The sequence below is a fragment of the Choristoneura fumiferana genome, chromosome Z, assembly GCF_025370935.1.
Source record: "Choristoneura fumiferana chromosome Z, NRCan_CFum_1, whole genome shotgun sequence".
In the NCBI taxonomy this organism is placed as follows: Eukaryota; Metazoa; Arthropoda; class Insecta; order Lepidoptera; family Tortricidae; genus Choristoneura; species Choristoneura fumiferana.
The window spans coordinates 18,927,434-19,050,860 of NC_133472.1; the positions used below are offsets into that span (position 1 = coordinate 18,927,434).

At 37.2% G+C, this 123,427-nt stretch overlaps 3 protein-coding genes across 5 annotated transcripts in view; 2 read left to right on the forward strand and 1 right to left on the reverse strand.

Annotated features, from left to right (window-relative positions):
* The window catches only part of LOC141430554 (protein takeout-like), a 19,661-nt gene extending 1,343 nt beyond the window's left edge, over nucleotides 1-18,318 (reverse strand). The window contains exons 1-4 of the mRNA XM_074091307.1: nucleotides 17,864-18,318; nucleotides 3,993-4,233; nucleotides 2,649-2,782; nucleotides 1,208-1,357 (exon numbers count right to left, since the gene is read on the reverse strand). Of these exons, the coding sequence (XP_073947408.1) occupies nucleotides 1,208-1,357; nucleotides 2,649-2,782; nucleotides 3,993-4,233; nucleotides 17,864-17,966 (628 nt within the window). The 5' untranslated portion in view covers nucleotides 17,967-18,318. The remainder of the gene's footprint in view (nucleotides 1-1,207; nucleotides 1,358-2,648; nucleotides 2,783-3,992; nucleotides 4,234-17,863) is intronic.
* A 7,919-nt stretch (nucleotides 18,319-26,237) lies between these two features.
* Nucleotides 26,238-45,111, forward strand: LOC141430520 (MFS-type transporter SLC18B1-like). Its single transcript, XM_074091252.1, has 10 exons — nucleotides 26,238-26,817; nucleotides 35,703-35,872; nucleotides 36,489-36,636; nucleotides 37,881-38,067; nucleotides 39,113-39,228; nucleotides 40,134-40,327; nucleotides 40,533-40,628; nucleotides 42,692-42,860; nucleotides 43,717-43,871; nucleotides 44,316-45,111. The coding sequence occupies exons 1-10, from the start codon at nucleotides 26,707-26,709 to the stop codon at nucleotides 44,485-44,487; spliced, it is 1,518 nt and encodes a 505-aa protein (XP_073947353.1). The 5' UTR covers nucleotides 26,238-26,706; the 3' UTR covers nucleotides 44,488-45,111.
* A 14,649-nt stretch (nucleotides 45,112-59,760) lies between these two features.
* Nucleotides 59,761-121,689, forward strand: LOC141430673 (uncharacterized). 3 transcript variants are annotated; one of them, XM_074091513.1, is made up of 7 exons: nucleotides 59,761-59,906; nucleotides 73,173-73,366; nucleotides 104,745-105,164; nucleotides 111,157-111,281; nucleotides 113,844-114,257; nucleotides 115,576-115,750; nucleotides 117,184-121,689. In XM_074091513.1, exons 3-7 carry the CDS (start codon nucleotides 104,767-104,769, stop codon nucleotides 121,238-121,240), a joined length of 5,169 nt encoding a protein of 1,722 aa, XP_073947614.1. In that variant the 5' UTR covers nucleotides 59,761-59,906; nucleotides 73,173-73,366; nucleotides 104,745-104,766; the 3' UTR covers nucleotides 121,241-121,689. The 3 variants fall into 3 exon arrangements, with proteins under 3 accessions (XP_073947614.1, XP_073947621.1, XP_073947604.1); XM_074091520.1 differs by lacking the exon at nucleotides 73,173-73,366; XM_074091503.1 differs by lacking the exons at nucleotides 59,761-59,906; nucleotides 73,173-73,366 and adding an exon at nucleotides 102,024-102,202.
* The last annotated feature ends 1,738 nt before the right edge of the window (nucleotides 121,690-123,427 follow it).

Consider the following 123,427-nt stretch of genomic DNA (forward strand, 5'->3'; position numbering starts at 1 on the left):
GAATATGTCCATCAAATACTCGTATTGAGCATACGTTGTAAAAAAGTAATTTTGTATAGAACGTTGTTTTTTTTTCCTCGCATTCGAAGTGAAAAGTAGAGTGTGTTTGACGCGAGACTAAATAAAACATCTCTTGTCATTGTGGCTTGTTTTAGCCCCTTGTTAAACAATCTACTATTAATGTCCAAATGTTTATTGATCAGTTAGTTTGCAATTAATAACATATAAGTTTTTATTAAAGTTTTTTTACGTAAAATAAAATGAAGCCTTTCTGAGCAGTGGCTTAGTAACGGAACGAGTATTCACTATTCGATTTCAGTTTTTGTTTGTTGCAAACTTGTGTGTTGAAGATAGAGCCATTATACTCGTTATCATAAGTAACCAAATAATTCTAAATAATCCTAACCGTAGTTCTAAATAAATAAATGCGAATGTGTGTAGGTACCTATATATTTGTTTGTATGTTACGCTTTCACTCGTAAAGTACTCAACCGATCGTGATGAAACTGATGAACCTTGTAAGGAGATAGTTTAAGACGCTAAGAAAGACTAAGAACTCTTTTTATCCCGGTAAATTGTACAGCTCCCGCGGGCGAGCGATAAACCAATACTTAATAAATTTGTTGTGGTGTGCAGCCTTTAATCAGCCATTAAATAGCTCAATGCTGGTTAATTTGAGGCCTATTTTGGCATTACACGGGCTAGTTAAGCGCTTAACAAGCCTTTGCGCAGCTCATCAACGGCTTAAAATGTTGTGTAGCTGATATGTACTACTGAGAGTACTTAAGTGAAATATTAGATTAGAACCACGTTAGTATGTTTATCCGTTGCCTACTATCCATAGTTACAAGCTTTGCTTAGTTTGGTACTAGATCAATTGGTGTCAAGTGTCCCATGATATTTATTTATTTGTTTATTACAATATTTACAATAATACATTTTGAGCAATAATAGCTCGAGTGCCACTTTACGGATTATTATTACTTTGGGTTCGCGAATGAATAGCAATTAACTCTTATATGGGATAGATGCTCCAAAATATTGAGGTCCGTGAAAATCGCTTATAATCTGTACATATTAACAAAAATATGTACCGATGCAACTAAAGTGCAAATGAAAAATAAGATTACAAATGAAATAGTAGGTAATTTAAAAAAGCGTGGCATCTACCCTGACTTTACCCTACTAGTTCTGCGGGTGTACTGACCTATGACGCTGCCGTGGTTGACGGTGTCCCGGACCTTAAACCGGGAGTTGCGCAGTTTGAAGTCTACCAGCAGCCGGTCCGCGGCCATGTAGCGCACGCTGTCGCGCTCGACCTCCTTGCCGAACACCTTCGCGATGGCAGCCACGTCGACTGGAATAATAATATGGCCATAACAACAACTATTTTAGAAACAGCTTTTACCCGCGACTTTGTAAGTATGAACTATTAGTGCTGGCACTATTTGCTTTTAACAGTAGTAAGTTTGCTCAACGAAATTTGATTTGTTTAATTTTCGGGTGGTTCAGTTGGCTCGAATCACGTCAGGCGCACCCGAAAAACTTAACCGTTTTAAAGAAAATATTAGTGCTGGCAGTTGAAATTCCGAGATTTTAAAGAATTCTCCTGGAAGTGTACAAAAATGCCATGGGTATCCCAAAAATTTGCCCATCCAAATTTCGTAATTTATCTAAGTATTTGTTACGTTACCTATTACTTATATCCTGTGTTTGAATCACAGAAACAGATTTTTGCACCACAAGTCCACCGGCCCAGGAGATTTTCCGTTTGAGGTACGAAACCCAAAATGTAAGATAAGGTTAGGTTCTGTTTAGTAGGTACGACATAAAACAATACTACTTATTAGAAACCGGCCAAGAGCGTGATGAACACAACTGAAATAGGGTTCCGTAGCCATTACGAAAAAAATAAGTAATATTTTTCTAAGGATTTCGTATTTTATAAGGAATCTTCCAAGTTTAGGTATATTTTATACCTTATGCTGCTATTTACTCAAACTACTAATAATTCTCAAGCAAACGTAGCCCTTATAGTTTTCCTTGAAAGTTTGATATACTTACTACCATCCTGAATTTTTTCAAATTTTTCCATCCACCGGTTTAGATTTTAGAGGGGGAAACGCTCGATTTTAATGAAAATTAGCACTTTGAAGTTAAATATTCCGCAAACAAATCGCTGAATCGAAAAATCGTCTTTGCAAACCCCTAATGGTTTTAAAAGACTGATCCAACGATACCCCACACTATAAGGTTGGATGAAAAAAAAACACCCCCACTTTACGTCTATGGAAGGAACCCTAAAAAACTTTTTTTTAACTTTTTTTGTACCATTTTGTCGGCATAGTTTACATATATATCCATGCAACAGCTAACAGCTTTCTAGTAGTGATAGTCCCTGAGCAAAGCCGCGGACGGACAGACAATCAGACAGACATAGCGAAACTGTCCGGTCCATTTTGGCTCCGGGGTTCCGGAGCCAAAATGGCAAAAACGGAAGAAAACTGTGCAAAAAAAAAACGACAAACGGAATTGTTACCATGTTTAAGCGTTTTGCGACAAAAATGTAATAGTAGCAAAGAAAGTAGCACCTTCCATTTTATTTCCACTCTTTTTAAGCCGTGGTGTTAAGATGTAGAGGGACTTACTAAATGCTGCCCAGAAGTCTCCCTGCGAGCGTACGGGGAACAGCAGCACCTGCCCGGACACTTCGTAGCGACCCGTGATCTCGATGCGCGGGAGCACCAGCCCCATGTCGATGCGCAGCTTGCTCAGGTCCGACCTGGCGACAAACGCTCACGTCAACACAACGCCTTCACTCGTCAGCTGGAAAAGACACTGTTAGCACTGTGGTAGTGGTACTGTAGGTTTCCCTCGAAGAGCGTCATTAAAAACGGTAGGTGGCCTTATCATTACCAGCACGTTTTCAACAACCATAAAAATGAGTCTATCCCTACAGAACTACGAAGAATGTTACCTGTTTTCGCTGTTTTTAATTTTATATGATTCAGATTTTTATACAGCGCCTGAAGTAGATATCTGAAAATTTATATCGGGAAAATTGCTTCTGTGGGTTCCATCATATCTCACCACCAACCGTGTACGGTACGCCTTTAATATTCGCGACATCATTATTAGACAATACGAGATGATGAAGTGAATGGGTTATTGAGCAAACTTGAATACATTTATAATAAGTAGGTACTCGTACCTACTCTTGTATTCTGTGCAATTAGATAGGTACGTGTTGCAACTCTGCGGCTAACAGTTACGGTGCGTGCTCCTCTGCGATTAGACACTCGGCGGTTCACAAGCATTTGGCCACATTTTGCTCAGATTGATGAGAAATGCATTCAACGACGCAAACACACGAAAGACAGGCAAAGCGAAACAGGCTTGAGATGCAAGATCGAAAGGTGGAACCCGTGGATTACAATCAAGTTTGATATGGAAAAAAAATATTGACGTGGTTATGATTACTAGGCGAGTATGGACAACGCGTGAACATTAGAGATTTCAAGGTATTTTCATATAAAATAGCCTTTAGTTTGAAGTGACCAGTTTGATAAAAATGGTAGCCAATTTCAAAGGTAAAACCCAACATTAAGTATGCTATGCGTATCAAAATGTTAAAGCAAATCAAAATTGCTTATGTAGCAGCATTTTATAATAAAATAAGACACACTTGCATTGCAACAACAATAATGTACAAATCGCAGTATCGCATAAAATGTTTCAGCAATTGAATCAGTGAACAGACATTTAAATCTGAATAATAATGAGTGTTGTTGAAACCCATCAATAGAATCCGCACATATAAGGCCGTAAGAGCACCTCACATCAAAACATAAATCAAATCATTGAAATAAGAAAACCCTGACCATGACCATGGAAAAATGTGAAATTCAAGTTTAACTGCTATTTGAAGATCAGGATTCACGTGGCTTTTGATGTGTGGACTCGTGAAATCATCGCGGATGCATCGAAGTTACCTGATCTTAGTGACGGTGTAGTTACTGGGCCCGACGACGGTAATGTTGGTGAAGGCGGCGGTGACGCGCACGGGCCCCGCGGAGTTCTCCATCACCAGGCGCTCGATGAGGAGCGGCTCGACGGCCGGCACGCCCAGATCGGGCAGCCCGCGCGCCAGGTACGGCCGCAGGTGGTTGAACGACCGCTTGATGCACGCGTCCAGTGCGGGGTCGCTGCGGCTGCACGGCAGGATGTAGTCCGCTACAACCGATCAACACATTACATAACTTAAGTCACATATGTACCATCGCGACACCAGGTCTGCTGGCCCTTTGGCCACTCCTACGTACTACTTCTAGTAAAGGCTACTGGGTAGTGTAGGTATACTACACCGTATCATATTTCGACAACTCTTAGCGCTTTTGATGATTGTACTTAGCATAGTATGGGGATAAAAACTGCCTAGCCGTTTCGATAAATTTGAAATGTATCTATGCGTAATTGGAACTGCCTACTTAGTAAGTCCTTAGTAGAAGAAGTCTATAGAAGCCCTGAGATACTCTTGCCTTGCACATAAAAAAAAAATATTCTTTAAAAACGATCGCTGTGGAAACGCCGTAGCTTTCAAGTTCATTGCAGATTTAAATACAATGGAATTTGAATGACTATTACCACCTCGTGGTGTAGTGAGTTGAGTAGGCAGACAGTTGTTACAAGACCAAAATGTCATATTACTCAATATGACATATGAAAAGAAATGTTCACCCGTAGCATTTTGTAATATAGGGCAGAAATACCAACTGACCCTGTTTTAAAGTTGCTTAATGTCATAGTTAGGAATATTAAAATACAAGAGTGGAGTGGAGTTCGCAAGACTATTAAGATATTTTAAACAAAATTTCAATTTATCGTTGCTGCTACCCGAAATAATAAGCAATGCGACAGAATAACTTAGACGTTAATCAGTAATTTAAGGTTTAATGCGATTGCGATAAGTGATAATCGCGCGCGTTATGTAACGCGCGAAGTGTGCCGGCGCTGACGTAAGCGGCAAGGTGAGCTGAGAAATGCTGCCGGTGGTTTACCTATCACAATATTTGGGCTGCCACTTTTGAACATATTTGATTAAGTAATATCATGGCCTTCAAACGCAGACAAATACCTAAGTTTACCAAGCAGTAATTGTCACTCGGATAACCCGTGGGTTACACAATTATCACGCGTGATTATAAATATGTCGGTTTTCTTTAATTGGGATTCCAGTTGATAAGTATTCAAATCATTTAAACCATAAAAAACTACTTTATTTTTCATAAATCACCAAAGCAATAACAATATAGGTTTCGCACCTACTCAGTGCCGGATTAGCCCAAAATTAAGCAATTGCTTAGGGCATCACGTCTTGAGAGGCACCATAAACAGCACCAAAAAAAAATTGCTGGGATATAAAAGGTAAGGCTGGTTCCTGTTACTTATGGATGGGGGGAAGGGGGCGTGGATTGCTTAGGGCTTAGGGCACTACACCTACTTTTTTATCTCAAAGTACCTACTCAGAAATTACATATTTAGTAGTTTTTGTAATGGTTTTTTAATCAAAGTGATGAACTGCGAAGATCACATCAGAGAATAAAGTTGAACTTGAACGATAGTCGTAACTCTACGTATATCGACTAAAGTCTTGCACAAGGTCACTGGTTACATAAGAAGTGTTATACAACTAGCTAAATAGCCACGACCCGCAAACCTAAATTAACATTTCGCCGAGATGAAATTACTCATTCGCGTGTGAACCAACTCTTTCACTACGCGATCCTTGTTTGTAAATTATCCTTTTTGTAATCGTTGTAAGCTTAAGAAACAATGTAAGTAAAGTCAAATAAGTAGTTTTGTTTTTGAAATATTTCGGTAATTCATCCACATTATTTATATAGGGTAATATTGACAAAAGTTACTTTAATTGTGCAACAGCAATCTCGAAGAAGACGAGCGAAGTCTTGCAACTCTCGTCATTAACAACAGGTCCTTGCATCTCAATTTGGGATTGTCTGGTTGATAATCAATGTACCTATTACATGAAAGATGAGCCACCTTTGCATCATCTGTGTGCAACACCGAGCACAACGAGCGCAATTAACATATATAAGCGTCCAGTTTTTTTTTACCAACCTTAGCGTTATAAGTATTTTTGAGAATGATTCGGTCTGTTGACTCCGTTGTTGTCATGTCTTAAGGCGCGAACCAACGTTAATAAATTTGGTAAGTAGGTGCATAATAATTAATAAATAAATAATAATTGATTTCGCATTTGGAGACGAACAAAGAAGATAATTAAGAGGATTAATTAGCTCTACTGCAGGCTAATGCCAATTCTATTGCTAACATAGCAATAGTACCTACATAACACATTTAATAGTACATTAAGGGCCGTCAGAAGGGGATTACTAACGAGAGTCTACTAGAAGCCCGGCGCCGAAGACAGAGGGATTTTAAGGGCTCGAGTTTGTCCCCTTTTTATCACATTGCGAGGAAATACTTGCAAAAAATAAAATTACGAGTATGTATTTTGCGTCTAAACTAAACACTTCACAGATTGGCAGGAGAAAGACGCTAAGAAAACAACTGAATAAAATAAGGGCTTCCGGTCAATACAGGGGGCTAATACGTAATTCGAAAATCGAAGTTCGTATAGTACCGTCCCTTTCACCCTCGTATTAAATAATATTAGCGTCAGCGATACGATACGCACTTCGATTTTCGAATTTCGTAGTAGCCCCCCTGATTGGCAGTTATTTCAAGTCGTCTACCATAGATAGTGTTAAGAACTGTGTTTAGTTTAGAATTCGAATGATCATACGGCCAGATTCTTCCAACATGCAAAAAAAATACTAAAATAAATTATTTCAAAACCATTTTTTTTAATTTGTAAATATAAAAATAACGAACTTTCATGAAACTTAGATAAGTTTTGTGGTGTAAAATTGGGTCATTGCTAAGTTTAAAGATATAGATAAAACGTTGGCTGACTTGAAACCTCTTTAGTCTGAAATGACGTATACTTACTAACTTGTTTGCAAATTTTAAAACTAACGCGGCAATTACACTGCGTCGTTCACCTAATGCGGTCGCCGAATTTGTTTCAAACTACTGCGGTGAACGAACGTCTTCTTTACATTAGTCTGTCCGTCTACTGCAGCGGCCATATTAAGGCGGTGGCAGCTGTCGCTCGCCGAATGCGGCCGACTACCGTGCGCCATGCGGCGAACGACTCAGTATAATTGCCGCTTAAACTGTTCCTCCCTGGGGAGGAAAAACTATATGTAAATCCATATTCCCCCGGGAAAAATTTAGGCCATTGTCCTTTAGTCAGACATGAAATAACATCACTGATGAGAAAGTGTGAGGAAAAGGAGGTAGCACACCTCACAGTGGCGTAGATTGAACATTTTCGTTGGGCAACCCGAAGGTGAGAAACCTGAGTTAGAGTTGTTACAACGCCTTGCCACTTGCCACGGTAGCTATATCAATAAAAAAAACAGCCAAGAGCGTGTCGGACACGCCCAAGATAGAGTTCCGTAGCCATTACGAAAAAATCAAATAATTATTTTCTAAGGATTTCGTATTGTGTAGGTACGGATTCTTCCAAGTTTAGTTAGGTATATTTTATATCTTACTTAGGCTGCTATTTACCCGCGATTTTAATGAAAATTTGCTTTTTAAAGGTGAATATTTCGCAAACAGATCACTGAAGAGAAAAATTGTCTTAGCAACCCCTAATGGCTTTAAAAGACCTATACAACGATACCCCACACTAGTCTAGTCTAGTCGAGAAAAATCACCCCCACTTTAAGTATAATGGGAGGTACCATCAGCCAAATAAGTGGTCTATAAATTTTTAAACAAGATCCTATCAAATGAATATGTCGCTAAAGTCGAACTTTCAAGTTGACAGACACGTCTACTGGCATTATTGTATTATGACATGCAAACGATTATCAACTTTAGGGAGGTAGACCACATATTTGGCTGATGGTACCCTATATATATTTTTTTTACTTTTTTTTATTGTACCACTGTCGGCGTGACTGATATGTATATTCATGCCAAATTACAGCTTTCTAGTACTAACGGTCTCTGAGCTAATACCCGCGGACAGACAGAGAGACGGACAGACATGGCGAAACTATAAGGGTTCCTAGTTGACTACGGAACCCTAAAAAGTACAAACTGGTGCTAGTGCTGCTCTAAGTGATGTAATGAAGGCAGATCGTTTGACGCAATGCTGTAATAGTATAATCCGGAGCGAAACGCCCGAGCCGACCTCTTCCACCGACTTGGCCGCTCGTTGTGAAACAACAGGGAAGATACTACAGGGTGCTGCTATACGCGCAAATGACAAATAAGTAGAGGTAGAATGGAATATTCTCAGCATCTACGCAAAATTAAGTTTGTTATTAGGGCGACCGGCAGTTGCGTGTATGCGAAGTAAAGTTGAGTGATTAAAATATAAGTACTTATGATTGTTTTTTTTTTCGGAGTCTTTTTGTATTTTTTATTTCAACTCCAAATTTGTTACTTTTACGGGTATCCCGTGAAACCATATCGAAAATACAAACTGAGACATGGATGCACAGAAAAACCGGAAAAAGAGACCAGCGCTGGGAATCGAACCCAGGTCCTCAAAAACTCCAAAAAAACAATCATAATTTGATTGCTTATTAGCGACATCTCTTTGTCTGGGTGAGCGTTTAGTTCCGAAAGAATGTGACGTCTCTCGATGAGAGCGAAACATAGATGTCGCTAGTGCTGCTCCTTAAGTAGCGTAGTAGAAATAAGCAACCTGAGATATGTATGCATAGCTTAACTTGAGTGGGGATTGAATCGCTTCAGTGTCAAATTTAGCGATTCAGTATAAGTTACTCATTCTGTCAATTCTTTTGGAATTTTAAGTGTTTTACTTGGAATATTTTTAAATTTCAAGCACTTTTTAACTTTTATTTAAGTTTTATAACTTTACATAGGTACCTACTCACGACATTGTGCTTCTTAACTCCTCATCGATAAAACTAATTTTTCAGTGAGAAAAGAGACTCGTGGATTAGTGACAGCGTAAACATTTATTTGTAATCAACACAACGGTTGCTAAGAACACGGAATGACATAGTTATGGTTTTCTAAATAAAGAGGTTTTTGTATACAATATTTGGTTTGCTTGCATATAGCGGCATCCTTTTCGCGACAGCGTTTTAGTTTCGGACCAGAGACAATATCGGTATTTCATTCACTTGTAAACCATTGAGACTCAGCTCTGAGAAATAAACGTTGTGGTACTAATTTCGATCGTTTATGAAAAGATCATGGTAGGCCCCCAGGTCTCTTTTTCTGGTTTTTCTATGCATCCATGTCTGTTTGTATTTTCGATAAAATATACTTACTCCGCGCGAGCGGCCGAAAATTTGGCCCACCCTACATACAAAATTACCTATTACTGTATACATTTGAGGGCCAGATTTTTTGCCGCTCAGTAGGTATACTTAGTCATATTAAGTACCTACTCCCATAACCCTTGGACTAGTAGTTAAAAACTATCAACTCATTCTTTCTTCTTACAAACTTTTCACTGTACCTACATTGTGTCTTAAGGGCGGTAAATAAGGAATTACGAACGAGAGTCTATTAGAAGCCCGAAGTCGAACACAGAGGGCTTTAATTCTAGTACCGCCGCAGGGGGGGTTCGTAATTCTAGTACCGCCCGTGGGACAAACAATGTTTTTCTTTGTTTTTATTATATAGATGTAAATGTGCTGTACTAAAATAGGTAGGTAGTAGGTATGGAATTGATTTTTCTTTTTCTTTTTTTTATTATGTTTTAGGTAGTGTTTTGCTTATTTTCAGCCACACTACCATTTCCTTCTTCAAGGTGAGGACCGAAAACCAGCAGCTCTGCTGAATCCTTTACCTCTTCACAAATTATTTTTGATCTGTTTCTTTCTTTGTATTTTGTTATGTTATATTTTTGGCTTTGTGAATAAATATTATTTTATTTATTTATTTATTTTTATCACATTTGCGAGTAAAATTTTATATTTCTAAAAGAAAAAATATAATTCTTCCAAATATTGGCGATACCTTAGGCTGCGCTCTTGGCAGCGCCGCCCTCCCCCTGCCTCAGCATGTGCCTGAGCCGCGTGTGCATGTGGTCCTGCTGCTTCGCCATGCGCAGCAGCGCGACCAGGGCCATCAGTACGCACACTGACTTATTTACCGACCTTGGGCTTCATGACAAGTAAATGTGTACGCGCAATGACTCATTTAACGACCATGTGATGAAAAACATTGTATGTCGCACGGGCGGTACTAGAATTACAAACATCGACTCATTAAAGCCCTCAGTCTTCGACTTCGGGCTTCTAATAGACTCTCCTTCGTAATTCCTTATTTACCGCCCTTAAGACACAATGTACTATTACAATAACCTAACCAACAAAAAGTTGGAAACCCCCCGACTTTGTCACTACAAAGCTCAATATCTCAAAAACAGCTTAACCGATTTTGATAAAACAAAAACCGCATTCAAATCGGTCCACCCGTTTAAGAGCTACGGTGCCACAGACAGACAGACAGATACAGACAAACATAGCGGTGAAAATTATAACACTTGCGTCGGGGGTTAAAAACTATGTATTAAAAATACAAATAAGAAAATAAAGAAATACGTATTTGTGAAACGCACCCACCAAACCCCAAGAGGTTAAATAGGGGGTGAAAGTATTATCAAGGATTACGCTACTTTCAAAGTTTATAGGACTAAACACTAAAATGATCTGGTAGGTATTAAAACATATTTTAGACATTAAGGGGATTCAAAAAGGATGGAAAGTTTTATAAATTCCGCAATTTGAAAACCTGGTGAGCATAGCGACTATATACGAGTACAATCAATCCCGAAGAGTATAACAATTTTGTTATCTTTAAAATTACAGGGCTAGACATTAAGTTGGCTATGTAGGTACCGTAATTATAGCAAAAATCTTCATAATGATAAAAGATAACGCGGTAAAAACTCCGATGCCGATAGCAGAGTAAAATCTTTATTCAATGAAAGAGATGAAAACAAGTTTAGTGTTACCACAGAATTCTGCGCGGACAAAGTCGTGACCAAACGCTGTTTTATAATACAATATTGGTTTCTGCAAAAACCTATCTATTTAACCGAATATTTATATAAACAGTTTATTTTGTATTATAAAATCTATTGCAAATAATTTTCTTCCGAATTGAACGTCTTCTTTGTTATTGGACGCGTGTCAGTGATTGTCCTTGACCGCAGGCTCTCGCTGGCCGTGCTTTCACTGACGACGCAACTTGATCATTGCAGAAAGATAATATGTAAATACGCAAACAATGTATATTTTTATATTATTCACACCGATAAAGAAAAAATACTCTGTGTAATACTTATTCTACTAAAGCCAAGACGTACCTAGGTACTCGTAAATAGTATAATCATAATTTTTAAAAATGCGGTATATGTAATGTGCTACTTTCAGCTTTGATTTAATAAGGGTATGATTTTATTGATCACCTAATAAATGCGTTTTCGGTGACCTAATAAATAATATTTGTTCCTAAAATAGTAGATCTGCCACCTAAATTGAATCACCAAATAATATTATAACGGTTACCTAAATATTATTTAAAAATTACTCGGAAATAATATTGATCATCAAATAATTGAACTGAAATTTGACGATAATGATATACAATGAATAAAATAATAATAATAATATCTTCTCACAAATTACACCAATTTACCCAGCCCCAAACTAAGCAAAGTTTGTTCTATGGGTGCTAAACAACAGGTAGACATACATACGAGTACATATATATATATATACTTAAATACATACAAACATCCAAGACTCAAGTACCTACTACAAACATTTATATTCATCTTACAAGGATTAGCAAACAATGTTCGGTTCTGGCACTTCGCCGGCCGCTGCCGCGGCACGCTCGCTTCGCTCGCTCGTCTCGCGCACTGCAGGTCGCAGTTCTACCTAACATCCTCCTCGCTTCGCTCGTCGTCGTGTCTAACCTGACCTGCCTTAGTAGAATAGATAGAAGCATTAAATTAAGGAACTGATCTATTTATTAGGTGACAGATCTATTATTAGGGTAATCGAATTTTGATGATCAAACTAAGTATAATTTAGGATACAGGTTTACATTAATCTGACTCATACTTAGAGACGGATTTGATTAATTTGATGACCAATATATTTCTTAGGGATAGATATTATAATAATTAGAGTATCGCAGTTAAGTGACAAATCTTAATTTAAGTGACAGAAAATAGGTTTTACCTACCTATTTTGAAAAAAAAAATGGCAGTAGGTAGTCGCACCGCTTCAATCTTTTAAAATCCCATTTTGCGAGCACACGCAATTAAGTAAATGAAATTAGGTATACCTGAACAAATTACTTACGTGCCCGTTTCATTTCACTAGACATTTTTGTCCATATGTTTGACCAAGTAAATTAGTATTATTTTGTAAAATCGCGATGATCTTGGCCTGATTTAAATAATTATGTACTTATAAGTATACCTACCATGCCATTTCACAGTGTCAAAATAAGATACTTAGTCAGTTCAAATGAGGGTAATCATGCAGGGTGTTAATGTGTACGATTTACTATTGTTGTCCTATGATTTGACTATTTTGAAGCTCATTCGTGCCAAGGTCGGGTGGAGCGATTACGAGCATGGTCCGCGGCTGCGCAACGCCGACGCCGGCGCGGGCGCCGCGAGCAAACACTCGCGCCGACCGACGCATGAGACCAACACACGCGTAGGTATTTGCACAATTACATTTAGCAGGAACTAACATTCTGTGACGCATTATTAAGTTAAAACTTCAAAATCTTTAGAGCTGTGAGCGTGGACCTTAGCTCAAACCAACAAATATGACTTTTTTAGGGTTCCGTAGTCAACTAGGAACCCTTATAGTTTTGCCATGTCTGTCCGAGGGTAAGCTCAGAGACCGTTAGTTCTAGAAAGCTGTAATTTGACATGAATATACATATCAGTCACGCCGACAAAGTGGTAAGTACAATAAAAAAAAAGTAAAAAAAAGTTTTTTAGGTTACATCCCATAGACGTAAAGTGGAAGTGATTTTTTTTCTCGTCTAACCCTATATTGTGGAGTATCGTTGAAAACCATTGGGGGGTTGCTAAGTCAATTTTTCTATTCAGTGATCTGTTTGCAAAATATTTAACTTTAAAGTGTAAATTTTCATTGAAATCGAGCGTCCCCCCCCCCTCCTCCTTCTCTAAAATCTAAACTGTAGGGTGGAAAAAATTCAGAATTGTAATAAATATATCAAATTTACAAGGAACATTATAGCGGCTATGATTGCTTATGAATTATTAATAGTTTAAGAGTAAATAGCAGCCTAAGGTATAAAATATACCTAAACTTGGCAGGTTCAGTACACAATACGAAATCCTTAGAAAAATATTATTAGATTTTTTCATAATGGCTACGGAACCCTATCCTGAGCGTGTACGACACGCTCTTGGCCGGTTTTTTTAAATAAGTTCTAAACTGAATTTTGCAAGGTGTAGGTATTGAACTATTTTGTAATAGAAAATATTGGAAATTTGTATCAGGGAGTTCTCAATTAGTGGAAAAAGGTGCCGCTTATTACAGAATTAGGCCACAAAACTACTGCTCTCATATTTTTGACTAGGCAGGCATGTATTTGTGCAAATGTACTTGAGCAGTATTATTTCTTACTACTCTGGCATGTCTAATTTAACACAGTTTGTCTACATTTAATATAATGTAATAGTATTTTCTGTAATATATTTTTAAAAACTAGCTTTTGCCCGCGTGGAATTCGGTTATCGCGCACTGTTCCCTCGGGAACTGTGCATTTTTCCGGGATAAAAAGTAACCTAGTTATGTCACTCTCAGGCCCATAAACTATCTCTAGATATGCCAAAAATCACGTGAAACGGAAGACGGACAAACATACAAATACACACACTTCCGCATTTATAGGTAATATTAGTAAGGATTACCCCATAACAATATTTATTTAGCGTAACTTTATCCTTTATTTCCAGGTTACCTTCCCTGTCAATAGTAGGCACCTACCTACTTACTACAATAACAATATCAATTAGATTCTTGATTCATTGCTATAATAATTTTTATTATTTTTAATTATTGAGTACTTAAAGGTTTTTAATTTATATTCAAAGCATGCCTGTTTTTAGGGTTCCGTAGTCAAACAGAAACCCTTATAGTTTCGCCATGTCTGTCCGTCAGCTGTCTATCTGTCTGTCCGCGGCTAAGCTCAGAGACCGATGTTATTAGAACGCTGTAATTTGGCATGAATATACATATCAGTCACGCCGACATTGGTAAAATAAAAAAATAAAATAAAAATTTAGGGTACCTCCCACAGACGTAAAGTGGGGCTGATTTTTTTTACTAACCCCATAGTGTGGGGTATCGTTGGATAGGGCTTTTAAAACCATTACGGGGTTGCCGATTGACGATTTTTCGATTCAGTGATGTGTTTGCGAAATATTCAACCTGTCTAAAATCTAAACTGTTAAAGGAACCCTATTGGACTTGGGCGTGTCCGACACGCTCTTGACCGATTTTTATTTTTTATTTTTCTGACTGTTTATACAGGGTGTAATCGTTAAGTGTAGCCAGGGGATTATTCTGTAAATATATATAACAAATATCAGAAATTTTACTCTGATATCGTAAGTACGTTACCCAATGAGTAAAATCACATTAATAACTTTATTAAATTAAAGAAGTAATATTAAATAGGTATTAAATTAAAACGCTCCCATACATTTAGTACCCACGACGTTCCTTGAGGCTGTTTGCCTATCGTAAGAGATAAAACTGTTAAAGATTAATTATTTACATGAATAAACTGTGATAAAATAATAAAACTCTCTTTTATGAAATAATAAATCAAACATATATGTACATATTTTGTTTGCGGCAGTGTCAGCAGTTACTCGAAGTGACGCCCTCAATGTGCGATACATTGACGGGCCCTCTTCAACGTTTATAATAGTAGATTGTTGCTCCAAGCAGAAAGTTATTTAGTACTGCACCGAGTGCCAATTTGAAGCACGAGCGTCAGCGAGGGCTTTAAAAAGCACGAAGGCAATATAAATTACTTAATGCGAGGTACATAATCTGCTTTTCTTTCAACTATTACAGGAATAGTAGACAAAAAAAAACTCATGCTAAGCTAAACAAATAATAGGAAAGAAATGTCACTAGCACTCGATGATTCCATTTTTGTAAATTTACATTCGCACTCTCAAAAAATGTACACGGAAAATTCGCAAGGTTCTAAAACAATGCAATAAAGGATTTTCATACATTTTTTCTGCTCTAGAGCAGAAAAGTCCCGCTTTTTGCTGGGTATTTACTGCGGTTATGATGAAATTAAAGCATAGTTGGAAGAAAATGATTTCTTCTTTGAATTTGAAAATGATAATAGGGCATATTATTAGCCAAAGCTCTGCGCAGGGACGTCAGTTCTCTTTATATTTTGTTGCCATGACAGATCATGACCAAAGAGTATTATAGAAATCAATACTTATAGAAATCATGATATATTTATTAGTAACAAAATAACATGATATTTACATCAATAGTAACGATAGATTTTATATTTCCAAAAATTTAATTGAAATAATATGATACTCGTATCGCCATAGCATTTAAGATACTCAAAAAACTGTTTACGGTTTTGTGCTAGTGCTGCACTCTGTTGGCAGAAAATTGCAGTAATATTCCCTATTGATTGATATGGATACCCATTGGATACCTATGTGGATAAAATAAAAGAATTCATGAATCATTATAATAATGGTGAAATGAGTAGGCATTTAAAACTAAATCCTATTAACTAACGGCGTACTAAATGTATTGGAGGGTTTGAAGTAAATATTTTGTTTAAAAAAAAGTTATTGATGTGATTTTACTCATTGGGTAACGTACTTTCGATATCAGTTTAAACTTTTCTGATATCTGTTATATTTACGAAATCATCGCCTGGCTTCACTTAACGATTACACCCTGTATAAATATTGTTTGTATACTTTAACATAGGTAGGTACTCGTCGGTCAACCCACATACATAGTGAGGTAGAGAGATCTTAGTTAGGCAGTTAACTAATGAGGAGGGAGGTGTCTTTTTTATTGTAATCATTCTAATTTTCTTATGACAATGGGTTTTGTCACTGAGTCATCCAAAAAAGAGAACAATACATTTAGGCATGATCTGAATAAAATATCGCTTCATGATCGTGTAGGGCAAAAGATGACCTGTTTCAGCCTTGTCGAGCCTTTTGTACGAGTTGTTTAAATTTTATTGGTCGTTATAGACGTGACTTGAATCTGAATAATCTGGTGTTGCGAGTGTCTATGGGCAGTGGTGAGCTCTTACCATCAGGAGACCCACTTGCTCGTTTGCCATCCAGGAATAAAAAAAAATTTAAAAAAAACTGGTTTGAGCTTGGAATTAATTATTATTTTCAATCTCTCTTTATATCTCGATTAGCTCTTAGTATTGAGCTGAGTAGCAATGAGGAAAAATAAAACCAAACATCAAAAGTAAATACCTACTTAGCAAATGTTATACCTAGTTAAGTTGCCCTTTTTTACATTTTACTATTATTTTAGTTATGTTTCGATTTAGTTATTACTCCGATCTTTGGCTGATTTTGAAGTCTACAAATATTTTATCTATCTCTACAATGCAACGTGTTATTTTTAATTTCCATTAGCTTTAAGGGAACATACAACAAGTTAAAGGAAGTTAATTTTTGCAAGCCACTGGTCGCCAAGTTTTTATCGCAGTAAAACAGTAGACAAAAAGATTTATGTTCTTTATTTATTACTAAACCCAAAATTTTTATTATAGATCCATAATTCCAATGGGTATTAATGCTAATTATTTCCAAAATTTCCATCTTCGACATTTGCAATATTTTGTTTTTATCCCCGTTTGTTTGCAATTTAAAATGTAACGAATCGATTAGACAAATTTAAGAAAAATAGTTTGATTATTTAAGCCATAAGTACTTAGGTGCAGTACAATTAAGATTTAAAAAATCAAGAGCTAAGTCCGTGGTATAAATGCAATAGGTCAAACACAAAAGTTGTAACACCATTTGTCTCGTTAAGTCAGCGCAATATCAAGCAATAACGTCAGGTAATACAGCCAGGTAGAATAACAGCTTGCAACTTTTATGGATACCCGTAGATATCTATCTATTATTATTATATTATTGCACGTTATGTTAGTTTTATTGTACGATGCAATAGCTTGGTGCTCAATTTATAAATATTCTACTAATGAAGTGATATGCCAAAATGTTAGCATACCTATGTAACTATGTATTACGTTAGCTTACACTCGTAAGTTTCTGAAGGATTTTTTATCCTATCGCTTCAAACGTAGAATTTAAACTACTTATTTACTTCTCTTTCAGTAATCTGGTAGCGAATTTTTATGGTATTACCTATTAACTTTATCAATAAGATGATAGAGCTGATAAGGTTGACAAAAATATGCATTGAAATAGAAATATGTACATACAAAGTAAAAAAATAAAGAAAGGGATAAATTGTTACAACATGTTATTGTCTGTAACTATATCAAGAAATACAATACGTACAAACATGAATTTGGTAGAAGATTTCTAGAACTAGATTCACAAGTTCATTGAACAGCATAAAAAAAACCTTTTTTTAATTTTGAATAATTTTTCCAAATAATGCCATAATTTTAAAAATATAGATAACCGGCATGTTATCATGATTACATTAGAGTAACTTACGTGTAGTGAGGGAGTTGTCGCTCTCCGCCGCTTCTCCGTTGTGGCATATAACTGCCAGGCACAGGATCAACAGACATTTCAGGCATCGGTCAGCCATTTTCATTTTCGAGAAAATATTATTAACAAATCAATGCGAATACAGATTCGATACCACCAAATTAAAAACACTTTTTCGTACTATAACGAATACAAAAATATTTCTACTGTTTTCGTTTTTGACAGAAGAAAAATTACAATGCAAAGTGCTGGCTCGTCGCTGGGCAGGTGGCGGGCGTGTGCACGGAGGAGCCGCCGGCGGGCGCGTGTCTCATTTTGTTTGAAGTGAAAGCCCTAGAGACGATGTGTTTTATTCTCGGGTAATTTTCGTCATCCCTCGTCGCCCCCCACCTCGCCATCAAACAAACTACAAACTCCATGTGCTCGCGCCGCGGCCCGACGAATCACACTTTTAATCTCACTCGAATTTCCCGCCGCATACGCACGGTAATTTCAGCTCACCCATGGTTATGTCATGCGAGACTCGCAAGTGCCCGGAACAATGAGCACAAGGGATTAGCCAATTGGACCCCCCCTTATTTCAATTCACCGCTTGTTGCGCAAAATTAAATACAAAGTAAACTTAGGAAATACAAGTAGCGAAGTATTTGTTAACTTTAATTTAAAATTACCTGGCAGACCGGACCGAGCTTCGCTCGGTCTAAGACTCGAAAACAAGTGTTTTTACTAAAAATAAGACGAAACTAGATCGATTGTTGTTGGCACACGAAACCAAAAGCAATTTTTATCAAAATCCTTGGAACCGTTTCTGAGATCCCAGAATAATAATAAAAGATATACTCGTTTAAAGGTATGATTGATTAGATACTGAAAGTAGCGTTTTATAGAGTAGGCGCCAAGGGAAGTTGCGTATGCAAAATTAGGGTACCGCATTCTGTGAATAGTTTTGAACTCAGAAACGCTTGCAAATTATGATTCTGAATGTTGCCAGGAGATCCGGTGGTTCATTTTTTTTTATACCCCATCCCTTTTAACATCATCTAAATGGACTGAAAAAATTGCTTTTAGAACATTTTAATAACTAATTTCGAGATAACATTATTTTTTTTACAAGTTTTTAAACATATACCGAGTCAGTTGATAACTTTTATTTTTAGTAATAAGAAAAAAGTATTTCATTATTTTTTTTTTTTTAATACAATCTTTTTGCTTACTGTACTTTTTGTTGGTTGAACTTTTATCGTCATCTAAACTACATTTCCGTGCCAAATTTCAAGTCGATGCCATTTTAACCGTTGAAGAGTTCCGTCCTTCAGAGACGATCCTAGTTGGACCACCAGGATTTCAGTATCTGATATAAGTATGGCAAATTTCTTGTCAATCCAGTTACTGGAAGTGGGTCAAATTCAACTTGCAAGATTTGACCCGCACATTTGTACATACAGACATACATACATTGCAAGTTAAATGAAAGCATGTAAAAATTTAATATTGTCAGGAAAATAATTATTAAAATGGCTTTAGCATTTTTCAGTCCATTTACATGATGTCAAAGTCAAAGTCAAAATATCTTTATACAATTTAGACTAAAACAAGCACTTATGAATGTCAAAAAAAAATCTACCACCGGTTCGAAAAAACCTCTGTTGAGAAGAATCCGGCAAGAAACGCAACGAGGTATATTTTTTTAAACAGATGTACAATATAATTAAATGATATCTATACATCACAAGTATTTAACACAACTTTATTTTTAACACAGTAGGTTCGCTATTTGAAGGGATCGCTAATGCGGATCGGAATTATTTCCAAATATCCCTGTCCATGATATAATCATTAACTTTATAATACGCCTTAGATATTAATGTCTTCTTGAGTTCAGGTATAAAAATAAAATGGACCACCGGACCTCCTGGCAACATTCAGAATCATAATTTGGAAGCTTTTCTGAGTTCAATACTATTCACAGAATGCGGTCCTATTTTATTTTCCTACTAGCGAAACCGGCTGCTGATGTTGTCCTGTCAGGAAAACAACACTAAGTACATTAAATATGATAGCATACCGACGCAGCGCCACACCTACTGGGTCAGATTACCTTATGTTTTCAAACCATCCAGGAACCTATTGAAACTTACCTTCAAAATGTAATCTAAATTGGTCCAGCCATTTAGGAGAAGTTAAGTGACAAACACATATACAGAAGAATTATATAATATTAAGATATGTTAAGGTCAACGGAAAGTACTGTTTGTATTGTACCCTGCAAATTTTGGTTCCTTTGAGTTTGACAGTGTCGAAATATAGGAACGATTTGTGCGGCATGCGGCCTTATCTTTTTTTTTAAGTTAACTTAGAAATTTGATTTTTTGCCGTAAGAACCTGGTCTAAACGATGAGAAAACTTTTTAAAAATATATGGGTAAAAACGGGAGTCGTTCTCAATTTTTAGCGTGACCAAGGGATTAAATGGCCAAAAATCCGATTGACAACTGTTGCGCACTAATTATGTCCAGTATTATTAGGTGCAAGTGCAACACTAAAATCTGACTAGTTTTTTTTTCTACATCTAAGTAGGTAGATGACTGTTTCCATCATGTCCAGAGAGCGACTAAGGTAAGTATGTACTTCCCTACGAGTACCTATGTATGTCGAAACACGCTCAAACACCCTAATAAAGCCGAAATACACCCTAATATAATAAATACGAAAGTTTGTAAGTCTGTTTGTTTGTAAGTTTATTTGTTTGTTTGTTACTTCATCACGTCTAAATCGCTGAACCGATTTAGATGGAGTTCGGTATACAGATAATTTTAGTCCCGGGGAAGGACATAGCATAGTTTTTATCCCGGAAAATTGCATAGTCTTCGCGGGATAGTGAAAACCGAAATTTACGCGGATGGAGACGCGGATATCGGCTAGTATTATAAATGCGAAAGTTTGTAAGCTGTTTGTTTGTTTGTTACTTCATCACGACCAAACCGTTGAACCGGTTAAGATGTGATTTGGTATATAGATAGTTAGCGTCCCGACGCGTTAGTATGGCAATTCCTCTTCCGTCGGTGCCATTTCGGAAAATCACGAATTGGGAGATCTTTGATTCATTCACATACACTAGCGCTCATAGATCCGTGAGTCGACTAAATAAGCTTTTATCGTGTAAAATATATTTTTTAACAAATCTATCGGTTTGATTATAAAATGCGTATTTTAAATTGCCGCGGTGATGGCCGTCGATTTCGATACCCCGGTAATAGGCGCCGTTACCTTATTGTTTTTTGCCGTATGGGTGAATTTCACAAGCTTGAAATTTACCTAATTTTGGTGGCTTTTTTTATTTTTGTTGTCCGAGTCAAAATGATATATCAACAATACGTTACAAGTCATAATAAATATTGTGTCGTAATGGCCCTTCATTATAAATAGAAGTTTTGAAGATATTATGATTTTAGTAATTTGATTACCACCAAAATTGCTTGTACCCACCAAAATTAGATATATTGGCCACCAAAATTGCACATCTACACCAAAATTAGATGTACTTGTGCTAATTCAAGGTAAAAAAAACATTTTTCTTGATCAAATTGTCTGCTGGATATAAAAGAAAATAAATGTTTTATTAATCGTTTTAATTGTACCAAAATCTCTACGAAAATACAATGTTTAACTCGTAGTAACAAATAGTACATTGTGTCTTAAGGGCGGTAAATAAGGAATTACGAACGAGCGTCTATTAGAAGCCCGAAGTCGATGATAATGCAATTATATTTTCATCACACTTGCTCTTAAACAGTGTCGTAACATGCAGGCTACTATGGTTGCAACCCCCCAAATAAAACCCTCGACCTTAATGTGCTTGTCATGAAACCCGTGGTCGGTAAATGAGTCATTGCCGGTACTAATTTTCTTGTCATGAAGCCCAAGGTCGATAAATGAGTGTGATACTGCATGGCGTGCTGGTCGTGCTGGCGTGCAGGAGCACGTCGGGCGCATGGTCAGGCTGGGGGAGGGCGGCGCGGAGGCTGGCGCTGCTATGAGCGTAGTCAGCGGTATCGGCAATTTTTGAAAAAATATTAGTTTTTCTTTTACAAATATACATTAAACATTGTATGTCGCACGGGCGGTACTAGAATTACGAACATCGACTAACTAAAGCTCAGTCTTCGACTTCGGGCTTCTAATAGACTCTCGTTCGTAATTCCTTGTTTATCGCCCTTAAGACACAATGTACTATTCTTTTCGAGGACTTCTTCTCTTGATTGTTTTTTCTTGCGGTTAGCCATTCTAAAAAAATTAATTAAGTTTCATTGCAAATAGTGATAATTTAGTTTTATTGTAAAGGAGGTATCTAAGTGTTTATATTTTACTTGAAATAAGTGCATTGAGTCAATAATGTTGTAAATGCAAAGTTTTAAATGTAAAAGGCTTAAAAATGAAATTATAATTATGTGGGTGGGCTTCAAATTACCACCAAAACCACCAAAATTGATCCACCAAAATTAGAAAAAGTGCATAAAAAAATGATTAAAAACAAAGCCGTATCATTCACTTCCAATTTAACTTAATATTTTAAAAAGGAAACTTTTAACATGCCTCGCATATACTTCATACAAAAACAAGTATTGCTAAGTCATTAGTTACATACACCACCAAAATTGCATTAAAAAGTATTTTAACACACCAAAATTAGATACTTACGTGCTTGGCGGACAGATCCAGCAAGATATGGGACGTGTGTCATCGCTCAGTGCAGGAGCGGAACTAAACGCACAGGTTAATACACGTTTGTTGGTCTTATTGCGTTTCGTTCGACCACAAAAACATCTTCAATATTTACCACCAAAATTGCCAATTTCACATGGACAAATTTTAGTGCCTAGTTTTGAGTATAAATTCATGTACTAATATTTATTTATATATTGTTATAAGATACTTGAACTAATGAAGAATAAAATACAATGCATTTTTAGTTAAATAAATGGATGTTATGGTTCTATCATAGACATTCATCAAGAACAACGGATACTGGACGCCACACCAAAATTATGATTTCAATGAAAAAAATTTTTTTTAATAAACATGAATGACTTTTATAAAACTTTGCAATTTGGCTTAAGATAAAAATTTGTGTTTTCTTTTTAGAAAAAAAATTAAACCTCTAAAACAATTAGTCCACACCATAATTATCAGCTCTGCCACCAAATTTTCTCGCTGAGATAATCACCCGTATATAATGTTTTTTTTTCATCATGGTACATTATTGACACGACACAGCTTGTACTATGGATATCTACTACGGCCGGGGATCGAACCCGGGAGCTCAAGCTTCGTAGTCAGGTTCTCTAACCACTTGGCTATCCGGTCGTCTAAATTTAAATTGAATGACATTAATTTCCAAAAGCATACATGTTTAATTAATATTCGTAGTGGCTTAATTGCCTAGAAAGAACTATCTTTTTACGCAGTTACTTGAATATCTTACACAAAACAATTAGTTTTATCGAATGTAAGTCAAAAGTTTATCACTATCAAATATACGCACGTTATTTATAAACCTATTTAATGTGATTTGGTGGTAGTCAAGTAGTGCTATTGTGACCTTTTGTTAAACAAGCTACGTTTTATTTTGATTTTTTAAAAACATACATCAATTTTAAATAATAATTAAATATTAGCAACGAAAAACCCGGCTAAGTGAACCATGTGAATTTCATAAGAATCATGTGGCAATCATTCAATATTAAGTTTTGGCCGATCGACAACTTGGATAAACAAATAGCTATGATAGGTTTTCTTATAAGTTATACCTTTGAGCACTACTGCCATATATAATCGAAACACTAATCCACCTATTCCAACTACACACCTCACTCGTAGGATCAAAAGGAAATAAACCTTCTGTAGGTACTTTACATGTTTCCTGAGCCATCATTAAAACTTGTAATTCCATCATTCAAAGCCATCATTAAAATTATTTTCCTTGCATTGATGATAACGCCTAAAATATTATAACTACGTGATGACAAGTTTCTATGGTGACCTAGGATTCAAATTGGTCACCGTGCCCTACACAAATATTTATATCATGAGTTCTACTGGCATAGACTGGCATGTTATAAATATATAATAATATTTTATTAATGGGTTAACTGAACTAAATATTTACAGACCAAATAATTAAAAAAACAAAAAATATCTTTGAAAATGTCCAATAAAAGCATAGTTTCCAGGAGACAGGGAGCGTTTCCGCGTTGAATAGCCAAGCTCAAACGTTACGGAAATAGCTGCCTGCCTTCTGGTCGCCAGACGTTTTTACCGGGCACGAAGAAATCTCTTTAACGAGTTCCTTCGCATCTAAACCCCAAGGGCCTAGGGTTTCTACCCCAGCCTAGGGTTTCCACCCCAAATATGTATATACATGACGAATTACAGCCTTCTATGGCTAAGTGTCAGCTGGCGCAGCGGCTGAAGCGGCGGAGGGCAGGAAAATATTAAAATACCAGGGTCTCGGTTCAGCATACAATTTCGTTGCTGTCGGATTTCAGACCCTGGGTCCTTGGGGTCCCGGCGCACAAAATCTAATTAAAGAAGTGCATAAGCGCCTGGTCGACACTACTGGAGATCAAAGGCTGCAAAGGAGCAGGCTGCAGGCTGCTGAAAGCAAAGAGTTGGCAGGTAGGTATCTCTCTTAACGAATCGCCATCGCCATTCAACGAGGGAATGCTGCCAGCCTCTTGGGCACCATGCCAGGGGCCTTTTTTAGATTTAATTCAGTAGGTAATAAGTTTTTAAACTAGGTAGTTAGTTTATAATTAAGTTTTATATCTAGTTATTTTTTCTTAATTTCTTGTATTTAAATAAAGTTAGTCTAAACTACCCCTTAAAATTATTTATAAGTAACTTTATTTCGCTCGGCTTCGCATGTGTATTAACATTAATACTCTATCAGGGTTACTCAAAGTGGGGTACGCGAACCCCTAGGGGTTCGCTATTCGACGGTAGGGGGTTCGCGACAAGGTTTACGTGACTCCAAAAACCACCAGGCTGCAAGACTAGCAAGATGATTAAGATTGGTTTTTGGAGTCTTTTTGTATTTGTTATTTTTAGTTCCTCCAACAGTCAATTTAATTACTTTCTTTGGGGGGGGGGGGTTCGCTATCGTCTAGAAACTTTAACAGGGGTACGTGCCCTGCTCTATTTGATACATTATTGTTTTTCTTTGTATTTACTCGTAGTTAGGTACAGCATTATACGTCAAGAGTACCAACATGTGAATATCCACGTAGTTACAAAAATAAGTACCTATTCATCAACCCTATTGCCGAAGTACCTAATACTTAAGCTTTGTGTAGGTACGTATTGATGTCCTTTTGACTGTACAACTTTCAACTGCACTGTATTGTTTGTTATACATAGCAAAGTAACCACATAATGTACCCGAAGTAGGGTTATGTTTTCGAGCATATGTAAATGGCTGAACAGATTCCAACATATTATTATGAGATATCATGAGATTTGTTATAACTGTTAAAGTGACACAGGGTAGGTATACGAGTACTTACTATTAATACTTATGGCGTCTGCGAAAAAAATGTGGAGGCGAGATTAAGTTTTTTATTCTTGTTAAATGGGTATCAAATAAAAGAAAATAATTAGTACAATCCAAAAAACATATATTATAAAACGTTTAAGCTACTATTTTCTTAGAAACGTCAAAAAAGTATAAAATACTTAATAGAAATAAATACAAATAATCAAAAACACTACTGCTAAAACTTTCTAGTCTAGGACTTTGTACCTAGTCAAGCAAATTGAAGTTCAATAGTTGGGATCCAATAAAAATTGTGACCTGCTTAAAAATTGTTACCAGTTTAAAAATTGTGACCAGCTTAAAAATTCCCAGTATATGTATCCCGACTGTTTAATTTCTAAACTCATAAAATACTGATTATTTTCTTTTTAGCTTTTATTTAAAGTTTTTTGAAGCAGTTGGTTTATTGTTTTCTTTAATTATTTATTTCAACCGGTTAATTTTAGGGAAAAAATTTGATTTACTGTTTGACGAGTTTCCCCGAAACCCAGTGATGCGATTTAGATGCAGGAATTCCTCATTTTTATCTTAATGGGAGCTACCCTATGGGATAACCGTATCCTTAAGTAAACTAAATCATCATCAAAATAACGATGAACCGGATGCTAACGTATGTACCAATGTGCGTTGGATAGAACAAAGGATTTCATAATTACCTACTTATGGTTTTTTAACGTCGTAAAATAATGTTTAATAAACTTGAAAGTGACGATACGATTTATCATAGAATTACAATCAGAGCTCCGACGGACACGCGGAGAGGGTTAGCTCTTGTCCAAATTGACATGCGGGATGCCGTCTCGCGTCTTAGCTTTGTATGTACTCGTATTGTTCTGCAATACGGGCCACCCGAAAAGTTATTCTTATAGAAAGAGTTGTACGACACAAAATGACCATAATTTAAGGGAGGCCGGAGATAGGAGGCACTAATGGAAGTTATGTTTAGTTAGTACACTTAATACGGTCGAGAGTTCATCTACGTCGCGGTTATCAAACAGCGATGTACTCGCTTCTTATCCAGAACAGTCAGTGCCCTACCCTCCGCCAGCTCACATAAAACGTTTATTAACCACTCAATCAATTTAAACTGATACATAGTATTAGGTTGTGAAAAAGTAGTAAAAGTACCAAAATTACAAATACAGAAGAATTAAATCTAAAATAGAAATGATCAAATCTTACAGGAAATAACCATTATAAAGTGTTTGTAACACTTAAATTAACTAATAACTATATTATAGTTTATTATTTAAACAATGGGTTACTCGTTCTCTCGCAGGCAGTGGATTACCATAGTTGTTATTTCGATAGCTGATTTTTGCAATGCAATATGTGTAGCATTGCAGGCGCCGTTTTATCCTCAAGAGGTCAGTACATAAATATTTATTTCTTTCACCTTCATTTAGCTTGTATTACATAATTCGGACACATCTATTTTTTTTTGTCTACGCAGCAGAGCAATGATTTTGAGTGTACATTTTATTAAACTTAATAAAAGCTGTTACTAAGTAAGTACAACATGTAGTACCTGTAGCAAAAATATAGATCCTTACCTATCAAACTGTGCAAAAGCAACAGGGTTAGGTATTTTTCAATGCTTCCACGCAGCGCACCCTAAGAATTGTCTCTTGAGGTAATTCCAAAACAAAAAATAAGTAAATTCTTTATAACTAAGAATCAATTAGCGAGTGTGTTTGAAAATCATGAATATTTTTTTTTGAAGCAGCGTGAATGGAAAGGTCGTGATTTTGCTTATAGCCTACTCGGGAATGGGTTGGCTACTCTGCCTTGATCCGCGTCTTTCTCTGCGCAGTCCTAGTTATAATTAAGAGCTATACTAGTGTGTGGGATAGCTCTTAATTATAACTAGGACTTCAGACTGGTAGAAAATTATTTTCATGGATTTTTTTGTAGTCGGTTCTATTTTTTGTTATATTTTTTTTTCACGCTTTTTAGTGTACCTAAAAGATCTAAGATACAATAGTTTAATGTCAACTGCTCGTCACCTTTTACGAAAAATTGCTTTTTCCGATGCAGAGACGTTCATTATTGCGGAGTCCTGCAGGGCTACTACGAAACTCGAAACTTGAAGTTCGTGTCGCGCGGTCCCTTTCGCTTTCGTATTAAATAGTATAAGAGTTTCGAGTTTCGTAGTAGCCCTGCTGGTGGTGCCCGTTCCATTTCACCATATGCATTACGATGATCATAAATTGCTTAGAAACTGTGTTAAAGTAATTGAAATTCAACCCGTGAGTACTTGTTATTGAGTAGTCACTCCGTTGGTCAAATGTGGTCTTCATCATCAGTTCCACTTCACCAAATGATGATTTTCAAGAGCAAATGCACGAGTCACTACTAAATATTTATAATACTGAAATTACCCTGTGTCCCTACAATATTTGAAGAGTTCCCTCGATTTCCTTAGGATCCCAATCATCAGATCCTGATTTGGTGCTTATAGGACCTAATTGAAAGCATTCCTAGATGAACGAAAAAAAATTTTTTTCAAATAGGTTCATAAAAATTACGGGGTTCTGAGGTAACAAACATGAAAAGAAATACAACAAAATTGATTACCTCCTTATTTTGAAGTCGGTTTAAAAGTACCCTGTGTCAAGTCCTATAACGTGTACCTCTTGAGTGTAGCCGTTTACGCGTAGTTAGATGACATTCAAATAAACCAACTTTGCTATTTATAGAATTACTCAGCGATTTGTTCTAAAATGTTCTTTGTCGTGAGATTGCTTTGCGAATTGATAAATTTATTTACTACAGTCAATCTGTTTTTTAATGTGTAGTGATAGAAATTCAGGCATCAAAGTAGCAGTTACACATCGATAACAAAAAAATGTTACGTGCCTACAAGAACAGCATCTATTCAAAAGCCGATTAGACTTATTAATTAACCTTAGGCCTTATTTACGTACTTGACAGTGGCGTAGCTATCGTATGGCCAGGTGGTGCAGTGCACCAGGGCCCCGGACCTCAGGGGGCCCTCTAACCTAAGCTTTGAAAAGAGAGGAAGCATAAAGACGACCAGATGGACTAGTGGTTAGAGAACCTGACTACGAAGCTTGAGGTCCCGAGTTCGATTCCCGTGTCGGGGCAGATATTTGTATGAAAAATACGAATGTTTGTTCTCGGGTCTTGGGTGTTTAATATGTATTTAAGTATGTATCTATCTATATAATTATATTTATCCGTTGCTTAGTACCCATAACACAAGCTTTGCTAAGCTTACTTTGGGACTAGGTCAATTGGTGTGAATTGTCCTGTGATATTTATTTGATATTTATTTATAAAAGAAAAGAGAAAAAAAATGTCGTGAGCATGCTTTCGAGATTTTTTTAAGGTACTTTGATGTTTTTGAAGGCCAATAAAAGTTCAAGGTGATATAGGTATAAAAAAAATAGTTTATTCACTAACTTAAGATATAACACGAAATCTGAGTTGGTGCCTCTTTTTAAGCATTAACATGCTTGTGTTAAGAGACACTGCTCCTCAACATAGTAAACTGTATAATTTTAGGTGTACAGGTACTTTAAAGACATATATTAAACTAGCTTTTGCCCGCGGCTTCGCTCGCGTTATATTTGGAGTAACATACATTTACTTTCTGCGATCCTTTTTTCGTGTTTTGATTAATTTTTCGGAGGATTATATGGAAATACAAATACAGACAGATTTTATTTTAGACAGATGGTGCAAATTTTGTAATACAATAATCGACCTGCATACGTAATTAATTATGATTCTTACCAGCTTTGAAACCCTGCTTCGCTGATTCAGGGTTGGAATTTTAGAAAACGTTAAAGTACATACCACGCGTTTCTTTTGCCCGCGACTTCATACACGATATCCATATCCATACTAATATTATAAATGCGAAAGTAACTCTGTCTGTCTGTCTGTCTGTCTGTCTGTCTGTTACGCTTTCACGCCTAAACCGCTGAACCGATTTTGATGAAATTTGGTACAGAGATAGAATAGACCTTGGGAAAGAACATAGGCTATCTTTTATCGCGAAAAAAAGGCTTTAAGGGGTTGAAATAGGGGATGAAAGTTAATATGGTGAAAGTTCGTCGCCGTCGAAGGTAAAACGATGAAATTTGGTATTTAGGCCCTTCATAAGAAATAAATCGATATTTGTTTGAGATTTTTTGAAAATTCGACCTGTGAGGGGATGAAAGTTTATATGGAAGATCGCCATTGTCGAATATAAATCGATGGTTCTTTATGAAACTTGACATTTGGGCACGTTATAAGAGATAAATAGATATTTGTACGCGCGTTTTTTAAAATTCTTCCTGTGCGGGGGTGAAATAGGGGATGAAACTTTTTTTATTCGACTGGATGGCAAACGAGCAAGTGGGTCTCCTGATGGTAAGAGATCACTACCGCCCATAAACATCTGCAACACCAGGGGTATTGCAGACTTTATATGGAAGATCGTCATTGTTGAAGATAAATCGATGGTTCTTTGTGAAACTTGGCATTTGGACATTATAAGAAATAAATAGATATTTGTTCAAGCGTTTTTGAAAATTTTACCGGCGAGGGCATGTTAGCAGAGGAGATGATGCAGTGCCCTTTAAACTCATAGCAAAATGTACGCAATGTGGGGTCATTATAGATGGCTTACTGACTTAGACAGTCAGACATGAAAAATTATGATTTTCAGATTTTTCTTATTTATTGTGCTATGTAAAAGCTGCCTTTGTGCAAAAAAAAATCCAAGTTTCTAGGACAGCCGGAAGTGCTCTATAACTTCTTCTGTTAAGGCGATTTGTATGGACACACATTTTAATGACTGTAGCTTTTGATTGCCTTGACTTAGAAGTTTCATTTTTTCACAGCTTTCGGGACTATTGACCTGAGTTTAGGGTTTTAATCTCAAATAATCTCAATTCGATACCGATATTCCGCGCGTTTACGAGATAGAGGATCTTGACAGACAGACGGACGGACGGTAAGCAAGGTGATCCTATAAGGGTTCCATTTTTTCCTCTTGAGCTACGGAGCCTAAAAAACATTTTTTCCGGCGTTTTTCAAATTTCGACCTATTTACCTACTTGAAAATATGGGGATGATAGTTTTTAAGGAATTCCAAACAAATTTACTATAAGTATGTTTATCGAAAATATGTGTCGCTATGCTTAGTAAAAATGCCTTAGTTAATTATAATCCTACCCTCCTAGCTTACAATAAAGGACGTAAGGTGTCAAGAGTTCAGTATGAAGAATAATAATGAGTCCTTTTGTGTTGTAAGTGTATAATACACGTCATATTGCTAAAATGTGGCTACCCGCAAAATATTTTTGTTTTATCAAAGAACATGGATATATGAATGGACGGAAGAACAAAAATAAATAGTTTATATTTATAGCAATGTATTAAAATAGGTTATTTTCAGTAAACTGTGGAAGTTTCTATGTGCTATTATTGGCAGAATAGTTATCCTAAATAAATTAAATACTTTCCAAAGTTATTATTCCACGCGGACGAAGTCGCGGGCAAAAGCTAGTAGGATTATATCCCGAGAAATTGTAAAGTTCCCGCGGGACATGAATTACTGTTATGATCTATTTTAATATTCTTAATTGTCGACTAGAGACACATTGTAGCTTTCTATTATTGGAATAATTTTGAAAATGTGCCTCAAAATTGAAACTTATTTTTATTCTGCGGAAAGTTTGCAATTTTTCTTAAAGTAAGTACCTAGTCTAATGTCAATCAGGGATAGTGTATCTTTCTATTGATAAAAGAATTATTTAAATCAGCTCAATAGTTTCAGAGATGACCCCCAATAAACAAAGAAAAAAACAAAGTTGAGATATTTTCCTATTCTTTCTATTTCTCTGATCTTTGCCTTAGTGCACCTCTGCATTACTTTAGGTCCATCTATGCCAAATTTCACACCGTAGCATGCTGAACGGTTGTGTTGCTCTGAAGATGAGCTCTGGTTGAGTTCGAAAAGCGTCAGTGTAAAGGGGTGGTGGTGATAGATGGATTTGTGTGATTTGTGTGTTCTTAGTGTGGAGGTGGAGGAACTGCATGAACAAACATTGCATGGGCACAAAAGTAGCTATCATAAAGGTCGCGGGTGGGCAAAGTAATTGTGTCAGCTCATTGAACGTACATGTAAAATTTAGTATCTATGCTATCAGCCCTTGAGGAGTTCCGTCATCAGCAGCCAACCTTGGATGCAGTATCAGACGGTGTATATCATATAAACGCATTGTCATTGAAATTTAACAATCATGTAAAGTCCTTTGCGTGTGCCATCAATTTTTGAGGAGTTCCCGAGACGGTCCTCACCAGAATGAGTAGGATGTCACTGCTAAATAATTGTTACTAGATTTACATCAGTTTGCCAAATCTCCAGTCCCCAGTTTTATTGGTTTAGCTTATGCGTTTTCTGATTCAGTTGGTAAGTACCTACCTATATAAAATCCTCTTTATTCGGTTTATCCCGTGGGATGTTTGGAAAATCTTTGAAATAGTTTTTACCTACCTGCATGCCAAATTTGAAGTTTCTAATAATTATAGTTACGCAAATAGGGCCATTTTGAAGTGAAAATATAAATCCAATTTTATTCCCTATCCCGTGGGAAATTTGATAAATCCTGAAAATAGTTTTTAGCTGTTAGTATTACCTACTTGTTTACCAAATTCGAAGTCTCTAATAATTATAGTTACGGTAAAAAGGTCAATAATTGAAAGTGAAAATACAAATCCCATATATTCACTATCCCGTGGGAATTTCGAGAAATCCTGAAAACCGTTTTTAGCTGTTAGTACCTATTACCTACTTGCATGGCAAATTTGAAGTTTCTAATAAATAATAATTATAGTTACGCAAATAGAGCCATTTTGAAGTGAAAATATAAATCCCATTTTATTCTCTATCCCGTGGGAATTTTGATAAATCCTGAAAATAGTTTTTAGCTGTTAGTATTACCTACTCGTTTACCAAATTTGAAGTCTCTAATAATTATAGTTACGGAAATAAGGTCATTATTTAAATGTGAAAATACAAATCTCATTTATTCACTATCCCGTGGGAATTTCGTAAAACCCTGAAAACGGTTTTTAGCTGTTGGTATTATCTACTTGCGTGCCAAATTTGAAGTTTCTAATAATTATAGTTACTGAAATAGGGCCATTTCGAAGTAAAAATATAAATCCCATTTATTCCCTATCCCGTGGGAATTTCGAAAAATCCTTTCTTAGTGCGCGTCTACACCTATTAAGGAACATATATTCCAAATTTCAAGTTTCTAGACCCAGCGGTTTGGGCTGTACGTTGATCTATAAGTCAGTCAGTCAGTCAGTCAGTTTCTATTATTTTATATATACTTTAACTTATTATTAACTTAACTATAAGAGTAGGAGTTTACACAAACAATTATGAACATGATGAGTGCATGTGAGTTGAGTGTGTCTTAGTTACATGTTGTGTTGTTTAACAGTAAGTTTTCTATGTCATAATAAGTTTTTGTTTTTAACCAATCCAGTAGCTTTGTTTCGACTTCATGGCATGTACAGGGGTATATGTTTATATGGTTATTTATGAGATTGTATAGTTTCGCCGATTGTGCTATCTGTTGTCGCTTTGCATAAGCCGTTTTTACATGTGGAGTTTTAATTAGGTATTTTGTTTTTGGACTTGTTTTTTCGTCGACTAGACGTTGTTTCTGATTGGTAGACAGTATGTTTATGTGTTTTAAGAGTAAGATTTAAAATATAAAGCTTTCTAACAGATATAACATCAGCAATTCTATACAATTCAGTTGTGGAGAATCTATAAGGCTTGAAATAAATAACTTTGAGCAGAGCCCTTTGCGCTCTTTCCAGTTCGAGGAACTTGTTTTTCGTGGCACCACGCCACGCTTGGTGGCTACATTTCTGAGATTTGTGAAAACCCAGATTAACTTTCTCACTCTGGACATGAGACTCTCAGTGTGGTGATGCCAGGTTAAGCGTTGATCGAGAATAACACCCAAGTATTAAGTAGTTTCTACTTTATCTATTACGGAACATGAACAGGTATTCTGCATAGTTTTGTCGCAAGTATGGATCTTTATTGAAAAATGTGATCCAGGTTGAGTACGTACCTATGCAGTTGGTGAAAAAATAAAATTCGTTTTAGCAGTGTTTAACGTGAGTAAGTTTCCATGGAGCCATTTAGCAACTTTAGCGAGTCCACGTATTAACACAAATATTATATATGCAAAAATAACCTCCTGCAGAGTAAAGCCACAAGACTATCACTAGGCGCCTGATCACAGATAACGGCATTCGTACTCGTAGATATTCAATTATTTAACATGTGTTTTGTAAATAATTATAAATTGCATTGCATATCTTCATACGTACACTCGCACAACACTGACTAGCAGAAATAATGGGTCGTCTTCCATCACATAAAAAGCTCAGTTATTTTTGCTTGTCAGTATATTCAGTCTTTGCAGCGCAACTATTTTCACTTAACGTGGTAAAATAAATAATTGAACGTTCTTTATCAACTCTTTACAATTAACCAAGTAAAGTTATTCGAAGAGATGCAATTTATATATCTTTTACAACAGACTCGTCTAAAAGACCCAGGAACTGCAGTAATTTTATTTTTACCGGACTTCAAAAAAAGGAGTGTTATTGATCAATTCGTTTGAGTATTTGATGTTTGATACCTTTGAACTCCGTGATTTACTTGAACCGATTATTATTATTTTCATTGAAAAGGAATACCTATATCCAATTACGTCCCATTGTCACGAATTCAGGATCTGTTGAGAAGATCCCAAGCAATTCAAGGGAACTTTTCAAATATTAGTGGAACACGTGGAACACCTACGGTGATTGGGTATATTTAGCAGTAACTTGTGCATTTGGTCTTGGAATTTACCATTTGGTGACGTGGATTGATGGGAAATGCCGCAGTCAGCCACAGCATCTGAAAAAGCAATCTTGTGTAAAAGGTGACGAGCACGTAACATTAAACTATTTAAACTTAAATTATAGTTACTAGTTTCTTCAACAGTACACGTCTTGAGTTAATGAGTACTTAGGAATACCTATACAACATTGATGAACAAGCCCAGATAGAATCTGACCCTATACCTACCACGAAGTGCAAAACTCGAACTTCGTTGTTGCCGTGCCGCTGACGCTTATGTCATTTAATACGCGAGTGAACCTATAATCGTCTACCTTACCTACATGCTATCTATTTGTCTGCTATCATTCCTGCTACCTCATACTGAGGCACCAATTTCAAGTTAGTAGATAAAGTAAGTTTCAAATAGGTGGTTACCTTACGCTTATATTCTGCGGTCTGGATGCTATATGCTTATATTGGGTCCACACTATGCAGGTGGTAGGACCTTGTGCAAGGTCCGCCCGGATTGCTACCACCATCTTGCTCGCTAATCCTGCCGTGAAACAGCAGTGCTTGCACTGTTGTGTTTCGGCGTGGAGAGTAAGACAGCCGGTGGAATTACTGGCACTTGAGGTATCCCATCTTAGGCCTCTAGGTTGGCAACGCATCTGCAATACCCCTGGTGTTGCAGATGTTTATGGGCGGTGGTGATCTCTTACCATCAGAAGACTCACTTGCTCGTTTGCCATCCAGTCAAATAAAAATAAAAAAACACAGTACTCATATGTGGATCCAATTTGCACTGTTCAATGCTATTTTTTATTCTCGGTAGGTAAATATCTATGTTTAGCGGTATCTTTCTTTTTTATTCGATTAGGTATCCATATGGAGTTATATTATATATTTGTTTTCTTACTTCTTCCTTATACTTACAGTCAAGAAAACTGAATCACGTACCAGGGTGGAACCTTTTCATAACCAACTTTCACTATGATTTCTTTGGCAGATGTACCTATGGAATGTTAACATGACATTAGTAGCACAAAGGTTCCACCCTGGTACCTACGTCATTCAGTTTCCTTGACTGTACCTACCGTCAAACATGGCAACTTTACTTTCTGCAAGCAACATTTTCCGCAAACCCTTAAATGACAAAATGCGTTGTTATTATTAATAATGAAATTGGATGATAGAGACACCCTGATATTACCTTTTTAAATCGGGAGTTACTGTCATCTAATTTTACTTAGTAATTAATAACAAATGTTGTCACTTAAGAAGCAACTTTAGCACTATAGACTGTGCTAACGTTGCTTACAAAAGGTATATGGTTGCCACGTTTGACATAGGTAAGTATTGGAATTTTTGCAGGCAGAGAAAAAACACTGTACGGCGACGGAGTATGGGCTGGTATTCGGGGTGTTCGAGCTAGTGGTGTTTTTGGTCAGTCCACTCTACGGGGCACACCTCAACCGGCTCGGACCCAAACTGCTGTTCAATGGCGGCATCCTCACCACCGGCACCTGCGCCATACTCTTCGGGTAATATGCTGCAACATTCGCTACATTTTCAAACGAAAACGATCCAAGACATGCTATGGCAAGGGCGTTATTGACTTGTAGGCCCTATAATGTATAAGTAATGATGCTTTCAGATAATCTGTTAAATTCTAAAATAATTACCCTGTAGACCAAGTGATCTAGTTTTTGTTGCGGATATAAAACATACGTATAGATATACCAAATCAGAAAACGTGTACCTAAGCGACTGTTTAGTTACGAATATTAAATCGAATATTATCACTCTCAAACTGAATAATATTAAGTTGACGGTCATTCTTTCATTGCATAAATGAACCTATCCTTAATTCAAAATAGGATAATAATGTTCATATCCTCAACATTTGGCCGTGTTGCTACTTGCAACTACCGAGATCACAAGTAAACCGAAGTGGGGTGTATCACGTTGATCAACGCGCGTTTTTATGCATTTAATTCTGTCACAGAACGCGGCTTCTGGTATGTTCTATATTCTAAGGTCAGGGATAAATGTATATTTGTACAAAGACCACAGACAGAGGTATATTACACAACAACATTGCTCGTCTCTGCTAGCAAGTCGTTTGATAAATGTACACCACGTATATGTTTATAACAGGTTACTGGACAGAGTGGAAGGTCACGGGCCTTTCATAACGTTGAGCTTTGTGATCCGCATGGTGGAGGCGATGGGTAACGCCGCCTTCCTCACCGCTTCCTTCGCAATCATCGCCAAAGAGTTCCCCAACAACGTCGCCGTTATGTTCGTAAGTTTAAAATAGACACTTTTTCTATACCGTTTGCATCATCATCATCATCATCATCATCATCGGCCTATCTTAGTCCACTGCTGGACATACGCCTCTCCAGTTGCACGCCACTGAGTACGATCCTCGGCCAGTGTCATCCAGTTCTTGCCAGCTAACCTACGAAGATCATCGCTCCATCTAGTGTGAGGGCGTCCTACGCCACGCTTGCCGATTCGCGGTCTCCACTCAATAACTCGTTTGCCCCAGCGGTTATCGGTTCTTCGACTGATATGGCCGGCCCACTGCCACTTCAGTTTGCTTATCCGGTGGGCTATGTCGATGACTTTAGTTCGGTGTCGGATCTCCTCGTTTCGAATTCGATCCTTCAGAGAAACTCCGTCCATAGCCCTTTCCATAGCTCGCTGAGCGACTTAAATTTTTGGACCAGCCCAACCGTGAATGTCCACGTCTCGGCACCATATGTCATGACAGGTAGGACGCACTGATTGAAGACTTTCGTCTTCAGGTTCTGTGGAATTGGCGATGTTAAGACTCGACTAAGTTTCCCATATGCTGCCCAACCCAGCTGTTTTCTTCTATTGGCCTCTTTCTCGGAGTTGTTTCTACCCAACTGCAAAGTTTGCCCGAGGTAAACATACTCTTTAACAACCTTCAGAGAGTTGCCCTGTACTGCAATTGATTCCGGACTTACATGTTCATTAATCATGATTTTGATTTTGTCCAAGTTCATCCGGAGACCGGCGTTGCGAAGAATCAGCTAGGTCGCTCAACATATGTTGCAAATCTTGTAGCGTCTCTGCCATGATGACGATATCGTCTGCAAATCGCAAGTGTGAGAGGTTCTCGCCGTTTATATTAATGCCATGTCCTTTCCAGTCCAGTGTCTTGATCACAAGTAAATTCAATATATCAATGAACTACAAACAATTACTTTGCTCGCCCACGACATAATGATCACTATTTCTATGCAACAAATGTGTGTTGATGCAGCTTCTCCACCTCCACATTGTAAGATCACACACAAATCACACAAACCCGACGATCACCACCACCACACTACACTGCCGCGTTTCAAACTCAACCAGAGAACAGTAGTAAAGTGAGTGAAGTATTTGTTGGTAGTTTATTGATATGGACTTCCGCAAAGTAGTTAACGCCTGCCTGATTCAATAACAATTGAATGCCGTGTGAGCTGAGGAAAGTAACCTGAGTAAAGTAGAACTATAAATGCTGTGTTGCAGGCATCGTTGGAGACTTTCTTCGGGCTAGGTTTGATCGTGGGCCCGACGCTGGGCGGCGCGCTGTACTCGCTGGGCGGATACTCGCTGCCGTTCGCAGTGCTGGGCTCGGCGCTCTTCTGCGCCGCCATCATGAGTTGCGTCGCGCTGCCCGCCTGCAACGACGATGAGGACCTGCGACCCACTGGCCGTTAGTTGCTTTTATTAGAACCATTCTTCTAAAAGATAAAGTTAAACCTTTGGGATTACTTTGTTGTACGAGTAAAGACTATTTTCTCAGGAATGAGTCGTGGTAGGTCTTAAATTGAGATTAATATCTAATACTAGCTGTAGCCCGCGACTCTGTCTGCGTTTCTACTTAGGTCCGAGAATAGGATGTAAACTATGTTTCATACTTCTGTATGAAAAATAGTTTACATCCTATTCTTGGACCTACCGAATATACACAAAAAAAACATTAAAATCGGTTAAGCCGTTTCGAAGGAGTTTAGGCACAAACATTTTTGACCCGTGAATTTTATATATTAGAAGATTTAAGGCCATCGTCTCTTGCCAACGTACGAGTAAAAACGAATTATGTGAGGTTTTTTTATATTACATGCCTTGTCATGAACAAAATACTGTCTCTACTTGCTAATAATACAATATTATAGGTAAATTATTATAAACGCGTCTCATTATCTGCTTAAAATTATTTTGTTTAAGAATTGTAGGGTTATGAACGCTATCTATCTACTAACTCGTGTCTGTCGCCAATAGTCGCCATTAAGTCGGTATACGAAAATCACAACATCTGTTTCGTCAGGCGCTTGGAGCTGTTTATAAAAATAAATGAAAGGCAGTGGGCTATGGTTTGGAACATTCGAACAAAATGATTCATGTACCAGGGTGAACCTTTTAATACTCAATTTCACTGTGATTTCCTTGACAAAAGTATGGCATGTCAACATGACATTATTAGCACAAAGTTTTCACTCTGGCACATGATTCAGTTTCCTCGACTGTACATTCTGCCAGGCACTAAATATGTTGGGTGGCGCTCTTTACCGGCCCGGATAATACCGACATGGAAATACCAACCCTGGTTTTCGTGTACATGCACATTGAAACTGTTATGAGGTTCAATGGGCGTGTACACGAAAAACAGGAACGATATTTCTATGTTGGTACTATCAGGGCCGGTAAAGAGTGTCACTCAATATACTTATCGTATTTGCGGCACGGTGATGTTGCAGCCAACATATTCACGCTACTGCGCGTGCCCGGCGTGCTCCTGGCGGCCATCAGCATCATGTGCACCAGCATGAGCATCGGCTTCCTGCAGGCCACCCTCGAGCCGCACCTGCGCCAGGTAACAAACCACAACAAGGAAAAATCATAAAGATTAACCCCCTGTTTCACCATCCATTGATTAAATTTATCCATCAAATAAAATTAGTTAATGGGTATGGTGAAACAGCCCCTAAAGGTTCTGATAAACTTGAGCATTCATTCGTAATGGCATTCTAGCGAATGTGTACCTAAAAGTAACATTCGAAAAATATATCCTATTTATCTAAACTTAGGTACAGCTCCACAAACTCTACATCTTAGAGCGCCGATCTTATAAATCGTTACCTTAGCACTGACACGTGAAGCATGGTGCGTGAACCGTTAAGCTAACGTTCGTTCAATATTTTCTTAACAATGACCCTGTAGTTCCGGAAAGATGAACAAAGCCATCATCAACAGCTTGAAGAAAAAGCCAAAGGGTACGTTTAGTTTGAACACTAATTTCCAAGTCTGCTCGGAAAACAGACACCCTTAAGTAAGTTAAATGACTGTGACGTGCGATAACATGCTGTTTCGCAGGTGGTATAGGACCTTGTGCAAGATCCGCCCGGATTGCTACCACCATCTTGCTCGCTAATCCTGCCGTGAAGCAGCAGCGTTTGCACTGTTGCGTATCGGCGTGGAGAGTAAGACAGCCGGTGAAATTACTGGCACTTGAGGTATCCCATCTTAGGCCTCTAGGTTGGCAACGCATCTGCAATCCCCCTGGTGTTGCAGGTGTCTACGGGCGGTTGTGATCTCTTACCATCAGGAGACCCACTTGCTCGTTTGCCATCCAGTCGAATAAAAACAAAACTACGCGATTTCATCCATCACAAAATCCGAGGACTAATAAACTAAAACTAACCCACGCTGAATTCACTCCACTCCAAATTACTGCTAAACCGAATAGTACAAATACTTAATAATATTTCCAATTTATAGTTCAAATTCTCGCCAATGATCCTGGGCGTGATGTTTGTGATAAACGGCGGCGTATACGCAGCCTCGGCGCCGATGTGGGGCTGGCTGTGCGACCGGCCCTCCGTCAAGCCCAAATACGTCACCGTACTGGGCTGCCTCTTCATCGCCAGCGCCTTCATGCTCATCGGCCCATCTCCCTTCATCTACCACGAAACGTAATTATACCAGACCAGACTAGTTACTAACTTTGGACTTTGTTAAAAAAGCACTGTGAGTTGCAGTTGTTGCAGTGCGAGTGGTTTACCCACCTAGATAGAAACGTGGACCTAGAAAATGATTTATAATACTAATGCATCCTTTCATTACTATCGTAGTTTGGGAAATGTAAACATACTTTATTTCATATCTTTACTGTTCCAGGATAGTGTGGGTAACTGTAGCCGGCTTGGTACTTCACGGGCTAGGCATCGGTAGTCAGCTCGTAGCTTCCTTCGCAGACGCCCTCGGTACCGCCATGTAAGTAATAAAGTCAAAGTATCAATCGAAGAATATTTAAATAATAAAACATGGAAAATATGAAAATCCAATGTTTATTACAAACGCAGCGCCATTGCAATGGCATCGATATTTTCTTTCCGTGCGTCGATAGCTATTACAGTTTGATTAATACGAGTTAACACTTGACAGATGGGCGTGCCTTCAGTCAATTTTCAACTTTGACGTGATACGTACGATACGTCAAAGTTGAAAATTGACTGAAGGCACGCCCACCTGTCAAGTGTTAACTCCAAGTAATCGTACTGTATAAGAGTTTACTCGTGACCACACAGCCGAATATACACGATCGAACTTCCGTGTAGGTACGTCTGCAATGATGCTTCAGTTAGTATTCAAACATTTACTCAAATCACATCACATTTTGGCGTACAGCCGATCTTGGGAAGTGCGTTACGTTAACTGAAGTTTCGCAGCTGATCATAATATGGTGTGCTCTTTGCCATGGTTACGCGTACCTACCCTAGACAATTGGGATTGGGATGCACCAAAAAAAATAACCTGTAGTTTTTATTTTATTTTTGGAAAGAATAGGATATTTTAAGTTACCATTTTCATCGATTTTGAATTTGGATGAGTATTAAATTTTTTATATTTTTTTACGAAATACGCTGGATGACGTCACAGTGAGACAGCCATGTTCCCACAGACTACTAAGAGATACTTACGTATCATGTTCCATTGCCTAGAAAAATTCAAGTCGTACATAACATAATCTGTGGCATTACAATTTGACAATAATTCAAGCACGGCTTAGGGTCCTAAATGAACCATGACAAATAGGTTTATTTATTCCTCTTCTTTTAGCTTCGATTATTCCTATGTTTGTTTAATGGTGTGATAGTAAATAGATATTTTTTTATTAAAATCTGATATTTAAATTCTTTTCTATTTACTTGTAACGTAGCAATTTAATAATTTAATTTGTAAAAATACATTGGGAATACTCCTATACATTTCGGACTTTACGACAAATGACAACTGTTTAAGACGGGTGCGCATCATGTGAGTAAAGTTCTATCTTTGTCACTCTTTGCTATTATAAGCAGGACAGCAACATTTCAAACTCAATTTGCTTAAGAGTGTAGACCTGCTTCATAACTGCCTTTGTGACGGTACACTGCAGGGGTCAAATGAGGGTCACTACTTATTTTTTTATTTAATTCAGTTTATCACATTTTTGGAATCTGATTTTTGAAAACGCTTCTCAAAGCCTATTTCTCCAAATAGTTTTCGATTTATTATATGTTGTCAAAAATTGGGACATCCCTATTCTTTAAATTATTTTTTTAAACGTTTTTATGGTCAAAATTCATCAAACATATTTTTGTCGTCGTTATAAGCCCATATTAAATATATTAATCTGTCATCTCCCAGGATGACAGGATCAAAGGAATTTGGGCACAAATTTGTGCCTCTGGGAGAGGACAGGTTAAGGACTCCCTAAAACACGTTATTACCTAGTATTTAATTTATTATATCCTCGTGGGCCCTCGCGTACTTTATAAAGGACCAATTAACACTAAAAATAACGGCCGAATGTATTCATGAAGTACAAATTGTTCATTGAAAAAAGAATCTTAAGATTTTTTTAATAATATCCAAAATAACAAAGCTGGTGAACCACGTTTACGGCGTAAGTAAAAAATTCAGGTCCCAGGAGCATAATACATATATTTTGGAAGTTTTTTTCAAGAAGCTATGTCACTGTTGTCTCTTGGGCAAGAGTGTTCCGTACCGTTAGGCCGGCGCCACACATGACGGAAATTCCGTCGCGTCGCCGTGGCCATTTAGCGTGGCCAAAACTGAACTGAACTGAAGCGGTAAGTCGCAAGACCCAGGCCATAATATCCTACACACAGAGTAACAAACAAGAAAACTTAGATGATTTTAATTACTGACTTAGATAATGAGTTAGATTGACTTTTAGATGCTAGTTAGACATAAATAAATTAGCCCTGGTGTAACCCCGCTGACAGCACTGGTATTGACGGCACATTAAACTGCTTGCTTACTTTTTGCAGTGCGAGTGGTCTGCCCAACTCGATAGAAACATACGGGTTGGTGTCAGGCATGTGGACGTCGACGTTCGCGCTGGGCGCGTTCATCGGGCCCACGGTGTCGGGACTGCTGTTCGACTCCATCGGCTTCAAGAACTCCACGTTGTTTATCACCGTCCTCAATCTTATAGTGGTGGGTAACCCTTCGAGGGCGTATTTGAATTTAATTCAATAAGTTGAACACCTTAACACCGGTAATAAAAATTAGTATGATTTTTGTCATAAAAATCTACTATACAATTAAATGAACTTCTTTCTATTAAAGGTATCGATAGGGATAATACAAACCCGCTTGTCTACCATACATAAATAAATACCTATTTGCAATACTTAATTTATTTATTTTTATTTTTTATTCGACTGGTTGGCAATCGAGCAAGTGGGTCTCCTGATGGTAAGAGATCACCACCGCCCATAAACATCGGCAACACCAGGGGTATTGCAGTTGCGTTGCCAACCTAGTGGCCTAAGATGTTATACTTACCTCAAGTGCCAGTAATTTCACCGGCTGTCTTACTCTCCACGCCGAAACACAACAGTGCAAGCACTGCTCCTTCACGGCAGGATTAGCGAGCAAGATGGTGGTAGCAATACGGGCGGACCTTGCACAAGCTCCTACCACCTGCGTAATACGTGTTAATTACGTGTAGTTCTACAGCAGATGGCTATAACTTCACATTTGTTTTATTTCAACGAATTTGGAGTAGCAATTTCAATTTGGAGTAACAAAATTTGTCAGATATCCAATCCTACTTTCGTGTAAATAGACTATGCCGAATGATACCTCGTTTTATACGGTAAGTACAGGACCTATAGTACAGGCCCTATACTACGAAGTGTACAATTCTAACTTCGTTTCTTGCCGTCCCGCTTATACTATTTAATACGAGAGTGAGAGGGACGGTACGATACGAACTTCGATTTTTGTGAATTTTGGAGTAGCCCCCCAGGTTAACATGGTACAACTTTTGAACTGTGTGGTGTGTCAGATGGTGGTAGTGGTGGTGTTCCTGTGGGCGTGCGACCGCGACGGCAAGCTGGACGTGTCGGTGTCGGCCGGCGACCTGCTGCAGGGCGACGGCACGCTCGACGGCAGCGTGCTCATCGGCGACGAGTTCACGCCCGCCACGCAGAGGGCTAAAAGGTCAGCTTATTTCAACAGTACTTTGCTCTGAGTTCTTTTTTTCTTGTTTAAAAGTGGAATTCCTTAATGACAAAAATATACATCGATGTCAGAAGAAGTTTCACAGTATGCACTCCGGGTTACCAGAATTTGTATGGGACCCATCGTCTCCATTACAAGTTCCTTTTCTTTATAATGTGTTGTGAACAAATCGGGTCCATTATTAAAAAGTGTCGCTTTTTGTATTCTTTGTTAGTAGTTTTTAGTTTGTATTTAGAGATGCTTTAGCGCTAATAACATTAAGCTAATAATAATAATTTAGTAATATAAATAAAACGGCCTTCGTGTAAACTTCACCTAAGTTCACTAAAATCTTTGGCACAATGATGGCTTTTGCGGATACTTTTGATCAAAAACGTTTTGATTGCACTAATAAATACAGTAATGCTTGGTTGTTGCTTGCAGCCACCGGCGCGGCATCAGCGTGGAGCGGTGCCGGCCGCCAGCCATGAACAGCCTGATCGCGTGCTCCAGCTACAAGAACCGGCGCTCGCCGTGGAGCCAGCGCACGCGCCCCTACCGCCCCTCCTACGGCAGCCTCGACCTGCGCTTCCGAGCCACCATGTCTGTCACGTAGGACTCTTACAGGACATTCGGGAATGCAAATCGGTTGATTTTAGAATATGTACATGAAACATGTTTTAAGTACCTACATTATACCTAAGCGATTGATAAACCTTGGTGGACTTACGAGCTGCGGTTTGCAACATTATTTATGTATACATCCAACGCAAACATCATAATGTATTTATTATAATATAACCATGGACCTTGAAGTCTAAAGAATTGTTTGTAATTACATTGATTATTTTTTACTGGGCTGCTTCGTATGCCTGTGTAGCTCTTGCGTGCTATTAATATTAACACTGGATTAAGTGTTAAACTTGCTTGTAGAATCTACTATATTATATTATATCTGATAGTAAAAACCCATTCCAATTAATACGAAATCTGTATACTTAGTCGATAATCTATTTCTACTACTTATCTGTCTTTAATGAGTAAAATTAAAATATTATTATTAGTATTGTTATGAACGCCCGATCATTTTAATTTAACCTTTAATTGAAAATTTATGAAAAATACGTACCTACTATTTATGCCTACTGGTTTTGTAATTCCGAATTTTTTTAACTGACTTTTTACTAACTTATGTATGAGTCATGTCATGGATATAGGCAAGAAATGTTTATAAAATTAAGATTTTGTTTTATTTCACCTCCTTATACACATTTCATTATAAAAGCGCCATCTGCATTGCGCGCAGTGAACGAAGACGATCACGTCGTGAGTTACTAGCGCTCTTTAGTGGTTATAGTAAAGCCAGCAACGTAGTGTAGTAGTAAGCTAAACTGGTCAAACAAAACTCGATTAGAGAAATACGCTTCATAGAGGGCGCCTCTGGGAACGGCGCACACGCAACCTTAAATTTATACTAGATACTGTGTTTCATACTATAACAACACTGATCAGTTACAGTTACACTAAGACGAGCCTTATTTGTAATTAGGTACCTACAACTAAACTTTACTTAAGTAAAAGACAAGCAACATTACCTACACGTACACATATACCTAGTTACTACATACTTCTACTGCGAACATATTATTCGGGAACATATTTAATACAATACGTAATTATTCGGGGGGTTACGCTGCAGTGTTCAATTTTATTTCGTAATTTGATTTGATCGATCTATCTAATTACCGAGAAGTCAAAAATAAACACTTCCTGTCGACATTACACCATCTTTAGTTAGGTACATCATTAGCTTACCTACCTACACCAGCCAGCACACCACCAGGATTTATTCGAACTGAAGCGTGGAATGATTTTTTTATTTAGGTATCACATGATTTTACAATAGCAACATCATTACTGTAAATATTCCTGTCTTGTGTCATTTCGTTATTACAAGTAGGTCTGTATTACTATATACTTTCCAAGTTTTGCCCACATTCAGGGAGCTCTGTGCGGAAAGGTTACATTCCAAGAGCAATTGAGAAAAGGTCAAAGAGTATAATCACGAAGATGCGACGCGCGACCTTACCTACTCGAATAGCGATTTCAGATAAAGAATTTGATAAATACGTGTCGCGATATGACACTTGGCTCACTAATAATAAAATATGCTATTGTGGAAATTGATTCTCGATCATTCCAATAAGCAAAACATAATAAGGTATTGAACAACGTAGTAAACGTATTGAACAATGCAGATCTTGGCGTATGGTGACCGTTTACTTTTCATATCATATCCAAAGAGAATAGGAATTAAATTTCATAATAACAACTGTCACAACTAGGTACACCGACGAACAAAAATAAATATAAGCTAATTACCTTGTCATATAAACGTTGTCTGAAAAGTAATCTGTAATTTTTGCTCGTAAGTATACTTACTTGAGTTCTTTTGTCGTATAATATTTAAAAATTTGGTTTACGAGTAACTATATTACCAAATGTTACACTTATTTTTACATAGGTAAACTATCTATATGTAGTCAGAAGTCAAAGGACAGAACTCTATTATAAAAGATAAAAGAGACAAAGGCTATATTGTTCGATAGTCTATATATACGTTGGGCTCAACTTTAAGGAATCTTTTAACATCCATACTTAATATTATAAATGCGAAAGTAACTCTGTCTGTCTGTCCGTCTGTCAGTTACGCTTTCATGCCAAAACCGCTGAACCGATTTGGATGAATTTTGGTACAGAGATAGAATAGACCTTGGAAAAGAACATAGGCTATCTTTTATCGCGAAAAAGAGGCTTTAAAGGGTTGAAATAGGGGATGAAAGTTTATATGGTGGAAGTTCGTCGCTGTCGAAGATAAAACCATGAAACTTGCCATTTCGGCACGTGATTAAGATATAAATAGACATTTGTTCACGCGTTTTTTTTATTCTGTCTGTGAGGGGGAAAATAGGGGATGAAAGTTTATTTATCGTCATTGTCGAAGATAAATCGATGGTTCTTTATGAAACTTGGCATTTGGGCACTTATAAAAAAATAAATAGATATTTGTTCAAGCGTGTTTGAAAATTTTACCTGCGAGGGGATGAAATAGGGGATGAAAATGTATATGGAACGTCGTCATTATCACAGATAAATCAAAGAATCTCTGTGTTTAAGTTTTCGATAAGAACTAAAACAAATCGGTTCAATTCGACTTGGACTCGCGCATCAAGGGTTCCGTACGTAGGTATTTATGAATATCCAGTGGTAGCAGAGCCTATTTTAAGCTTATAAGCATAATTTACGCAACGTGGGATAATTTTAGATGGCTTTTTGACATAGTCAGAAATGAAAAATTATGATTTTCAGATTTTTCTTATTTATTTTGCTATAAGGGGAAAAAAATTGCTAATAGAGCTACTTTTATACAAAATTCCAAGTTTCTAGGACAGCCGGGAGGACCATAATTTTTTCTGTTAAGGCGATTTGTATGGAAACACCTTTTTAATGACTGTAGCTTTTGATGACGTTAACTTAGAAGTTCAATTTTTTCACAGCTTCCGGGACTATTGAACTGAGTTTAGGGTTTTAATTTCAACTCGATACATACTCCGCGCGTTTACGGGATAAAAGGTCTTGACAGACAGACGGATAGACGGACAGCAAAGTTCCTTTTGAGGTACGGAACCCTAAAAAATATTTGTTCCGGCTCTTTTCACATTTCGACACTTTTCATACTTGAAAATATGGGGATGAAAGTTCGTCCAAACAAATTTACTATAAGTATATTTATCGGAAATATGTGTAGCTATGCTTAGTAAGAATGCCGTCTTAATTATAATCCTACCCTCCTAACTTACAATAAAGGACGTAAGATGTCAAGAGCTCACTATGAAGAATTAGTCCTTTTGTGTTGGCAGGGTAGAATACACGTCGTATTGCTAAAATGTGGCTACCCGCAAAATATTTATGTTTTACCAAAGAATGGAAGAACAAAAAAAAAATAGTTGAGATATAAAGCAATGTATTAAAATATGTTATTACTAGATGAAAACCCGGCTTCGCTCGGGTAAAATGTAGACTCATAATAATATGTTTGAAAAAATTTTTTGCCAGTAAAGACTGTCGTACTTATCGAAAAATCTGACGTATATTCCCAGCCTTAATTATTATCACAAACGCTTTAACGGCTAACCTACGTATCGGTATTTCACCAGTTGATATTTCTCCTAAATCTTATTTGCCCAAATAACTACGTAGTCAGTCCCAAAGTTCTGTCACAAATGAAAATAATGATAACAAAAGTACCAATCAGTTTTTAATAAATTATATACCAATTTAAAGTACATTTAATAAAAAATAAATTTAAGTACTTAAAATTATTCAAAATGACTTCCTTTGTTTTTAATACAGGCCCTTAATCGGCGCAGCCAGTCGTCTATCGCAGCACGCACCATTTTCATGTCTATTTCAGCGACTGCTTTTCTTAAAGATGACTTCAGGCTCTCCAAATGTTTATGGGTTTAGCACAGACCTTCCCCTCTAAGACCTGCCAAATTTTAAAGTCCAGAGGATTAAGGTTCGGACTGGAGGAAGGCCAATCTTCGTGTCTTATAAAGTCGATTTTTTGACGGCCAAACCAGGCTTGAGTGGTCTTGGCTTTGTGTGCTGGCGCAGAATCCTGCTGGAACACAAAATTATGACCTGAAAATAGCGTGTTGGCAGATCTTTGACATGCTTATCCAAAACCGTCTCTTGGTACACTTTCGCACTGATTTTGACCTGTAATAAGATCAGAGAATACTCTTCAGAGCTCCTAGCGTACACTCTATCATTATGTTTATTGTACTTCTCTTCAATATCGAAATCTTTCGTCTGTAAAGAGGATATCACGGTGTCGATTTTCGCGTACCGCTTTAACAACTTCGGGATCTTTAAACCTTATTGTTTTTAGACGGCATTAAGTAAGTGCCCACTCTATTTTGTATGCTCGCAGACTAAGATCTTCGTTTAAAACCTTTTGACGGTTTTTCTACTGACACCCATCTGCAAAGCCATCAACTGTTTTCGGACAGGATTTCTTGCTATGCGTGCCTTGATCGCTTTGATCACTGCTGGTGTTTGTACGGAGCGAGCCGGCCAATTCTTTTCTTGTCCTCAACACTGGAGACTTCATTGTACCTGTCAATCGTACGGTACACAAACCTAAGCGTTATATTTTTTTGAGCAACTTGAAAATGTACTTGGCGAGTGCCACAGCGGTGCAATGCTAAAACAGCTATTCGGTTTTCTTTCAACGTCCACTCCATCGTGAGAAATTGCAGCGAATGACTGTTTATTGTTTTAAAATAATTGACAAACATTCAAAAATGGAATTCAATCAAATTTTCTTAAAATCATGTTTTAAATTTAAAAATAATGTGCCAGTGACAGAACTGGCCGGGACCGACTACGTATGTCTGTCTCATAATCAAAGAAATTAGACCTAAAGGGCCCCATATAAGGTACGATCCGTCTGTACGATCGATCTGATGAAAATCGACGAATCGTACCGTGTGTGGGGCCCTTAAAAGGTCACAATGGAGAACGAAATGCAAACCTGTGACACGTGATGACGTGACACTCACGCCACTTTGATGTGATGACTTTGACATGTTTACTTCGCAACGCCATTATATATACTCAGTAATTTATTCCATTTTTATTGAAAATACTCGCTAATCCGAATTTTCTACCTACAAGTTCTCGACTCGGAACAACGTCAACAACTGAAGATAGTTATAGTTGAAGGTAGTCGGTGATAGTTTTGAGTTTTGATAAGATCCATTCAAGTTTTCCGGCAAGACGTTTCGTTTTACACAGTCACATGAGTCACAGTTCTTTGTAATGGATACTTTTTTGGCGTGACGCACGCGATGTTGAAGGCGAGCCGTATCTAAGAGAGATGAAACGGAACGTTTATTAACTACCCAAGATGGCGACTGCGGTTTGTTTGTCAGTGCCATTAGAATTTAACGAAATTCTCCATAATCCGAATTTTGCGGATATATGTTGTCGACTCGGATCGACTAATTTTTTACGCTCTTCAATTTGATGTGCATTTCGTTCGAGTCTATCTGGAAGAAATGTATTAATATATGTTATTTCATAAACCGTAGAAGTTTCTATGTTCTATTATTGGCAGAATAGGTACCCTAAATAAATTAAAAACTTTCCAAACTTACTATTCCACGCGGACGAAGTCGCGGGCAAAAGCTAGTACTTTATATTCTAAGCTAAAGCTTCTAGAATGTATCCGTCGACGGTGACGTCCTACCAGATATAATAATGCTGTTATCGATGTTCATAAAATGTTGGTAAACTGGTGGTAAAATTTCTAAAACGCAGCGATGTGTGTTTTGTGTGTGTGTGTGTGTGTGTGTGTTTTGCTTTGCATATTATTATAAAATTCTTTATATTGGCTATGGTAAGAACTGAAAGAATACAAAATAATATTTTCTCTCTTATTATATCAAAGGGTAGGCAAACAAGCCCTAACGTTAAGTGGTCTCAGAGGGATATTTTCTCAAGTTATAAAATATAAAGGTATTCGTAATTATAGTGATTTCAATAAAGCAATTTAAACGGATTAAACTTTCCGATATTTCGAACTTTTTTCATCATTGCCCGCTGAAAAAAGTACGTATCATCGGAAAGTTTTTTTTGAGGTTTTATTTAATAAAAACATATAATTAAAAAAACTGTCGATTTGTCGATAACATCGATAAAAAGCTGTGCTCTGTCCCTACAATATGTCAATCGCCGCATGCAAAATTCCGGGCCCTACTAATGAGATTTTTAAATATTCCGGATGCAGATATTCATAACCCTATTCGATACCTTCCTTATGCCTTGGAATGCTTGTTTTGCTGTCAAGGCGACACAGACCTTCTAAATGGAAGCTCAGGGTTGATTTTGCAAGATATTTGTTTTCCTGGTGAGATGACGTATACTTTGTGTAACTCTCTATGTCTATATTCAAAAATGCAGCTCAATAAACAGTCAAGTACCTACATACACAGGGTATAGAATGCATCTGATTTAAACATCTATATATAAGTATACTGCTTGCGAACGTATGGCAATAATTTGGAATCATTATAATATTCATTTATGCTTTTATTTTAATCCATGCAATCACTGAGTCAAAAATATGAAATAGCCAGTTTTTTTTATCTATAAGTACAAGTATATTTATTGGAATAAATGATGATTATTACCTATTATTATCACACAATGCCTGTATAATATAAAACAAAATAAAGGTAACTAAAACTACTTACAAACTAAAATTATAAATAAAAAAGTTCCCCAAAATCACTGCCAGGTGGTAAGGTGCCCAGAAGGCTGGCAGCATTACCACGCTGTATGGCAATGCTTAATATTTGTGCTAAGAAAAAGTCAGCCCTCTGGTCACCCGAAGCCGTCAGCCAGATTTTGATATTAAATGGTCGTTTCCATAAAAAATAGCAAATTCACCAATGAAGGTTTGCCATCCCTGGCCTAGTTTTTCTTTTGTCTAGTTATTGATTCAGCAGAAATTATTCGATAGTCAAAATTTAATTTAAAAGTAATATACTCTGTGCACTTAGCATTTCTTCACAGCGCCTATTGTATTGAGTAGGTTTAAAAACATCATATACATAATAAAAACTTTTGCTTGTGATGCACAACACTACCACAAAAACAACCGGTTGCGAGCATGCTTACAGAAATAAGTTAAAATTAGGTACATAAATAAGCACCTATACGTACTCTTGCCATACCATAACACTAACACAAAATTGAGTCAGTTGAACTTTCCGGGCCCCTCACAATAAGAACGAGACGCCAGTAGAGCATGACGTCACACCAAAACACCTTAGCCGGGTTTAGTCTTTTTAGAGTTCCGTAGTCCTACAACGAACCCTTATAATTTCGCCACGTCCACCTCACTATCCGTCTGCCTATCTTGCCATCCGTCTGTCCGCGGCTTAGCTTAGAGATTATCAGTCTAGCACTGTCATACATTGACTGATTGTCATATAATGACATTGTCATTTTGCATGGGTTATAAATATGTATTAATCATCGTGGGGTATTGGATTATTGGATTAGGGTTTTGGATAGGTAGGTCTTTTAAAAGGTTGGCTTTATCATTTTTTAAACCACTTGTGATGATGATCATGAGATCATAAGATCCGATAAAAAAGATATTTTGACAATGACTTTGACCCTTTGACCTTTGAAAATTATTATCTGGAAATATCAACATTCTATTGTTTTTCCTGGACTTGTATACTCCCCATACCAAAATACCAAATCAAAGGACGGTGGACTTTATGTGGATCCAGTTGGATATAATAACTGCTAATGTTTATTACCTGTCACTTCGCGCACGTATAAAATGAAACATGTGTATTTGTCGAAAGAGATTGAAAACATTTGATATTTTCGAAAACTTAAATCATTGAGCTAGGGCGTCAACAGTTTGTCAATAACCGAGTCCAAAACATTAGCGCGCGTACGTACTACTTAACCTAACATTTGCTTATACGTGTATGAAACCTGCCGGGCGAGCCTGAGTCACGACCGCCGGTTCGGATTACCAGCCGCGGCTCCAGGCACCCGAGACTAAATAAGTCGAAATATGATTCAAGATTTTCTCAAACCATTATTATCAGCCATAAATTCTCATTTAAAAAGGGCTACAAGGACGACATATCCCATACCTAACCTACCTCATTTAGTTACCCGCTTCTCACTCTCATAAATTATGTAAGTAGGTATTTGACTTGTAACCTTAAAATGTCGCCATTACGCCATTAGGAAAATTGTTAACCTAGAAAATGTTTGTGAACCCTTGTGTGCGCTGTTTGTGAAATTTTTTAATATGAACAATACTTAATATGTATATTCAGTCAGCGAACCTGATTTTTGGATTTTTTATGTATTGCTGAAAATCTAGAGACGCGGCCACGTTCTAGATGAATAAAATTTGTAGGTATTTTACCGTATCAAACGGAACATTCAGAATCTGATGGATCATAATAGAAATATGAGTACTTTTCCTTTATTCACTAACTAATTAATATATTTTTTATATTGGCGCGTCAAGGCACACTACGCTTGACGATGACTCTGACTGTACTCAAGACGTTAATAAAAGCGAAGAATGAATGCATCCAAATTTGCAAGTTTATACCTTTTTAGGGTTCCGTAGGAATCCGTTTGCACAATATTAAGCCTTAAAGTGATAATTTATTTTAGAGTCATGTGTCCCCCCCTCTCCGTATACGAGTAAAGCATCGCTCTAAGAACTGATAACCATTCAGGGAGAAAGATCCTCGAGTAGCGCCCCCACAGGCCTCCCAGTAGGTGGACGGACGACATCGCGAGAGTTGCGGGCGGGTGCAAGTGGCGAGTGGTCGTTCATTGTAGTGGAAGCCTTTGTTCAACAGTGGATGTCTTCCAGCTGATAGATGAATGTGACGAAGTCCGGATGCGCGTTCATGTCTTTGAACTGCAAACCTTTGGCCGTTAATAAAGAAACAAAAAACGTAGGTACTGCTTTTGTTTTACCAAGTGTTAAATTAATTCAGTGACAGCATTGGCCAGGATTCTCATAGCAGCCACAAAAACCTCATGACGCACTGTGGATAGAGCCCGCTCTCTGCTCGCTCGACTGGTTTAACGGAAACGGCTCAGCGCCGAACATCGGGTTCACCTTGACACGTTACAAAACAAATGTCAAAGTGGACATATAAAATCCGATAATACGCCTATCATGCCTCACACTAGTAGCCGTGACAAAATTGGTCAATATGTAAATGCAGCAGATAACTGGTCTACAGCAGAAAGCAGGGTCTTCTATTAAAGTTTACGTATTCAAATATTTTAACCACATACATAATTACATACATGTATATATTTAGCAGGTATATTGGAATCCGCTGTAAAGACCAGAAAAATAATTTCTATGAAAGAATATGTCATAGATATATTTAATTAATCTTAAATGAATTTTGGACAGATTGGGATATTCTGATATTTGAGCATACCTACCTAATAACCCCTTGTCAATGAGGTTCTGTTAATTCTAATGTGTAGATACTTATATTAAGTAATATAAGTATCTACACATTAGGTTATCTACACATCGAGTGGTAATTTTAGATTTAAAACAAAGAAAACGGCAAAAATAACGACTAAAAGCTCGGAAGCTTCCCGTAAGGGGCACGTGGGGGCCGCGGCGGCTGACTCACCGGGGGGCCCCGCGCCCGCGCCGCTTATTAGGCCCCTATTGTTCCAACGAAACGACTCGTCTTGGAGACCCGACGAACGATTCACAGGTGGATTCGATACGACCGTTATGATGTTTTTATATCGGGATTGATATCGGTTATCAACGTTTTTGTGCGAAAAAAAAATACGATGCAATCCCACTGGATATTTTCAATTTGAATTCAACTCTATCAAATTCTCCAAAACGTTGAACACTACACGTTTCTACCTCGTTGCAAGTGAATATGAGTCAGTAAGCAAGTGACTCCAAACAAAGCGGCCTAGCTAAGAAATGAATACCTATCTGCTTATTTTAACCATTTAATCATTCAAAGCTTCGACAGCCCTTATAAGCTAACGACTGACTTACAATGCGATTAGATATTTATAGAAATTATGCCAAGTGTCCTTGTGCAAGCAAAGCCGAGTGCTTGGAATGCCTCGCACGTGATATCATGGTGTGGTTTTAGGAAGGATTCGCTTCACTGCACACATCCTTTCATTCACTTACTCAGGTAGGCAAGATAAGCAAACACGTCGGAAACAAATGTTCGGAGCGCAGTACCCCTAGTGTAAGTTTTCGGTTACAAAATACATCTCGATCGCGTTCGCGTAAAATCTCAATTTGTATGGAAACACGAACATCGCAAACGTTCCGCTAGAGGCGCTGTTCGTGTTTCCATACAAATTGAGATTTTAACGTGAACGCGATCGAGACGTATTTTGTTACCGAAAACTTACACTAAGGGCACTGCACACGCTTTAATGTTTACTTGTCTTGTCTCGCGCATCTGTGTGTGCCGAGCGGCCGGCGCTGCGGTCGGGCGCAGTGCGCTCCTGCCACCGATAACATACGGTACTTATAACATAGGTATTCCTAAATATGTAAAAGTTGTAATCAATATCTAAATATTGATTACAAGTATATGTTAATCCTGAAACTCAGTATCAGCACAGTTCAAGATTATATAGGTACTTCAGTATTTGGATAGGATAGAAAAAGTGGGCCAAGAATGCATTGAAATTTCGTTACGAATTTACTAAGCTTTGGCTAAATATAATCTATTTTAACTGATATGTACTCATAGCTATACTAATCTTAAAGATTAGAGCTACATGCCGTACTTTATGAACAGACTAGATTTTGCCCGCGGCTTCGCCCGCGTGGAATTCGGTTATTGCGCGCTGTTCCCTCGGGAACTGTGCATTTTTCCAAGATAAAAAGTAGACTATGTCACTCTCTGGCCCATAAACTATCTCTATGCCAAAAATCACGTCGATCCGTTGCTCCGTTTCGACGTGAAATACGGACAAACATACAAACACACAACACAGACACTTCCGCCTTTATAATATTAGCATGGATTATTTTTCCGCAGCTGTATATTTATGCTTTTTCTCTTTTTAAGTTTTATATGTAACCTTGACATCGGCATAGTACAAGATTAAACTTAAATTTAATTCTAAAAGAAATGTCAGTGATCACGAAATTGTTCAGATTATAACGATTATAAATCTGAAAGTTTGTGAGAAGGTCTGTCTGTGTAACGTGTGTGTGTGTGTGTGTATATGTTTGTTACTCCATTGGGATCGGGATAAGCTTGAAATCTCCATCGCTGGGTTTAGAGTCATTTAAGTTGGCCTGGTTGGTTTTTATGCAACTTTAATTAAATTCACGATGTAATATTTGGGAATTCGCAAGGGAATTTCAATTCAACTGCTGGAATGTATGCGAAGCTGCGGGCAAACACTAGTAATATAATATACTAGTACATCCACGGTGCAGCATGACCACAGATCGGGTGTGACGATAATCAAGTAGCGCAGCTGTCAGCGATGACAGGGCGCGTCGCGGGCGCTGCGCCGGCGCAGCCCGCAGCCCACTTGCTCGCTACCGCCGCTTCCCGCCGCGCCGCATTGCGATCTCTCACCCACATACAAGGTCACACGCGAGATCAACCCATCTTCTACGGTTACAGTTTCACACTTCATCCTGTTACCAAGCATCAGTTGTATCGTATGGAGCCCTAACAACTCATTACCTAAACATTTTTTTACGTAACGTGTAGCAAGGTGTTGAATCCCGAGACATACCCGTCTCACTCTTTGGTTTGCCTAACGATATGATGCACTCTGCGCTACTCCTAAATATCAAAAAAAATTGTGCATGTCGAACAAATTTGCAACCACAAAAGCATTAGGTAGGTACTATAAATTGAATTAAAGTCATTTTCTTGACCTCGACTCGCTTCCCAACGGTACTGTCATGAAATCACGAAAATCATGTCAAAACTTCATTAGACAAGTTTACGTAAATATCTATTTATTTAACACGTCCTTACCACGTGCCTGCCTACTGCTGAAATCCTAGTATACCAGATTGTATTTTTCAATACTTAATTAAATTCATTAAATTCTTAGTTAGCTAATTTATATTCGTAGACATGAAAAGTAGGCTAACGTATTGATATGGACTGATCAGCATGGTTTTGAGTAAAACAGCTGGTGAAATGACTGGCGCTGTATAATCTATCAGATGCGTTGCCATATCTGCCTTCGATAGAGAAATTTCTTCATTGTGGTGTCCTAAACGCTGTACAAGGCCCTCTGTTAATACGGGTGTCCATGGGTCGTGGTGCTCATTACAAACTTTGTAACCCATTGAGACACGTAAGCAGGTGCTAAATCCTGATAACTTATTCACTGCCGAATAGGTTGCAGTGACTATCTTACTACATTACCTCACACATTAATTTGTAAGTAGGTACTAAGTTAAGCATTACACGAGAATCCTGACAATAGACGCTTCACTAATAGTAAACTCAAATATTTATCCAAAACGGTGAGTGGAGACAGATTCCGTCGGAGGGTTTCACATGTGAACGGTCAAAAGCATATATATATATATATATTACCAAGGCGTCAAAAATATCTATACACCTTTATGCCACTAAACATAAGGTCGATGTATACATTTTTGACGCTATGGCTGTAAATACTTTTGTATTCAACTGTACACATAATTTTCTACCAGCATGAAGTCGGTCGGTGCCTCAGCACGAGCCAGCAGGAATGAACCTATAGTCATCTACCTCACCTACACCTCACTTTATATTGGGTTTCAATCACTCCTTTTTTCACGCTTTTTAGTGTAAATAATCTAAGATAGTTTAATATCAACTGCTCGTCACCTTTTACGAAAGATTGCTTTTACCGATGCAGAGACGTTCATTATTGAGGAGTCCTGGTGCTTGAATGAATGAATGAATGAAAAAGTATTTATTTGACATTATTTTTTTACATAGGTTTTTTGCACATAGCCCTGCAAAACTGTTTACACAGTTTGTCTGCAGGATACAGTCTCTATAAAATATTAAATAATGTAATGTATAATTTATTCTTACATACCCGTTCATCACCCGTTTTACCATATGAAGGGTCCGCGGAAAAAACGTGTCTGTCTAGTCACCTAAGCAACTTTTTGAGTTATAGCGGTTTGAATGTTAGTCATCACGAACAATTACTATGGTTATCATTTATTTAAAAGATAAAAAAATAGATTTTATATTGTTTTCAGATTATTTAATTCAGTGGTAAGTCATAGTACTTTGTGAGCTCTACGTTTTGAGGTTAAAATCTCAATTTTAAAAAAAGGTGACTACCTACACATGTTCTTTCCGTGGACCCTTCATATGCATTATGAGGGGCATAAATTGCTTAGCAACTGTGTCAAACTAATTAAAATTCAACCCGTGAAATACTTGTTATTGAGTAGTAACTCCGATGGACAACTGTGGTCTTCATCATCAGTTCCACTTAACCAAATGATAATTTTTAGGAACAAATGCACGAGTTACTACTAAATATATCCAATCTACTATATGTGTCCCTAGAACATTTGAAGAGTTCCCTCGATTACCTTAAGATCCAATCATCAGATCCTGATTTGGTGCTTATGGGACCTAATTGAAGACATTCCTAGACGAACGCAAAAAAAAAACAAATCGGTTCATAAATGACGGAGTTGTGAGGTAACAAACATTTTAAAAAAATACAACCGAATTGATAACCTCCTCCGTTTCTGAAGTCGGTTAAAAAGTAACCAGCTACTTTTGATGCTGACTGTACTACCTACCTACTCGTATCAGGGGTTGATTTCCCTACAAGCCCCCAGCGGTGAGTTCCCACGTGGGCCCAGTGCGGATTGGGAACTTCACACATACCATTGAATTACTTCACAGGTGTGTGCAGGTTTCATCACGATGTTTTCCTTCAAAGTACAGCTCGTGGTAAATTTCAAATGTAATTTCGCACATGAATTTCGAAATGCATGTAATTATGCAAGAAATAGTTCAAGCAAGCACGCATTCAAGCATGCAAGCAAGCATATAAGCAAGCTTGCAAGCAAGCATGCGAATGTGTATGAGATTAGCATTAGAGCAATTTATAATTTGAAGACGCGTGAATATTTAAGATCTTTTTTTAGGGAAACTGGTATCCTAACCCTGCCGTCGCTTTATGTTTTTGGAATAATCATGCATGTTAGGAGGAACATATGTGATTTTCTTACTAACGTCGATAAGCCAAAAGCTACTAGAAAGACAGGGAAGCTTAAAGTTCCATCTTACAGACTGGCTAAAACCAAAAAGTCGTTTCTGGGCAGTTGCATACGTTTTTATGATAAAATTCCAAAAAATATTACAAATGAAATGGATACAAAATTCAGATCTATTGTCTAGAAGACTTAATATCTAAGGCGTACTCGTATTATGAAGTTAATGATTATATCATGGACAGGGATATTTGGAAATAATATCGATCCGCATTAGCGTGCCCTTCAAATACCAAACCCACTGTGTTAAAAATAAAGTTGTGTTAAATATAGATATGATGTATAGATATCATTCAATAATATTGTAAATCTGTTTAAAAAATATATATACCTCGTTCAGTTTCTTGCCGGATCTTGCCCAGGCACTTCCTTTTAAAAGAGCAATACTTCTATATTTTTTTGATTTATTTCGGGGATCTCAGAACAGTAAGGGTTTTTGCAGGCGAACTATCAGATCTAGCTAAGTATCTCGAGTTTCAGTACCAGCGAAGCTCGTTGGCCCAGGTATAAGTAACAGTACAAGTAATCCCGTGGCAATATGTCTAAAGAACTACCTGTGCCATCGGCTGGGGCGGGGATGCTGCACCGGGGGCACGCTGCCCCCGCCCCCCGCGCCTGAGCCTCTCGCACAAACGTATTTCTGCCACATTCTCATTACAAATTAACATTTATTTACTCAAATCAGAAAATGTATTGACCTTGTGCTTACGGCTATAAATAAAACTTAATTAATTATCTAAGTGTGCTGAGGCGAGTGTGATCGAATCATTTACCCTTGAATATTTTAAAAACGGTCCTTTTAAGCTTTTTTTTAGCCTTTGGGTGGCATTCACATTGTGTTGTGATCGGTATTTAGGTCTTAAATAAGGAAAAAGTAAAAAGCTAGTTGTCATACAGGTGGAAGTGGAGTATTTGAGGGGTATGAAATAGGCGGGTGGCGGGCGGCGGGCGGCGGGCGCGGCGCGGGCGCGGCACTCGCGCGCGCGCCGCCGACGCCAATGCTCCGCTCGCCCGCACGGACGCAACCGTTCCATCCATAACAAATTTCGAACAGTGAACGCGTAACGAACTTTTAAGGATTTCACTGTGCACGTGTGATATCAGTGGTGCTTCTTCGACAGGTTGGTGGAACTTAATTCATTCATGCATGCATTAACATAATTATATCGTAAAATTAACATCAATTTTGTACTTGTGGGATCACAAAACGTTTATAATAAAAATAAAAGTGTTATTTGCCGGTTAAGTTTTCGATTTCGACAGTTGTTAGTATTTATTTGTGTTATGTTGTCGTTGAATAATGGAGCCTCTTCTTTCTGATTATTATAGTAATTAGATCGAATATAGTGCTTTATCTGCCGAGTTCTTAACCTCTTCTTTAAGGCGAACGAATTTATAAATAACTAAACGCACATGCGTATCCTTGTGCGGTTCACGAGAATAGTGATGGACTCGACGTCTTTATAAAAGACTTCAACGCGGCGGAAGCGTCTTGAATGAACTTTCAGACGTCTGACATTTTATAGAGTTTCAAACAACAGTAACTTAAGTATTTATGCACATTTTTTTATTCAGTGTATTATTTGCGTCACCGTTCGGCGTTACTTGCGCATATACCTAAGTTATCTTCGGGTAAACAGAGTGACTTAATCACTTATTTATAGGATACGTCAGTGTTATGTTACTTTCGAATACATATTTACCTATGTAATTTTAAGACCTTTTGACAGACTGTGTGCATACTTACATTTAGTTGATTCGTAGCCCATTTCATTCTTTTAATGCATTTAAAGATAGGTACGTACACAAATTTTATTTTTGTACCTAATTTTGGTTCCTTTGGTAGGTATGGATACGCCTCTAACAAAAAGCGGAATTAGTCCTGTTATATTGTTCAAGACCAGCACATTTCCTATGAAGTTCTTTTTGACACTTGTATTGGCCACTGTACTGCAGCACTGGCAACATAGTGCTGTAACAAGGCTTATCAAGCCTTGTTGATTTTCAACCTCTTCCTCAAATTCATGTTTCGGTTCGTTTAAAAATTCAATTCAAAATTTTGATTTTTGAGTATTCACAGTAGTTTCCTATTCAGCACTTTGTTTAACGTCAAAATTCATTCTCAGCTCAGCAGCCGTATTATTAAGACGTGCTTAAGTCTCAAATATCTTATAATTTTAACATTTTATACCTATTCGTGCTCATTACAACAGTTCTCATAGTTCAGTGAATCAGTGCTTTTTATAAACAGTTCTCTCTTACACTTGATCTAGATTTACTTAATCCTCTAAGGCACAATCATAAGTCCTACAACATTTAGAATCCTTTTAGCTTATTTTACAACGTCCAAATTTGCCTTCTATCCTACCTTTAAAACTAAACATCTTTGAACATCTACTCCAGTCTTTACTCTTACTCTACTATCCTCATCTCATCATCTGTCGCATCGAATCGTGACAGTGCTGTCAGCTAGACCATGAATATCAGTCTATATCCATACTTCTTTATAGAAAAGTAGTTTCTGGAACTACTGAAACGATTGTTCAAACTTATTTACTGATAAAAACTGCGTTCTCTCTGACCATGTTTAATAAAGATTAACCTCTTGAAAGTATTAAGTTCCCGTAGGACGCAGGCAAAACTCCGGGCAAGAGCTAGTTTCATCTATAAATCCATATCTACGCGTGGTCGCAGAATGAATAAAAGGAAATGGAGCAATAAATGATGTTCCACTTGCTTAGAAAAAACAGAACGAAATGAAAATGATCCTGTAACTCTTGCTCGAACAAATCTACCCTCTTAAAAAACACTCTTACCACACCTCGCGAATGTAGTCAGTCTAAGAAAAAAATACTTTTATTTCTCCGTTCGTGTAGATACTTACGCGTAATGTCACATCACTTGAAATGAAAGTGCATTTTCCATTAACAACTATTTGCGAGGCTTGGATGAAATTTGGGTGTGAAAGTTATTTCACGTTAACTCACTCATACAAATTTTATTTAATTCTTACATTACAATGAATCCCAAAAAATATAATAAAGTTTTCAAATACGACTTTATCCCATAAAATAATAGCGTCCTTAAAATAGCTAATCATTTTGGTTAGTTTGTGGATTTTTTAACATAACTGACAGTAGTCTTATGTTACTGTTATGTTAAGAAAATACTGAAAAAATGCCATTAATTCAGTTCACTGCAATGGCAATCTCATAGGTATGAAACACCCTTCCCTTAGAGCAGATGCAGTGAGGGCACCATACTTATGTTGTTTTACTCTTCGCAAAGTAAGTACTTTACATAGGTGTACGGGACGGGACGTTCGTCAAAAAGTTTCAAAATCTTTTGCAAGTAAAGCAGGTTAAAATTCCGCGAGCTTTTTAAAATTCTGAAAGTGATACAAGTATTTCATGTTTCGTGCGATTTCAGTTACGTAATGTCGCCGTGGACCTCAACCTCCTTTTACTCGTCAAGCGTGAGCCGGCGGAGGGTAGTTCACGAACTTGTACTGGCTATATTTATATGCAGCTGAGCGCCTGCGCACCGCGACTTTGCATTCAGCGAATGTGCTATCTGCGATTTACCTTTTGTTTTTGTATAGGTACCATTACAATTTTATCGGTTTTTTACTTCGCTAAATCGATAACGGTTGTCGAAGAAGCCGAGTATCTTATCGAGCCAGTCAATCTCTTTACAGATCAATCTGGGGTTAAACTAAAATGCTACATCTAACGGTAGTTTTTTTTACTAGTGACCGGCTGTACTTATTTACAGCACCTTTACTAGGTCGTACACGTTGACGCCTATCTTAAAGTATCAATATACAATTACCTTAAACTGAGGAACCGTTAACTGAGAAGTGTATTCAGCCTATGTGCATTAATTTCAAGAACATATGAACAGATAGGTATAAATATATGCGAGGCAGCTAAACGGTGAGTGAGATCTAAACTACATATTTCCATCAGTGCCAAGCTAACACATAATTATTTTTGGTGGACTCGATTCACCGCATCCTTCGATCTGCAGCTTAGCGCATTCCTGGAAAAGTAGCCTAAGTATATAAATCGTAAACCGATCAGTGACCGTATAGTTTTTTTTTATTTGTCGAAGTTTTTTATATTTATATTAATTGTAATTAATCCAGAACATTTGTGCAAGTTGGACTAAACAGCCCAGTGAATGTTTTTCTGGATTTCATAAATTGTGGTTTTCAAATATTTCCATACGTTGCTTGATGTTCAAAATATACATGGTGTCAAAGACGTAGCTACTCAAATCTTAGTTTAAAAAATCCGATAATTATTTATCTAACCCATACGACGAGTACCTACATTAAGGAAGTTCAGTATACTCGTAGCTAACCCATCCAATAGCTTAAATATCCTGGATTAAATTGAAAACACTTTGTACTTATTAAAAATAGTAAGTATTTATCCATCCTTGTAACAGTAATATATACTATGCTCAGGTTTCGTCCCTGTGGAAGAATAAAAAAAGAGTAATTCTCTATAAATAAAGTGGGAATTTCGAAAATTCTCTTCTTAATGCACTTCAGATGATTAAGACAAATGTCTGTCATACATAAGACTCTAGCTTTATTAGTTTAGGCTGTGCGCTTTCTGCCTTCAGCCACGGTATTCATTCATCCACCTGTGCACCTTTTGTATCTAGTTGTTTATGATAAACTTAACATATTTATGATCTATCCAAATAAAATCTCTACATATCTATCTCTACTTTATTACTAAAGAGGTAAACTTCGTTTGTTTGTATATGGGTAATCTCTGAAAGTACCTACTAAACCTAATTCATAAATTCTTTGAAATATAGAAAAATGCAATTTACCTGTAAGACGTAGACGAAATTACGAGCAAATATAAGTAACACTTGATAAGATAATTAATACACCGGAATATCTTGTTTGCTGGTTGGATTAACCGACTTTATTACAAAAATTATGGAAACATATAAAGGCCAGCGATTTCAGTCGGTATTTTTTGTTGATTACCTACGTAAATACTTGAGTAATAATTCCTATTAAAGTATCGATTATATTTTGCAACGAAAAAAGTTGGTAACTACTTAATTACTTCGCGATTTATTTTGACATGTCTTTATAAATAATTATTGCGGCTTCGCTCGCGTGATCTATTAAGTATGGCAGTTAGATGGAAATTTCGAATTAGTGAACTCACATGTGAATTACCAACATACCATGGTCTTCATCTACCTACGTTGTATGATGAATACCCGGTGCAGAATTTCATGTCTCTCGACTACGAGTAAATTCAGAAATATGTACTTAGTAGGATTTGACGCTTACCTAAGTCCGGATCCCGCGTAAATATTGGAATAAAAAGTAGCATGTGCGCGTGTTGCAGCAGCCACTGAGTCGCGTTGCTCCGAAGACGAAGGGCTACGGATTAGCCCGAAACATGTTGAGCTAAACTCGATTTAAGACGTGAGTTATCCGGGTCATTATATTTAATAAAAAGTAGCATTATGTGTTATTCTCGAGGTGCAAGTATGAATTTCAGATCTTGACGTGAGACACCGTATACTTTTAATGTCAAAAAATACATAAGTAATTGCAAAAAACAAGCAATAGTTTCTGTGTTATAACGAACAATACCCCCCCCCCCTCCATTCTACGCTTCTACGCGAACAAAGGTGCGAGAAACAACAAAGGGCAGGTACATTTAGTATTTTGACAAGTCCGTAATCCAATAAAAGTGGTGAATCAGGTCAGGGTCTAACGCTCCATTAGATGTAAAATATCGCTATGTTTAAAGGTGGTCATGTGTTCGTTCGAGTGCAGCGCTGGCGCCGGCGAATGTGCCAGCGCCAGCGAGCGGAAAGCAAGGACAGGGCAGTTCCGGGTTCCGACTGCTTAGCATTTTTAATTCTCAAACTATTCTTACTACAGCCGCGGCTGTCTGACTCATGTATCGACTGTTTGACATCGCACATTAATAATCAAATATGATTCTTGCATCATCAACATTTTTCATGAGCATGCCCAGAATACTTTTGTACGCAAAGGCTGGCAGGCTGCTCGTTTTACTCACACTCATTTAAAGTTCTAAATCTAACACTTAGATATTGCCCTGTTCAATTTTACTTAAAATAACTAATATATTATGTTATGTTAAAATATTTATCAAATGTCATCCAAATTTAATTTTAATAGTTTCTCGATCAGTGTTGCATATTTTTAGCCTGTCCTTGCAGCGGTCGCCTGACGGATCCAGTCCGCGAACATGTTTGTTTTTCTTGTAGTTCAGATCTTTTTCGTGTTGATCCATCTTTCTATATAATGAACAAGCTACGAACTATTTGAATACCTACGTTAAATATGAGAAAAAAATCAAGTTATCGTAATACATATTAATGATAAAAGTAAAATAACGAATGATGAGTAATGGTGATTTTCCACCGGCGAGGCGCATGCCATACAAATTTCAATTCTCGTCTCGCCTCGCCGGTGGAAAACCACCTTAAGAATGTTTCTTAAATTATAAAATTATGAGTAGGTAAATAAGAAGTAAGATGTTAATAAGGAAAACGGTTACCTAAATATATTATTTTGTTACTAATACCATAAAAACTTTAGCTGGATAAAGTTTACATTGATCGTACGCAAGTATTTTTTGTTACGTTGTTTTTTAACCGACTGCCCGATGGAGGGTTATGTTATATACTTATGAATTTAATTGTGAGTTGAATGTTCATTTGACTGGAGAACTTACAATGTTTATATTGCGTCCCAAACCCCAGTATTCGCGTTGCACCCCCACCAATCAACCACCCATTGACAAAACAAACGTCAAGGTTACAGGTAGTAGGAGGTATTACACTCTTTCTAATCACGCTAATGGAGCGTGTCCCCTATTTTTACGTTCGTCTAAAAATACCAACCAAGTAAGCAAGTACCAACTGCTATTAGAAAAGGTTTAGTGTCACTGTCGAGTGTCAAACATAAATTGGTAAACCTGACACTATGTACATACCTACCTACTTTTACCCGTCAGTTAAAGTTAACTTAGAGTTAAGTAGTTCTGATACGAGTCTGCCCGACAATCGATTTAACTACACCACAACATATCCACAAATAAGTAACTAAATCCTTCATAACACCTACCCGTTGCCAATATTATTGTAAGCGTTTGGCTATGGGTCTACATAGTGCGACAAGGACGGATCAGCGCGAGTGAGAGACACTGCCCATTTTATGGTGCAGTATGCGTTTTTGCCAGAGCCTTTCTGCTTATTGGGCATGGCTTAAGTAAAGAACGCCTTCACTTAAATCTTTTAGTTGTAATACTTCGTACCTGGCAAGTGTTACGTGTGTTTAAAGGTGAACTTTATGTTTTAGTTGAGGTCGCTTGTAGGTATGTATGAACGCATAAAGTCTATTTCAAACAAATTATCAATGAATAGTTATTGCCCGCGACTCTGTCCGCGCAGAATTCGCTTATCGCTATCCCGCGGGAACTATGTCCTTTCCTGGGGTTCAAACTATATGTGTACCGAATTTCATCTAAATCGGTTCAGCAGTTTAGACGTGATAAGGTAACAAACAAACAAACTCCAAAAACTTTCGTTTTTATAATATTAGTGGGATTAACTTAAATGAATGACTGTAAAGCCACCTAACCTTCCAAACCCAGAAAACACCAATAGTTTAAATTAGAGCAATTTGGTAATAATCTATTACTTAAATGCAATTACAGTCGCCGTCGCCGTCCAATATAAAAACATTGCAAATCTTCTTTACCTACAGTAAATAACAATGTCAATGAGATTTAATTGAATTAAAAATGTAGAATTGAATGATGAATGGCGGAAACAAATAGGCTAGAGAAACGCGAAAATCTTTTGTGATGGTTTTTGAAAATATAAGTAATAGGATATCGCTTGTTCAAACCTTAAGCCAAAGAGGAGAATTCCAAAGATTAATGAATGATGGAAAGAAGAAGAAGGAGGAACAGTAAGAAGAAAATGTATTGCAGATCGAAGGGAGGAGATGAACTGAAACGCTCATGGAGGGATTAAAGAGTACGTACATACTCCCACTGTATCTAAATCAATAAGAGCAAATGTTAAGGTGCAAGCGGATCGAAAGCCACTTGTGATGAATAAGTATGAATTGACTGAATTTGGATACGTTCAACCTAATGGGGAATGTCTGAAAAATTTAGAGACGCTTTAAACTTTTTATATCAATATGAATAACCTTTCTAATTAACAGAAAAAAATATCAGATTTTTAAGTAGTATCAATTAATTTAAAAAAATGAAAGAGTTGTCTTTACCGCCAAATTACGACAGTCCGGTCAATTACGGGTTGTTCCATAGTCCAGAATAAAAAGCATTAAAAAAGAATTTATGTGTCTTTGACTTGCTTTGACTTGATCGTTTTGACAGGTGACACTCTTTACCGGGCCGAATAATACTGACATGGAAATACCGACCTTGTTTTTCATGTACTCGCCCATAGAAACTAACAGTCATGAGCTTCTATGGGTGTGTAGATGAAAAACAGGGTTGGTATTTCCATGTCGGTATTATCCGAGCCGGTAAATTGTGTCACCTGTCAAAACGATCGAGTCAAAGACACATAAATTCTTGGCCGTAAAAAAAACTTTTACATTTTTTTAAATTCATTAAATGCTAAGTATTTAAAAATCTGATATTTTTTTCTGTTAATTAGAAAGGTTATTCCTATCGATAAAAAAAGTTTCAAGCGTTTCTAAAATTTTCATCCATTCCCCATTCAATCAACTGCTCCTTCTAGTCATATAGTACCTAATATGTTTAACGGGAAATACAAAGCAAGTTAGGTTAGTTTGAAGTAAAATGATAATGCGGATTTTATGTGTTTATCCGTATTAATAAATTCTAGTGCGGTTCATTCGCTGTCGTTACCGCTCAACCGCTTATGCCTTTCGTAAGGACATTAGACAAAAGCACTCAGTCGCCGGCCTTCGCCCGACCGGTCGTCGAGCCCGCTTACTTTCGTGCTAAGCTGCCTTGCATCTACTCTACACCACACAGCCGGCATGCCAAACATACCATTCGATTAATACTTAAATCTGTCTAACATTATACATATAACTGTTTGTTCAATTTCCTGAACATGCAACATTACTTATGTGTTTGAAAATGCTTGTACTGTTTTCTTTCATTTTCATGTATTTACTGTCGTTTTATCATGTACCTCAGTTTGGTTAGTATTAGTAAACCAGGGATCTGCTACGAGCTAAGATTCCAATATTAATAAGTAGGTACATTGTAGTACATTGAAAGTAGGTCTATTTCGTTTACGCGAATATTGAATTCAGTTGCTTGTAGGAGAAATTCTTGCAATAAAGTTAACTGTTTCATTATCCCTTCATTAATTATTAAATTTAAGTAGATACCTATGGGGAATTGCGCTTCATGACTAACTCTTGCCTTAATCTGCACTACTTTACTATGCATTCGGCAATGACAACTCATAAGTTAAGTATCAAACTTTTGAAAGAGGTCGTAAATACATGGACCAGTGTTATTCAATCTTAGTAGGTAAGTACCTACGTAAAATTATATCGCGACCCTTTCCTTTAACCTGTAAGTGTTAAGTCAACAGTTAAAATTTAACTTGTTTTATTACAATTACTAAAACCATAGAACCTCCTCATTAACGTGAATCTGACTCATTGATATCGATTTGTGTTAATTTATCAACGACTAAAATATGTTTTTTTTACTGAGGCTTCACGACTCCCCAAAGGATCGCTTCACGCGTCCCTCACGTTGAAAAACGCCCTCATAGAACTAGAACTAGAACGGTGACAAAAAAATTGAAAGCAATTTTCGAAATAAAAATTATCACGGAAAAAATGTTTGGGTCCATGTATCTGGTGACTTAGAAAAACTAACACCTGATCAACTGACAAATTAATAGTTACGAACAAATTAAAGTTCACTAACTAAGAATACAAAAGGCGACTACAGCAAGCAAGATATTTACTGCTACGTCTTGCTCTACTAGAGTGAATTGACACATCTCTAAATTTTAGTTACTGGGCAGGCTACGTTACAGTGAGATTGAGTGGAACGCTCACCCAAACGTAGAGGCATTACGCCACGCGAGGAGAAGATACAGCACGGTCACGAGAACCACCGGCCACGAGTAATCACGTGGAGTGCATGTTCTTAAGGCCGTGTCCACACCGCATTACGTATTCGTAGCAAATATTACGTAAACCCGTTTTCAGTAATCATCGATAGGTGCTGCAACCAGCGGGTCAACAATTTAATTTAACGCAACATAGCGAGCGAGAGTGACCGTTCCATTTGACAGTTTCTTGTTTTTAATATTTTGGAATAAGAATGTCTTAAAATGCCTAATATAACAATTTATTGAATTATTAAAACTTAAAATACCTATGGCGTGGTTGACATTGTAAATTAGATTGCTAGTTTAAAGTCTTAACAAAGAAACTAGTAAATCTATACGAATACTAGCGGTTGCCCGCGACTCCGTCCGCGTAGATATATGAAAAATAGTTTACGTCCTATTCTCAGACCTACCGAATATACAAGAAAAAGAAACAAAAAATCGGTCGCGCTGTTGTGGAGGAGTTTGGTCATAAACATTGTGACACGAGAACTTTTTAAATTAGGTTAGATTAGAGATTTTAAAGAGGATAGATTTGGATTTTTGGATGTTTTATTAGAATGCTTTATTATTCCAAAATGCCATAGGTTACTTTATTTATTACCAGAAAAAAATAGGATTCCGTGCCAAAACCTCAATAACGTAACTTAAAGCGAAGAAAAAGTTGCAATAAAATATATTTCATCGGATGCGCTGCAAAAACTAAACTATTGATGATAGAACAAAAAAAATCTAAGATATTAAAGAATATATCAATATCTACAAAAAACTTCGCGATACCATATTATGATCAACTATTGTAGTTATGTCACTATAAGCTACTTTTTTACGTTTTAAAAGTTGATAGAAATGCCGATCAAAGTTAGACCATGTTATCCATACTTACCCTTCATCTTTATCTAAATAAATCATTTAATATCCAAGACTGTTGCAATACCTGTAGATTACTTTTTGAATTATTCGAATCGGACCTTCTTTCAAAATATATTAATTACGAATTTAAAAATATCAATATAATGAATATCAATACAATTTACTCGACGTCGACGCGCCCCCCCTTCGCGCGCGCGGGTATAGTTTTGGGAAAAGGCGCTGGAAAATGTCTGTGAAGTGCCTACGAGACCTTTTTACCCTTACCCAACAGTCCAAAGGAGGGTTATTTGAAAAATTGTACCCGTGCGGAGCCGGGTCGCGTAGGTACATGCTTAATTAATTACATGCACACAATAAATTTACACGATAAATTAAGTTTGAAAATTTAAGCCTCGAACTGGACGTCAGCGGGCAGCGTCGCGGCGAGCGCTTTTTCTGTTCATTGCGTATATCGCTACGTAGCCAATGTACGGCGACCGCCTCGACTGCGCAATGAATAGAGAACATGCTCAGCTCACCGCTCCGTTACCGCCCCGCTGCCCGCGCTGGCACTTGGTCCGCAGTTTTGGTATGTTAGTGTGGCCATAAATCGATTAAGTATGTATGTATGTATGTAAACTCTTTATTGTACAAAAGAAAATAAACAAAACACAATTGACTAACTTAACTAACTACCTACTAACTTAAGTCATGTTATTCTACATACCTAATTTAAATAGCATGCTTACTTGCTAGCAATTGCCGCAAACGCCATTTACGACGCATCAGCGAATTCGTGTATTTGTGCCAAGTAGCGCCTGCATAACGCAACCCACGCCGCGCAGGCCGATTGCAAGGCGCGCAAGCGCATGCCGACGCACCCGCGGGGCTACTCCGAAATTCGAAAATCGAAGTTCGTGTCGTTCCGTCCCTCTGACACTTATACTATTTAATATGAGAGTGAGAGGGACGGTACGATACGAACTTCGATTTTCGAATTTCAAAGTAGGCACTCTGACGTGGACGCGAATAGGGATCGATTGCTAACTTCGTCACATCACATAGTTTAGTATAAGCATAAGATTGCACATTAATATTCAAATGACACTACAAGGTCGTATGAAATAATAATAATCCAAACATAATTTCTTGTATTATGCATAATATTTCATTCAATATTAATTTATGCTTTTTACCTAGACCGGTATTTTATAGTGACGCAATCAATACACTACACATAATTAATTATACATGTAAGTACGCGTAAAACTTGGGGTTTCGGAATATAGACGTGCAGGCATAGCTGTTGCCCGCGACTTCGTCTGCATCCCACGGGCACATAGCACTTTCCCGGGATAAATGTCACTTAAGTTCGTGCAACGTCAGTTGTTTATTATTGTGATAAAATACAACATGAAGTGGTGTATTGTAATTAATATGTTCCCAACCCAATATTATGTATTACATGAATCCGCTAGATCACTTCTTATATTTTATACCTATTCAGATCTGCACAAACAAACCTTTTTAGGAAATTTTATTAAAGGATTACGATTTTTCGGCGCTTGCTGTTGAGAGCTTAGGGTCCTGGTCAGCCGACATGAAGTATTTTATGAAGGCCCTGTCATCCCGGTTGGTCGACGCTTCTGGGGACCCAAGAGCTGGCGCGTAGGTACTTATCCCAACGGATCTCACTTGCGGTCCAAAGGGGTAATGCGGCCAGCGTCATGGGAACCCTGCCACAGGCAGATCTTTTAGACGGGGTATTATTTTTATAATTTTCATTGTCATAGTTAGTTAAGATATCTTAGGTTAGTTCTTTTTTATGTATGTAAACTCATAATTTTAAAAAATAATCTAAATAAATAATTATTTTTATTAACAAAAAAAACATACCTAAGGCAAGCTTGTGTAGAAAAATAAACATTTATAAAAAAACTATAAACTATTGATTAGCTATTGCATTTCATACTACACCATTTCTATATCTTGTACTTATATCATTTGGCTGGGCGAATATTCAGCGTTTTCGCAGCATTTTGTTTGGCATTAGTGTCTGCGCAGGTGTTATTAAAATTAAAAGAGGTAATGCCCAAGGTTGTTCTTTTATGAGATTTGAAGACAATACCGATGCTGAATATAAAATTCTTGTGACTTGTCTTTCTGTTGTAATAATAACCGTAGGACGCTAATAATGACGTTAGAGCACGCGGTCGAACGCGGCTACATCTATTAAATATGATTCTGTCTCTTAAGTAGTAGGGCTAAAATATTGGATGTCAAATTTAAACCACACCCAGGAGTCAGACTGACTTGAAATTTATTATACTATATGGATGGGTTAGCTGAAAATGCAAGTATAGTCAACCAAAAATACTGTTAGCGAGAAAAGCTTATATTTTTAACAAAAGCTAAGTATTTCATATCATTGTAGTATTTAACTAACACAGGACTGAATAGAATCAAGTTAAAAATGGACACTATCAAACTTTGTCTCAATACCTGTGGCCCATATTCCATTCCATGTGGTATTGGTCTCCACCGGCAAAATCCCAGCTACCTATATTTAATACGTACCATACTAGCAGGCTCTTATGAAGTCGTATCTAATGCTACATAAAATAAAGTAGAATTGGATAAGAACATCATCATAAAATATTAGCAAACCTGTAATAATCGGTGAAACGATAAGCTGTCTGTCACGTCGCGGTGCCACTGCCGCGTGCGGAAGGTCAAGTTGCAAAACCGCTGGCACCCGAATCAGTGCTCGACGTGTTTACGCTCATGTAGACCCAGCTCAAAATGCACAGTTAACGATTCATTAACTAGGTAACAAGTCACTTTAGAAAACTATATTAAAACTACACGCTTGAACGGCACTAAATAGGATTGAGTAAACGATTGTTACGCAACATGAACTGCGTGCTGCAAAATGGTCTGATATTTAAAGATGACAGGATGATTCTTTGGTATTCCAATCGTTCTTAATTACTTTCGTTTTGTTACTGACGAAATAAGTGGCAAATAACGACAAGCAACAACTTCTGACACCAATTCACAGCTGTACTGAGACCAGTAAATAGGTACCTACCTACTGGTTTATTAACAGACTTCAAAAAAGAGGAGGTTATCAATTCGATTGAATTTTTGTATAATGTTTTGGTAAAGCTTACTTGACTTGTGATTTCGTAATCATGTTGTTACTTAAAATTAAAGCGAATTAAACCTTAACGGTATAAGTAGGTAATATTTAATGAAATAACACTCATGTGGCAGTAAAACACGTTATATTATTATTATGTTTTGCTATTGCTAAATTATTTGAATGCATTGAGCAGATACTAAAACGAAATGTTCTTTTGTTTCAGTTTAGACAATCAAAACAAGGATAGTGACTTATTTAACCAGTATGGACCATTTGAATCGCATTATTAGTGCTTAACCTGGCGAAACTTGTGCGACAGACTTATTAAATGGATATACAAGTCTAATAACTAAGTGAAGAACGGATTTTACTTTAAGCAATTGTGCTAAGCCTCTTAAATTTTTAACTTTGACCTTGGTAAGTGTATCTTTTAAATATTTAAGTAATGACATGCAGCGACCAAATATAGTTTTATAACCTAACCTCCTACACAAGTGAATGTGTGACCTACCTGAAAGGTGTTTAAGGTGTTTCACAAAATGCGGTCAATCTATTAACGCTTGATTAAGCATATTGAAATATTTAGAAAAATATTGCTATAGATACTATTTTCTACCTAACTGCAACTTACTTGTAAGCAAATTTATTTATTTGATTCCCAGTAAATGTTAAATGCTAGTCCATGGCCTTGTCTAGAGTACGCATGGCTTCGATGAGTCAAATAATTTCAGGCATTAAAATACGCATAATGACTCGGTAATCATAACAGCGAATTTAAAACTCATTACATAACTACATGTTTCCGTCATACAAAACCCATACGTATTTTAGCATATAACAGCATCTTTAAAAATTCACATAAGATCTTATTAATAAATATTTACTGTAAGCTATATCAACAAGCATTGACCACTTGAGCTCATCATACCCTCCTCTATTGCTGGGTTTGCTGTGTTTCTGGGTATACTCTTAAGAAATATCTATGATTCAAGGTCTTTTTTAAAAAAATGTTCTCTTTATACAAAAAGCAACGTTCAGAGTTGTTTCGCTCTACATTGGTTTTCCCGCGGTACTACTGTAACGCGAAAAATCGACCCCATCACTGTGATGGGGCAGTTCCGGCACCGGCTTCCGTCGCGGATGTCACTGCCGACCTAACGTGAACAAACAACCAATTGTCAACATTATAATTATCAAGGAACTACTTAGCTGCCCATTACAGAAAAAAATAGTAGGTAAATATGTGCCGACTAGATACAGCGTAATCTTTATACACACATACACCTTACATAAACTAGCATAATACTGTTTATCTAACCATTGGCTAGAATGGTCTCTAAGGGAGAATAATTCTCTTATTTTTTAACCGACTCCAATAAGGAGGAGGTTCTATGTTCCAATGTGTAAAGTTTTTTATATAGTTAATAAACAAAGATTTTATGGAAGCTCTATGTGGCAAGTCTATAGGTATTTACTTATATGTATAACTGCGCGTTACCTCGAGTAGGTACCTACTGGATCTAAAGAGGATACATAGGTAGCTTTCAGTACGTTGAGCATGCGTCAGGTCAGTCAGGTGCTCGCCGAGCGCTGGCGGGGTTCAGAGACCTAGCGGCGTGGAAAGTTGCCGACCCAGTTGTAATCCCGACCGAACTTGTTCCCGCATTTTACATAATTCCAACTCTCGCTGACTGCATCCATCTTATACTGGATTACTTTTTACTTCTTTTTGCTCATTACATGAGTGGATAATTGCTTATTGTCAATTTTTAATGCAAAATAAATCCGTCGTAACGAAATTTACTCAACATTTTCGAACTGGGCCATTTTTTATTGGGAAATAATAAGTGCAGCGACTAAAGTTTTATTTAGCATCCGCAACGGAACATCTGTTTTGTATGTAAGCAACGGGTTAATAGAACAGCTTCTATTGAACTAATATGCCATCTTTACAAGACCAACAAATTATGCAAGATCGAGCGACAATTTACGAACAACAAATAATGTAACTCGGCTACCGATAAATATATTATCTTCAAAATTAATGATTTGGCGACTAATATTGTAAGTCAGCTTCTTTATTTATTTTGAAGTCTGCTAATTCAGTCAAGATCAACCTCCAATAAAGAGCATCGTAAATAATGAGTTAGCAACAAAATTAATTATTTGTCTTCTTTTTTAATGAAAATAAGCAACACATCTCAAGATGCGCTGCGCGGAAATGAGACCGGCTGGCCCGCCAATGAGCGTGCTGCATTCAGAATACCGCAACGAGTCGCATGTATATTTACAATTAGACACTATTTAGAAGTGCTCAAATTCTTTAACAAAAATACACTCATTTCATAATAAGTAGGTTCGTTCGTTACCTTTTGAACCTAAGAGTAAAAAATAGAAGCCCGCCGCTATCATAGCGGTTGACTTTCTGGCAGGCCGCTTGCCTTGATACACAACACAGAAGAAATGACAGGTTCGGTCGTTGCCTTTTACACCTCAAAGCAGAAAATAGAAGCCCGGACGTAGCGGAGCTTCATCGACTTTCTGGCGGACCGCTTTCGCCTTAATATATAACACAGAAAAATTATAGGTTCGTTCGTTGCCTTTTATAGCTCAGAGCAGAAAATAGAAGCCCCTCCATAGCGGGGCTTCGTCGACATCCTGCCGGGCTCCTTTTGCCTTGATACACAACACAGAACAAATGATAAGTTCGTTTGTTACCTTTTGTACCTCAGAGCAGAAAAAAGAAGCCCCGCCACAGCGGGGCTTCGTCGACTTTCATGTGGGTCTCTTTTGACTTGAAACACAACTCAAAAGAAATTATGAATTCCTCGTTATCATTTTACCTCAGAGCAGAAAATAGAAGCCCCGCTATTCTGGCAGGTCACATTTGTCTTGATACACAACACAGAAGAAATTATAGTTTGTTTCTTACCTTATGCCCTACAGATTATCATTAACCATTTTTTTTCATGTTTTATTAAAAAAGATTTAGGGGCTGTTTCACCATCCATTGATAAGTGTTAACTGACGGTTAAATGTGATGCCGTCTCCGTCTATTAGAACAAAACAAATAGAGATGGCATGACATTTAACCGTCACTTAACACTAATCAATGGATGGTGAAACAACCCCTTAGTCGCTTATTACATAAATTCTAACACAGGTATAAAAATATTGGTCATAATATAAAATTTTACCTACCACTATTAATTTTTTGATGACAATATCAATAAATTTGATGTTCATTTATGGTAGATTAAGTCATAATTTCTGTATACAAACTTATAAAAATAGAGGTGATAATATTAAATTAGAGTCTGTTAAAATTGTTAATTAGATGCAATAAAGACACTTATTAGAAGCTTAACATTTGTAGACATATTACAAATTTAGTTGCTATATAATAATCGTCATGCTGACTTATTAAAACGCAGCTTGGATTACACAATTTATGGTCGCTTGAAAAGTAATAATAAGACGCTTAAAATTAGTCGCTGATTTATTAATTTAGAAGACAAATAATTAAATTTGAGGACAGATATGACAGTTAAAAGAAGCTGCGTTAATTACAACCCTTTTTTATTTTGTTGTCGATATGTTTCGTGTCAGATTTCAATGCAATTTAGTGAATTGGTAAAGTTGCTTATTATGACCATGGTAAGCCTAATTTCACACTATGTCCTTCAAATTTTTCCATTGAGTTACAGAAAATGTATGGAAATTCCGTAACTAAACTGAAAATGTAGTATAAAATGAGGAACTCAAAATGAAAAAAAAACGACAACAAAATAAAAAATGGCCCAATTATGATTTTAGTGTCAATGACAACTCAAAACGTTCCACATTTAAACCTATTTACGACGGTTAATAATAAATACAAGTATTGTAAGATTATTTCCAAATTACAAACGATCTGTGAAAATATCAGCGGCATAGCTCAATATTACCTTCACGGCTTAAAATAATTCGATAAGCTGTGTTCTCACAGGCGTTGACCCCAGTGAGTGGTAGCAATCGCTAGTCTAACCAATGTTTAAATTATTTGCAACTCATTCTATTGCTTAAACTGGAGGAATACTATAGACTTTGTACATTTATTATTTATTTAAATAATGCCACAATATCTTCACATTACTTATATACAGGACATCTTCAATTTTTTCCGGAATATTCCAAGAGGTTATTGGGTTAGTTTGTCTGAACGCCCCTTTATAGGTTTTTCATCGAAATTATTAATCCAAAGTGTAGTCACGATTTTGACGCAATACACTTTACGGGTCACATCGGTCAATTTACACTTGTGTGTTCAGTTAAACTAACCGAGCTATCTGATCTGCTGCATTCGGAACAATTTGAAGACACGTGGTATAGAATTCTGAAATATAAACATAGTTACGTTTTATTACGATCGCCCAATTTTTTGGCGTATTGACGTTTTTGTAGCTACAAGAGTTGAAGTCTGTGCATATCCAAACAACTGAAAGTCGCCACGCCACCCGTCGTCGTAGGTGCCCTCCCAAATACGGTAGAACTGCTTTCGCAACCTTTTCTAAGCCAATCTGTCTGTAATCATCTCAGTAAAAGGCGTAGTAAGAATTTCCACTCAAACAAATTCATAATATACCAAACCAATAAGTACGAGTAGTTAAATACAATTATTTACATTTGATTTTTATAATAATTATAAGAATAATGCCTTATGTACAATATTTTACGACTACCTACTTCTGCGTGTAAATAAGTAACCCGTCTTAGAACATTTTTTAATTTAAGCCGAATTCTGAGAAAGAATTTACCTACTATCTTATTAACAGTCAACTTTTACTAAAGAACGCATATTTAGTTTAAGTACATATTTTGAAAAATTACGTTACTACTTTTAAATTGAAACTATGTACATAAAACTATCCTAGACTTAAAATACTTACATAAAATAAAATATGCCCACGCCTACAGGTAGAATCCAAATAAAATCTAAATAAAAATATTTACTCGTAGATAAATTAAAGGCGTTAATTTGGCAACAAAAGACAATTGTATTGTTCAAATGTTCCTTATATTACTTACAAGCACCTAATTGATATTTGACAAATGCATGACACGAAACACTAGTTAGGTAGAATCCCACATATAACTAAGTATATGTATGTTATTAATGATCGAATTGTAACTGAAATACACGTTGGACCATACAACGACATCACAAAGAAATAGGTGCAGGATTTTTTAATAATTTAAGCTAATTTGAGGAGTGGATCAAAATGCACCGTTGGTCTATATGACGACCGCGGCAGGCCTAGCCTCGGACTGCCAAGTGTCTAGCCCACCCAAGACCGTCGATGTCACTTTTCACACTAATAATAACTACTTAGCTAGGTACTTAATTTGTATAGTGTATTCGTAATTTATTTGCATACAAATAAATAATAAACCTATTTGCATAAAAAATGGGCAACCAAAACTTTTCAGTACAACTATGGAAGTTAATTATGAAGTTACCTTATTTTTTGTCAAAATGAGTAATTTCTTAAAAATCAAAATAAAACAAATTAAGATCGATCGACTTAATTACCAAACAAAAGTGTTTTACCACCTCGGTAATTAATTTTATTCTATTTTGTTGCATCAAGTCCCTTTAACAATAAAGAAAATTTTAATTTTTTTACATTTTTAACAAAAAAGTACAGCCGACTTCAAAAAAATAAAAAATAACAAAAAATGGAACCGTCTACAAAACCCTTGAAAATATTTTTCTAGGTACCTAAGTACTAGCTCGAAGTCGGTGCCTCAGCACGAGCCAACAGGAGTGGAACAATTAAATAGTCGTCTACTTCACCTACATACTATGGATTTCAATCCCTCCTGCTGGATCGTGCTGAGTCACCGACTTTGAGCTAGTAGGTACCTAGAAAAATATTTTCAATGGTTTTGTAGTCTGTTTCATTTTTTGTTATTTTTTTGGAGTCGGTTTTACTTTTTGTTAAAAAATTTCTTTATTTCTCACTTTTTAGTGATTTGTAGCCAAAGTACATCTCACAACAATTCCATTAAGCCCAAACACGGCTTAGTTACGTTGTTTTATAACAGAGTTCCGTTGCCTACCTTCCGGCTTCAGCATCAGATCAGTTCGAAAGAATCATTTACTTAAAGCTTCTTCTTAGTTGCTTATCTAGGTATATTAATCATGATCGTTTATAGACGAGCGAGCATTACTTAGGTTTGAAGAGTTCCATTGGTCATCTACGATCTGCTTCATCAGGTCAAGGTTACCAAATGATACTTTCTGAATGTAAATGCTTATCTTAATGCTAAAATTGCCAAAATCCCTATAGGTGTGCCTATAGAATTTGAGGTTTGCCCTCGATTTCCCTAGGATCCCATCATCAAATCTTGACTTGGTGACAGTGGGACCACCTCAGGAGAATACTCTTTCGAATAAAAAAATAATTTTGAAAACTGGTCCATAATTGACTGAGTAATCGGTGAACATCATAAAAAAAAATAAAAAATACAAACATTGGAACATAAAACCTCCTCCTTTTTTGAAGTCGGTTAAAAAACTCAAAAGTGCCCGTTTTTTCTTTATCACAAAAAAAATCTGGACCTTGATAAAATTTTAACAGCATTCTCGGACCCTAACTAAAACTAATTGCCGACCCCTGGTCTATTCTTTGGATTCAGGTAAACGACGTTCAAAACTAAATGCCTTGTCTGAAACGTGACTGCGAAATAACGTTCGTTTTGATAAATATCTATAATATAAAAGTGAACCGCCAGAACGGGACAAAAAATGAGACAGCAGGATGGCGCTCTACAACACCATTTTGACACGTTTCTCACAAACAACGCATTATTTCTCTGGAATTTTAAAGCAATTCGATTCTTTGTTCTTGGAAATCGCGAAAAACTTGAGAAAATATGATATTGGGTGTGTACATTTTGTATATTAAGGGGCTGTTTCACCATCCATTGATTAGTGTTAACTGGCGGTTAGGTGTGATGCCGTCTCTATTTGTTTTGTTCGAATAGACGGAGACGGCATCACATTTAACCGACGGTTAACGCTAGTCAATGGATGGTGAAACAGCCCCTAAGTAAAATAAAATCACAAGTTCGAATTTCGAGCAAAAAACGAGCGATCTATGCCAGTGTTGCCATTGAGGGAAAATGAAATCAATTCATTATCCTATCCTGCATTGCAGTCTGTAAAGCTCACCATTCATAGCCGCGCGCCAGCAGGGCTACTACGAAACTCGAAACTCGAAGTTCGTGTCGTGCGGTCCCTCTAACACTTATACTATTTAATACGAGAGCGAGAGGGACGGTACGATATGAACTTCGAGTTTCAAGTTTCGTAGTAGCCGTGCAGATTACGTACTTTGCTGCGATGCCGACGCTTCTGCAGTACAGACGCCCATCGGCGTTTTCGGCACTCCAGTTGCAGATTTGTAGATATGCATAAGAAACAGTGTTCGTTAACCTTTGTGATTTTTAATTATCACTGTTTTTGTACAGAAGTAATGAATAATGTATTTTGTTCGTATTTAAAGCCTGACCAGAAATATATGACTATTCGCCATGTTGCGGAATTTCATTGGAACTAATTTCTTACACTGGCAATAATTTTAATGATTGTCAGTGTCACTGTGGCGGTTTCTTTGAACAATAGCTTGACAATAACAAAAAATGTCCAACACGATTTGTAGTCAACAACGGATCATTGTAAATAAAGTTTATAATAAACTACCGGAAAAAAACGATTGTGAATAACGATTAAACGATTTAACGATTAAACGATTGTGAAGATAACCGAATACCACGCGGGCGGAGCCGCGGGCAATAGCTAGTTATTGTATAACATTGACAAGGACGAGGAGCCAAATCAAAATAAATGTATTTCATGCGCAATGTCATGTTGTGCTCATTAGCTATATATTTAGCGTCACTATCGACAAGTTAAACAGTTACGTGCATGCAGAATACACAGTTTCCCAGTGAAATCGCAAACACGTCGACGGGGCCGGGCGCGGCGGCGTGGACTCGTGATCGCCTCATCAAAGATGTCGACATCAACATCCTCAAGCATCTCATACATATGTAACAGCCGGTTCCAGAATATTTTTACAACCTTTAATCAAATAGAAAGAAAGAAAGAAAGAAAGAAAGAAAAAGTTTAATCGACAAACTTGTAGGTAGCATACATCAGGTACTTATAATTAATGTTTAATTAAGGTCTACTTAAAGCTAGCCGAAAGGGCTGGCAGCTCAGCAATGCTGAGGTACGGAACCACAGCGCTGATTTTCAGCTGCAGCCAAATAGGGGGAAAAAAAAAAATGAAAATATGTTATACATATATGTTGTACATTATGGCCGTCTGACGGAGATTCTGCAAAGGGATAAGTTAGCCTTTGTACATGTTATGTATCTCATTATTTGACAGTGGAATTATTTCTACTTCTTTATATAGGTATTTCACTTATTTCTAAATGTTTACATGATACATGGTGATACTATACAATTACAATATCGCCAATTAACTGACGCTTTAGCATATGATCCTTTAAGAGCGCAGTGGGGGCGGGAGATTGTTCCAGATTTTGGATGCGACGTATTTAAAACTTCCACGGAATGCATTTGTGTGGTGAGTATGAACGGCAAGACGACATAAACGAGTACAGGGAGACCACGTGATTTTTTCTAAAAGGTAGGGAGGTTTGCGGTGCTTAATAATACCGAAAAGCAGAGTACTGAGATGAATATAACGTCGTGAGGACATATTTAAAATCTTAGCACGATTTATATATGGTGATACATGTGCTCTAGAAGGAATGTTGAAACAAAATCTTGCACATGCATTTTGTACTCTTTGTATTAAAGCTTTAGTTTTAGAAAGAAGACGTGGACCATAAACAGTATCAGCATAATTAAATTTAGACAAGATAAGAGATTCGACTAATTTGACTAGTAGGAGGATCATAACGGCTTTACCCTTTTCTGAAAAAAGGCAGATTCCAAAAGTAATTCATTACAATTAACCTTCTCATTAAAGCGGTTTTTTATGCAATGGTTGACTAGTGAGTTCCAGATTTGTTTACAAAAAAAATACAGATACAGATTACAATACAGAACAATACAAAGACTCTTTATTGTACACCAGACATAGTAAGCGATACAGAAAACAGATACACAGAGAAAAAATTACAAGGAACACAAAACAAACAAAAAGCAAAAGGCATTTTCGAAATTATACTTTTGTTTCTTATTAATCTTTCGTTTGCGCCTCGTAAAAGAAAACTGCATTATAGGTAGATAGTCCCATTAAAATCCGATGATTGGTTTACTATACAGCTTTAACGATTATTGTGGTTTTACTATTTATACCTAATTATTTAATTAGGATGATCATCAATTATCATAATACGCATTAAATTCGTGTTTGTTTATTTTTATTTTTACTAGTTTTTGCCCGCGACTTCGTCCGCGTGGAATAGTAACTTTAGGAGGTACTTAATTTTTTTATGATACCTATTATATTATTGGCAAATAATACACATAGAAACCTATGCGGTTTACTGAAAATAAACTATTTTAATAGATTGTTATAAACTATTTTTTTTGTTTATCCATTTTTTGGTAAAACATCAACGTTTTGCGGGTAGTTAATACTTAAGCGATACGACATATATTCTATCCTGCTAACACAAAACGACTAATCTTCATAGTGAACTCTTGGCACCTAACGTCCTTTAGTGTAAGTTAGAAGTAAATTTGTTTGGAATTCCTTATGTTTCATCCCCATATTTTCAAGTAGGTCGAAATTTCAAAAGCGCCAGAACAAATGTTTTAGGGTTCCGTTCCAAAAAAGGAAAAAAATAGAACCCTTATAGGATCACTTTGCTGTCCGTCCATCCGTCTATATGTCAAGACCCTTTATCTCAGAAACGCGCGGAGGTATCGAGTTGAAATCAAAACCTTAAACTCCAGCCAACAGCCCCGGAAGCGAAAAAATCAAACTTCTAAGTCAAGGCAATCAAAAGCTACAGTCGCCTTAACCGAAAAAGTTATAGGGTACTTCCGGCTGTCCTAGAAACTTGGAATTTTTGTGAATGTTGCAGTGATGAAGAAATGAAGGCGGCTGTACAGGAACATTTCGACAGCCAAATGAAATTTATTTTTTTACCGGTTTAAAGGCATTATTTAAAAAATGAAATAAATTCATTGAATGAAAGGGAGATAGATTGAAAAATAAAAATATTGAAAAAAATCGGAATACTTTTTTTCTACCTTAGGCTTAGAACTTTTCAGCTGCCTCTTAACTATATACACACTAGCCGTTACCCGCGACTCCGTCCGCGCAGAATACGTTTATCGCTATCCCACGGGAACTATGCAATTTTCCGGGATAAAACTATCCTATGTCCTCTGGGACTCAAACTATCTGTATACCGAATTTCGTCTAAATCGGTTAAGTGGTTTAGACGTGATTGAGTAACAAACATCCAACCCTCCAAACATCTTCAAAAACTTTCACATTTATAATAACTACTAGCTTTTGCCCATGGCTTCGCCCGCGTGGAATTCGGTTATCGCGCGCTGTTCCTTCGGTAACTGTGCATTTATCCGGGATAAAAAGGAGCCTATGTCACTCTCTGGCCCATAAACTATATCTATGCCAAAAATCACATCGATCCGTCGCTCCGTTACGGCGTGAAAGACGGACATAACACAAACACACACACTTTCGCATTATATTATTATTAATATAAGTATAAGTATAAGTATGGATTAGTAGGATCTGGCCATATTCATAAACCCTGATCCTTATACCCCTGCATGTGTTTCAGTTACCTAATTACGTTGAACGACGACACTGGACTGGACCTCAATCATGAAAACTTAATCATGGACATTTTATTAGATCATTCTACTGGCCACGTGCTAGCTACGAATACCTACCTACATTTATGTAGGTATTTTAAATTGAACGGTGTAGGAAGCGAAAGCAACCTCGACGCCCATTAGCAGCTTACAAGCTCGTTTTATTGAACGTCATCGCACACGCTCTCGTTATGACTGTACGGAGAAGATCTAAATTTGCGTAAAGGTGCGGTAACGCGAGCACCAAAAGGCGTGCTTGCAAATAACTAACTAAACTTTAGTTTAAAACTTTGGGCTGGCGTAGCACATTCACTTTTTGATCGTATGTGTAATCACCCTTTTTTTGGTTTTGTACCAACATGGCAAAAGGCTCGAGTACGGATATTTGATTCCATCCAACTGCTAGTGTAGGCTATAAGCCTCGTCAAACATTAAAGGAAGAAGAAAGTACCGAACTGTTTTATACATTATAAACGATAAGATTGCCCCTTATATTGCCAATTGCAACTTGCCAATTATAGCACGACGTGTTATGAATAAATCTATTTCCGACTGCGGTCACCGAAGCACTCGCCTTCACCACTTCACATGCACCCGCCAATCAATCAGTGTAATGGGTTGTGTAATACTAATAACATCTTCATATTTTCTGTGCCTAAGCTCTCTCCTCGCTTGCGTGATGTAATGCAGTTAGAACTGCTCCGCGTACTTTCTCCTTGTTGGACCAGCAGCCACTGCCCTCAACTCCTGCTGCTCCAAGCTGGACTCGTTGCACAAACAAATTCGTCTCACGCGCCTTATATAATAACAGACAGATAGGGCTCCGTTTGGAGCCTTTGGGTACAGAACCCTAAAAACGATCAATAATTTTTGCACCTCGCTTTAGCTGTATAGAAGCCCTTTTTAATACGTTTAAATAAAAAAAATGACATTTTATCTGGCTTTGTGGCTCCAATCGTTTGGCTTTAAAAGCTTTGTGACACTATCGTTACTCATAAGCTATTGTTGTACAAACAAGTCCTAGTGCCGGTATGGACGTATGGTTTACAGCTATGGGGCTGCACCAAAAAATGTAACATACTAATTATACCACGATTCCATAATAAAGTGCTTAGGGATATTGTGAACGCACCCTGGTATATTAGAAACGATGACCTCCATCAGGACCTCAAAGTGGATTTTGTTTCTGAAGTAGTACAGAAATACGCAGAAAGTCACGAGAAAAGACTTCTCCAACATGTGAACGTTGAGGCAATCCAGCTTCTCGACAACACAGACTTAAAAAGAAGACTTGAAAGAACTAAGCCCTAAAAACGATCATATACCTCCTTGTTTTAAACACAAAGTTTTGCATGGTAACAAAAAATGTCCAATGTATGTAAGTTCTTAATACCCACATATGTAGGTATTAGGTATAAATATCTACACGTATGCCTAATATTAGTTCATTTATGTACAGGTAATCGTCTATTCCAAATGTTTCTTTCAGTATCATGACTAAATAAATACGTAGCGTTGTAAATATGTATTTCCTCAGCGGTACTTCCTCTAGGTGTCGTAATTATAATTGTTTCCTTACAAATAGATAATGATCCGTTCTATTTTCGGAGAAGGAAGTTAATCATTTCGTTTCCTCCTAAAAACACTAAAATCCCAATTGTGTATGATCACAGGAGTACAAAAGTCATGCATTGCATGGCTTCATGTAATTAAACCCAACAAGGTTGTACGAAATTGACGTTGTCAATTATCTTATATCCATCTACGAACCATCAACGTTTAGCCTTAAATGAGCTTTAATGATTTCGACGATAACTACCTAAATTGTTGCATTAATTGATGAACTACACTAATCTACCTTGCTTTTTTGTTAAAACCGTGCACCACAGTTAAGTCTGTGCGACACATATAACATGCAGAGCCCTCAGTATAGTACTTAGCCCTGTATGACATATGTGTTGTTCTATATGGATTGTTCATTAATATCGACCTCCACAGAGTAATGTAAAGTGTTGACTGACAACCAATATCATTTTTTTTCACCCTACCCTAGGTACCCTAAACCTTGGCTGATTTTGAGAAACCATTATCGCTGCCTGTATAAGAAAACTTAACTTCACAATCCTCTTAAGTTAGCTTAGAAACAAGAATTAGATATGTCGGCGGCCGATCCTAAAATTCGCCAGATCACGAAATTCCTAGGCAAATCGTGAAATGGCGCCATTCCATGAATTGGTTAAGGGGCATCCGCCATGTCGTTCAAAACTCACCGTTTAACGATTTGCCTAGTGACGTTTCGGCAGGTCATGAAATTCCTAGGCATATCATGAAACGCCGCCATATCGGTTCTGGCTCTGGCACTTCGCCGGCCGCTGCCGCGGCTCGCTCGCTTCGCTTGCCCGGCTCGTGCGTTGTGGTCACACTACATACTAACTACTCCTCGCTTCCCTCGTCGTACCTAAATTTTTCTTCTTTTCGGCGTAATAAGTATATGTGCCCGATATACACGTATATGTGCTTAAATATATCTGCCGTATTGTTTCTCAGGCACATCGTGATATGGCTGGCCAACAGGCATATCATGAAATGGCGCCATTTGATGATATGCCTAGAAATTTTGTGATTTGTGACAGATATATCTCGACTCGACCCCGCTGCCCCGCCCCCACCGTTTATTTCAAGCTTCCGAATCTGTTGGACTTTGACTTTGATGATGTAAGAGTTATTTGCACAGTTTCGTTACATTGGTACTCCATTGGTACAGGAATGTCGTCGACTCATTACAAGCACTAAATCAACTCTTTGATGTTCTTACAAAATACACCCCCAAACCAACACGCAAATTGCTAAATAATTGCTTAAATTCGAATGTATGAGTCTTTTGCAATATCTTATGTCTTATGTACTTAAAACGCAGATTTCAAAATAGGTGCCAAATAATCGTTAAGTTACCTAAGCAATAAAATTTAAATGAAATTAGCTGCCTTGTTATTTCGGGCCGCGGAGTACCTAAGCGAAATAAGAATATACCTACATTCGACAAACAGCATTTCTCTTTAATAAGAATATACCTACATTCGACAAACAGCATTTCTCTTTAATTTGCGTTTTATGATAAATAACTCACTTAACATAAGATGCACTACTTGAGGCTTTGCACAGTGCGTTTTTTAAACGCGCTATCGACGCACGTTTGTATCGATACAGAAGCGATACGCACGGGAGTTGTATGGCTGCTCTGTGGAAAGAAAGTTTCTAAAACGCGGTGTGCTGAGGATCTGAACCTATCTCGTCTCAACGCCAAACGCCATTAGATTTTTTTAATTATGGACAATTAAGAAATTATTACCATGTTTTAAAAAAACTAACCTCGAACCAATTAGTCTGATGCTCCAGATAGCAAATTAGAGCTAGATAGTGACAAATTGATGTTGGTGCGATGCATAAGCCCTTGTGCAACCGACAGAAATGGTGAAAACCTGCGCAGGCGACTCAAGGCGGTTAGGTATAATGCGCTTGCTACCAGCATTCCTATCCACTAATAAAATTATCGATTTTTATTCGTTTGAAAAATAATCTAACATTTCTTTTAGCACGCTTGTTGCTAATAAAAACAAATAACATTTAAATCATAAACAACGCAATGCTCATAAATATCACACATTACGCGACGCACTAAGCACGAGATTGACATTACGGGCGTTCAGATATTTTTGAGCACATAGACAGCTCTAAACTTTATAATTGCGACTGTACCTATTAGTAAAAAAAAACAACAAGTACAAGAAATATTTTAAAAAATATATAGTTTTAATGACGATAAGTGCAGCTCTATTGTCGCAATAATTTTGTGGAGCATACTTTAGATAATACCTGGCCACCTGCCACAAGATCAATAGCAATAGATATTAACATCCGGTTGCAGCGGAAGTAACGGTAAGGAGTCGCCTGCGCGTGCGCCTGCGAGGCTACGCGATCGGGCTCATACCGCAATATCAGTTCATTGCCAGGTAAAAGTTGACCGACTACTACTTCCTTATGCAATGCTATGCAATTTCAAATTGGTCAAAATTTGTTTTTGTTAAAACTAAAGCAATCTGTAATATTTAGCATTATTATAACTGCTACCTATTTTGTTAGCATGGACTTATAATATAATATAACACATGCATATGTTTTCTGGCTTTACAATTAAGTATACTTTTTAGTTTACGATAGGTACCTATGTTAAACGTCCTTGCAAAGTAGGTATTCGATTACAGGTTTATTTAATACACTATGATTAAACAAATTCTAAAGTAAAAGGAAAGAGTCAAACTATTTCTTCGATTGCCTTTGGTAGGTACCATCAGCCAAATATGTGGTCTACCACTCTAAAGTTGATAATCGTTTGCAAGTCATAAAACAATAATACCAATAGACGTGTCTGTCAACTTGAAAGGTCGACTTTAGCGACATATGCATTTGATAGGATCTTGTTTACAAATTGATAGACCACTTATTTGGCTGATGGTACCTATTCTACCCTGTACAGCTACCACCGGACCGGGCCCGAGGGGCTACTTACTCCGAAACTCGAAAATCGAAGTTCGTATCTCACCGTCCCTTTCACTCGCGTATTAAATGACATAAGCGTCAGCGGGACGGCAACATACGAAGTTTAAGTGTTGCACTTAGGGCCTGTAGGACTACTACGAAATTCGAAACTCGAAGTTGTTGTCGTGCGGTCCCTCTCGCTCTCGTATTAAGAGAGACCGCACGACACGAACTTCGAGTTTCGAGTTTCGTAGTAGCCCTGCTGAGGTCGGCGTCGTGCTTTAAAATATTCAAAGCGCGACTGCCGTGACTTGACACTTGACAGGGACAGCTCTTGCCTCGAACGTGTTGGTGCGGGCGTGACTAAATCCTGCGAGCAGTTTGGGCGGGTAACTTAGGGGTCATAATGGGCTCGAAGAAAATTTTTAATGTATGGAGTGTAATAGACGCAATCATTTTTAACTCACCGAAAATTTATCTCTATATTAGGTACGTCAAAATAAACAAACATAACAAACAAAATAGCATTGAAACTTGTGTTTTGTACTTACTTGTGTTTTTTAATAATAATTATTTAATTTATTTCAAACAGAGTCCATATTGTGTTAGTATACATGACTTTTCGACTATGTTAGTAGACAAGTAAAATAGAATAACATAAAATCGAAATAAAAATTTAAATAAAATTGAAATTAAAATCAACCAACTTGAAACAAAACAAAATTAAATTAAAAGTTCAACAAAATTTAATATGTTTTGTACTTTTAGTTATCATTTACCAGTACTTACACTTTAATGTAATGGCTTTTTATAGATCCCGGTCACGTAACCTTACAAGAAACCTTCCAGGCATTATCTTATTCTATTGACCTTGAAACATTTATCTACATATTATATTTTACTTAATTAATATAAATTCGCGTAGGCTATAGGTACAATATCAGTAAAATATTACTCGTATAGCTAAAAATGTTAATAGTAAAATTAAATTATTAAAATTAAAATACGTGATAAAAACTACCTTTATGATATGAGCAGTCAAGGCTAAAGTAGACCTTTATAACAGTTCTTCTACGTGCTGGCTGGATGCAGCTTCTGCCTCCATAACTACCATTAAGATGTATGCACCGGGTACCTATTTAGACAAAATAGAAGAAATGAAAAAGAAGTTTGCGTTGATTTCTAAAATTATTTAAGTCCACATGCCACAAATAAAGTTTTAATAGGCCACTGAACGACAAATTGTCGTTGGCATGGTATTTAAAATAAGTACTAAGTTTTTGCAATTAAGTACTTTATTTTTACTTTCTTTTGCATTGCCATCCAAACTTCATATATTTATGTGCCTAATTTTAAGTAATTCCGAGAATTACAAGGGGGTGAAAATCGATTAAATAATAGCTTGAAAACCATAACCCTTCTTCGGGCGCATGGTTGCCTTACTTTTTGTTTGGACCCATTCGCAATAAATCAGGATAACCAATTCCACTCAATGGCTGTTGAAGTGGCAGATCCGAAGCAATAGAACTTATCCTCACGCGGTCAGGGTTCGTTTACCTCGGGACAACTGTTCTCATTAAGTACGCCTTAGGTTTCCGTTGGTCACTGACCATTAGATTTACTGTTACAGCACCCAAAATTGCTAAAGCTCTAATAAACGTGATTATCTAAATCTGCTATGTGCTTTTTTATTCAGAAATAGACAGAACATACAGATACAGACAGAAATAGACAGAAGAGAAATGCAATGCTAATCGGTACTATTGCGGTTTTGTAGTAGGAAGGTACCTATAATACGGCAAAATATATTAATAAATGATAATTTGTATTTTTCTATGCGTAATATAATGACATTAAATAAACTTTCCATAAGCACCTATGATGTTGATATTTTATATGTCACGTCACAGTTTATATGTACAAAGGAAATGCTTAAAATTCTTAAAGATCGTCCAAGGCTAGGGCGCCGAGCGGCGCATGAGTCACGCACTGGATACTGATACTGAGACGCCGTGACCTTTATTATTACCATAAAGCTCTTATATATGCGCTAACATTAAACATTAAAAAACATGTAGATATTATTTTTAATCTATTCATACGATCTTAAATACTAGTTACCTAGAGGTACAACGGAAGACGTTGTTGAAGATGACGATATTTTTTTTTTAATTTAGCGCCCAGTGTCTTCGTGAATTTTAATTAGCTACTTACTTAATTATTCTGTAAGCTTACGAAGATAGCGCAGAATAACTAATTCAACCTCAACGTTGCCGACGTGGGTTCAGCTTGGTTAGGAGCGTGAAAACAATCGAAATGCTGATCCCACGCGACCGCGGTAAGGTTGCGTGACGCAGACGCAGACTGCGCAGAACGCGCTCGGCTACACACATACCTACCTACCACAAGCCACAACATCCACAACTCGCAAATTTGCAATTGCAGTCTTTTATATGGGACAGATATACAATTTTAGCGCCACGCACGAGTCAACCTTATTGTGTTCTGCCTGCAACAATACATTATAAGTAGGTACTGACTGACTTTTTCCCGCCACTTCATTCGCTTGCATAGTAATAATATTATCTATAAAATAGTACTGTAGTTGATACCATTAACCATCCAATAATCAAAAGACATAACTCTAATAAAGTAGTCAAAGTGCGTGTCGAGCCATAGAGCCACTGCGTGAATAACAAAATACATATAGATACCTTTTATTTGTTAGGCGACAGTCTACAGGCTACATTTAAAAAAAAACCTTAATTAATACACCTCTTTGACCCTCAATAAATATATCTGCTGAATTTTAAGTCTCTAGCTTCAAGCGTGTCACACACTACGCAGATACGATAATATTTTATCTGCGTATAATAACTTAAATGATCTGAAACTATCGCACACTACGCAGATACGATAATATTCGAGACGATACATTCAGTCTCAATCCTTCAAACTGAGTAGACTTGTTTTTTGATGCTCTCACATCAACCTGTATCTATCTGCAGATAAAATACTATACCATACTTATTTCGGCAGATATTATACAAAGATCAATTTATATACGCAGATAATATCTTTGCCATCTTTCGATATATGTCGGTGCCCACAGATACTTCACGATAAAATATAAGTTATCTGCGCTGTGTGTTTTAGCTCATTGAATTGTATAGGGAGCGATATTGACAGATATGCGTTCAGATACAGATATCTTATCGTATATGCTTAGTATGCGACACGCTTCAGTGGTTTAATCAATGCGCTGTCCAAGTCAGTTAGTTTAAGAAAAAACCTTCCCTCGAAAATTCCTTAACCCGTGGGAATTGTCACAAATCCTGAATAAAAAATGTGCTTTTATGACTACCAACTATGCCAATAAATTTGAATTCTCTAGTAATACCGAATTATGTATAAGTAGTATCGAGACACAGCAACTTTAGCATTAAAAAATTAAAATATAAATCCATTTTATTCCCTATCCCATGGGAATTTCGAAAAATTCCATCTTAGTGTACCTCTATGACCATCAAGAAATATGTCTGACAAATTTCAAGTAAGTACCTATGATGTTATTCCAGTCCAGTGGTTTAGGCTGGGCGTTGTCTGTCAGTCAGTATCGTTATTGTTAAATACATAGGTATTGTAGGTATATAGATTAGAATACACGCTATAAACAAAATAGATACTTCTAGATATACAGAGAGGGATACGAGTACAGCCCATACCGTGTGCTCCTCGCATCACGCATCTCAAACGCTTGCGCGTGTCGCAACGCCGCGCCGCGCTGGACCTGATCGGAATATATCCTCGATCGAACAGTGACTGCACCGCTCTCTGCAAAGAATCTCTGATCGTGTTTTGCTCACTTTAAAAGTCATTTGTATGATTACAAATTCGAGGTCGATGCTAATGTGGACCTTATGACCTTCGTGATACTCGTCCGGAATAAAATGTCGTGTGATGTGTAATAAGTACCATCTGTATCTTTGCCAAAACCAACATAAACCAGTAGGGATTATAACATCGGTTCGTCACCGAAACAAAAATCAAGAGATTTTGTATTAAAAAATGTTTTATTAGAAAATGGTTCTTATGGCAGTTTTTAGTTACGGAGATATTGACGTTTTTGTAAAATCCTTTGAAATTAACATTTTTTTGTTTTATGCAAAATAGTAAAATATACGGATAGACGTGTATTTGTAGGTTAGTTTCACTAGTGTACGTTGAGTATTTCTATATTAAAATTGGGTTCAAAGTTTAGTAGAAAAGGGCCCTTATGGCAGAGCACATACAAGAATCATAAAGCTGTCGATAAAATTGTTTAACCTGTCCTCTCCCAGAGGCACAAATTTGTGCCCAAATTCCTTTGATCCTGTTATCCTGGGAGATGACAGATTAATCAACTTGCAACTTTTGCTCACAAGTAAGTTTAAGTTATATAGGTACACTTACAAAAAGTGCCTTGGTACCTAATATCAAAAAATACCCAACTTAGGTAGTGAAACCGGAGTTATACGAGCTGGCAACTTTATTCCAATTATCATAATCCTTCTTCTTATGATAATTGGAATTTGAAAAACCGGCCAAAAGCGTGTCGGACGTACCCAAGATAGAGTTCCGTAGCCATTACGAAAAAATCAAGTAATATTTTTCAAAGGATTTCGTATTGTTTTACGGAATCTTCCATCCAAGTTTAGGTATATTTTATACCTCAGCTGCTATTTACTATTAAACTACTAATAATTCTCAAGCAATCTTAGCAGTCAAATTTTCCTTGTAAATGATATACTACTACCACCCTGACATTTTTAAAATTTATCCACCCAGCAGTTTAGAATTTAGAGGGAGGGACGCTCGATTTTAATGAAAACTTACACTTTAAAGTTGAATATTTCGCAAATAATTTCACTGAATCGAAAAATCCAATCCACGATAGAATAAGTTGAGAAAAAAAATCACCCCCACTTTATGCAATGGGAAGTAAACTAAAAAAAAATATTTTTTTATTTTACCACTGACGGCGTGACTGATATGTATATTCATGCCAAATTACAGTTTTCTAGTACTAACGGTCTCTGAGCTTAGCTGTGGACAGACAGACAGAGGGACAGACATGGCGAAACTATAAGGATTCCTAGTTAACTACGGAACCCTAAAAAGTTCGAGAAATCTTACGTATCTTGACCGGGAGTTTTAATCCCCCCTATCCCCACAGGGTAGGGGATGTGTTCTTTTACGGGATAATTAGGTAAATACTGTGTGAATAATTCAACATAAACGTTTTATCAGAATTACTCTTTATTAATCAAGATTTTAAGTTAACTTCCAATAACACTTTTTTATAAGTTGTAAAGGTAAGTGTTATTAAACAGATTTTGACGAAGTGAGACTATCCTTTTTCGAAGTTAATAGGAAAAATAAAGTTAATACATATTTAACTAATTATCTACACATGGTACTCTCTGGCATGACTTCGCCTTCCGACATTGACATTAGGCTGTGCATCGTCCACCAGCGCTGTGTAAATCAGGCAAGTATAGTGTGCAACTTCATTGTAGCTTTGCTCAGTGCAGTTACTCTGCTCTGAAGGATGCGCAGCCTTCGAGTAAAGCGTGCTTAGATAATTTAAACACCTCGTTGGGAGACAAATGTGGCCCTGACGGTACGAACCGTTATTGTACCATCAGCCAAATATGTGGTCTTCCACCCTAAAGCTGATAATCGTTTACATGTCATAAAACAATAATGCCGATAGAAGTGTCTGTCAACTTGAAAGTTCGACTTTAGTGACATATTCATTTGATATGAACTTGTTGAAAAATTGGTAGACCGCTTATTTGGCTGATGGTACCTACTGACTCAAACTTCATCATCATCATCAGCCTAATAAAATTGATCTAGATTAGGTATTTCAACAGAAGGTGGACTGAATTACCCCTGTGTCTTTCATTCAGGTATACGTTTGTTTTGAACGTCGACTAATTAATACATTATTATTATTATATGTAGAAACATTTGCCAAACCAATTAAAAATGTACTGAGCAGCAAACAATTTGGCTCTCAATGTACCTATGCCGTAGGTACAGTTTGATTAATTCGAGTTAACACTAGACAGATGGGCGTGCCTTCAGACAATTTTCAACTTTGACGTCATACAAATAAAGCCATTTTTATTATACCGCTACCCACGTTTATAGATTATGTAAAAACTATTTTATTTGTATGACCTCAAAGTTGAAAATTGACTGAAGGCACGCCCATCTGTCAAGTGTTAGCTCCAAGTAATCGTACTGTAATAGGTAATTTGTTATGTAGTGAGCCAAATTTTGTGCCACTGACAACATTTTTAGGGTTGTTTATTCAAACTCCAAGTTACCTAATCGTTTTAAGACACATATTATTATAGGTATAAGTATATAGGCAGTTTCAAGACACTATGAAAATAATATGAAACAAAGCGTTTGGTATGTTGGAATCAAATCTGTAGCCTCATCCGGCTCGCCTTTCACTAGCCATCGGAACAATGGCATCTGAGCCGAAATCTGCAACAGGTCGGCTCCGCGGGCGCACGGATCACCACGCGCGCACAATCGCGCGCTGCCCGCGCTGCCGCTCGCGCGCCATCTGTTCAATGCGAACAATTACTGCCTATGCCTCGTGCCGAAATGGTAATTGAAGCATTACCATTACAAATACATTCTTTACCATCAGCTCGCAGCGGTGTTAGCTTTTCCTCCACGTAATGTTAGCAAAGCTCGACTCGATAACAAACTAGAGTTGTCCACATTGCCCACTCTTCATTTTACAGTTTCATTGAGCTATACCTACTATTATACAAGCCATAAAATAAAAAACTAGCAAAATGCCGTGAGCAATCCGGGCTCTTAACCTGTGTAATGCACAAGCAACAGCATTGTAAGTCTCAAGGTGCAACCTGCAACTAGTACTTTCACGTTGGTCTTACCTGCAATGCAACATGCAACGCGGATTGGTCGCGGACACTGCGAAATGTTTCAATGCCACTTAAGCTCGAACAATTCGTATTACACCTCCCACGCCGGCGAGGCGGAGTAACGGTTCATCCTTCTTACGACTGCGACCAGTGATATCAGTTTTGTTAGTACTTTACAGGAATTCAAAGCTCGCGGGTCAACTTACTAACCTTTACTCTCAGTTTCTGGCTCTTGAACCATTAAAACTGGCAGTTGAACTGAAATTGCGAGATTTCACTAAATTCCTATGGGAGTTCCCTAAAACCAGATGATTATTTATGTTGCTGGAAGAATTTACTTGCGAACTTCCAGCTCCCGTAGGAAAATAGAGATAAAACCTAGCCGTTTTTGTATCGAGCAGGCTATAGAGTTGCTGCTACCATATGCCACATTTCATCCAAATCGGTCGCACTTTTGTTAAAATTGATAAAATAAAAAAAGTGGTAGGGATATTGATCAAATTAAGTAATCAGAAAATCAGTACAAAACGTTGCTGAATTATCAAATACTCTTAAGCAGCCACAACATTATGTTAATTAAGAAACAGGTGTATTTATCAGCAGCGCCACTCCGCAAATATCCGCTGAATGAAGCTGACATAAGGTTTTGCTCAGCCTTTCACTACTGGATGGCTGCAATTGCCTGCATTCCTGCATTAGAGGTGCGCCTGCAAATGCTTGCAATCTGTCCTCAGCCAAATGTATCACCTAATAAAATAATAACAAAGTGAGAGATGTTATCTACAACAAAAAACAAACGTCTGTTCTGTACAATTTTACAAATCTCTTAGCTTCATTTTTAAAACAACAAGTAATTGTAATAAAATACATTGATGTAGGTACTTAAATAAATAGGTCGGTTAATAAATAGGAAGAAAAAAATCGACAGTACCTTTTTTTTATTTTTGGTGACTTATCATTCCTTTCTTATCCAATATTTTTTATACCAAAAAATGCTCTACCTCCCAAGCTCTAAACAACTTTACCCCTCTCTATATGGGATAGATAAATTTCTTTTTCGTGCCTCTTTTGTCCGTGTGAAATACATATTTTACGTTGTGATGCTTATACTGTGAAAATTAGAAGACTAGGTCTATGGCTAAAACCTGCGTGACGGACGACGGATGGACGGATAGATAGAAAAGTGAGTAACAACAATGGGGCTCCGTTCGGACTCCTTAGGTACGGAACCCTAAAAATCGCTTATTTCAAAGACGAAATAAAGTTTACCTTACGAATAAAAATAATAAGTCGTTTACTCTGTGTAAAAATATCAATTAACCATAATTGTATTTTACTTTTACTAAACAATATAATACCCGCAGTAGCGGGACCTACGGCTCAAGCCCTCTGTCATCTGAGAGGAGTCCTGTGCCCAGCTGTGGGACGTCTATAGGCCGAGGTGACGATGATGATGTCGAAGTATCTATGAAACTAGTAGTTCAGTGGTTTTAATTTATTTACAGTTTGGTCGATAGTTAAGTCGATATAACTAAGTAGAATTGAGTCAATCAAACCATAATACCTTGAACGGCCGGCTATTGACCGATACTCCGTAGATGCACGCGTATGAACAATTCTTTTGACATGAAGTCATTTGGATATGAATTATTTACACAGGATGATTTAACTTATAAAATTAATGTTATATATTTTTTTCTTTCTTTCTTTCTATACCTGTTTATTACAAATGTCAGTTTCAAGATTGCTATGTACGGCCAAGGACTTTAATTCATGAGTCACCATGGAACCATTTCACAGTTAAAGTGATAGTGACGTCGCATTAATTAACAAGAAAATCGCAATGAGTTTTCCTTTGAAAAGTTCCAATTATATTATTATATATATATAACAATGAATTTTGTAAACATAAAATTAACTAAAACGGGCTTCCTCTTCCAAAGGCAGCGCAGCGCGGGGCATTGTGTTATTTATATATTTATATACAAGATTTGCTCGTTTAAAGGTATTATATATATAGATGAGCCATCATGGAACCTTTCAAAGGAAAAATAATTATTTATTGAAATATCGGAAACGGCTCCTACGATTTCGATGCAATTCGGTAGGTAGGTACGCAGGGGTTTTCGGGGATGAAGTGGTTGTTTGGTTTGGTGGTGGCTTGGTTTTATCTCTGGGCAAACGTTTATTAACGAGTTTTAGCCCGAGCAAAGCTTGATCGCCCAGGAACTGATGAATTAAAGTCATTGACCGTACGAGATCATTAGAGACTAGATTAAATGCAATTCATCTTTGCATTATTTGTATATAATCATTTAGTCCATTTTCATCAGTTATATGCATACGAGTATTAGAGTACGAAAAAGTGAGAAAACCTTAATCGTTTAAATAGTAGATTGATAACCAAGGGTGGAAAGTGACCCATTTCACCAGAGATATTTCTGGCGCTCGAACGAAGTGAGAGCGCCAATAGTTCGAGGGGAAATGGGTAATTTCACCCGAGTTAGACACTCTACTTTTCATTTCGACTGTGAAGAATAATAATAAATTGAATATACTTATATCCAACCTCCAACGGTACCTTTTTGACTGACCACTTGCCACGGCCGAATATAAAAAAAAAAACGAGTTGGTCACGATCAAGGAGCTTATATACAAAACTGGAGGTTGAACGCCGAACAAAGAAGTTTGACCTTTATTACTTAATTATATATTCCATCTCTTTCTTTCACATTCTAACTAAAGAAAGATGTTCGTGACGTAATAAAGATCAAATTTCTTGTTACAAACGGATGTTCGGCGTTCAACGTCCAGTGTTGCATATAAGCTCCTTGGTCACTTCATGCATCTAGATGGCCATGCTGAAACGTGAAAAAAGTGTCATTGACGTGACTCCTCGACTCCGTGGTTAATCGAATAAAAAATACTTTCCACCCTAGAGATGAAAACGCAATTTTCCACCCGGCTATCTACCCATGAAAATTAAACTTTCCGAACAGGAGAGATGAAAATGATATTGATATCCATTTGAAGTGCACCCTTTATGTATGTTGCTTACAGCACAAGCAATAATATTATTGTTTACGCGCATGCTTTGTTTTGTTCGTCACCTGAAAGAGGAGTGCGACATTGCGCGACCGTCAGTATCTGAAGTTGGCTTTCCAGCTCCAGTAGCAAAAGTAGAAAAAAATATATTTTTTTATAATCAGTTGCCGAAAATGTGAGAGATCAGGATGCCCGGAGGCGGGAATTTAGCGCGAAGTGCGCGGTACAAGAAGAGGGACCGGGCGCAGCGCTCGGCGCACGCGCAGTACTACTACACGCGCTCGCTGGTGCTCGACCCACCCTACAGGAAGAAGCTCAGCCCTCCGACAAGGTGAGACCCGAGCTTCTGCCGGGACCGGGAACACACTTCAGAAGACCTGGCGATGCCTAAACGACTACGACGCTACGATACGAAACATGTTTAAAGTATTACATTATTTTGGTTCGAAACATGTCGAGCATAACTCTGTTATTTATTAATATGTGAGTGAGCCGTGTATCTCGATCACTCTCTATCTATATCTCAAACACATTATTTACATTATGCCCGACAATAGTAGATTGTTGCACCAAGCAGAAAGTTATTTATTATGGGACCATGTGTCGATTCGGAGCCCGAGCGTTAGCGAGGGCTTTAAAAAGCACGAGGGCAATATAAATTACTTAATGCGAGGTGCATAATCTGCTTTTCTTTCAACTATTACAGGAATAGTTGACAAAAAAAAACTCAGACTTAGCAATTAATATGAAAGAAATGTCACTAGCACTCGATGATTCCATTTTTGTAAGTTTACATTCGCACTCTCAAAAAATGTCCACGGAAAATTCGCAAGGTTCACGCCAATTTGTTTTTTTTTTTAATTTCTTACTTTTTTGGCAGTTAGTAGCAGATATTTTTACCCGCGATCTGTCAAATTTCGGATGGGCGCCAGGTTGGCCAACCAAACACACAAAGTTTTTTTTATATACGGCTACTTACTATTTTTGATAGCATTGGTAGCAACAATTTTTTGTACGCAATCTGTCAAATTTCATAAGACCGCCAGGTTAACCAACCTAGCACTTGATTTTTTTACACTATGCAGGCTAATTTTATAGCAAAAATACTTGTGTTACCTGTTTGGTGGTGCAATTAAAAAAATCTAAAACAATGCAATTTGTGCTGGGTATTTAGTGCGGTTATGATGAAATTAAATCATAGTTGGAAGAAAAAATATTTATTGCATTACAAACAGATTGTCTCATTCACTGTTTATATTACCTAACTGCTTTGATACCGAACCACCTTTTTATTATCTACTATTTACGCTACTATTTCGCATTATTTCTCTGGAATTTTAAAGCAATTCGATTCTTTGACCTTGGGACCGCGAAAAACTTCAGAAAATATGATATGGGGTGTGTACATTTTGTATATTAAGCAAAAAAAAACACAAGTTCGAATTTATATGGAAACACGAACAGCGCCTCTAGCGGAACGTTTGCGATATTTGTGTATCCATACAAATTGAGATTTTAACGCAAACGCGATCGAGACGTACCTATTTTGTAACCGAAAACTTACACTAAGGGCACGGAACAGTAGCCCATCGGCGTTTTTGGCACTCCAGTTGCAGATTTGTGGATATGCATAAGAAACAGTGTTCGTAAACCTTTTGTGATTTTTTATTATCACTATTTTTGTACAGAAGTAAGAATAATGTATTTTGCCGGAAAATTTCGTATTTAGGTATCTTGATACGATGAAAAAACATTATTCACTAGATCTATAAGCATGTGACTGACTATACTACTAATCCTACTTATTATAATTATAATTATAAATGAGAAAGTTTACTTTATATTATAAATGCGAAAGTTTGTGTGTTTGTGTATGTTTGTTTTAGACGGATTTAGATGAAATTTGGTACGGAGATAGCTGGACATCTGGAATAACACATAGGCTACTTTTTATCCCGATATTCCCACGGGATAGAGGTAAAATCTAAGAAATAACAACCGCTGAGCTTAGAGTCATGAAATTTGGTATGTAGATAGCTGGATGTCTGAAATAACACATAGGCTATTTTTATTCCAATATTCCCACGGGATAGTTGTTCAACAACACCTCAATGAAGATCACGAAATAAATTTTGGGATTTCCGACGGGAATTTTGTAAAATCCCGGAATTTCAATTGCAACTACCAGATCGAATAGTTTACGCGTGCGAAGCCGCGGGTAAACTCTAGTCCTACATAACATTGAAATTATTTGAAACGAAATAAAATTAATTATTGGGTTCACAAGCATAATTGGCATCGATCGGATCAGTGAGTAGCTTAATAACATAAGTGTTACGTCACGGTTAGCTATGTGCTTGAGCTGCGCTCCATTATGAGCGCGGTAAGAGGCTGTTTGCCTCGTTAGCTGCTGTATTGGGATTAAGGACAGCTGCCGGCATAATGCGTAACACTCGTTATACTGGTCGTTAGGTCGTTTGGTGCGCTTTTGTAAGGCGCGTGACCTTACACAGAGCACAAATTTTAACATAGGCAACATATCTTGACATTGCACTCAAGTGTCTATTAAAGTAGAATACTTAATGGTCAAATGAAAGTTCTCTTTTTACCCACTTGGCTCAAATTTTTCAATGATCAAAAATAATTTCTTTGCTCACCCGCGATCTTATATATAGCTGCGTTAATTATGCAAGATATGCGTGTTCATGCAGTTCCTCCACCTCCACACACACATCACACAAACCCATCTATCACCACCACCCCATTACACTGACGCGTTTCGAACTCAACCAGAGCTCATCTTCAGAACAACACAACCGTACACCATGCTACCAGATGTTAGACTAGGTTAGGGTAGGCTGCGTAGGTTAAGTTGGTTGTGTTACTAGTAATAGCTGCTAAAAATTGTAATGGATAGTCTAACATCTGGTAGCATGGTGTACGGTTGTGTTTGGTGTTGCTCTGAAGATGAGCTCTGGTTGAGTTCAAAACGCGTCAGTGTAGTGTGCTGGTGGTGTTAGATAGGTTTGTATGATTTGTGTGTGTTCTTAGTGTGGAGGTGGAGGAACTGCATGAACACGCATATCTTGCATAAACGTAGCTATCATAAGGTTGCGGGTGAGCAAAGAAATTATTTTCGTTCATTGATATGGACCTCCGCAAAGTAACGCCTAATTCAAAAATTATTTCAAAGGTTACTTCAACAACCTCTATGTTAAATATTGGTTTGATTCAGGTGTTACAGTAATCCTATTTTACCTATGTACCTACTTTGCTTTGCTACTACTCCGCATCCACACGGCGTGTTAGACAACTATGTCCGTGCAACACCATGTGTATTTTCATGCAAACCCTCCCTCCACTCCCACAAAAATCAACGTCTTCCACAGACCCTTCTAAACCACCACACGGGGCACTAACGTGTATCAAACTCTATACGAGCTCATTCTCAAAACTACACTGCTCAAATCACGCAACCGTTTCCAAACAAAACGAATGACGTATGTGTTTCTGCATGACAACACATATTTCGCACTGACGCGGCTGTTTTGCAAGTGTGGCAAGCTATGAACAAGTGCTTAGATCATCCTTAAAGCTTGAAACACTCAGAGAGCAGTGGCGGGGCGGTACAGTACAGCGCGGCGCGGTGCCGGTTGTAATAACTATTCGAGCTCACATGAAAGAGGGCACACAGAATACCGCGCGGGAAATAAGCGTGGCGTGGGGCGTGGTATTCTGTGTGCCCTCTTTCCCGTTAGCTCGAATATCAGGCGTCAGTGTTTTTCAAGCTTTATACAGTGCAAATAGACTTACGAGAAGTTACGCCCATCAATCAAGTAGGTAATATACTCGTAATACAGGAAATAGCGCCCTCTGTGCAGTAACTATATAGTCACCCTTAAATCCGCTTGATAGAAACCGCAGTATCTTTTTTTACAAATCATAAGCATGTTTATATACTGACTAGACCAAAGGAACATATACTTACTGACTGAACTGTTTTGATGCTTTAAAATCTGTCAAAATGAACGTTGTGCTTTTCCGCAGAAAGCTGGCCGACGTTTGTGGCTATCTCTGTGTTGCGGTGGTATAAATTTGAGGTGCCGTATCTACGAGTAGAAGCCAAATTTACTGTATTTGGAACATTGTTTTTAAAAAGAAAAATACCTGAATAATACGAATGTTAGTGCTGTTTATCCGTTGCCTAGTATCCATAGTACAAGCTTTGCTTAGTTTGGGACTAGGTCAATTGGTGTCAAGTGTCCCATGATATTTCATCATCATCATCATCCCAGCCTATATACGTCCCACTGCTGGGCACAGGCCTCCTCTCAGAGCAAGAGGGCTTGGGCCATAGTTCCCACGCGGGCCCAGTGCGGATTGGGAACTTCGCACGAACCATTGAATCGCTTCGCAGGTTTGTGCAGGTTTCCTCACGATGTTTTCCTTCACCGCAAAGCTCGTGGTAAATTTCAAATGTAATTCCGCACATGAATTTCGAGAAACTCAGAGGTGCGAGCCGGGGTTCGAACCCACGACCCTCTGCTTGAGAGGCGATAGGTCAAACCACTAGGCCACCACGGCTCCTATGATATTTATTATTATTTATTTATTTATATATAATTTTTATCATTTGCCATGCAACTAATCTAATATTCGTTCTTATAGCCATGTATAAGATAAATTACCGTACCAGTGGCAACATTGTTCTTTTGTTACCCGACTGCCCGAAGAAGGGATATGGTTAACTAAGTAACGCTTATGTTTCGAATTCGATAGTGTTGTAAATTCATTACAGTTTTATAAATTATGTTTGATGTTAAGATTATGATTCAATGATTTCATTTTTTTTTAACAAATAAGAAGGAAATACTAAACCGCTACCTTTAATCAAAACAGCTAAGCTTATGGCACTCATTGAGTACTAAATAATTTCTATCTCACTTAGTAGGGAGGTAGTGAGGCTTAAAACTTCAATTGTCAAAGTCAGGTAACTTCCCAACTCTCCCCTGTTATCGTCCTAGTTGAAAATTATATTTGTAAAATAACTTCTTTTCTCTATTATAACTACACGGTGATTTTAATCGGTGATCAGGAATAACAAAAAGCAATAAAGACGGTCATACTGAATAACTTCTCCCATGGGACCAATACGAAAATCGGGATAAAAATCCCTGGTTTCATTCATTGAGGCTGGTGAGATGCTGAGGTTTTCTATGACATAGCTGATTTTTCTACCGCGATTTTCGTATTGGTCCCATGAGAAAAGTTGTTCAGTTCAGTACTGACCGTAATGACCGTCCTTATTGCTTTTTGTTATTCCTGATCACCGATTAAAAATCATCGTGTAGTGTGGATTTGAAGTAGCGATTACAAGTTTAATATGGATAAGACTAGTACAAGTAAGTATTTATTTTTATCAAAAAGGTGCGTAATTAATATGCTCTATTATTTTTGAGCTGTATAAAACTCCTTTAATTAGAATAAAATATTATTCTTTACGTATAGTTTGTTGCAGGAATAACATTTATTGAATTTAATTATTTATAAGATTGCATTGCGGTGAGTATCTAAGTAATAAGATAACTGTAAGACCAATAAGTAGGTAACATGATATCTAATAAATAAATAGTCATCATATTAAACTTGTAATCGGAAGTTCAAATCCGCTCTCTAATTATAGCTATTAAGAGTAATATCTTAAAAATCCTACGCTGCCCTGAAATTAACGACGTACAAAATCTATTGTTCAGTAATGAGCAAATCGAAAATAAAACCATGACAAAGTATTTCGTGATACAGTATTATTTGTAGCGATTGGAAACTATTCAACTCTATAAAACAGAACATTGTTTATGTTTATTATTTATCAATATTGTTGTTATTTCACATAACATCAACATTATAAAATAACAATATACAATTTAATTTTCACTAATAAATCACTGCTTACCTACTTTAAGTAAGCTTAAGTACCTATTTGCTGTTATATAATTTTATCCGCAAATGAATGAAATATAAAACGCCTTTGAAACTGAATCTCGTTGTATATTGCTCCTTTTGACACTAACAACACGATCGTTTTTTTTTTTTAAGAAAGGTTTCCTTATGTATAACTTATAAAATGTGTATGACTGTAAAGATATTTAGGAGGAGAGTGGGACGAGATGCCTTATTCTCTAACGCATTTGGAATCGGAACCATTTTCTTTTATCATTTCTTTCTATCAAACTGTATAGGATAAGGGTATAGAGACTATGAATGCGATCGCTAGCACCTAAGCGTTACAGTCTCTGATCTTTTATCCCTGATGATGGTTAGGATCGACTCAAATAAACAAATTGTTAGAATGTAAATCTCATAATTTATTTATTGTTGGCAGATGTCAGTCAGCTCCAAAGGTAATGGATAACCACAGCCGATCAGCGTCGCCGCGCGAGGCGGCGCGGCCGCAGCACCGGCCGCCGTCCCCGCCGTCGCCCCCGCTGCCGCCGTCGCCGCCCTCGCCGCCGTCGCCGCCGCTACCGCCCACCCCGCCCTCGCCCGGCTTCGACAACCGCGGCTACCAACATGACGACCCTAACCACAACGACTCCTTCGCTTCTAACAATACGCAGCAAAATGGCCACAGCAAAGAATTTAATGGCGACACGAAAACCCTGGAAGCGGTCAACCTCGAACTTATTAATTTGCAACCTAAAAATGGAAACACTAAGAAGAAAGATGTCGAAGTGGACATGAATGCGACGAATCCGTACGACGAATATTTCGTGCCCGTCAACGAGCACAGGAAATATATGAGGTTAGTATTTCAAACATTAATAAATACATTAGGTACCTACCATATCATATCAAGCCTCGGCAATTGATCAAAGACACAATTACAAATAGGCAATTGCGCTTAAAAAATAAAATAATCGTTTTACATCTGTGGTTTTACAAAACAAATAGGTACTTAATTGAACTGAGAATAGTTATTTGTGCAACAAGAGAGCAAAGTCGTTTTTTGGCGCGAGTGTTGATTTTGAATCCCGAGGAAGCGAAGGATTCTACAATTGAATCACGAGCGTCAGCAAGTGATTCTAGGTTAGAATCCTGAGAGCATCAAGGGATTCAAATACACGAGATGCTTAAAAACTTTGGTCTCGCGTGACACATACAATTTTTCATCTCAGCAGCGAGAACATCATTTAAATGTAACATAAGAATAAAACCACATATACCTACCTGTTTACAAAACAAACACATTTTTTTTTAATATAATCCGATTATTAAGAAACAACTATAATAATCACATTTAAAACCATAATAAAGTGTCCAGTAGATACAATACAAATCTCATACTCATAACAGTCATAATAACATGCATTGTAATTTGAACTTAGAACTTCTTGTGCTATATTATATGTCACACTTATTTTTTAATACTGCGTAAAGCCTCATCTTGGGGTCATTAAAAAGTTTGAACAATAAACGTATCATTTATTATAAATAAACCTTTAAATATGAATTTAATTAAGATTTCTATTACATAAACATAAACAGATTTGTTAAAAACTCATCCAATTTAACAAATATTTATTCCAACTGTAGAGGCAGTATACGGAATAATTTTATAAAAAAAAAAAAACAAGAGAAGCGGCTTTCGTGCAACGAGGTTGCATACTTTATTAAAAGATCGGGAAAATTTACATTTTGGAAATATTTCATTGTCATGTATCAATATATTTTTAATACCAAAAATTTAATTTAAGATTGTAATCAACACATTTGATCCTATTTCTCGCTTTTTTCGTGTTGAAGTGAAATGACAGATCAAAGTAAAGTTCAAATATTTGGAATTTAGTGTGTAGACTCAACACTGTACTCAGCATTTAAAAAATAATAATTAAAAAGTTACTTTGTCTCACGGAGTGAGCAAAATGCGATTTTGCTCACTGATTTCTCATAGCAAAACCTGCCTGTTTGAGGTGCTGAGGTGAAAATTATAAAATCATCGTTTTAAACTTCGGCGCGCCGCAATCAGATAAATTTATCTGGTGGGGTAGGTAAAAGTAAGTTGTTTATAACAACAATATCTCTGTATAACAAATAATTTAGATTACTTAAACATTTGTGGTCGCAATATGTATTCTTATATCCATCTGTGGACATTTTGTTACATTTATTTTATATAAATTATATGAATCTTAAAATCTTAATGTCAAACACAGTAGGTATTTTTAATAATGTAGGTGTGTCGTCAATTGAAAGTGTCCATTTCGGGGTGCCCACTATTGAGGTTTCGATATATTTCGGTCAATTCATCAATATCAACAAAGCCGTGACAATGGATACGCGATCAAAGTAGACCTAAATCTCGATCTACCATAACCAACCTGATAATCTAAGTACTTACCTATAGTAGGTACTATTGTTTTCTGTTACATTACTACCTACACCTCATTGGATAGGTATCTCTTGTTAAATTAAAATAGAATAACATCGCTCAAGCGCTACGTTACTTTGTACGTAATTATTGTTATCATACAAGTTCTAAGTATTCTATAGTTTCAGAATATTGACAACTATAAAAAATGCTAGGTAGGTATACTTACTAACTTGTTGTGTATGTCAGAAAAGTAGGTACCTATAACTAATTAGTATAGCTTTTTCTCCTATGGTTCACATTGTTAATACTCAGAAACTTGATTTTGTACAATGTGATAGGGACCCAAAATATTTATAATTATTTATTTGTGGACCCAAAATTCGAAGCGAGGTCGTACATTATCATCGTTCATTCCGGGTCCTGAATGGTCGAGGTCGTACATTACTCGCACGCAGAAATTTCATATTTGTGCAATGCAATGTGTCAAGATTTACTTGGTAATATACACTTAATTGTAATTCCGTTGATTGTAATAACTACTGTAAATTGATAGAACAATAGGTACAACAAGTATGATTGCAATCTGTTCCAAGCAAATTGGGCCGGTCGTGTCGCGCTCATATCATAGCAAATACTTACAACGCGTGCAACGCACGCTCAGAATGCGGTTTGGTGGTTGTCTACCTGATGCAACTACTGCTGCTGAACGAAAGGCATTAAATTAAAGGGCTTAACCTCAATTTACTTTTTATACGTCGACAGGACACTTTCTAGGTCTGCGCAGACCGGCAGGGCAGGACATCTCTTCTGTTCGCGTAACTTGACTATCTATGAATTTTCAAATCCGGAAATATGCCTTAAATGAAAGTCCTTTTGAGCCGTACAGTCACCAGCACCAATATCTGAGACAACAAAGCGTGTGTGAATATCTGATACGACTTTATTTCTAGGGCCGGTAGGACGTGTCGGATACTCGTATTTTTGCACGTTCCGCTTTACTAGATATTAATGCAGGTGACTGCATATCATACAAATCGACTTGTTAAGAAAATTTATTTTGCATATTTTGTAAATAGATATGTTAAAATCCTAATATTAATTATGTTTGAAAATATGCTCAATATTTCTTTCAAAATCCTATATAAGTATGCTCATTCACCCGTAGTTAATATCTTTTTTTTACTACATATATGTATAATATGCTTATTGGTAGAATGTTAGGCATCCGTTTTTACTATTCCAAACAAGAGTAAGTCAGCCCAATAGGTATTTAGAAGTTACAAAACAGTTTTTTCTTTATCTCTCGAATCCGGCAGAAAGTTTCGGAGCTGTGGTCTTAGCATTCTTTTATATTTACTAAGCAATTGTGTCTAAACAACAAATGAGTCGCGTTATCTTTTAAGTATTTCATTTTGTTTTGAGAAAGTTGTTGCATATTCATGTCAGAGTCGGACTCTGTTAGACAATAGCTGACATCGACTGAAACAAATTCCAAACATAATACAAATAGAGCACACTTGGTGGGCTATTATCTGGTGGTCATTTTTAGGGTTCCGGAGCCAAAATGGCAAAAACGGAACCCTTATAGTTTCGCCATGTCTTACTGTCTGTCTGTCTGTCCGTCCGTCCGCGGCTTTGCACAGGGACTATAAATGCTAGAAAGCGGTAATTTTGCACTAATATGTATGTAAATTATGCCGACAAAAGGGTACAATAAAAATGGGGATGATTTTTTTTTCTCATCCAAATCTGTAGTGTGGGGTATCGTTGGAAAGCTTTCAAAAACATTAGGGGGTTGCTAAAACGATTTTTCGATTCAGTGATTTGTTTGCAAAATATTCAACTTTAAAGTGCAAATTTTCATTAAAATCGAGTGTCCCCTCTAAAATCTAAACCGGTGTGGAAATTTAAAAAAAAAACAGAATGGTAGTGTGTATATCAAACTTTCAAGGAAAACTATAACGGCTAAGTTTGCTTGAGAATTATTAGTAGTTTAAGAGTAAATAGCAGCCTTAGGTATAAAATATACCTAAACTTTGAAGATTCCGTATAAAATACGAAATCATTAGGAAAATATTTTTTTTTCCGTAATGGCTACGGAACCCTATTTTGGGCGTGTCCGACACGCTCTTGGCCGGTTTTTTACTCTATCGCAGCATTAAGGTTCCGTATTTTGCTCTTCTCCTCAGTTTGAAACCCTCTCAATTTGAAATCGGCTCTAGACCAACTTAAACTTATTAAAATGAAAATATTAACCTAAAAGGAATGTCTTAGTACTTATTATAAATAGGTATATTTATCTAAGGTCACGCTATTGCCAAGTACGAGTGCGAGTGTGAACTTTAACAATGTGTCACACTTGCCATTGTTACTAGCCTTGCGTAAGCTTTGAAAGTTGCACAAGCTTTGTTATTTAGAATCATTTCTAAAACATTATCTTCAAATGCTCAGTGAGTCTTTATTTTTTAATGACATTAAGCCTAAATAAGACACAATAGATACCTACCTTTTTCCTTCGTGTAATTAAGCATATACAGTCAATCAAAGAGACTGCTTCGCGTGATATTTTATCACAGATTATTACTTCTCGACTCGATGGTTCCATTGGCAGATGTAAGTATGGTATGTTAACACATGATGTTAGCAAAGAAATTGATCCACAGTGATGCGAGATTGAGTTTTTAAAACTGTATGAACGTGGTTAACATAAATTGCATTGCTTGTCCAAGTCTCCTATTTTTTCCTATCACGTAAGTAAATGTGTGACGCTATTGACGGTACATCACCACGGGGGTGCAGGGGGGGGGAGCCTGGGCCGGCGCAGGAACAAAGCCCAGGGCGTCGACCCCCGACCGCGCTCACCTCGGCCCGCCGTGTAGCGGCTTGCTCCTGGTGCAGACTGCGCTGTTGCACCACATCCGACCTTAAAGCACATAACTTTAAACTCGTTTGTTAATATTTCCCGTGAACCTAGAACTGAAGAGAAAGAACTTGAATTTACCTACATACATTATTTGATCGTAACTCATTACTACACGATTGCGACTTAACGTTCTATATAATTTGTAAAAAAATATATACTGTAGGTATCAAAAGTAGGTGACTTCGCCAACTAACAAAATGGCACATAGGTACTTACTGCTTAAACAAAATCACGTCAGTCGCAGTATTATAACTCAAACATACCTTTGCGACTAAAGCTCATCACATCAAGCAATATAAATGGGTGCGCAACATGAATGAAAATATGACGCAGCAGTCGCCAAGAAATGCCTTGAAAGGCTGGGCTCGGTTTATTTGTTAATATGTCGTGTATGCTTACCAAAAGCAAAAAAACAATCAACAACAAATTTAAAACTAAATTTAATTGGTATAAGTGTGTAGGTAGGTACTCGTATTTAGAATAGGTAGAGCATTTGTATCCAAAACTACTAAAAATCTTCCTTCATAGCAAGAGTAAGCGAGCGTACCGACAGAATGTACGAGTATAGTTATTTGTCAAGGTAGATATTTCAAGTTCTTTCCACATCATTCCCTTTAGGATGTGATAGTATATTAGAGTCAGTTTTTAGGGTTTTACTATTGATTTTAATAACCTTCTGAATCGTGAACATTCTACGACAAGCCGTAGGTATAATAGACAATTTAAATCAAAATATATAACTACCTGTCTATTGAACAGTGATCAACATTCAGTGGTAAGGTAAATAAGATTCAAATGTTTACATTTCACAGCTCAACATAACAAGCTCAACTTATGTCAACAAAAACAAAATTATTGACTTGGTATTCAAATGATTGATTATTTTTATTAATCAATCACTAGCTTTTGCCCGCGGCTTCGCTTGCGTTAAATTTGGGGTAGGTAACATTTACTTTCTACGAGCCCACTTTTTCGTGTTTTAGTCTTTTGGTCGTTTTTAGGATGATTATATGTAGGTAAATACAGATATACAGACAGACGGACGTTAATTGTTTAAGTGAACATTTTCGAATCCAAAAATCAGCCTCATCATAATTCAAACAAACTTTGAACCCCCGTTTCACCCCTTTAGGGATGGAATTTGAGATAACGTAAAAATACGTTTTCTTTATCTCTAACTATTAGCTTAAAATAAAAATAAGGTTTTATGCTTCTAGCATCAAAAATTATGGACTTCCAAACAAACTTACAACCCCGTTTTCATTGAATTTCGAAAAATCCTTTCTTATTCCTTGTCTAAATCTTAAAAACAAACACCTATGAAAATAATCAGCTTTCTAGGTCCCCATCAACTCCCAGCCAAATACCTATATCCCAGCGTAGCCCAAGCCCATGCGCAGCCTATGCTGGGCGTTGATGAGTCAATGAGTCAGGTCTTCTCTTTATAATGTATACTTAGATATGGATTATTTTTATTTGAATTCGTTTGGCTGGTTGCAGAGGGGAGAAGCTGTACGTGACTGCAGACAAACGCGGAGAGAAGGGCGGCTGCCGGCGGCCGCTGTGCTGGACGCTGCTGGGGCTCATGGTCGTCGCTGTCGTGGCGGTCATCGCCCTCGCCGCCAGTGAGTCCCAACCAACCAATTAAACCTCTAAGCCTCTTGACTACGAGCCTACTAAGAGTCTGTTTCACTCATTGATCAATTTTATGTGACAGACGATGTGATACCGTCTCTGTTTATTCGAAAAAAAAACAAACAGAGACGGCATCACAAATATCTGTCACATAACATTTATCAATGAGTGGTGAAACAGGGTAATTGTATGACGAAGATGACGAATCTTTATCGGCAAAAACATAACATCACTTTGTTATCCGTCCATCCTTCGACAAGCCCCTTATTCTCACGAACGCGTGGAGATATCCAGGTGAAATTAATATGAAATGCTTAGCTCTGCTACTGGTAATGAAAAACTCCAGAGTAGTTCTAATCTAACTAGTTATCTTAGAAACTAGAAATTTGGTATGAAGGTAAGGTTAGGTTAGGTTAGGTACCTTGTACCTAGCACAACCAATAAGAAAGTCTGAAAATCTTCATCTTTATGCCCGTTTGTCTATGTCAGTAACCAATCTAAAATGACCCTACACTGCGTACGTTTTTCTTAGGATCAGGGCTAGCAGAGCCTTAGACATTGGATCAAAGATACCTACAAATTTGTACGGGACTCTCGGTGCGCGAGTCCGACTCCCACTTGGTCGGTTTGATTTTAATAAAGACATTAATTATTGTCTTGACCAGTCATCAAAATTCTTAACTTAGTGTTTGCATTGATCGATTGTTATCGTTATTAGTGCCGTGCCCGAATTATGTCATGGGCGTTTTAAAAAAAGTGTACTTACCTTTTCCTTCAGTGTACTTGATTTTTTTCACAGTAAGTTTTGTCAAGTGTATGAACGTCGCAAAATTTATTTTTTAGGGGTTTTTTTTAAACTATCGGATTCAATTGTGCTCTTGATTCTGAGTAGGAAAAACCATATTATTTCCAAATATGAAAAAAAAGAAAGGGTACTGTACTAACCTCTTGTGTCCGTTGATTCGATGCTGGCAGCATAGTTCCATTTTTAAATAATAATATGGAACGGACGCAAGGGTGTTAAACAGAAGACTTGTATTCTAGCTGCCAACGTAGGAACTTGAACTTGAAAATACATAAAAATATCTTAAAGAAGTGCATTTAATTTAAATAGGGAAATAATTAAGCTAGTGGACCGTCCGTCCACTACAGTACCAACACTTTTTTCACCACGTGAAATTCTATCACGCCTTCGGCGCCATCCAAGAAATGCAATGGACCTCCGGTCCAACGTTGTATAGCCCCGATTTCTGTCGATATTTTCTTTCGATTAGAAAATTTTACTCACGTGTCCCAAAGGTAGCTTAAAGGCATCTCCCTCGCTCACAATAGGAACTATTATAGTGTAAGTTATCTTTCGCTGACGAAAATATTTCAACGAATAAGCCAAGTGAAGTGCTAGCGTAGAGCGTTAGCATAATTACATTTCGCCGGGTACTGACTAGAGCAGTTTGGCAAGACACCTGGCCCTATACTTATATATACGAAGTGCAAAATTCTAACTTCGAATCGAATCTTGCCGCCCCGCTGACGTTAAAGGCGCGTACAGATTATGCGCGGCAATCACTCGAACATTGGATGATCGAGATTTTTTAATATGGCGGAATAAATTATAATAAATATTTTCCCATGTTCAGGAGGCAAAACTGTTTCGATTCCTGTAGTAATTTACATGTATTAAAAAAATAAAATCTTGTAATGAGTGAGTAATGTAAAAGGCAAAAATTAATGTAAGCATTGTAAGGTTATGTATGTTACAAATAATAAATTGTATAATAAATCCACAAGCTTTCGGATGTTAAAATACAATACAATGTACTTTATTTCCAATTCCGTGGAAATTTCGAAAAATTGATTGATTGATTCGAATTTCGAATTTAGATTTTAAAGGGATATGTCTACCAAAGGGTTTTATACTCGTGTTTGTATGGGTAATCGGCCCAGACGTAAAATTGAATCCCGCTTTCCAGATTTATTACCTGAATTGTAAGATGCTAGATGTATAAACTAAAATTCAATAAACATTTTTTTTTTAATTTTTATACGAATGCCAAATTAGAGCTTACAGCTTTATAGTAACAAGGTCCTTCGTCCACAAGGTGACGCATTCAATAGATGACTATTTTAGAGACCGATCGAATTTTTTTTTCGACTTGATGGCAATCGAGCAAGTGGGTCTCCTGGTAGTAAGAGATCACCACCACCCATAAACATCTGCAACACCAGGGGTATTGCAGATGCGTTGCTAACCTAGAGGCCTAAGATGGCGGATACCTCAAGTACCAGTACACGGCAGGATTAGCGAGCAAAATGGTGGTAGTAATCCGGGCGGACCCTGCACAAGGTCCTACCACCTGAAACTAAAAGGTTCCATTTTTGCAATTTAACTGCAAATCCCACAAAAACATTAAGTCAAATATTATAATAAGTTATCATTCAGATATTGAACGTGATCAATTTATCAATGCATTAAATCCGTATCTAATATATTAAACTTAGTAAACTAGAGTATTTCGAAATGGACCTTAGTAAAAAAAAAAATATTATTACAGCCGGCGTTTTGTTCACCAATTCGCCAACGCCCGTGGAACAGTACAACGCGTCCGTCAGCTCAGCGCGGGCACTCGGCGGCATCGGGCAAGTGCACCACGACCACGAGCACGACCACGACCACAACCACGACCACGACCATGACCGCGACCTAGAACACAACCATGAACACAACCACGAACACGACCAACCAAACAGTCTGGACCACGACCACGACCAGGAACACCATCACGACCAAGAACCTGATAACGACCAACAACGCACTCCCGACCAAGAACAAGAACTTGCTCAAAGCCCTGGCCATGTTCGTGATGAACAAACGGAACCGACTACTACAAGCCGACCTGATATACAGAGAGAAGAAGAACCCATCCATAATGTAGATTCTGAAGAAAGTAGTGATTCATTGATGTATGGTACGTATATCATAAACTACTGTGCAATTCATACCTTATGGTATCGCAAACATGCGTAGACATAGTCAAAATACCACGCACAGGACTTATCACGCTCACACACACGAGTAATATTTACCTCGACGTTTCAGCAACATTACAGTGGCCGTGGTCACCAGTAGACTGAAGTGTGGGGTGTCAAGCCTGCCTAGCTGCGCGAGTCCTTCGAACTACCCGCACTTGATCACAAATAGTACCGGCACTCGTATCAGGAACTACCCGCACTTGCTCATTTTTATTTGTCACCCCACCACACCACCACACAACACTAACAACGTCCGATCGTCCCTCAGAACATTCATCCCGACGCCGACACTTATTTATAACAGGATTCCACGAAGATGAAAGCTTATAACCATCGTCCCGGTTAAATTTTTTATGCTTTTTTATTTCAACTGCTTACGTACTATTCTTGAGTAAAAATTACGTTCCGTGGAGAGAATTTTGGGATTGTGAAGCTCAATCCAGTGGTTTGGTCCTGACTCCAGTAAATGCTCGGCTATGGCTGACTTATTTATGTGGCGATTTTTAACAGCTGGAATATGTTCTTTGACCCTCTAAGCTCAGTCGCGAGGCATATTAGGACACCCAAGGATGTCGTTCCCTTCCAAACACCGGGTGTTTATAAGGTTGATTGTAGTTGTGGTAGTTCCTATATCGGACAGATGAAAAGAACAGTAGCTGAGAAGGTCAAGGAACATATTGCAGCTATTAAAAATCGCCAGATAAATAAATCAGCCATAGCCGAGCATTTATTGGAGTCAGGACCAAACCACTGGATTGAGCTTCACAATCCCAAAATTCTCTCCACGGAACGTAATTTTTACTCAAGAATGGTACGTGAAGCAGTTGAAATAAAAAAGCATAAAAATTTCAACCGGGACGATGGTTATAAGCTTTCATCTTCGTGGTTATAAATAAATGTCGGCGTCGGGATTAATGTTCTGAGGGACGATCGGATGTTGTTAGTGTTGTGTGTCGGTGTGATGGGGTGACAAATAAAAATTACCAAGTGCGGGTAGTTCGTGATACGATACGAGTGCCGGTACCATTTGTGATCAAGTGCGGGTAGTTCGAAGGACTCGCGCTGCTAGGCAGACTTGACACCCCACACTTCAGTCTACTGGTGACTACGACCTCTGTAATGCTGCCGAAACGTCGAGGTAAATATTACTCGTATGTGTTAGCGTGATAAGTGCTGTGCGTGGTATTTTGACTATGAGTGAAAATCACAAAAGTTTAAGATATGCGTAGACATCTTGTTCGTTTTCGTTTTCAGTACCAAGAACAATGGAGGGCGAACTTAGAATAGACAACGAAGACTTTACAGCTGCGCTGGCAGACCCTGATAGTGATGATTACAAATCATTCACCCAAAGCTTCAGCAATGCTCTCAGACAAGCCTTGTTCTCCAAAGAAGACAGCGAATTTTTAGTGGAAGTTATTCAGCTCAGGTAAAAACATATACAAAACTAACTTATTTATTTTCATTATAAAAATCGCTTCTCTAGCGGGTTGTCAACATTTTTACATAGGTACATGATATCTTTGGATAGTTATGTTCATTATTCGTATAGCATAGGTATCAAAAGTAATACAACAGGTACTGAATTTTTTTGTTTTAGTTTATTTTCTCTTTTGGCTATTAAGTTAGAATTAGTTTTATAAATAACTGTTTACCATTTGTGCAAGTTGTGTCTACCATTTTAGGATATACATGAGATGTATGCTAATATTAAGAAGCATAAATTCTGTAGGAATGATGTACTCTCCAGTTTGTAGACCAAATAAAAAAATAAACTGAAAAACCACAGGCACAGATAATTACGTCTAGTCCATACTTACAAAATTTCATCTATTTCTGTTGCCTAGTTTTCAAATGAGACCGGGACTACGTTTGTTTGGAGAATGGAACGAAGAGACTTCTCTTAACTTGCAAGATTTAACCCACACATACATAGATACATGAGGTTAAAATAGCATAATATGTTATGTATAAGTTAATTCATGTAATTAATTTTAAAATTGCCGCGCCCCAACAGGGCATCATTTTTATAATTTATTGTGAAAGTTGTTGCAATAAATAAATACTGAATACTGAATACATACATTAAACATTGCAAGTTAAATAAAAGTTTTTAATATAAATATGATAGAAAACTCCTCTCGTATTTATCATCCTCAGTGTCTAAAATTGAACTTTTTATACATGTTTCAACTAATTGTGATTTCATCACATTTTGTAATATAAAAAAAAAATACCTACTAAATGTAAATGTTTTCAAAATTGCTTTCTTGGGGTTGGAGGACATGAGGCTATTACATATCATTTTAGGTATATTTTACAAATAATGATTCAACCGCATCATATCTGCAGGAGCCCAAACATGATATGTTTTGAAAATTATTTTTATTTTAATGTAAAACAAGTGTCTGAAATATAATGATGTGATATATTTTTAGAATCGGCTTAGTAAGTCCTTTTATTAGATTACCACACACGATAGATTTCAGAACAAACGTTTTATTTTTCCCATACAAAAAAAAAGATGACGTCATAACTCCTCTCCATTTTTGTTTTTTTTTTTCGTGCTACGGGTCAAATTGATACATATGGCCTAAAGATCAATCGTTCCGATTTTCATTTTTTTAACACCATGTGCAGCATTTTGCTGAATTTCGGGGCGTACCGCTAGCACTATATATCGGATCGGCCATCTGATATCAGGGTGTTCTGCTACCAGGACGATTTGAGATGTTGTTTTGGTGTTGACAACCCGATAGAGAGGCAAAAATTCGCAATATTGCTTTTGTTTTGATAAATAATATTTTGTTTTGATAATTTGACAACAGATCTTAATATAAATGCATGTTTTTTTTTTTACAGAAAAGGGTCTGTTATCGTAACATACAGAATTCACTGGAAATCGAAATCAAATGAAAAACCTATTCCTTCATTAACTGCCAAAGAGCTGAAGTCCAACTTAGATAACTATCTCTCCAGAAACAATAGAATGATAAGCGTGTATCATGTTGCAGAAGATAAGATAGAGGCGAGACGTGTATTGGATCTGTGTCAAATTAATAAAAACAATTGTGAATATGAATGCGAGTTCGATGAAAGTTCGCTTGAATTTACATGTACTTGTCCACAAGGGCAAATTCTGGATAGTACTAATCCTCGCCGGTGTATATCAATACTTGGACCCAATCCGACAGATGACACAAATCAGAAAGAAGTCAGAATTACGGATTTAGGGTCTGGTCTAACTACTAATAAACCTAATTCGGAAGAAGAAGATCAAAACAGACATTTAGACCAAAATGTTTTCGACTGGAAAGAAACAAGTCATGTATTACAAGAAACAACCACAGAAACCGATCCTGATCTTAAATTTTCACATATTTTTGGTCACCAAGGCAGCGATGAAAAAGAACAAAAAACCGAAAAATCCGAGATTAGTTCAGAAAATGATCATACGGTCAATCCCGCTAGTGAACCTAAAGCAGAACCGGAACCATCTTCGGATCCTGCACCATCGTCGGACCCGGAACCCACTTCAGAACCCGAACCATCTCCGCAACCAGAGCCATCTTCAGAACCTGAGCCCACTTCTGAACTAGAACCGACATCGGAACCTAAACCAACTTCGCAACCAGAACCCACTTCTGAACCTGAACCCATTTCCGAACCCGTACCCTCAGCAGAACCTGAACACTCTTTGGAACCGGAGCCCTCTTCGGAACCGGAACCCTCCTCAGAACCTGAACCTTCTGCCGAACCTGAACCATCTTCAGAACCGGAACCATCTTCAGAACCGGAACCATCTTCCGAACACGAACACTCGTCTGAACGTCAGCAGTCGATAGAACCTGAAACTTCTTTAGAACCAGAACCCTCTTCGGAACCGGAACCTTCTTCTGAACCTGAACCCTCTCCAGAGCCGAAAACCGAAACAACAATGGAATCAATGCATCATGAATCTGAAATGGAATTCAAGTCAATGTATGAATCAAAACCAAGTGAAAAATCAAAACTTGAGCACGTATTAGAACCAGAACCGGCTGTAAAAACTGTACAGACAACTGAACATGAACCACAGCTAGAAACAAAATTCAAACCTGACACGACTGTTAAACCGGAACCAGCGGCCGAGTCAAGTACGGAATCTGAACCATCATCAGAACCCATGCCTAAAACAGTACCGGACACTGAATTTGCAGCAGAAGTTAAACCCATATCTGAACACTCATTATTTCTAGACTCAAAACTTCAGCCAGAATCTACACCGGAACCAGAACCAGTGTCAGATCAAATATCTCTGCCTGAATTAATGATGACAACAGATGCAACTTCACAGGAAAAAACAAAAATAGAAATTTTAGAACAAAAACACGATCGAAAACTTGACGACGAATCAGACTATGAGTCGAAACTGAAATTGGAAATGACAAGAAACATAGGGCAAACAGAAGACAAACTCACGTCGGAACCTGTGCAAACCACTGAATCTAGTGGTTTTGATGTACTTGCATCGATAGAATCAGATAATTCCAGACCAATGGATATGTTTTCTGAAACACATTTTCAGAGCTCTTCTTTAAAACCAGATAAAACTGACGGTCAGGCTACAACAGTGTCTTCAAGCACCGCATCTTCTTTATTTTCAAACATTGAATCAGAAACAAAATCTAACAATAACGCAGAGGATAAAACTGTTGAAGGTACTACTCTGACAAAATTTACATCCGATCACAACATAAACGATCCTTCAGCTGCAACCAGTACTGAAATGGTATCTATTTCGCGAAATAATGAAAAAATAGATAATAACACCGATAAAACTGATATGGACTCTACTACAAGTGGAAATAATTTTTACATTGACACTGATTGGTTGGTAGGTGAGAAAAGTATAAATTCTATATTAAATGACAACTCAAGTCATAGTGATTCTGACATACATTTAACTGAGTCAAGATCGTTTAAGGAAACAAACGAAGCTACAACTACTTCAGAAAGAAGTGAATATGACTTATCATTCGACACAATCGCTGGAAATAAAGAATTTTCAATTTCAGACACAAGCTTTAAAAATATGGATAAAGAAAAAACCACAACTACTGCACCAAGTATATCATATACAGAAATGGATCCCAGTTCAGGTTTTCCGGTTGTTATTAATACCATTGTCCTCAACGTAACTGAGGCTAGTTTAATTAATATTTCGAATGACCAAGTAAATGATACATCTTATACCAAAGACAATAAAACACACCAAATTATAGCTACTACAACGGAAACTAATGTTCACAATGAATATCTTCTGTCACAAAACATAGGTAGCACGGAAGAAACAATTCTCGTTAACAATAAAAATGACGATAAGATACATAACACTACAGAGGAACAACCTGAAGAGAACTTGGATATTACTTTTGATTCCATAAACATGCTCTTCAATCGGTCCTCGAAGTCAGTTGATAATAAGAATGGTACAGATAAATCAATAGTACCGACTGAAGCTACTTCAATTTTTAAAGATGAAGTAACGACAGATTCTGATTGGCTATCTGAACCTGTAACAGAAATAAATTATGAAGAAATAGTTAACAAATTGACAAAGCTTGAAACGACTGAATCAACTGTAAATAAAATCGACGAGATAATGAACCATGCATTAACAAAAGATGATTTTGAGCCAGATTATTTGAATAATATGGGTTCCAGCAACAATAAAATGACAGAGCATGACGAACCTTTGTATGGAATGGCTCAAGATTATGATAACGAAGAATTTCGCGTTAAAAGAGTCAATGCAGAATCGAAAGTAGCTAATACGTCGACAGTAACGGAAAGTCTAAAAGATAAAGCTAAAGTTGAATCAACTACTGTCAGTGAATACATTTACAACGTAGTAGAAAAAAATAAAAACCAATCAATTAAATCAAATGACAGTACTGAAGAAACAAACACTTTGACACCGTCAAATAAAATGGAACCTGCTCCAGTTTGGGAAGAGACCGACAGTACAAAACCATTAATCCTCAAGGACAGTAACGAAACAAGTGTGCTTACTGAAAAAAGTAAAACCGTAGATGAGAAGAGCCAACAGCCAGTGTTCCAACCTAGTATGAATTCTGAAAGTGTGCCACAAAACACAACACCCGTAAGCAATTTCAATGTCACTATATATGAGATATCAACACTAAAACGTAATCAGACGTTTCCAGTGACGAAACATTTGAACCCCCAGTCTGCGGAATACGAAGACCATGAAACGGAAATGAACCCATTTTTACCTGAAATTGAAAACAACAAGAGCCTTGTTAAAAAGCTCCAGGAAGGTCACGATTTAGAGCCTACTAATCTAAACGAAACACAAAATGAAAGTACTGATGACCACTCAAGTCCAACTGAAAAACTGATATCCACGACTAATGGCACAACAACTGAACTAACAAAAACAACTGATAGCAAAACTTTATCGACTACAGAAGTAGACACAGTTTTTGATGACCTGTTAATGAACATGCATTCTGGTTCAAGTGAACTAAGCTCTGAGACGATGAGTAAAAATCTTGATCACTCAAAAAGTTCTAGTAATGTGAAAAACATGAAGAAAGTAGCTGATTTGCCAATTTCGACATTTTTAATTGATACAGATGATTTAGGCAGGGAACATACAACTGAACATAGATCGACTGTAATAAGAAATAATTTAGAAAATGAAACACCAACTTCTCCTACTACAAGGTCAGAAAATACACCAACGAATACAAACACAACAACGGATGACAACACTGAGTACTTAAGTGTTGTTCCCATCACGCACGAAGAAAATTTAGATAAAGAAGTACAGAAGAAGAACTATAGCAGTGAAAATATTTTGGAACTAAATGACATAAGTGATTCACCAAAAAAAAGTGCCAGAAGGACATAAGATATGACCAAATAGGATCCAGTATGTAATAATGCCTTGGAGATGCATACTGACATTATTAGATAGTGCGCTTTCTTTGTCAGTTACTGTATAATATTATAATAATGATTCCTGTGATTCCGTCGAACAATTACATAAATATGATTCTACTTAGTTACGAGCAATACTGTTACTTGCTGTATATCCTTAAATACTAACTGACACAAGTATTAGAATTAAGAGTCATGAAAAAAAAATTAGATGCCTCACTTAATTTTTATTTTAGACTAGTCACACTAGAAACTAGAGTCTTGATGAGTTGGCACATAAATTAAACGACTCGTCAATCGTTTGGATCATGCCTGTCGAATCGGTCCTCTTTTTCAATACCTACATCTTTGTACGCTTCCTCTTTGGGTTCCGTAGTCGAAGTAGGTAATTAAATTACCCTATACTTTCTCCATATTCGCAGCCCGTATTCATTATTTTCACTTTTTTGGCCTAAATATTATGGTGTACTTACAAGTTGACCTTCTTTAAATCTAAAATGTCACTTACTGAACTACTTTGTTGAAAGAGGTATCTTAAAATCGTGGTGCTGTCAATAGGGTGAATGGCAAAGAACACCTAATTTAATTTTTTTATAAATTAAATAGGTACAGTCAGCCATATAGTGGTCTATCAATTTTTAAACAACTTAAGTCGAACTTTCAAGTCGGCAGACAAGTCTTATCGACATTATTGTTTTATGACATGCAAACGAAAGTCAACAAATTAACTATTATCACTACCCTTTTTAAATGTATGAGGTATTATTAGCTCATAAATTTAATTTTCGTCAGTCTCCAGCAATATAAAAAAACACTTGCCAAGAAGCAATGATCACAAGTAGGTAATTTTAAAGTTGTAGGTACCTAGTTTGTTTATTTATTTTATTCTTGTGCGTTGTAAAAGTCAAACGAAAAACAATTCAAATGGAAAAAAATCTAACCACGGAACCCAAAAGTGAACCTACGTGATCCGACATTCACTACGGGCTAGTAGCTTTTAATTTCTTCATTCGATAGGTGTATCATTAGACCCAAAATATTTACCTAGGTGCCTATGAGTACCTGTTTTTAATTGTTACCAGTACCACTACCATGAGTTTACAGTGACCGTACTCGATAGCGAGGTCGTAAATTATTTGTATGGAGAATTGTACAGCGCCTCTACAAATAATTTACGCGGTCGCTATCTCTCTGTAAGCTCATGGAAGTGGTACAGAGCTGAACGGATCAATAGGGATACGTGCCTATTACTTAAATTAAATGATTCATATAAGAGCTATAAGTAGGCCCGCCCGTAGACTATCCTAATTTTAAGATAGTGATTTATTAATTATGTAATCAAGTGCTTGAGGTTGCCCGGTTAAAAATTCAGTACCTAGGTATAAGTAACTATACTGAGCGGCAAAAAATCTGGCCCTCAAATGTATGCAATGATAGGTAATTTTGTATGCTGAGTGGGCCAAATTTTGTGCCAGTGAGCATATATAGGTACCTTAAAATTAAGATAGTCAGGTCTAAGGGCGCTCTAGTTTTGTCTCGAGCGAAATATATTTTTATATTTGCCATGCCGTGATGTGATAACTTGCGAGTAAACGAGCTGTAGGTAGCAACCCTTAAAGTTAGGTTTTTCGTAGATACCTGCGTCATGATTTATTACTAAGTGATATTGTTTGGAAGTACGGTCTGACTGTAAAGTAAAATAATATTAATTACTGTACGTACGTAGTTTTTGTTAACTAAGATATATTTTGTATAATATGGTTGAAATTGTAAAGAATTATGTTGTAAATAAATCTATAGTTAATTATGCATAATTTTTATTTCTAAGCCATGGTCCCTTTGTTAAGAGTGATTTCATCTGACGCTGACTGGCAATTTTTCCTTAACATATCTATTAATAAAACTCAGGACAATGTAAAGCCAATGACAACGTTATCTTATTTAATACTAATACTAGCTTTTAACTGATGTAAATTTGGTAAAAATTATTTAGCAGTGACATCCTACTCATTCTGGTGAGGATCGCCTCCGTAGAAGGGAACACCTCAAAAGTTGATGGCACACGCAAAAGACTTAACATGATTGTTAAATTTCAATGACAATGCGTTTATATGATACACTCCGCCTGATACTGCATCCAGGTTGGCTGCTGATGTCG

Bases quoted from the DNA above. Each gene is read 5' to 3' on its own strand.
- LOC141430520 (XM_074091252.1), top strand. From the start codon at position 26,707: ATGGGTTACTCGTTCTCTCGCAGGCAGTGGATTACCATAGTTGTTATT. The intron at 35,873-36,488 runs GTAATATGCTGC...TGTTTATAACAG, and splicing joins ACCTGCGCCATACTCTTCGG to GTTACTGGACAGAGTGGAAG. The intron at 42,861-43,716 runs GTGGGTAACCCT...GTGGTGTGTCAG, and splicing joins CCGTCCTCAATCTTATAGTG to ATGGTGGTAGTGGTGGTGTT.
- LOC141430673 (XM_074091503.1), top strand. From the start codon at position 102,039: ATGAAAGAGGGCACACAGAATACCGCGCGGGAAATAAGCGTGGCGTGG. The intron at 102,203-104,744 runs GTAATATACTCG...TATTGTTGGCAG, and splicing joins TACGCCCATCAATCAAGTAG to ATGTCAGTCAGCTCCAAAGG. The intron at 115,751-117,183 runs GTAAAAACATAT...TTTTTTTTACAG, and splicing joins GTGGAAGTTATTCAGCTCAG to AAAAGGGTCTGTTATCGTAA.